The sequence below is a fragment of the Notolabrus celidotus genome, chromosome 5 (genome assembly GCF_009762535.1).
Source record: "Notolabrus celidotus isolate fNotCel1 chromosome 5, fNotCel1.pri, whole genome shotgun sequence".
Taxonomy (NCBI): Eukaryota; Metazoa; Chordata; class Actinopteri; order Labriformes; family Labridae; genus Notolabrus; species Notolabrus celidotus.
Window position 1 is genome coordinate 11,673,532 of NC_048276.1, and position 141,828 is coordinate 11,815,359.

The 141,828-nt window shown below is 38.9% G+C and overlaps 11 protein-coding genes and 2 long non-coding RNA genes across 19 annotated transcripts in view; 3 read left to right on the forward strand and 10 right to left on the reverse strand.

The window, feature by feature from the left end:
* The first annotated feature begins 248 nt into the window (after nt 1-248).
* Nucleotides 249-11,449, forward strand: sms (spermine synthase). Its single transcript, XM_034683340.1, has 11 exons — nt 249-435; nt 2,852-2,972; nt 6,491-6,578; nt 7,594-7,658; nt 7,747-7,922; nt 8,136-8,290; nt 8,394-8,483; nt 8,638-8,752; nt 8,839-8,918; nt 9,255-9,370; nt 10,309-11,449. Exons 1-11 carry the CDS (start codon nt 390-392, stop codon nt 10,337-10,339), a joined length of 1,083 nt encoding a protein of 360 aa, XP_034539231.1. The 5' UTR covers nt 249-389; the 3' UTR covers nt 10,340-11,449.
* A 1,282-nt stretch (nt 11,450-12,731) lies between these two features.
* Nucleotides 12,732-26,627, reverse strand: LOC117812687 (adhesion G-protein coupled receptor G2). Its single transcript, XM_034683596.1, is given in 26 exon segments — nt 12,732-12,986; nt 14,097-14,243; nt 14,405-14,506; nt 16,479-16,541; nt 16,544-16,632; nt 16,634-16,656; nt 16,658-16,760; nt 16,893-16,914; nt 16,917-16,967; nt 16,970-17,035; nt 17,038-17,154; nt 17,157-17,260; nt 18,122-18,246; nt 18,325-18,428; nt 18,518-18,563; nt 18,659-18,781; nt 20,269-20,433; nt 21,651-21,807; nt 22,531-22,732; nt 22,821-22,999; nt 23,925-24,000; nt 24,087-24,217; nt 24,298-24,332; nt 24,424-24,460; nt 25,524-25,890; nt 25,934-26,627. Coding segments are annotated over 26 exon segments (3,432 nt in total). The 3' UTR covers nt 12,732-12,882.
* Nucleotides 26,628-33,276: 6,649 nt separating this feature from the next.
* On the reverse strand, nt 33,277-47,265 carry gabrr3a (gamma-aminobutyric acid type A receptor subunit rho3a). Of its 2 annotated transcripts, XM_034683338.1 has the most exons (9): nt 46,929-47,265; nt 46,237-46,349; nt 43,080-43,147; nt 42,764-42,987; nt 40,304-40,386; nt 39,525-39,662; nt 35,986-36,138; nt 34,001-34,194; nt 33,277-33,885 (listed from the first exon to the last, which is right to left on the reverse strand). In XM_034683338.1, exons 1-9 carry the CDS (start codon nt 47,069-47,071, stop codon nt 33,583-33,585), a joined length of 1,419 nt encoding a protein of 472 aa, XP_034539229.1. In that variant the 5' UTR covers nt 47,072-47,265; the 3' UTR covers nt 33,277-33,582. The 2 variants fall into 2 exon arrangements, with proteins under 2 accessions (XP_034539229.1, XP_034539230.1); XM_034683339.1 differs by lacking the exon at nt 39,525-39,662.
* A 1,484-nt stretch (nt 47,266-48,749) lies between these two features.
* LOC117812518 lies at nt 48,750-58,156 on the reverse strand. Its single transcript, XR_004631232.1, has 3 exons — nt 57,919-58,156; nt 57,676-57,802; nt 48,750-49,139 (listed from the first exon to the last, which is right to left on the reverse strand). It is a non-coding gene; the product is annotated as an uncharacterized LOC117812518 (long non-coding RNA).
* Nucleotides 58,157-59,934: 1,778 nt separating this feature from the next.
* LOC117812517 lies at nt 59,935-61,383 on the reverse strand. Its single transcript, XR_004631231.1, has 2 exons — nt 61,276-61,383; nt 59,935-61,174 (listed from the first exon to the last, which is right to left on the reverse strand). It is a non-coding gene; the product is annotated as an uncharacterized LOC117812517 (long non-coding RNA).
* Nucleotides 61,384-63,527: 2,144 nt separating this feature from the next.
* On the forward strand, nt 63,528-83,335 carry phldb2a (pleckstrin homology-like domain, family B, member 2a). 2 transcript variants are annotated; one of them, XM_034683334.1, is made up of 18 exons: nt 63,528-63,736; nt 63,819-63,874; nt 67,025-67,149; nt 69,042-69,994; nt 70,090-70,425; nt 73,707-73,841; nt 74,157-74,294; nt 76,003-76,149; nt 76,920-77,030; nt 77,108-77,197; nt 77,344-77,487; nt 77,944-78,043; nt 79,435-79,630; nt 81,776-81,866; nt 81,955-82,101; nt 82,209-82,428; nt 82,573-82,658; nt 82,821-83,335. In XM_034683334.1, exons 1-18 carry the CDS (start codon nt 63,719-63,721, stop codon nt 82,959-82,961), a joined length of 3,234 nt encoding a protein of 1,077 aa, XP_034539225.1. In that variant the 5' UTR covers nt 63,528-63,718; the 3' UTR covers nt 82,962-83,335. The 2 variants fall into 2 exon arrangements, with proteins under 2 accessions (XP_034539225.1, XP_034539226.1); XM_034683335.1 differs by lacking the exon at nt 63,819-63,874 and having other exon boundaries at nt 63,529-63,736; nt 79,432-79,630.
* Nucleotides 83,336-86,814: 3,479 nt separating this feature from the next.
* On the reverse strand, nt 86,815-91,127 carry si:ch211-244c8.4 (APC membrane recruitment protein 2). Its single transcript, XM_034683337.1, has one exon. It carries the CDS (start codon nt 90,973-90,975, stop codon nt 87,790-87,792), a length of 3,186 nt encoding a protein of 1,061 aa, XP_034539228.1. The 5' UTR covers nt 90,976-91,127; the 3' UTR covers nt 86,815-87,789.
* Nucleotides 91,128-93,727: 2,600 nt separating this feature from the next.
* Nucleotides 93,728-101,568, reverse strand: LOC117813154 (organic solute transporter subunit alpha-like). The gene is made up of 8 exons (XM_034684273.1): nt 101,493-101,568; nt 100,096-100,247; nt 99,526-99,599; nt 98,611-98,769; nt 96,466-96,577; nt 96,228-96,374; nt 94,863-94,968; nt 93,728-94,761 (listed from the first exon to the last, which is right to left on the reverse strand). The coding sequence occupies exons 1-8, from the start codon at nt 101,566-101,568 to the stop codon at nt 94,601-94,603; spliced, it is 987 nt and encodes a 328-aa protein (XP_034540164.1). The 3' UTR covers nt 93,728-94,600.
* Nucleotides 101,569-103,406: 1,838 nt separating this feature from the next.
* LOC117813107 (palmitoyltransferase ZDHHC15B-like) lies at nt 103,407-110,471 on the reverse strand. The gene is made up of 13 exons (XM_034684197.1): nt 110,284-110,471; nt 108,763-108,789; nt 108,563-108,657; nt 108,074-108,194; nt 106,939-107,008; nt 106,607-106,639; nt 106,361-106,481; nt 105,662-105,794; nt 105,443-105,569; nt 105,161-105,247; nt 104,994-105,073; nt 104,835-104,881; nt 103,407-104,586 (listed from the first exon to the last, which is right to left on the reverse strand). Exons 1-12 carry the CDS (start codon nt 110,444-110,446, stop codon nt 104,838-104,840), a joined length of 1,101 nt encoding a protein of 366 aa, XP_034540088.1. The 5' UTR covers nt 110,447-110,471; the 3' UTR covers nt 103,407-104,586; nt 104,835-104,837.
* A 2,238-nt stretch (nt 110,472-112,709) lies between these two features.
* Nucleotides 112,710-120,928, reverse strand: pcyt1bb (phosphate cytidylyltransferase 1, choline, beta b). 2 transcript variants are annotated; one of them, XM_034684194.1, is made up of 10 exons: nt 120,728-120,928; nt 119,733-119,801; nt 118,442-118,627; nt 117,335-117,434; nt 116,830-116,946; nt 115,866-116,017; nt 115,699-115,777; nt 115,468-115,610; nt 115,160-115,348; nt 112,710-113,216 (listed from the first exon to the last, which is right to left on the reverse strand). In XM_034684194.1, the coding sequence occupies exons 2-10, from the start codon at nt 119,766-119,768 to the stop codon at nt 112,965-112,967; spliced, it is 1,254 nt and encodes a 417-aa protein (XP_034540085.1). In that variant the 5' UTR covers nt 119,769-119,801; nt 120,728-120,928; the 3' UTR covers nt 112,710-112,964. The 2 variants fall into 2 exon arrangements, with proteins under 2 accessions (XP_034540085.1, XP_034540087.1); XM_034684196.1 differs by lacking the exons at nt 119,733-119,801; nt 120,728-120,928 and adding an exon at nt 120,287-120,291.
* On the forward strand, nt 120,764-131,513 carry LOC117813105 (lipase member H-like). 4 transcript variants are annotated; one of them, XM_034684190.1, is made up of 11 exons: nt 120,764-120,923; nt 121,369-121,468; nt 125,117-125,487; nt 125,575-125,683; nt 127,513-127,614; nt 127,703-127,792; nt 127,885-128,046; nt 128,329-128,418; nt 130,732-130,840; nt 130,956-131,129; nt 131,252-131,513. In XM_034684190.1, exons 2-11 carry the CDS (start codon nt 121,411-121,413, stop codon nt 131,337-131,339), a joined length of 1,353 nt encoding a protein of 450 aa, XP_034540081.1. In that variant the 5' UTR covers nt 120,764-120,923; nt 121,369-121,410; the 3' UTR covers nt 131,340-131,513. The 4 variants fall into 4 exon arrangements, with proteins under 4 accessions (XP_034540081.1, XP_034540082.1, XP_034540083.1 ...); XM_034684191.1 differs by having other exon boundaries at nt 121,385-121,468; XM_034684192.1 differs by lacking the exon at nt 120,764-120,923 and adding an exon at nt 121,119-121,216.
* Nucleotides 131,514-133,448: 1,935 nt separating this feature from the next.
* On the reverse strand, nt 133,449-134,528 carry si:dkey-71d15.2 (SH3 domain-containing kinase-binding protein 1). The gene is made up of 4 exons (XM_034684548.1): nt 134,193-134,528; nt 133,880-134,103; nt 133,742-133,805; nt 133,449-133,588 (listed from the first exon to the last, which is right to left on the reverse strand). The coding sequence occupies exons 1-4, from the start codon at nt 134,295-134,297 to the stop codon at nt 133,550-133,552; spliced, it is 432 nt and encodes a 143-aa protein (XP_034540439.1). The 5' UTR covers nt 134,298-134,528; the 3' UTR covers nt 133,449-133,549.
* A 2,711-nt stretch (nt 134,529-137,239) lies between these two features.
* si:ch211-114c12.2 (uncharacterized protein LOC336578 homolog) overlaps nt 137,240-141,828 on the reverse strand; it is a 9,646-nt gene continuing 5,057 nt past the window's right edge. Inside the window, exons 5-10 of the mRNA XM_034683435.1 lie at nt 139,848-139,960; nt 139,620-139,710; nt 139,409-139,505; nt 138,114-138,185; nt 137,874-138,023; nt 137,240-137,775 (exon numbers count right to left, since the gene is read on the reverse strand). Of these exons, the coding sequence (XP_034539326.1) occupies nt 137,883-138,023; nt 138,114-138,185; nt 139,409-139,505; nt 139,620-139,710; nt 139,848-139,960 (514 nt within the window). The 3' untranslated portion in view covers nt 137,240-137,775; nt 137,874-137,882. The remainder of the gene's footprint in view (nt 137,776-137,873; nt 138,024-138,113; nt 138,186-139,408; nt 139,506-139,619; nt 139,711-139,847; nt 139,961-141,828) is intronic.

The window sequence follows — 141,828 nt, forward strand, 5'->3', positions numbered from 1 at the left end:
ACAGATCAACTTCAACTTGTATTGGTGTAATATATGACATGGAGTATCTATGCTTTGACTTAAGTAATGAAGCTGTGTACTTTGTCCACCACTGGTTACAATAAATACATTTAATATTGTGGTAGAAACCCTTCTTCCTCTCCACATGTCAATACATTATCACCTTTGCAAAGCCCACAGAGGGAGATTACTCTCTTGCCTCATGGTGAGCTGCTCTCTGCTCTGTCACTCCTCTGGCTCCGCCGTAGCCACGCCTGGTTTGCTGTAGTATAGTGGGGAAGTGGTAGTAGCGCTTGTAGCAGCAGTGGTAGCAGGGCCCTCCCTCTGTCTCTGCAGATAAATACTCGCAGCCTGTCTATCCCAGGCATGGATGACGGTTGCAATCAGACATGGCACTGCGACATTATACTCTCGACTTCAGCCTCTCTACGGCAGGTAAAAACAGAGCGGCGCGAGCAGAGGAATACAGCCAGTGCATTCAGGTTACATTCACTGCATCAGGACTGCATGCTAGCTAGCAGACTAGCCCGCTAACATCAACCTGCTAGTCTGTCACTGCCCTTCAAAATAGTAACGCTGTATCGATTTGGACGGAACATGGCTGATTACAGAATGTACATGTATATTTTTTGACAAGTAGGAGTGCAAAAAAAAAAAATATGGTGCCTAAAATATCTATTTTAATGTAATTTGTATAGTAGACTGCTATTAGACTTTTTAACTTCTCTGTTCAGTCAGTACATTAGAGAGCGGATCTAAACCTCTTTGGCTAACAATGCGCATACAGTTTTATTCGGTTACAGCGGTGTCGCACCGGAAGTGACGCGTTTCCGCCACTTTTGTAGTTTTATACCTCGAATGGTAAATACAAAATCACTTCTCTTCCTAAAGCGCCTCAGGCAGGGGTGTCAAACTCAGTTCAGTTCAGGCTGGGCCACTTACAGACCAATTTGATCTCAAGTGGGCCAGACCAGTGAAATCATAGAATAATAACCTATAGAGAAGCACAACTCAAAATGTTTCCATTTGTTTTAGTGTAAAAAAGTAAAAGTAAATTCTGAAAATGTCAAAATTACATGAACTATCTTTTTAGAAAAACAGGCGTGTTATTTTTCGCCATGATGAGTCTCATAGTGGGACCTATGATGTATGCACATAATGTGGATCCACCGCTCCTTCTGTGACAAGTTTACATATATGAAAACTTTAGTGTTGATTGAATCCACAGACTATAAAATATGGACGTAGGATCCGTGACGTCACCCATCTGTTTCTGAACAGGGGTGCATCTCGCTCGGCTGGAAGTGAAGTTTTCAGTAGAGAGTCTGCCCCCTGGTGGCTGGCTGCAGTATAGGCCAAAAAATGCGTCTCCCCTATACTATACTACTATAATACTATACTACTAGTCTATGTTTGAGGCCAATTGACGTCAGCAGCCATATTTCTGCTGTCGAGCGAGTGTGACATAAAGAGGCGGGCTTTGAGCCTTCTAGCGAACAGCTGCAGTGTTCCCGCAGTCAGCTGTGCGTCTCATTGGAAGACTTGTAATCTCAATATCTTCAAAATTGCAGTGTTAGAAAAAATTCACCCCCCTCACAGTGTGTGCCGATCGAGAAATGAGCTATCCAGACTACACTCGTCTTTTGTACCAGGCTGTAAACATGTTTATTTCTGCTGTAAAGATTGGCTTTTTCCCATTCATGTGTATGTGGTTTCCGGTACTTCTGGAGCCAGCCTCAAGCGGATCCTTGATCAACTGCAGTTTTTAGCACTTCCGCATTGGACTCATATTTTTAGACCAGAGGTTGCCGCTTGGTATGCACAGGAAAAATGTGGATCCACCACTCCTTCAGTGACAAGTTTACATGTCCGAAAACTTTAGTGTTGATTGGATCTTGAAGTGCTCTAAAAAGTCAGTCAATTTCCACCGGATTATGCATACTGCAAATACTCTCCTGGAACACTGTTCAAGTTACCCCCAGAGGACAAATGTGAAATTGCATTTACTTTTATTGAGAAATTGTAGCTGGTGTCTTGTAATTGTTTCACTTTGGGAAGTCATCCTCGGGCCGGATTTGAACCTCTTGTGGGACGGTTTTGGCCCGCAGATCATGTTTGACACCCCTGGTCTAAGGAAAAGGTAATGTCACTTAAAACGTGACATTTGATCTATGATGAAAAAAAAATCGGTGTGGTTTTCAGGCTCAAATATAGTATCTGTCTTGTGTTCGATATTAAACAATCAACTACAGAGTCTTCATAATTTTAGAGAAAGAATACTTGTTTTGATATTTTTAACACTGGTTGCACAATATTACCACCAAAACCTCTGCTTATTTAGTTGTCTATGAACACTACATCACATGATATTCCATGCGACAACCTCCGGTCTAAAAATATGAGTCCAATGCGGAAGTGCTAAAAACTGCAGTTCATCAAGGATCCACTTGAGGCTGGCTCCAGAAGTACCGGAAACCACATACCGCTTTGATTAGCACATATAACACATTTATTTCAATCATAGCCTTCAGCTAGCTCACATTAATTAGATCATTGAACACCCAGCTGTCAATATAGTATTCAAATAAGTCTGGTCATAATTAGCTACACAATTGAAAGGCTGCTTACAATTTTAATCCACATGTAGTACAGTCATCAGAATCCAGGAGTGTGAGTTATAATGTAATTACATTGTCAGTGTTGGTTTTATGTGCAACATATAAGTGATGCATATTAATACGTTCAATAAAACAGGAGTAGATTTAACATGAAAAACATATCTAAAGGCTTGTTGTACCATGTAAAGTAAAGTATGTTTTATTTTGTGTTTTTATTCTTTGTATTTTCCCAGCTGACGCTACTTCCACAGTTCCTGGTCTACTTTCCATATTTCATGAGCAAGAAATGACAGAGACTGTCCATGACACAGACGGGCATGGATACCTCGCTACATTCGTAGGAAAGAATGGCCGGTAAGACAAACATTTTACTGCTGTAATTTTTCTTCCTACATCCAGAAACATTGTGTTTTTGTTTTTTGTGTGTGTGGTATGTGTGCAAAAATGTACCGAAACAGGTGACGTTAATTTATTTACATGACTTGACTGAGGCGGAGGCATCCTGCTGGAGTCCCATGATGATCATGATATAAAGAAAATGAGGACAGCTGGGATGCTTCTGATCACATAATGGCAAACATTTGACTTGTCATACAAGCTGAAGACAGACTCAGATTTATGCAGTGATGAGTGTGTTTAAATGTGCACTAGTACTGAAACTGAAATGGTAAACACAGCCAGTAATTTGTCTATAATCGAGTTACTCATGGCTAGGGTTGCAAAGGGGTGGAAAATTTCCAGCAAATTTCCATGGGAAGTTAAGCTGGGGGGTTTTGGAAATATTCCAAATTGTAAACTTTCCATGGGAATGTGGGAATTTATGGGAATTAACTGGAAATTGAAATTAATTTAATGGAAAGGTATCATATCCAAGCATAAATATTTGTTTTGTTATACGCAGACATCCAACCAAAATAATACAATTAAAACAGATTTATTTGTAAGTAGAACTGTATCAAGTGTTAAATATTTTATTGAACAATCAATTATTTCATTGAAGAACAAAAAAATTAATGTTGAGTTAGATATTTCTCATCCCCCCAACCCAACCCATTCAAAAATTAACAAAAATGCGATCCCAACAAAGTCCCATTCAAAATGTTAAATGAAAAGAGTCCCTCTCCCTCCAAAAAAGTCCCATTCAACATGCAAATAAAAAAGCATCTCCTTATATGAAATCTGGTTGTTTTAGTCCGGATTATGCTAAAATATATTTTCCCCAACTTTATTTAAGTTCCCTATTAAGAGCCAACCTTCAATTTAGTAAATTCCTAGTTTATTCCCATGGAAAGTTTCCAGCTTTGAAAATTCCCAGAATTTTGCAACCCTACTCATGGCCCAGATCTACTCTGAAAATTGTATTCGCCTCATGTCTACGTAGCACCCAGTTGAGCAATTCTCACCTCAGCTGTGTTACCACCATGTTTTCTATTTTGATCCAGTTGCATTCTTTACAAGTGCCCGTTTTCCCAATATGGACTTATGTGTACATTTATAACAACAATGTGACACAATGAGGCCAATCACCCGCAGCAGAGTTACTGACTGTGAGCAGAGAATTACTTTTGAACTTTTGTCAGATTTAGTCGCCTAACTTCAAGGGCGTAAATGATCTTGTGCATTTCTCTTTGATTGAAAAAATACTACAAACAGGACTTAGCCCAGATTTTTCCAGGTTTGCCCTTGTCTGTTCAGATTAAATCACTTTTAGCTGGGTGTTGTGAGAACATGCAGCTGAATGTATCTCAACTTTCTATTGATATTGTCCTTAGGCTAATTTAGATTCCAGTAGTGACATGTTTGAGCGTTCCCTACAGAATGACACTCTACCTGTTGACTATTTTCACCAGCAGCATTTTTTATAAAGATGCCCCAATGATAACGTGTGTATTAAAATCTTTCACTTGATATTACACTATCACAACAGGCGATCTGCGTATGGGTGAGAGTTGTTAACAAGCTGCAACCTCCGGTCTAAAAATCAGAATCAGAATCAGAATCAGCTTTATTTGCCAAGTATGCTTGAACACACAAGGAATTTGACTTCAGTAAACTGTGCTCTCTTTGTACAAGGCATAAGAATAAGAATAAGAATAAGAACTACAATAAAAAATAAAATAAAAATATAATAACAATAACCTTAGCTATAAATACAAAGAAACAACAAATAGGCTTGACTAATATGTACAGGCTAAAATAATATGATAAAGTGCAGTGGTGAGTTGCAGAGGTAGTTTTTACATTATAAAAATAGAAGTTAAATAATACAAAAAATAGAAATATGGAATTCTGCTTGGAGAATTGTTGCATTGTATATTTACATGTATATTTACAGAGAGTATTTATCTGACAGGTATGACACTGTTATGGTTTAGTGTTCATCAGAGTGACATCCTGGGGGAAGAAACTGTTCTTATGGCGGCTTGTTTTGGCGCACAGTGATCTGTAGCGCCTGCCGGAGGGGAGGAGTTTGAAGAATTTGTGTCCAGGGTGTGAGGGGTCAGTGGTGATGCTACCTGCCCGCTTCCTGGCCCGGGACCGGTACAAGTCCTGGATGGGGGGCAGGTCGACACCGATGATTTTTTCTGCAGTCCTTATAGTCCGTTGCAGTCTGTGTTTGTCTAGTTTGGTTGCAGAGCCAAACCAGACAGTGATGGAGGTGCACAGAACAGACTGGATGATGGAGGTGTAGAACATGATCAGCAGCTCCTGGGGCAGGTTGAACTTCCTGAGCTGACGCAGGAAGTACATCCTCTGCTGGGCCTTTTTTCTGATAGTGTCTATGTGGGAGGTCCACCTCAGGTCCCGGGAAATAGTGGATCCCAGGAACCTGAAAGAGTCCACAGTAGACATATATATATATATATATATATATATATATATATATAAATATGAGTCCAATGCGGAAGTGCTAAAAACTGCAGTTCATCAAGGATCCACTTGAGGCAGGCTCCGGAAGTACTGGAAACCACATACACACCAATTCAAAATAGACGATCTTTACAGCAGAAATAAACTTGTTCACAGCCTGGTACAAAAGACGAGTGTAGTCTGGAGAGCTCATTTCTCGATCGGCACACTCTGTACGAGGGCGGTGAATATTTTTCTAACTCGGCAATTTCGAAGATATTGAGATTACGAGTCTTCCAATGAGAGGCACAGCTGACTTGATTGACAGGCAGGAACAGTGTACAGCCGCCTCTTTAAGTCACAATCGCTTCAGAAACAGATGTGTGACGCCACGGATACTAGGTCTATATTTTATACAGTCTATGGTTGTTAATTATGTATCGTTTAGCAATGATTCAAAATTGAGATCTCACTTCTAAAACAGTGGTATGAGAAGGTTCATATTTTACACGGGACATTACACCTCAATTATGAAGCACCTCTATCTCTCTGATCACCAGCAACAGGAGAGTATGTCTGGTGCTGCAAATTGAGTGAGGACAGATCATCTAAACATTAATCGCACATGGCTATCTTGCATGGTTTTAAAGAAATGTTAAGAATGGTAGGCATCAGCTATGTGTGGGGGACACTTAGGTAGGGGAAAAAAAAAAGCTAATCTCTCCACAAACTTGTTATTCCACTCTTGCAGCCTGCTGTTTGTCTGAATGCTTAGCTGTGATCCCACACACAGTGGCTCATGTAGTGGATCATGCTGTAGGAGAGGTGTGGTGAATGTAGTGAAGCTTTACACTGTGAAAACTCGGCGGAAAGAATCAAAGCTTTTGTTGCCTCTTACAGAGAACAAAGGGTGCCACCTGACGTAGAAATACTGGGTGCTGCATCCTTTCAGTACAATACATTATTCACTTTGCTTTCTTGCTTTGGATGCCTCTCTTTATGTTTGCTGTTTGATCTCACAGGTTTGCCATTCTGCGCGTGCACTCCCATGGGTTGATCACCATCGATCTGCAGTGTTATGAAGAGGATAACATTGCACAGCTAGACAATGTAGGTGTTTTATAACAAAACATATCAGTCATCAATATCTGCCTCACAGCCAAAACACACAGGAAGTCCCACAATGCATCTCTTCATGTGCTGTTTCTAACTTTCAAGCCTCTTAACCCTCTCAGGGACAGCAATAATGTTCCTGGGTCAACTTGACCCGGGGCATATTTAATGATACAAAAGTGTCAGAACCAAAAAAAATCCCAATAATTGTTCTTTTTAAATCCCCTTTTTAACTCTATTACTTAACATTTAAATCAATATATAGTGCAATGATGTTCTTTAATTTGCCCTGATCATGGTTCAGTGAGGATAACTCACTCGTTTTTTATGAACACAGTTGCAAAGGAACATTTAGTATTTCACACTTCTGACCCCTTTTAGCCTCCACTTTGACTGCAGGGTCAAATTGACCCATAACCAGTATCTATGTAATATAAACATGCAGGGGGGGTTGCAAATGTGTGAAATGAGCCATTTTCATTTTATATGTTTACGCTAAATAAGCCAAGCAGAAGAAGTTTCATAGGGAAAAAATACTTTTAACATTTCTTTTTGGATGTTTGAATTTGAAAAAGGGTCAACTTGACCCGCAACATAACAGGAGGGTCACGGGATATTTTAAAAAAAGATGTAATGTTAGTTTTCTAATAGTTTTTTGTATATATCCTGTAAACCACCTGCACATTGTTTCCTAGAGACAAAGAAATCTATGCCAAAATATTTCAAGGACATGATGATAGCAGTGCTTTAAATAGAGTTTGGATATGTGACGGACAAGTGGCCATTCATTATTGACTGAACATACCTCTGGTGTCCACACATGCACTTCCTCACTGACAGCACCCTCAGTTTAGACATACACATGGGGAACAAGTAGATGCATGCATAGAAATGCAGAGACACACAGTGAAAATAACATGACTGCGACATTATTGACTGCCTTTTGAGCTTTGGTGTAAGAGGAAATATTTAAAAGAACTGCTGTTCACTTTGACTCTTTGTTTCTCCACAGCTTTTAAATGCACTGGAAAAGAAACTGACGGTTCTCTTAAATGGCAATATTACGAGGATTAAAAGGTTAGTTCAGGTTTTGATCATTTGATGGAAGTTTGCATGTTGCAGTTATGATTACAAATGTCATTATTATCCCAATATTCATTTCCAGACTACCATCCATCGTACGAGGAGGGAAGATTGATCGATACTGGCCCACAGCTGACGGCAGGCTGGTGGAATACGACATTGATCGGGTGGTTTATGAAGAAGATTCTGCTTACCAAAATATCAAAATAATGCACTCAAAGCAGTTTGGGAATATCCTTGTACTCAATGGAGACGTTAGTAAGTTACCAAGACACTCCAGGACGCACAGCATGGTTGACATTTCCAGAGATTAGATACCATCAGTTTGATGTACACATGAGAAATCTGTTAATGTGACATAAAATATGAATAAATATATCAGTTTTGAATTAGTTTAAGTACATAAATGCACATAAATAGATGAAGTACCAGATTAAACAGGGTCGTAATCTTCTATGTTTTGCCTTGCAGACTTGGCAGAGAGTGACTTGGCCTACACGCAAGCCATCATGGGTGGAGGTAAAGAGAATTACGCTGGAAAGGAGGTGCTAATATTAGGAGGAGGTGACGGGGGCATCCTCGCCGAGGTGGTCAAACAAAAACCAAAGATGATCACCATGTTGGAAATATCCTTTTATGGCTTTGGTTCTACAAAACCTGTCTTTATTCCTGCATTGTGAGTTTGAACTCATCTGATTTTCATCGATGCTTCCTTAACTACGTATCTACATCGACCAGAAGGTGATAGACGGGTGCAAAGCACACATGAGAGTAACATGTGGAAGTGTCCTTGACAGCTTAGAGGGAGACTGTTACCAAGTGAGTTCTGCATGCTAGAATGAATCAGCCATGGGTTGAAGTTTTTGTTTGTATTGGTTTTGAGGGAATAACTAAACTCATGTGCATCTTGACTTCACATATGTGCAACTAAAGAGGAGAGTTCAGTAGATTCTGCTTCTCTCATGCGTCACAGATACTAGTTGAGGACTGTGTGCCCGTGCTGAAGAAGTATGTCCAGGAGGGAAGGACGTTTGATTATGTAATTAATGACCTCACAGCAGTCCCAATATCCACAGAGCCAGAAGAAGGTATGTCTTTTATATTCTATAATCACATATATGCAGGGATTTTCCTGTTTAATTTGTATATGAATCTGTCTAACTGCTTGTTGTAGACTCTACGTGGGAGTTCCTGCGTCTCATCTTGGACTTGTCAATCAAAGTCCTGCATCCTAATGGAAAATATTTCACACAGGTGAGTCTTTTTGTCCTCTTTATATCTAGAAATATCTTGACAGGCGTTGATGATTAAAATACGCTTCTTCAATATTTGTTCAGAAATGCTTCTGAGCAAGAATAACAAGCTTTATCTTTTTTTAATGAAAACTTCTGCTCTTGTGAGAAAGTAAATGAGCCCAGCACTGCTGTCAGTCAGATAGAGAATGGTAGTTCTGTTTGATGGAGGAGACGTTGTTGATTACACTTTATTTTGGCTCAGCGTAGAGGTTCCACCTTGTATCTACAACCCACACCTTATCGCTTACAGTTTCTATGTCCTGTTACGTTTTTAACTTTGACTTCTGGCCTCCAGGGAAACAGTGTGAATCTGACAGAGGCACTGAGTCAGTATGAGGAGCAGCTGGGGAAGCTCTCGTGTCCTGTGGGCTTCTCCAAAGAGGTGGTGTGTGTGCCCTCCTACCTGGAGCTGTATCCTTGATTCATGTTGGGAGTTTTTTCAGTGTGCTAATCCTGCAAAGTAATACAACTATCAACTACACTACCAGTCAAAAGTTTAGACACACCTTCTCATTCAATGGTTTTTATTTATTTTAACTATTTTCGACATTGTAGTTTAATACTGAAGACATCAAAACTATGAAATAATCTGGTTTTGACATAATCTGGATTACAACAGTCGTCAAATAGGGCTATCCATTGTGTACTAACCCTACCTCTGAACAACAGAACTGATGGTCTCAAACACATTAAGAAGGCAAGTCATTCTACAAATGAACTCTTGACAAGGCTCATGTTAATTAGAAACCATTCCAGGAGACCACTTCTTGAAGCAGACTGAGAAAATACCAAGAGTGTGCAAAGCTGTCATGAAGGAAAAAGGGGGCTACTTTACAGAATCTAAAATATAAAACATATTCTGGTTTGTTTAACACTTTTTTGTTAATTAAATAATTCCATATATGTTCTTTCATAGTTTTGATGTCTTAAGTATTAATCTACAGTGTTTCAAATAATTAAAATAAATACAAACCCTGGAATTAGAAGGTGTTTACAAACTTTTGACTGGTACTATATATCACTTTACAAAAATGTTATCCTCATATTACGTTTACTGTTTTGTTGCACTTTATTTATAGGAAACCTCAAAAGATAATTTTATATGATAATATATGACCTTCGAATGAACTAAGATCTGACCCTTATTTACTCAACAAGTTATTTGCAGCCATTGTTTGGTTAAACAAACTGTCTCACCTTCTGAGAGCTCATTTTATTTTTGTTTTAGTCCACTTTTGTAAGCAAAATGAAAGATAACCTATAGAAATATTTTCATCCATGAATGCTCAACATATATTTCTGACTTTGTTACTCATTCTTGTGTACATTCCTTAATTACAGCATGTAAGATGGGTTTTCTACACTGTGTGGAAGAAGTAAAAGGCTCCAGTGATCTCTTCTTGAATCCCCAGCGGCTGGAATGTGAAAGCGCCTCCCATTTCTGCTGTTGCCTCAAAGGCGTGTTCAGACTGAACCAGATGTGGAATTAAAGGCAATTAAGAAAGTTTGGGGAGGAGTTGGATGCAGAGAAATAAAACAGAAATAAAAGAGCTACAGCCAACATCTGAGCTGGCTGTGATCGGCTGTTTGTGGTGAACAAGCTTGGACTCCAGCTGTTGTGTTTAAGACTGCAACAACACCCTGGATTCAGTCTGAACACATCTTTAGCGGCACTAAGACAGTTTTATTCTCCCCTCTCTTTTAACCCCATTCGACCTTGACCTCCACTCTCTGTCTCGCTCCCTGTTTTAGTTGTGTTTTACAGTTATTTGCTACAACTTCTCAGTTGTATTTCGATTGTGTTACTTGATTTGGAATGTCCATCTGCATGTATGTTGAGGGAAATGTTAGATGTTTGAACTCCTCTTGCAGGAGGTGTGCGTTCTCTTGTTTTCTCTAGGTTTACTCTGAGTTATGAGCTCAGATGGTGTGATAGGGCAATTTGTAGGCTCAGCACAGCTGAACTGAGTTGCTTTTTAAGCTCTGTTTTTGTTACTGCCTCTCAAATGTGATTTGATTCTTTCAGGTTGTTTCAAGGCGATGTGACCATGTCCAGTGAGACTCAGAGTGTGAGTCCACGTGTTTTAAAAGGGAAACGATTCCACCACTTTAATGCCACCTCTGTGCTTGTGCTGTTGATATGTCATGTTTTATTAGCACCTTTGGTTTCTCCTGGTATATTTTAAGTTTTTTAAGACTGTATTAGATGCATGTAAAAGGCGGTGAATGTAGCTTGCATATACAGTACACAGCACGTTTACAGGTGATAAACTCTGTGGGACCGAGTTACATTTATTTATTCTATATGATTTCACTAAATGCTGTTTTGTCCCACTGAGGTAATTTTTGTGACCATCACAATTAAAGTGTTTTTGGGGGACTGGTTCTCAACGCCTTCCTTTTAAATACAGCTACAATAACAGTCTAACCTCTGGGAATAAAACAACGTCAGGGAGACAGAAAGCAGTGTTAGCATGAAGGAGCTGCACACCCATGACACACTGCTGTTTCCACATATTTTTCCTGATCAGATCAGCCAGTGGGCGAGCACAGACTGTCTGGTCTCTCTCTAATTACTCCACTAGATTTGTTGCATCTGTCAGCACAAACAGGCCTGCTTTGTGGCAGACATGTTGACATGTTAGAGTCAGAGAAGTCTAAAGGAAGAACTATCATTAGAACTGTGGAGCCAAGATTCATCTGCAGTTGAAGAGAACGGGGTTGGTTGTAACACTTTTTACTATTTTGATGATTGCGCATCATCAAAACATTTTTTCAATGGTCATTCCTACATTAAATTGAAGCTTAAGGTGTTGGCTTGAAATGTGTATCCCTCTCATTTTCCAACTTATTGTAACAAAGAGGCAATTAACTATCAAAGACACTCTGACACATTGTGACAACCAACCCCATCATGGGCTTGGTTGTCACAATGGTATTTCAATGGGAAAAATCTTCTAAAAAAGGCAAAAAGGTAGAACTAAATTTGAAAGTTTAATTGCACGGACAAGTGATAGGCCTACATAACTTAATGCATTTTAACATAAAATGAGCAAGGAACATGAACAGGAAACACATCTTTAGGCCAGCCTATATAACAACATAAGAACAAAACAAATAGGCCGAACAATAATGGCCGACTCAACTAGGCTACATGCAGTCACTGTCTGAATTACAGTGATGGCAAGTGTAGGGTCTGCGCACTCCAACTAATTTCACCATATATGATTTTGCCAACATAGGGGTTGGTTGTTATATGTGACAACCAACCCCAAAGAGAATGTGACGACCAACCCCGACTGGAATTTTTTGCTAGCATCAAGGCTAACAACCATCTAACAAGTAGTTAGCTAGCTAATAAAAATATAAACTATAGCTTTCCCCTCACACTTTGTAAGGGTCCCACTTGTTTTGTTATAAACCCATCGTTTAAAAGCGTAGAAGAGAAAAACTGTGGAGCTGAATATTTACAATTTGACATGAAAAACACAAAAAGTCCTCTCACCTCAAGTTCAGCTGTCTTACTCCAGAGAATACTATGTAGGTGAGCTCTGATCCTAATTCTGGAAATTTCCATACCACAATTTGAGAGAAAGCGCCCTCTGGTGGCGAGATATAACGAGTGTGCCAACCAACCCCACTCTCCCCTATGTATGGGTGTCAAAATGTTGAGTTTCGAGCTCAGAATATGTTTGAAAGGACTGGTTTTAGAATATTGATGTATTAATTTAATATTGAAAATATCACTGACAAAGAAATACATTTTCAGGACATTTGTGCAAACACATTAGAGAAACATGAGAGTAAAATAGACTTTTTTGTTGCTCATAACAAATCATTTAGAAGATTTAAATTCATGGTGCATAAATATCTGTTCATTTACATTATATACAAATACTTCAAAAGTCTGTTTTGTCTGTGTATCAGGATGCTTGTTGGTCTCTGCACTGCCTGTTGATCTCATTGAGGATCACGTCTGTGCTTGGCTCTTCGTTGGCTGTGATCGCTCGGTCGTCAAATGGGCTGCCTGAAACACAGAAGTCTTTTATTATTACTCATAGATACAGTGTGTGGAAAACTACGCCGAAGAAACTTTCTTTTTAAAATTATCTGATGAAAATGCATCATTGGTAGGATTCACACAACATTCACTAATTGATGGAAGAGGCTGCACTATAGTAGGCAGTAATCTCAGTCATTCGCACACCGCTGAACTACAGCTGGAGCGATTTAGGGTTCAGTGTGTTGCCCAATGACACTAAGGCATGTGACTGCAGGAGCAGGGGTCAAACAGCCTTTGGAGCTAAATCAGGGCCAAAAGTTTTGATCATTTGAAAAAAAAAATGTAAACTGAAATTTCAAGTTTCGAACTTAAACTTTGAAAAATACATGAATGTATTCAAAATAAAAATAAGTATATGAAAAGTTTTTTCAAGTCAAATATAATTTTGATTCAATTCTGAAATTCTTTTGAATAAATTATTTATTTTCAATTTTCACTTTCATATATATTTTGATATTTGAGGTCTTATTTTTTTCAGTTGCAGATTTTATGTTTCAGCTTTAGATCCAGAATTTTACAATTTCAAATCGTTTTATTTTTCACTTTCAGATTGTGTTTTTTCAGTTTCAGACTTTTGGCCCTGAGCTGGCGTGGGGGGCATGGCATCATGAGTGACAGCATGACAAAGAAGGCTTAGAACCTTCCTCAATCACGTTGCCTTCAGGAAACATAGGCACTGCGAGAACTATGACTCTTTACTTTCTTTACACCATATATTTAGAATTGAATCAAAGTTATATCTAACTTGAAAAAACTTTAAATATACTTGTTTTTATTTTGAATACATTTATGCATTTTTCAAAGTTCAAGCCCAAAACTTGAACTTTCAGTTTAAACTTTTTTTTTCAAATGACCAAAACGACCGACGATAGACAACCGACTCTACCCACTGAACCATAGCCGCCAATTGTCCAATTTAATGTTAATATGGCTGGGTCGTGAGCTCACATCAGACCATATTCATCTTGTATTCAAATCACAAAAGTTAAAGCTTGTATGAATTTTAGGAATCATCCAAATGCGTTAGACTGTGACTCTTAAAATCCCCCAGGTACAATGACCGTGTTCACTTACCGATGCCATTAAGATGCTCTGTGGAGTCTGTGACGAGGAAAGAGGAGCTGGAGTGGTTGGACTTGGACAACTTTGATGAACGTTCAGATGTTAGTCTGGTCACTGATGACTTCTTCATAGTCTTCTGTGTAGCAGTGCGACTCCACTCTGCAAAAATAGACATGTAAGTTCAATTCATCACCACCATAATATATCTGTGAACCCTTAAGTCTTGAACTTGAAAGGAGATGTAAAAATTTAAGTTAATTCGAAACCACAGAGGTATTAATGAGTGTGAATCGTGTAAAGGTTCCCAGAACATCACTAACCAGAGTTCTCTGCCAGTCTCATCCTGCCACAGCACAGGTACGTCCTCCACTGTCTTCTTACATTTTCCTTCACCGCACAGTGGAACACAAATATAAAGAAACCTGAAAACAGAAAATAGTTATTTCATTCAGAATATTTGTCTTTTTAACATTAACATTTAAAGGAGAACGATCCTGATCACAGGCTGTGAATATGTGTCTGTTACTGATGTAGTAAAGGTTGACAGTAAGTTTAGGGAGCAAAATGATGCTGGTAAAAATACATTGTCTAATTTGAGAGCCACAATGAAGGGTACCACTGTTGTCTTAAACATCCATCACAATTTAAAGGGAACTTTGTCAACTTTGACCTACTGTACTTACACAAACATTTAGTTATGCAATGGAGGATTAAGGCTGCCGCTTTGCCCCATGTGCCCTTTCTTTGAGCTTTATCCCCAAATCAAGTGGTTAAAATAATCTGGCTAAAGTGCTGGCATGTCTACAACCCGTCTGATGGCATATCCTGTCCCATTTGACTATACTGTGGTCATGTCGCCAGATTTTAGCAACTCGTTTGGTGAAATGCAGCGTCGACATGGGATGATTTTGATACATTAAAAAAAAAAAATCTGGATCAGAAGTTGTCCCAGTTTGTGCGTGGATGCATTTACCGGATTAACTTAACCATGTATCGATGGGCTTTTTAGTGTTATATATTGTTTTTTTCCCCTTATATAACTGTTAGGTAATTTACCCATTAATAAAAAATATTTTAGGACAGACACAAGAAGCTCATGTTTTATAGGGCGCCATTTAGTAGGAGCGTAGGAGCACACTCTATGTCTGATTTAGTTGTCACTGCCAAATGTCTGAAGTGTACTACTGTGCTTTTGAATTACTTTAGGTCATTGTTGGACATGTGCAGTATTGTTACTGCTCTTCTTTCTCCTATTTTTCTTTTTCTTCTTATGTTGTTGCTCCTATTTTGTTTTGTTTTGTAGTGTCTTGTAAGTCCATATGGGCTGGGCACCTTAAGGTGCACGACACGATGAATAATAAATAAACTAAACTAAACTAAAAACTATATTCATATTTAGCATTTAGATTTATATACTTAACAATTTTATTTACATTTAACATTTAGATTAAATAGTGATTCTATCTGAAATTTATTTGTAAATGTGAAAATGATCTCAAATATTGCTCTAAATGTGAGGAAAAAGTGACTTTAAAAAAAAATTCACACTATGTTTTTCAGGCATTTTTGAACTAAATGTGGAGAAATATTATTATTTTCAGTGTGCAAAACTTTAAAAACAGAGCCCCATAATGCTTTGACTTTTACTATTATAAATGTTTGTTTTGTTGTCCTTAACTCTGCCTCTGGACATTAAAGCGGCGAGCTCTCTGGGTGTTTTTAAAAGTAAACTAAAGACTTACCTTTTTAATCTAGCTTTTAATTTAGAGTAGTTTATTTTTAACCCTGGACTGTATATTATTATTTTATTATTATTTTAATCATTATTATTTTAACCATTGTTTTAACATTTATTTATCTTATTTATAAAACATAATTATTTATTTATCTATTCATTTCTTGTGTTCATCTGGTCTTGTTAACTCTACCTTATTTTTAACTTTTCTTTCCACTTTTACTTATTTTATTATTTTTACTGTGTTGATTTTATCTTATTTTTAAGCATTTTATTTATAATCATGCCTTTTATAATTTTACCATTGCTGTTGTTTTCTGTCTCTGTTATTTCTGTGAAGCACTTTGGGCTGCTTGTTTTTATGTATGAAAGGTGCTCTATAAATAAAGTTGAGTTAAGTTGAGAGTGAATGTGCATATAACATTGCACATTAAAAATGGGTAACCCTGCCATGAATGTATGGTTAATAACAAAAAAAAAAAAAAAGGCTGATGCTGGATTAAATGGTGTCTTTCTGATTTTTTTTAAAAACATTTTAACTGCCTCTTAAGTGTATCCAGTACTGTGTTGCTGATCCACTCAGTGCTGTTGATCCTTCATGATTAAATAATGACCATAGGTTTTATTTGATGTGAATCCCAAGTCCCAAATGAGCTCACCATGCAGGGAGTTAAAGATGGCAAAGAGGTACATAAACGCCAGGTTAACAGGCCCCCAGGCGAGAAGGCAAAGCCCCACGTGAGGCCCAGGAGGATGGTGATCCCCGCCACGCTGCGTACATCCCGCATTGTTGTGCGGTGAATTGTATTGGAGGTTCTGTCTCTTGATCCGACACAGCGCTCACCAACACCACGACGAAACTGACCAGGTTGAGAGAAAAATGACACCGAAGTATGCCACCACATGCCACATAGAAGGCGATTTCATCCTTGATCCAGCAGCTGAGAATGACAAAGATAGAGAAGATTCAGAAGGTACGCTTTTACATGTTTTTTTGTATTTGCGTAATACTTAAGTTTTTGTAGAGTATTGTGTTGCCTATAATGCAGATAATGGTCGATCAGCAGACTCACAATTCATCAGTACTGCCATCAGAAAACTCCCATAGGAGATCAGCCCGTAGTTATTCTTGTCAATAGCAATGACATAATAACCACAATCATCGGGACGCCCCAGCCAACCAGCGAGAACTTCAGCATGTAGCGTGATATGTAGCGTTGAAGACTTTCACCAGGGCGAGGTACCTGTGGACAGCCTCCAGCCCCATCCAGGTGAAAGAAACAGCAAGAAGTAGTGCAGGAACCCAGGCGGTGGAGATGCAGAGGCCCGCAGCGTCGGGTAGAGAGCCAGCCAAGCATCAACGAGGAAGACCAGGTTGAGCAGCAGGAGTGCAAGGCACAGCTGGATCAGGATTTTGGATGGGATGTCTTTACGCAACTTTCTGCAGGGTGACAAGATGTAACATCTCTTAGGATTTCTTATTGAATGATAAGTAAGTCTGCCATAAAGATGGTGTTGATCAAATATGTCATGTCAGTCTTTAGTGTATTTTGCGCATTGTTAGTCTGCAATCCAAAACAGATACATTTAGGAGCTGTTGAAGTAACTCTTGCCTATGTGGGCCAAGTCCTACATCCGCCTTTTCCATCTATTTTAATGAACATATTAGTGTCTAACACATAGAGGAGGCGACAGCTTCCCTGAAGTGAACCCAAACTTTTATAGCCCCCCCGGTGGCTGGCTACAGTATCAGTCCCAAAGCCTGCCTCCATTCTAACAAATGGACCATGGATCAAGCAAAAAAATTAGCCAAATACATTTTTCTCAAGCATGCTTTCTCTCCTAGCAGTCAGTTAACATTCTGTTAAATGTGACAGTTTTAAATTTCTAGAGGTGTACTTTAAACTAGGTATTTGATTTTAAAAGGTTGGATGTATCAATATGATTGACAGCTTCTACGGCATTTTCTTTACTTGATTAGCAGGAGAAGAGGAGGAATGAGGAAAGAAAATATACCAAATACCAATGCAATATTCATTTAACTTTCTATAGCCATGAGTGTTCGCTTCAAATCAACATAAGAATCTGTTCCGCTGTGAACAGCACCGACCTGAGGGGTCCTAAACTTTATATTGGTATGTTAAATGTGTAGTACTGCCCATGTCTAGGCCCCAAGTTACATCCCCAGCGCCATATGTCAGCACCCATTGGTGGTATTTTGGTTTCATGTCTTACAATGGGAGGAGATGGTACACTGTCCATATTAATATCCAGTCAATGCCTATGAACACCTCATACACACCCAAAAGCCAAATAGGTGAGCAGGGTGATGGCCAGGAAGATGGCAGAGACTCCACAGCCGATATATGTGATGAATGTGAGGATGGTAGCCTGGACACGACTGGTCAGAGGAGTCCTAGCGAGATCCTGTTAAAAAAAATAAAAGTTAGCACATAGCATTATATATGGCATAAATCTGATTTTTCACAATGACTATCTTCTTACCAGCAAGATGGCAAAACTGGTTAAATGGTTGCAGCCACAAATTGTCTCATCGTCTGTGCTGTTTTGGACAGAGCAGCCATCTGGATTCCAACCACCCGACCTATCTATTGGCAGACAAAACAAAGGAACCATGTTTTCATCTTTACTTTCTGTCTATTTTATTAAAATCAGACAGATACTGCTGGAAACTCACCATTCATCGAAAAGTCCCAGAAAACACACGTAGCCACATAATTAGCCTAAAGTTTGGAAAAGAGAGACAGCACTTTAGAACTGTACATCACAATGTTTTGCTTTCTGGTAAAATCTCACAGTGTCTTTAAAAAGGACTCACAGGAATGGGCTCTGTGTTTCTCAGGTTAATCACAACATTATCCTGCAGGTTGGAGATTGACAAGTTGGCAACACTCGCTCCGAGGATCCCACTGATGAGTCTGCGCTCTCCCAAAGATTTGTCCTACACAGCCAATTTAGACACAACACAAGATGTTATATGTAAGACAGGGCTGGGATACACACTTATTTTTGCAGAGCATGTGTTTGGTAGTACACTCCTCTCTTAATATCTGAACAAACAGGTTAAGTTAGGAGAGACTGCACCTTTCGACTGCCTTTTGAATAAAACACTTAAATCAAACAGAGTCTTGCTGTTGCTAGGATGGATATGAAGTAGCAGGGACTTTGACCTTTGAACTCTAATGATGTCAAAGAAAAGTTGACATGCCTTTTTGGCCATAACCTTTGACCTTTAACAACTGAGTTCTAATTAGATCATCCTGGAGCCCAAATTAATTCCCATTCCCACTGGTTTCCATGTAAGTTCCCATTCCCAAGATATAATTTTTTTTCAATTAGATGGACAGACAGATGGACTGAAGGATGTGTACACTATGGATGAAGCACAGAAAAAACAAATCCCATTCCAAATTTCAGTCTCACTTTAAATAACTCGACTCTATCTCCTGCACCTCACATCCGTAACCTTGGAATCATTTTTGACAGCAACCTTTCTTTTCAACACCACGTTACCCAGCTCACTAAAACGGCCTTCTTCCACCTCAGAAACATAGCCCGCTTCCGTCCATTCCTCTCTTTCTCTACCGCAGAAACCCTTATCCATGCATTCATCACATCCCGTTTAGATAACTGTAATAGCATCCTGTACGGCACATCTTCCAAAGTCCTCCATAAAAGACAATACATTCAGACAAACATAGCCCGCTTCCGTCCATTCCTCTCTTTCCCTGCCGCAGAAACCCTTATCCATGCATTCATCACATCCCGTTTAGATAACTGTAATAGCATCCTGTACGGCACATCTTCCAAAGTCCTCCATAAAATGCAATACATTCAGAACTCTGCTGCAGGCCTCCTCACCTGCACCCGCTCCCGTGACCACATCACCCCTGTCCTCCAACATCTTCATTGGCTCCCCGTCCCCTACCTACCGCATAAAGTTTAAAATCCTGCTCCTCACCCACAAAGCCCTCCACCACCAGGCCCCCTCCCACCTCACTGACCTCCTCCACCATCACACTCCTTCCTGTAACCTGTGTTCCTCACATACCAACCTCCTGTCTCCACCTCACAGAACCAAGCACCGAACCTGGGGGAACAGAGCCTTCTCCGTAGCAGCCCCCACCCTCTGGAACTCACTCCCCTCCCATATCCAAAACTGCTCTGACCCTCCAGCTTTCAAATCTCTTTTAAAAATTCAACTTTTTAAGTTAGCTTTTAATTTGTGATTGTACTGTTGTTTTGTTTGATCTGTGTTCCTTGTTCCTTGCTTGTATTGATTTTAACAGTTGTACAGTGTCGTTGAGTTTCTGAAAAGCGCTATATAAATAAAATGTATTATTATTATTATTATTATTATTATTATTATTATTATTATTATTATTATTATTATATTAACATAATGGGATATCTGTTGTGTGTACGGACCTGAAACACGGTGCTCTTCTGGTAGAAGTTGAACAGGACTCTTGAGGCCAGCTGCTGCGCCTCAGCGCTGAGGTTCTGTGTGAGAGACGGCGGCAGCCTGATGGAGCCCTGGGGGATGGAGGAGTCTACTCTCACGCGCCTGCTTTGCCGGGAACTCCCTGTTAGCTGCATCACATATTGGACAAGAACAAAGAGACACAAAAAAATCACACTGTATCAACATATAATTGAAATGTCCTTGTTTTATTCAGGGCAACTGACATCCATCTTTCAGGGATGACTATTGTTTATCTATCAGAAATACCTCAACTCATTTCTTCTACAGCAGGTTGCTACACGCACAAATACAAGCATAATCCCAGGATGAACACTTAGAAATCATGTTCCAAAAAATAATCTCGTTGTGATGAAGGGAAGTAGGTTGCCAGACTCTCTGATCTGGTTCACCTCAATGGCTTGTCATTTCTCACCATGTGCAGGCTGAGATGGACACCGTTTGTGATCTTTTAGAGCTACAGTCAAGTAGTCTGAAACTTTTTGGCAAAAGACAACTTTACACATGAGACCATTTTACTTGTTAAAACGGTTATCACGCATGTCAAACAAACAAATAAATTCCCACTGAAATATCTCAGTAAGCCACAGCAGTAAAACACCCAGACCTTGGAAGTGGTCCACTTCAATGGAAAGCTCACAATCCCTTACTCCTGGCATTAATTATTCCTGGGTTTTTTCGCGCTCTGGCATGAAACGCTTCTTCTCTGTAAACAGTTTGCTCTCAAAAGCCTCAAGGCATATTCTTGTGCTTTAAATCATTATGTTTTAAGATGGCTCAGAGAGTTTCTTTACTGAAGGATTGCATGAAATGTACTTGCAGATGCATAACCAGGGGAGGAGAGGGTAAGTATATAGCAAGTAGTATATCTGCATTTAAAGTCTTACTCTAATGAAACAACGTATGTGTTGAAATGACGCTGTAACTGAAGCTGTATTTACTTAACTTAGCATCAACAGCACTCTTTCTGCAGTAAACAGGCTCATGTGTCTAATATATTAGAATATGTGACATTAGTAGGTCATTTTATGCAGAAGGAAGGGCATAATAAAAACACTTCTCAAACTTAAATCTGTCTTCTTAGTTTGGTCTTTTCACTAATTGTGTGTCAGTTTTTCAAGAAGCCATCTGAAGGTTTTCTTTTTGGTGAAATTGAGACAGATAAATCCATCTCTGAAATCTTGCGGGTTAGATTTATACAAAATGGATTTTTCGGATGCAAATAACTTCAGAATTTTACAGAAAATGACAAAACACACTCATACATCTCCATTGCTCTTTGGTTATTTCATACTTCAGGATATAAAGGATTGGTTTCATGTCATACCTGTACATCATTGGGGTTTAACACGGAGAAAACAGTTTCCTGAAAGTTAGTGCCATCTGCTGGTTTCACAGACAGAGCCACATCAGGGGACAGGAGAGTCTCCTCTGCTTCCTCCAGGACCAGTTTATTCCCCACGGTATCAACAATACCAATAATCCTGACAAATAAAGAAGCAAATTGTTAATGTCCAAAGCAGGACCACCTGTTACCTGTTTTAATCTGTTTCACAACCTCTGCATTATTGAGGGTGTTTTCTCATCATCACTCAATGATTTTGTGTCAAAGAAGGTTATTATGCAGCAAAAAGACTGCTGTTACAACATTTCAGCACTGAGTAATTCAGAAGTCTGTTTGAGACTATTTTATGAACCCAAAAGCAGATTAACAGGAGACCATGTCTCATTTAGAGTTAAAGTTTTTGTTTAATGGGGGTGTGGAAAAACGTTTATCTTTATCTTTATCTTTAACTTATTTTCTCTTTGAATGGACATGCAGCAACAAATGAAGAGTTCATTTGCAAAAACAGATAACTCTGTTTTTATACATTTTCAAAAAACATTTCTTTTTTATATAGATTCCTTATAAAGTTACATTTTCAAGATATCTCTGATTAGTAAAGTCATTTTGACTTAGTCAAAGCCACCCAACCTCAGTTGATTGATCATACCAAAAGATAATATTAGAAAAAATATGTTGTTTGAAACATTTTTTTAATTTTTCAAAAGTGAGTTCACTGTTTTTACAAATGAACTCTTCAAATATGTCAAGGGATTAGAGATTTGAGATAAAAAATAAACATCTGCTGCTGCTAGCTGATGCCATCAATTTTTTTTTTAAGTAAACTAGATCTTGGAAAATGTGTAATAAATTCATGTCAAACCTGTTGGAGGATTCAGACAACACTTCAGGAGTAGCACCCAGCAGATTGCTGACAATCTGGACGGAGGTGTTCCCCAGCGCCAGGCTGACGTTGGGCCCTGACAGAAGCCTCTCCAGTAGAGACACCAGCTGATTGATCTGGCTGGAGTTCAGCTTGGATACGTCTTTGGTCAGATCCAGCAGTGCGTTGGCTTGGCCTTCAGCTGTACACAACAAACAGGGAACATTTTAATGAAAGTTTCATGATGTTAATGTAACAGAGCTATTTACAGTGCTTGAGTGATTACAAACCATCTGTGGGGGTTGTAGTTGTGTTAAGTGGAACTGTGGCATTGGTTGTCGTGTTCAGTGGCGTTGTTGTTACATTGACAGACATGGTGGTGTTTGGTTGTATGGTTGTACCATTTGGTCCCAGTGTGGTGGTCTGCGAATCACACATCTTATCTATAAGCAAAGTTTCTCCATTTTTGCTGAAAAAACAAAAAGGAGCAAAAATGAAAATCTCAGAGTCATTCAGGAATTTGACACAAAATTTAAAATTTTGATAGCAGTATAAATAACCCTGAAGTTAACTGCTATTGTGTTGGATAAAAGTTGAGTGAGTGGAGAAGATAGACAGGCAAAGAGATAGTACCATTCAAAAACTCTTGCCCCGCCTGCTGGACAGAAGTCAGCAGGCGGGGCAAACACACAAGACCTACCATTTTAGTCTTGCTTTTAACTGAGTTTTATTCTTAACAGTTGTATTTATTATTTAGTTATGGATTTATTATCTAGTTCAAATTTAAGTCACTTTTATTGTACTTTATTTCTTTATGTATTTATTTCTTTATGTATTATTTATTTTATGTATAGCATCTTATTTTCTTGGAATGGTTTAATAATGTAGCGTGTTATTATCTTAGAAATGTATTTTATTTTGGTGATTTTAATTTCCTGTGTTGAGTTTTAACATCTTATTTTACCTCCAGTTTCCTCATTAAGATATCATGAGAGCGTTTCTCCAGTTCGTTCAGAAACTTCTTATTTATTCTTTATTTATTTATTTTATTTGATTGTTTTTATTACTATTGTTGCATATATTGTGTTCTTCACGTTAGGATTTTGGGGTTGGGGCTGGGGGTGGGATTTTTTTCTTAATTTATTCTATTTTAGGTTGTTTTTATGTACAGCACTTTGTGTTAAAAAGTAATTGTATGAAAAGAGCTTTATAAATTAAGTCTGAATGATTTATTGATTGATTGATATGCAAAGCTGATACTAAGTTCATCATTCATTCATTTCTAGCTCTAAAGATAAACTCACCATTTTCTTTCTAATAACAAAATTGCATTTGAAATACATACATAATTTTAATACATGTGGAGAAGACAGTGCAAGTACAGAACACCTTACCATGATTGACTGGCTCCACCTTTATAAGTGCAGCTGTTTTCCTCTTGTGGATCAGTATCACATTCATGTAGTGGCTCTGAAATAGAACAAAAGAAAGGATTAAATGCGATGCAGATTTTTTTTAGGATGGTAATTTTGTTTTTCAGAGTATGCAACACTTACTGATTATGTCTACTTTTCTTCCAACCACATCAAACTCAAGGGATGATTCACTGGCTTTACAGAGCGTACTTAGAATACAACATGGAAGCACTCTTTGATTCACCCTCAGTATCACATTACAGTTGGCGTTTCTGAAGGAAAAAGGTCAGTGTTACAAGCCAATTGATCATTTACACCTGCTGCAGTTATTTCCAAATAGTTTGTCACGTACTTGTTTGTAATCTGAGAGCATGTAGTGTTAAGACCCTGTATAAAAAGAAATCATGGATTGAATCTCTCAATTATCCTTTTTAAGTAGCCTTTTGTTACCAACAGAAACATTGAGATGTTAACTTACTTGAAATATCCCAGTTGTTTGGCGTTTGCTGATCCGACTAAAATAAAAGGGAAAAAAAATCATTAATAAGGAACAGGATCAATCTAAAGCAAGTTTCCTTTCATTTCTCATTATCTTGTGCTTTTTTACACCAAGAAACAAGATTGTTTACCTTAAAAAAAATTATCCCTCTACAACCTCGAAAAACTAAATTATGTTAATTTACTCTCATTTATCAATATAATATCAGCGTACAGTGCACTGTTGATTAGGATACTATTAACCTTATATTCGCACACCTCTTTCTGCCAATCTCTATTAGAATTTTAAATAGTAAATAGCCTGTTAGGGTTGGGACAGTGTTATGGTGTTCTCTCTTTAAGACTATGCTGTGTGTTGTATGAATGTGTACTATTTATTGTATTATGTGTTCTTGTGTCATTGTGGTGATTTTTGAAGGAGCAGGTAACATGTGCAGCACTGATGTCAAAGACAAATTTCCCTACAGGGACAATAAAGTACATTGTATCGTATCGTATCGTATCGTGTATTCAAACAAGTGTAGCCGACTTCTGCTCGGCTCTAATTGACAGGTCTCAAAGAGTAGTAGGCCTATGAGATGCAGTGCCATCAAATATATTACAGCCCTTTCTCGTGTGGAATTAACAACCAGCTTGGAGAGACTTCCTCTGTCCTTTTAAAAGTGTTCTTAAAACTCTCTTTTCTTATAAAGCTCACAGTTAAAGCTTCCTGAGGCTTGCTTTGGAACATCCCAGTTTTGCTGCTGTAGGCTTAGAGTATGGTTCTGCCTGTCTTAAGTTTTTCTTTCACCACTGTTGCCAAGTGCTTGACCATGGTAGATAATTGTTGTGTCTCTTTAAATTATATTACCAGAAGCACAGTGTAGATGTGCTTCATAAGTAAGGTTTAATGAGTAACTATTGTTTGTTCAATAAGTCAATTGATCAATTGACAAACACAAGCTGCACCTCAGTTCCTGTTCACTTGTGAGTCTTTTTTCATAACAGTGGGTCTTCATATTCAATTAAGAAAGAAACAGTAATTTCTCATTTGAAAGAACTTACTTAATTTGCTTTTATAAGAAATCACAAAAATAATACCTGGTTTGTACCGATCTGTCCTTTAACTCACGTACTACACGTGGCTTGTTTGCCTGATTGCCATTTGGAACGTTTGTCGGTTTGATATTTGCTTCATTTTCAGCAGGCGAACCGGTGGACACAGTGGTTGGAGAAGCTGTTACAATGATAGTCTGCACTACAACTTCAATAGTTGATGGAATTGTTGTAGTTGTAGTTTTTCTGGGCTGGGTTGACGTTGCCTCTGTTGTTGCAGCTATAGTTGTGCTAGTATCCTGTGGCGATGTAGATGTCGCGGCTGTTGATGTTGCAAGTGTAGATGTTGCAGTTGTAGCTGTTGATGTAGCTGTTGATTTTGCAGTTGTTGATGTAGCTGTTGATTTTGCAGCTGTAGATGTTGCAGGTGTAGATGTTGCAGCTGTAGATGTTGCAGCTGTAGATGTTGCAGGTGTAGATGTTGCAGCTGTAGATGTTGCAGTTGTTGATGTAGCTGTTGATTTTGCAGCTGTAGGTGTTCCAGGTGTAGATGGTGCAGCTGTAGATGTTGCAGTTGTTGATGTAGCTGTTGATTTTGCAGCTGTAGATGTTGCAGGTGTAGATGTTGTAGTTGTTGCTTTTGCAGGTGTAGATGTTGTAACTGTTGATGTAGCTGTAGATGGTGCAGCTGTAGATGTTGTAGCTGTTGATGTAGCTGTAGATGTTGTAGCTGTTGATGTAGCTGTAGATGGTGCAGCTGTAGATGTTGAAGCTGTTGATGTAGCTGTAGATGTTGTAGCTGTTGATGTAGATGTTGTAGCATTCGATGTTGCAGCTGTAGATGTTGCAGCTGTTGATGTTGTAGCTGTTGATGTAGATGTTGTAGCATTCGATGTTGCAGCTGTTGATGTTGTAGCTGTTGATGTTGCAGTTGTAGATGTTGTAGCTGTTGTTGTTGTAGCATTTGATGTTGTAGCTGTTGATGTAGCTGTAGATGCAGTTGTAGTTGTAGATGTGGTTGAGCTGTTTAATTCTGTTGATGTTGCAGTTGTAGTTTGTGGAGTGGTAGGTACAGGTGTGGCTGGCACACAGTTCTGCAGGCCGTTTTGGAACACCTCTTTGAGCTGAAGGAAGGAACGTGATGCTCATTTTAATGTAATTATAGGATATCATCACATATCTGGTACTTTCAGAAGCTAACCTGTAATACGTTTCTCTACATACCCAGGCGTCGATTTCTGACTCATCCTTTTCCCCTCTGAAATTCACAGTGACATCAAAAAAGTAGTTTTCTGTTGTAATAAGAAGAGAGAAAATGCAAATTTAAGTCCACCATTTCTTACTTCAGTACATTCATTCATCAGCCATTGTTACAATGTGAATCAGCTGTTACTTTAAATACATGGTATATGCAGCGTGTAAGGTAGTGATTCTCGACCTCGGGGTCTTGACCTCAAGGAGGGTTAGGAGATAATTCCTGGCAGTCGCCAGATGGTTGTGGATTAAAAAAAGACGTTTTAAATGTGAAATAACATTTCACAGGCTGTGCAATGGGACATTTACCTATTGACGGCACATTTGCTGAGGTTGGGGAAGCAGGTGTAGGAACGGTAGTGCTCTGACAGGAAGCCTGACCTGAAGGGAGAAAAAAAGTAGCAGTTGTTGTCAGTCTGAAAATAATTAAGGGGTGTAACAGTGCCTTGACAGACAGTTAAAAATCGGTGTACATACGGGACAATTCAAATTAGTGAGACGAAAAATGAAGGGCTATACTCTTTTGTAAACAGCTGAAGATGCTTTCTGCCTTTGCACTCCTTTATCCCTCATCAGTATGCCACTTATGTCCGTAGCTGAATAGAGGCATACTGACATGGTGGCACCAGATCAATATTTGGCAGCTGAGTATGTACCAACTTCTCTCTTCTTTTCTTTTTGCTTGTCTTGGCTACGTCCTTCTTCTTTGTTCTCTATTTACAGTCAAGAAGCTCAGGTGTATATGATAGCCGTTGAATTACACTCGTATTTTCTTGCGTTGGTACTCTGCGTCATGTTTTCCATCTTAGCACCACTGTGACATAATGTGTAATTATGTGTAATAGTCAGCAAATTAACTAGAATAACAGGTTTGGTATGAATTAGTGTCTTTCTGTGTCACTTAACAAATGACTTGCATGACAGACATTTTGGTTTATAGATAGAGGTGCAGAGATTTCAGGTCTGATAGAGTGACCAGACTCACTAACAGACACTGCAGCTCTTTTGTCTGTAAACCAGTTTTTACTCCATACCTGCGAGTAGGACGACCAGCAGCAGAATGTGAAACCAGCGTATTTTGACGTGTGAAGCAGACTTCCTCACTCTGTAACACAAGAAGTACAAACATTTCAACAATTTTTCCACTGAAGTGAGATACAAACATTGTTAGGGCTATTATTGGATGCTGTATTGTTGTTGAACAAGAGATAAAAAGGAAGAAAAGGTGAGTCATAGGGAAAACCTTTCAGGCTATAAAGAACACCTCTCCCCTTCACACCCATGGTAATAAACACTGAGGACATTTCCTTTAATCATACGTCTGAAAAGTTCGTCTTTAATGAGTAGTCAGTCAAACGTGTGTTGCATTGTTCTAAAGAAATGAATTATGTCCGGCACTTGAACGCATTCCTCTTTGAATACAGTCAGAGAACATTACGACAGAACAAACATATTAACTTGAAAACAGCACACATGTTTCATACAGAGAGGAGTGTACACACACGTGATGGTCTTCATGAACAAACACTTCACATTAGCTTGGACTGCAGCTTTTATACTTTTTAAGATCTGATACAGAGCTGTGCTGTAATGGTGCTCTGGATACAGAAGACTTACATTTACTTTAAACTTTAAAAATGTAAGTTTTTAGGGATGCATATATATTTTGGAAGAAGTTGTACATGTACAGCAGAGCAAGAGGTCCATGTATATACAGTACCAGTCAGAAGTTGGACACACCTTCTCATTCAGTGGTTTTTATTTATTCATTTTTAATCTTTTGGGGAATTTTTGCCTTTATTTGATAGGAAGAGAGACAGGAAATGTGGGGAGTAGAGTGGGGGAGATGCAGTAAATGGTCGAGGCTGGAATCAAACCTGCAACCTCTGCAAAGTGGGCTATAGCCTCAGTATATGGGGCGCGCACTTAGACCGCTAGGCCAATGGCGCCCTGTTTTAATTTATTTTAATGGCTTTCAACACTGTAGATTAATACTAAAGGCATCAAAACTGTGGAAGAACACATGTGGAATTATTTAATGAACAAAAAAGTGTTAAACAAACCAGAATATGTTTTTATTTTAGATTCTTTAAAGTAGCCCTCTTTTTCCTTCATGACAGCTTTGCACACTCTTGGTATTCTCTCAGTCTTCTTCATGAGTTAGTCTCTTTGAATGGTTTCTAATTAACATGAGCCTTGTCAAGAGTTCATTTGTAGAATGGCTTGCCTTCTTAATGTGTTTGAGACCATCAGTTGTTTTGTGCAGAGGTAGGGTTAGCACACAATGGATAGCCCTATTTGAATAATAATAATAATAATAATAATTGATAGGATTTGTATAGGGCTTTCATTGGTACTCAAAGTTGCTTTACAGAAAGAAAAGAAAGCTGTTGTAATGCATATTATTTCATAGTTTTGATGCATTCAGTATTCATCTGCAATGTTGAAAATAATCAAAATAAATAGAAACCATTGAATGAGAAGGAGTGTCCAGACTTTTGACTGGTACTGTCAATCTGATTAAATGCTGAAAAAAGTGACTATCCATTTTATAGTATGAAATCAAGTCATATAGATACCTACTATTGTCGGACTGCCCACGTGACTGACATGAAACATATTGTGGTTGTTTTAGTGTCAAAGATAAAACTCCCTTCAACAGTTTCACACACTACTTTCTGAAAGTTTGTTTGTAGCAGTATAAAAAAAAATCCATTGATTGTAAGTTGATGGACTGATAAATGCAGAAAAGTAGAATACTAAATTGGCAGCTCAGGAACAAAAACACATCTGTTGTCAACTTGTTAAAAAATAATAAGTTAAAGTTTGTTGATGTAGATAGATACAGTAAGAAAAATCCAGCCAACTCCATGACACATCCTTACAGGAGAAGATTTCTGTAGCGTAGTTTGATCAATGCATGGCTGTACTTTCTCATAAATGGATCCTTTTTTAAAATATGTTACAAGCATTACTCCTCTACTTGAATAAGTACTAAAAAATCTATTTAAAAACATAGCCACATGTTTACAAAAGTTATACAATAGATGAAAGTTAAAGTGGAGGAAAAGGAAATTATAAAAAAGTGAGCTCATTAACTATGTGAAGAACTGGTGTGAGTGTACCTGGTTAGTTATATAGTAGATAACCAATGTTGAATTAAATCAGATTAACAATAATGTTTGATCTGAGTTGTCATCCCAATCCAGGAAAAGCAAAACACAACACAACCTCAAAGTTACCTGGTGGAGGGGGGAAACGTTCGCCAACGTGAAGATCTCTCAGAAATAATACCGGGAGCTTTCATGATGCCGTCTTCATTTCCACTGAACATACCTTCAAAAATGGGCAAAAATCAAAACTCCAAAACAATCCAAACACACGAATAGTAGATCACATTGTTTTTTAAATTCCAAACTCAGACCTACTGTCAGCAGTCTGCTGGGAAAGTTCACTGTGAGTGTGTTCCTCATGCAGGATCAATAGCTGAAACATGTGCACGCCTCCTGAGACGTCAAGTTGAACAGGTGAGTGTCAATTCTGTCCTCCGAGAAGGTGTCACTCAACAAGTGTCTTATGAAACAGGAAGTGATTTGATTTTTTCATCACAACAGGGAGGCTATCTGAACTTTACTGTCCTTCAAAACAACAAGTGTACACCACTTTTTCATTATAAGGGGGAAAGAAGCATTTTCTATTCAAGTTCAGGAGCCGAGGTGTGCCTCAGTGTGTGTCCTCGCCTGTGTGACAGACATGACTGTAGGCAGGTGTTTCCCAGGCAACCACTACAAAGCTTAAGGAGTGCTGCCATTAGGACATCAAGTGTTACGTCAAAAGAAGTCATGCTGCAGCCGCATTGTTGTCTGTCATCTAATGCACCTGCTTTTCAGGATCTCCACACACACACACACACACACACACACACAAACACACACCCACACACTCTCTCTCACACACACACACACACACACACAAACACAGACACATGCACACATATGTACAAACACTTTTATTTACTCCATTTTTGTTTCTCTTTTACATGTTTTTCACCTGGTAAACATTATAATTCAGACATTTTCACCCTTTAATACTTAACAGTATAAGTATTAATGAGTGACTGATACTGAAGAGTGATTTGTGACCCTTTTGTTGTATTGAGATGTAATACTGTATTAGCTTGAATATCCTATACACAAAAGAAAAGTTAGACTGAAGAATTAAGTTGTAGTTCCCTGGTTGTACACCAGGTGGAGTGAAAAAGAGTGTGAAGCTGACGAGAGGTCCAGAAAATTCTGATGGCATAGCATAAATGACGAGTTTCTTTACAGATCAAAAACCTTTGAGTGACTTTTCAGCTCAGTTTCTGTTGTTAGGGCTAAAAGGTTTAAGTCTGCTGCTCATCATTGCTCATGATGTACCTGCAATGTACTGCAGCTTCAAACAACTTGTGAAAAGACTTCCACATAGAAGACTGTGTTACCAAATGTAAGTTAGTAAAAGAAAAGCTTTACATTGTTGCAGCTCTGGTACCACATGGTGGAGATTTTTGTACACTATAACTTTTTTTTTTTTCTTATGCACTGTTTTGAAGACCTGGCAAGGTTCAATATTTTGTTTGAGCAGCACAGTACTCGTCTTATCTTTCCTCAGAGAAATGGTTTGATAACCCTGGTAATATGCTTATATACTGTCCTGCTGTGTGTAAGGTGAAAATATGAATCCCATTTTCATGTCTCATTATCTACCTATACTGCAACTGCACTGAGTTAATTTAGAATACACCCACAAACACCTCTCAAACTCACAGGTTTATATATTTCTGGTATTAAGTGAATGGCTTCAGGAAAGATCAAACCAAGGAGAGACGGTACTGATTATCAAGCTTTCAATGGGAATGGAGGGAGTATGCTCATTGATTAATTTGGCTCTTACTATAAGTTCAAATTAGCATGCAGATGTGTGGTTCCAATCTTTTCTTTGTACGAACAACAGCAAGAAAATGAGTGTGTTTTTCTCTCATAATGTTGAAGCCATGGTAGTCAATTCATCAAATCTGTATTTTTGGTTGTAATTGTTGAACATCTCTTCACACCCAGCAGAATCCTTTAATTACCAAATGGTGACTTCCTGCCATATTTTGAAATCCTCCACTGAGCTATCTGAACTGGGTCAATTTTCATCACTTTTTAATTGTAGTTACTCATTCCATTATCCATCATTCACCTCTAATGAACCTGACGTCCTGCTGGCTTCATGCACCAAAGCTCAATATTACACAACCGAGTACAACCGACCCTATGGCATTTCTAATCCCTCCCCTCCGTATTTTCTCTATGCTCCAACCCTCATCTACTTATTGCTGTTACATAAAAAAGATCAAAGTGTGGTCTCTGTATTGTTGGCATTATTGTATAGCTTGTAGTTCTAACATGATTTAAATAATGTATAAACCTTAATGCCTCTTTATTTCTTATTAAACCAGTGAAAAAATAAGATTGAAGCTACTGTAAGGAGAGTTTAGCAGGTAATGAAACAGACTCAAATTAGTGTCTCTTCCTCTTTATGGCCCACAAAGTAAAATACATCATCAGAGGGAGGATTGATTATTATTGCATAGTGAGATTTCACGTGCTTGTCATCCTTACTGTGGGAAGTAGGTTGAATTCACTGCACACTGCCAAAACAGCCTAAAAAAAATCCACAGAAAAAATGTATTGTGAGCTGCGTTTTAGGCATTAAAATTAGAGATAGACCGATATTGTTTTTTCAGGGCCGATACCGATTATTAGTAGTCAAGGAGGCCGATAACCGATATTTGGAGCCGATTTTCATTTGCAGTAAAAGGGGAAATATTGGCGTCAACATTTTGAATAATACAAACCCCAACATTTAAAGGTGCAGGGAGCTCCTAGGCTCAGCAGCATGTCTTAGAAATTTAAATGAAAACTTAAACAAATAGATAGCTCCCTAAAGTTTTCTACAGTAAATAAAGTTTTCCAAAATGTCAATATAACTGAAATGTTAATCTTTCACTTATCTTTGTTTTATGGGGTTATTTTTTTAAGTGGGGTTGTATGAGTTTTAAATCACTAGTAATTGTAGGGGCCACAACGGATGCTACTCAGCTTGTCTCCTGTAATGAGAAACTGCAGGGAGAAATGGAACACAAGCTAGGCTACGGTTTCTGCACACGGTGTCGTTTCTGCCACGTGATTTAGCAAATTTTGAGTCAAAATAACCCAGTTTTAAATTGATCTCTTATCGGCCATCTGATTTTTTAAAAAGGCAGATAACCTTTCTTCAAAATTAAAATTGAAGAAAGGTGATTTTTTTTTCTTTTTTGTCTGAAAACATGTGCAGGAGAAATTCAGCAGGGAGATAAATTGTCCCACTTTGTCCACAGGGGGCGCCAAAATTGACACAACCTGAAAGTTCCTCTCATGGGCTTTAAAGAAATTAAAACATTAAGACACATTTTTAAGAGTATACTTTTATTTTGCATTCAAGATATTATACAGTAATTGTACAATTTTATATTGTGTCTATTTGAGCAATAAAAATGTAAATATAGATGTTTACACATTTTCTTTTATAAAACTGACATGTGAAAAAAAACACATAAATATCCATGAAATGACAGACATTTATTGTAAAAGCTGATCGCTCCAGGTTGTAACCAAACACTTCTTGAACAGAAGACACCCTGTACAATTTCTATGATCATCAGCAAACACTGTGCCAACTTTAGGTCATATCCCATAACACAGTATTGTACTGTAAATAAGCTTACCCCTGCTTGTTGGAGTTCAACCAGAACAAACTGTAGTTTATCTGCTGCATAGTTGATGCGTTATGCATACATACTCCAGTAAATGATGTTGAAGAGCAGGTAAGCCATGGGAAATATGACTCTGGAATAAGAGTCGATCATGTAGCTGTTGCTCATTATGAAGCTGAGGTTTTGTTTCACAGGATGCTTGCGGCGGAGCCTGGTGCCCTCCGTGGGTGCAGAGACAGTAGAGTTTCGAGCCTGGGTGTTCCTCTCTGTGTTTGGAGTACTGGCGACCTCTGGAAAAGAGGTCAGGTCAATTTCATTGTCATGGAAACAGCCATCAAATGCCATAGCCTGGGTGGCATCGTAGGACTCAGGGATCTGCAGTGAGAAATGTAAAAGAGAGGTAAGTGAGATCTAGATGTGGGAAATAATTTCACATGAGAGTCAAGAAGACAGGCAAGATAAACAAAAATTAAAACTGAATATTAATGACCTTTGCCCGCCTGAGCTTCTTCATCTCCTCCACTGTGGTGAAATAGTTGACTGCAGCATACTCGATGACAGACAGGAAGACAAACAGGAAGCTTGCCCACAAGTAGATGTCTACGGCTTTGACGTAAGACACCTGTGGCATAGAGGCTGAGACACCAGTGATGATGGTGGACATTGTCAGAACAGTCGTGATACCTGGATACAGAAAAAAAGAGAGCAGTACAACACAGCATGGGTAATCCAAAAGTTGCATCACAGGAAAGGGTCAATGTTTAACTAAATATAACTTAAGACTTAGTCAATAGATGGGAAATTCCACTGTAACAGTTGCATGGTAAAAATTCTTCAGATGAATGTGGTGTAAGACTTGTTTTCTTAATCCCTTTGTCTCTTTGTGTATTAGATCTGGAATGTTTTAATATTACAAGGACAATTAGTAATTGTTAGTAGAAAGTATATTTTAGTTTTGACTTGTACCATAGCTTCTGTTTGTTGTTTGTTTATTTATTAACTGCAAATTACGCAATAAAAATAAAGCTTAGTCACTAAAACACATTAACACTAAGTTACATGTATTGTTATTTAGCAACCTACAAACCTTTAACCCAGATGCTTTGTTTTTAAAAACATGCTTGCTGTGAGTCACAGCAAGGCAGCACATTAGAAGCAGAAAACCCCTCAGGGTTGTGTGCTAAACTTAGAATCTACTCTGACAAAACATAAAGGGTCAGTGCACACCCTTCACGAAATATTTTGTGTGACCTAAATCATTTGTTGGCGTTAGGATGACTTTTATTTTAAAAGAGGGTCGCCAATTGGAGACAGCTGTACGCCCGTTGTCAAAGAAAACAAAAACACTTCCAAAAAAAAAAAAGGTAAGGAAATGTCTGTAAGCATTTAATTTTCTTTGTTAAATTAGTAATAAGTTATCAGTGAATGTAAAGCTTCTTCAGTTAAGCTGAGTAGAGGGCGAGTGTGTAAACTAGAAAGGATGCTGTATTGACATGAGCTCTGTCACCTTCCTTCAGGTCAAGTCTATGAACAACAAGCATTCCTTGGCTAACCACCACGTGCACTGAACAGAAGAAACGTCACCAGGAAGTGCATATGGGTAAGGTTAAATTGTCTGCTGTCTTGAATCTTTTTTTTTTTTTAACAAACTGGGACCTAATTATTTTATCTTTGGTGTTTTGTACTGACACTTTCTCAGAAATTTTAATTTCAGTAAAATCATCACTGGTATTTCATTCTCTTGACCTTAATGATGGTTATTTAACACATAAGTTTAATGGCATAAGGCTCTGAATTCTTTTTAAGGCTATTTATGTTTAGCAATAAGTTCTTCTTCTTGTGTTTTTTTGGTGCAGTTTTTGTGTTTGCTATGTTCAAGCTATATCTAAGGAGCTTTAGTCCACAAAGTTTTTTAAATATTTTTTTTTACACATTTTGTTTTTCAATGTAAAACAGTTGTTTTCAACTTATTTAGCTTATTTAGTTCCTGGATAGAGTGGATTCAGTATTATTAGTTCAACTAACCTGTCACTACTGAATCATTTTTTTTAATACTGCCTGTAATTACTGCTATTTAATCTAAATTCCATTGTAACACTGTAAATATCTAGATTGTATTCTATCTTTATTTATCTATTTTTATTTTATTTTATTTTATTTTACTTATTGAAACTTCTTCTTGATTGTACTTATGTCTGGTTTGCTGTAACAGCTGAATTCCCCCCCCCCCGCCCCCGGGGGGATCGATAAAGTAATATCTTATCTTATCTTATCTTAACCAGATGCATGGAAACTTGTGATTAGTATTTTCATATGAGCCTTCGTAAAAAAAGCAAACAAGCATTTTTCCTCAACAAGTGTAGTAATTTTTTTTAACTAAATTGGATCAAATGTTATTTCATAGTTTTCATATTTTAAACTCTGTATGATGCTTTTTTCCCCTAGGCTCCTGTATGCAAGACATGGTCTCAGTACCCAGAGAGACACGGGCAGGTACGGCTCTCCTGTCTATCCAGAAAGACACCCAGGACAGCATCACCATCAGCATGGTGGGAAAGTAAGTCTGTAGCATGAAGAAGAAGATATGCCTCCTGAGAATGAAGTTTATGTAGAGCCGATTGTACCAACCTGAAACACAGATAAATGGACAGAAAGTGGAGGTGGGGTTGGCAGTGTGGGGGATTGTGGTGGCAGAAAACAAGAAAACAACTCTAGAAAATGTTTTGTTAATGGTTGCACAGGATTATAGATCTGAGAAAGTACAAGATGGACCTACAGAGAGAACCTAGAACTCAGATGAACAAGTGATTATTTTCTCAGGCAGATCTGCTGAGAGCTGATGTTATATAACGGCCTCCTAAAGTGGATAGGTTCCAGTAAGATTATTTCACACTGAGAAGAAAATCTCCATGGTGCCCTTTCTGTACTTTTCTCACTAAAAACTGTGACAACATACACAGACAGACCTTTTAAGTAGACTTAGCAATCCACACTCAATCATAACGTGGCTGAAGTGATTTTAAAATGTATTTAAGGATTTATTATTTTTACTTTGATCATACATGTGATTAAACCCTTTTAGAAAGAATTACATAAGCACAATGATACCACTGGGACTGGAAACTAGACGAGTGCATGCGATGGCCCCTTTCTGTTTAAACTGGTAACTGACTGACTGACTGACCTGATTTAGGTCAGGCCAATCACATGCCCTTGAGGCATATTAGTAAACAACCAAGATGGCTGCCACTAATGTTCAGCATTTTAAATCCATTACCGTGAAGTAAAGCCATTTCAGAGTCGGTGGTTTTGAGTCATCAGTTAGCTGACCTGCATTGGTTGGGTGGAATATCTGTCCTATCTTTCAGCTGTGTTTTTGAACAGAGTAGTGGTGCAACGGATCACAGTTGGTACGTGATCTGTAACGACGAACCCCCCCCCCCCACACACACACACACTGTTTAGACCAAATGTGAATCTAGATTTTCTCTTTCACTTCCTTCACCGCTCCTCTAAGCCCCAAAAGTTCACACCCTCCCCTCTTCTATACTTCCCACAGAGACACATAACAACAACAACAGCTTGGCTGCCGGAGTGTGTTCCAAAAAACACACAGTCATGTTAGTCATTTTGAACTGGTAAGATTTTGCAGCATCAACCTCAAATACACCACGGTCTGATGCAAAGTTTGTTGAAAGGCTGTTACAGCTATGATAAAAAGAGCAGCCAACATTAGATGAGTCATTTCCCCCACTGCGTCATGTATAACAAGCCAGGGACAAGCTGGAAAGCTATTACTGATTTGTGCTGCATAAATATTATTGCTCCTTTTTCTTAATTGGTAACCTAAATTTTTTTCTGGCTGTGGGTAAAGTTGGCTACAATATCTCCTGCAGCAATTGTCTATTTAACCCTCCTGTTATGCTGTGGGTCAAATTGACCCATTTTAAATTTAAAAAAAGAAAAAAAAATGTTAAAAGTATTATTTTGCATTTCTAATTCCACAGTGGATTAAAGACTAGTGGTATTCAGATGTTCCTTCATTTTAGGTAATATATGCCTTCCAAACCAGCTAAATACAGGATAAAAATTTGGGCAGCATGTAACAGAAGAGGTGTCTTGTATTAATTTATCAACATCACTTCATAAAAAAAAAATTTGAAATGTAAAATAAAATCAACAAAAATCTGTCATGTGAAACTATTGTATTTATACTTAGGGCTTTTCAATGTACATTTCAAAAGTTTTAACATGAATTTCATTAAAAAAATAGTGAGTTTTCCTCATTGAACCATGATCTGTGAGGATTAAAGAACAACATTGCACTAAATATTGATTTAAATGGTTAGTAATGGAGTTAATAATGAGATTTTAAAAATGTTTATTGGGATTTTTTTTGGTTCGGACACTTTTGCATCATTAAACATGCCCCGGGTCAAGTTGACCAAGGGAACATTATTGCTGTCCCTATGAAACGAACATAACAGGATGGTTAAGTGGCTTAAATCAACATAAACACTGGAAGACAGTACAGCATTCACTCCAAGATCACAACAACTACAGTGTGCTAAAGCTGCACAAGTCACTCTATGCTATCACACCCATAACCGTCTCTCCTGAAATAATGACAAGCTGGAACTAATAATCATAATAAGAAAAAGGCATATAATATAGAAGCTTCAATTATACACATCCAAACATGAATAATACATAAAGTGCTGTGAAGGAAAGTGAGCTAATAATTGTAAATAATGATAAAAGTGAAGTTATTTCTGTAACCACAAAATAATAGTGCAATTATTCCTGCTGAAATATAGACCAAATCCAACACTGTGTCCTCAACTTCTTAATGAGAAACATAAATTAATGTAATAAAAACAATACAAAATGGACAAAACTTGTTTTAAGTCATTTTTGGTGGTGTTTTTTTGTTTCTTTGTTGTACAAGGAATAGAAACATTTATTGATGTTGATATAATTCAGTTTGGTGTGAAAAACTAATATTTAAATTTTAGGCTATATCGCCTTAGTTGTATGTTATTGCCATACAAGACTATAGTATGATTGATTGAGCATTGCAGTCATAGCTACCTTAGGGATAGAACATTTCTATTATACATATCTTCTGTTTATTTTAATTTTGGCCGATCCAGAAAACAATATCATTTGCGACGTGACCCACGATCCAATCCAAACTGTGACATTTGTGATCTGTTGCACCCCTACAGCAGAGTCTTGGAAGCAGTCTTATTTTTTGCACGCAGCCCAAATATTCACAGAGGAAAGATCCAGGAAAATTAAAGGTTAGCACACTAGACCAAACATAACTGGCCGCATATAAAATTTAAATGTTCAAAGTGTTTGCTGGGTGTTTTTGTTGATTGTTACTGTTCTGTTTTTTGTTTTAACTGTGTAAAGCACTTTGAATTGCTCTTTGTATGAATGGTGCTTTATAAATGAACTTGCCTTGCCTTGCCTAGATACAGAAGTCGATTAGTGGTTCTTGGACATTTTTCAGTTGGCCTGTGTGGGCTGTCAATCAATCACTAAAATCCTCCCTCTAGCTCCTATAGCTACACATTGATGAAAATCTAACATCCCTAATAATCTATCATTCAGAACAGTAGCCTGTGTCTTACACGTAAAACGCGAGACTGATGTAATATGAATGGACAAAGAAATATTGGTCTAGAAAGTTTGATTTGTAATTGCTGGCTGTAGTTACTTATTCAGTTATGAGTGTAAGGTATTAATCTTCTGATCTTTTAAAAGGATTCTATTTTTAACTGCATATTATTCATATAACATCAATCTAAGACTACCATGACATAATCATAGTCACTGTTTTTACTGTTTGTTTCAGGCGGTGAAGGCGCAGTTAAAATAAAACCTTTAATAGTTTCAGTAACTTTGATTTATGTTGCATAAACTGGATATTGAGAAAGTGAGGAGCCCTCTTTTTGTTCCCAAATCAGGTAGAGCTCTCAGGGCCCCCAGTCTCCAACCTCACATACCAGTGCTGCTGTAGAAGGCAAGCCCAAAGGAAGGCTGGAAGTCTTCAACAAAAAACTGAGAGAGCACGATCTCGTCAGTCCTTAATGAATCGTTCCCATTCTTCCAGTAGAGCATTAGGTCATTCTCATTGTAAGCATCTTCAAGAGAGGAGAGAAGGGGGAAAAGTCATGGCTGTGTTTCTCAGAGGAGAGGAGGGAGCACACGTAAAGGGGACTCCCAACTCTCCTCTAAGACCAGGATCCATGCTTTGTTCATTAAAAAGATGAGTTAGACAAAAAGTGAAATGAAGAAAGAGTAGCCAGCCACAGAGACAAAAAAAATCCACAGAGTATGTGTAAAAATCAGGGCTGAATCTGAGATTATTTATAACCTACTTCAAGTTCAGAGAAGGATAGAATAAAAGCAATCTCTTGTAAATCTCGCATTAGACTGACAGAAATGTATGATGGACCGAGATTGACCTGATGGAGGATTATGAATCACTTACACTATGTCAAGAGAAGATTGTGATGGTTATTGTTTGTTTGCACCGTATGATAATGGACTGTGAGTTTTACAGCCCCATCAGTCAACAAAATATCCATCAGTGTTTTTGTTCTAGCCACATGGAAACTGATCAATTAATTGCTCAGAAGTAAGACAAGCAAGCACATGTAAAGTACAAATCAATGTTAGAAAAAAAGGGCTACATGTTCTCCAATCAAACACGTCGAGTAAGCACATGATGTTCCGTCACGCTCTCACAAAAAAGCAGTCACAACATTAGTTTGATACTCACAGCTCTCGAGCTCCAGAGAGCAGTTCTGTGTGTCCAGAGGAAAGCTGCTGAAGTCCATGGAGCAAAGGGCTGTCACTGTTATTCTGAATCACCAAAAGCAGACCCACATGATGTTAGCAGGAAATATGAATCACACTGACTTTAAGAGCATGTCTGCATAGATTTACGTCAATCTACCAGCTGGACACACATAAACTTGACTTATATTTAACATGAGAGATGTTTATGATTATATAAGCGGATATGTTTATTCATAACTGTTTCTGCGCATGACAGTGGAAGCAACAAGCTGTCAGGGATGATGCCATATTGTCGACATCTGCGGTTGAAATTGATACAATGAGTCTGAAAGCTTACTGGATATCGTCTCATGCATTTCAGGCTGAGCTTACTATACCATGCATTAAAAGCAGATGGATGTTTCATATCCTCATGTTCATCCTTTTCAAACATGTTAATAATATCCGAATGATGATTAATTAAATAAAATAAATAAAGAATAAATTAAACAAGTTTTCTTATAATTTAAAACACCGCTCCTCTTACAAATAAATGGTTAACTCTTATGAAATAAAATGCACCCTTGTGCTTTTGAACATGCTCTACAGATCTGCTGCTATATCCACAAGTTTCGCGGATTCCATCCCTCAAAAATACTGCTGACAAGTTCTTCTTGCAAGCATCTTATATAAGAATATTTTCACTTTTATTGTTTGTAAGGGGAACTTCAGAGGCTGCAGTTATAAGCTGTCGGTTTTATGGGGCAAAGGGGGAATTTAGGTCTCACAATTTAAAGAGTAATAAAGGAAGAAGGATAGGATTCATAAAGGGTCCAAGAAATACAGAACTTAAACCCGAAAACAGTTTTCGTGTACCACAGGAGACCGAAGGACACGTGTAAAATACTTGTTCTAAACTCAAACCCTGATATTTTCAGAAGTCCCAAAGTGGTTTTATGCAGAATACTGACTAAACTTCAATCTCTCTCGTGTGGGGAGCTTTTTTATATGGGCGATGAATGAAAACCCTCTGGCAGGTCACAGTGTTGGAATAGTATGGACGGTTTGTTGCTCAGCAGTAGTTGATTTTTAGACGGTGTCAGCAAACCTTATCAACTGACATGAATAACTAAATTTGCAAACTTAAACACTGAACAGACTTCCCTGCTCTATCCTTCTTTTAAATATGTTACACTACAACACATTTATCACAAATTGATAGGGATTTTTCCAGAGAAACTGTCAGAAGTTTACAAAATCCAAAATGTAGGTTACTTTAATGAGTCCCTCCAGGAGGTCTCATTGTAGTGATTACTATATGAGTAATATCACATAAGAAATAGTGATGATGTACTGCCTATCCTATCCTACCCCATCCTATCCTACCCTACCCTATCCTATCCTATCCTATCCTATCCTATCCTATCCTATCCTATCCTATCCTACTTGATATTAGCACTGCTGTCGTTCAGTTGTGGGCATGAAGCTTAGCTTCTATATCAGCACCCATGGAATGCCTCTTATCCAATCAGATTGCTCAGTGATAACTCACTGTTGTGTATTCCTGTGTATTCATTGTAACCTTGCTTTTTTGTCCTATCACTGCAATTTTTATGCAAATTACAATCACCAGAGTTCTCCTGCTATGAACATCAGCAAACTCTTGACTTGTCGTCTGTAACTCTGCGTACCTGAGACCATTTTTTTGGCTGTGAAACAGACGGCTGTGCCACTTTACCAGTATCTCGGATTTAGTCGTCTCTTTATAGTTATAATCTAGCCTTGAACTACAGTGTTTTCAGAGACTGTAAAATAAGTTATTATTGATAAATCTGTTACTCCATGTCTTCTTCAGAGTATTCATTCATTCTCTGTCAGCTGAAAACTGTAAACAGCACATGTCCACTTAAACATCTATGATGGCTCAGATTAAGTTTATCCGCCAATCAGAGGCTGTTCTCTTGATCTCCAACCAACCAGAGGCTCTGTTACTGATCTCACAGAGGCACTGTGCTGGGAGAAAGTAATCCTCCATTCTCTTACCAATGGACTGCAGCAGCACAGCACATTAAATAATGAGTAGAACAATGTATATGTAAGGGGGAGAGTATATTGAGCAGGTGGAAGTGCATATACGACAGAGTGAGAGCAATTTAGATTGCTCACGGAGATTAAGGTGTTTGCCACAGTGTTAACAGGCAGGGGTGAAATGTGCAACACTAATTTGGTACTCTGGTGAGGAAATTAACTAACAGTGATGTCACAAAACAAACAGCTTACTCAGCCAATCACTTTGGGATCTTTTAGAAAAGCTGTGATAAAATCAGGCAAATCAGCAAATCCCCAAAAGCCTTTCAAAACCCTGGAGGGATTGATTCACTGTACTACTTTCCCTACTCCTTTCATTCCTTCCATGATGTAATGTCTTTATGAGTAGTAAAAAAAAAGAAAAAAAACATACCTGACACTGTAGAGGATATTGCCGTCTGGAAAAACCCTCAGCATGATGTTCTCCATGGTGGTATCATGAATAAAAGAACGCTTAGAGTGAACAAAGAACACATCAGGAACCCAAATCTTTTTCACAAGACGTGCATCAAAGGTTCGACTCTTGTTACTGCTGGAGGGGAAGGCCAGGCGGTCGTCCTGCCAGTAATGCCTCAGGTACAAAGTCATGGTGAAGTCCTGACAACAAAAAAAATACATGAACATTTGTCCTCAAGGCAAACAGCAAAAAGAAAAGAGACAGTGGTTAGTGCACTACAGGATGCACGTACCATGTTTACTTCAGATATGCTGTCTATGCTCTCTACCTGGACATCAATGCCCACAGGAATAGCTGAACCTGCAAAAGGTCAGACAAGCAACAGATCAGCAACAGTTGTGCCATATTTTCCATGAATCATCTGTCTGCACATCTGCCAGAGATTATCCAGTATAAGTGTAAATCCCACTGATAAGATATAAGCCACGTCTGAAACAATGACCCAGACTGGTTCTAAAGCATGACTCAGCGTGAAGTTGTATTCATTCAGCACTTCAGAAATAACTCACATTTATTGGTTACAATAATCTGACAGACTAAACACAACTAATTAGATGAAAATGTTAATCCTCTACATTAGTCTGCTGCTTATTCACAATGCTTAGATATGGTGGGACAGAATACTTGGGGTGATTTTGGACATTTTCAGTTTGTAATCTGCTTTTCATCTTCAGTATGAGCTATGAGTAAAGTAGTGGTAGAGTATTGTAGGATACTTGATTAAACTATAAAAAAAAATAGTGTTAAGAGAGCCGCCATGGCTTAGTGGTAGAGTTGGTTGTCTCTCAATCAGAGGGTTGGAGGTTCATTTTGAGTTCCAGCAATTCATATGCAGAAGCATCTTCGGGCAAGACACTGAACATTAAATTGCTCCCGAGAGCATAGCCATAGTTAATACATGTCAATGGGATTAGTTAACTGGTTGCTATATCTGCTCTATGCCTACTCCCTCCAGGTCAATTTTCCAAAAACACTATTTCATACCATTGCAAGACACAGTTATCCCTCCCATTAAACCGCTGTGGTAACATCAAACCCTCAGTTCAGTCCCTCCTTGACTGCCTCCACGATGTTAAACAGTGGATCTGTTCAACTTCATGACAGTTGAACTAAAGCAATTCTGCTTGGTTCCCCCAGTGCCACACAAGGAATAGTTCATGACTTAGCACCCCTGGTACCCTACAAAAACACCCAGGCGAGAAATATATCTGCATCATATACATCCAGTTTTAAATCTATTCCTCCTATAAGGGCTTAAAAACTTGTTCCAGTGCCTTCATTGCCTCCTGAGTCCTGACTGGACTTCTGTAATGCACTCTGTCTGGGCATCAATTCAGAGGTCCCCTCTGTAGCTAATACTGACGGGCACTCTACATTACATTCTCTTAATTGTTGGTAGGTAATTTTAACATGTAGCGTTTAAACCCTTTGAGTGTTCATAAGAGTAGAAAAAGCATGTTATAAGTAAAGTCCTTGTATCATTTACAAGAAAACTTGAAATGAAGATCAGACAACAGGCCTCTGCGTTGGCTGATTGGTTTTATGTGTTTTCACTCTGCAATAGACAGTGATGTTTGAGTTTAGTAAATATTGACTGTGATCTGGACCCTTCCCAAATTTTAATGGGTTTGATAGGTCGACCCAAATTCGTACTTCTTACGTAATCTTGCTGACAACTATCATGTGTGAGAACCAACTTGAACAACAACAAAGCCTCTGAGGTGGAGATTATTCTACTTCTATCTCAGTTCTTAAAGTACAACAACTCCTTTTTTATGATTTGGATTGATATCATTTATATTCCTACAAATACTGTACCCACAGGGGTAGATATGTGCCCTGCATTACTTTCTCAAAAAGCAACAAAATGCATGCATTAATCGGTTTATGTTCTTGAACCTCTTGTTTCAATAATAGTCTGAAGGCTTTAACAGCCTATCAATAAAAACGCCCACTGACGCTTACAAACCAATTAAATAGAATTAAAATTTGCATGACTTACGGCATACCTAAACAAATACTGAAACATAATATTTCTTATCAGTCGTTTTCTGCTAGCACAGCAGCCTAATCAATGTATAGAAAATCTAAATGTGACAACATGTAGGTTCTCCTTTGAACATTTGGTTTGTCAATGTTACTGACTTTTATGTTTTCTACACTTAGAGCTTTTATATGTCCACTTCTTCATGGCTTCTTTGGTTTAATGAAGCATGTGTTGTAAGAACCCTTATAATCAAGAGCCTTTTGGGGGTAAGATTATTATAATCACTCACCACATTTGCTACTATGTATACATATTTTACCTCACAGACAAAAATCCATAAACACTGCACTTTGAAAAACCTGCCAAGAAAACATGTATTTTAAGTAGAAAACACGAGAGGGACTGGTGAAAAACTACTGTATTTCAGGATTACATAAGCATCAAATGATGTGTAAAGTAAGAGGAATGGTCTTCAGGTCATTGTCCAGTTGCACAATACTGCAAACGTATGATGTGTACTGTAAATATCCTGTTGTCTCCGTGCTATTATCTAATGAATAAGCTCTCTAAATCGGTCGTCTACAATAATAGAGATGTCAAGTAGGAGGGATTATATCAGGCAGCCAGAGTCCTGGAAACAAAGTCCTGTTCAATTTTTATACAATGTAAGGTCAGAGAGGCTATTTGAACTCTCAAAAGGCACAAAACCCTCCAAAACCAACAACGGACAACTGTTCAGACAATCCGATTAATTGATCTGATACATAAGAAATAAAGAATCTTACAAAACACCTAATCCAATCAAATGTTCCCTGCTGATTTTGTAAGACGTCAGAGTTTGAGAGGAAAACATAATGACGTAAGAGTTGACACAGTAACACAGGCATTCAGGAAGTTTGTTCCAGTCAGCTTGTTGCAGGAGAATGCTTCAACAATGAGTGCCTATGGATGCTTTGTGTGATGTTTTTTTTTTAAAAGAAAGCACACTTTTGTTTAAATATGGTAGAACTGCTGTCATTGTAACTAATGCAGCGTCCGAAGCAAAAGATTATTGGAGTATGAAGTTATTTTTTTGTACAGCTCATAGTTGAATTGATAGCAGAAAACAATCATCCAAAAATCCAGATGTATGCTTAGAGGAACAGGAGGAATAAAATTGTTTGAATATTCTCTAACAGAACTACTAGGCACGCATATCAGATTATTTTATCTGTACTGTCACTGTCTGCAATCATCGTCTCACACTGCAGACAATCTAGGTCACGCAGGTTTTTTCGGAGGCGTAATACCAAAGACAGCACAGTAACCTACATTAACCTCGCTGAGTTGCCAGGAAAACATATGTTACAAGAAATGACACAAACTGTCAAATGAAAGGAGGTAGATCTGATGTGAGTCTTACCTCCAAAGCCCGGCCGCATTGCAAAGTCATGGTCCTCGATCCGGAGCAGCTGCTCTGATTTAATTAGCATAGACTTGGTGCTGTCCAGCTTTTTCATCTTAAGATCCACCCGTCTGAGAAACAGAAGCATCAAACAACAGCTTGTGTAGAAACTCTTTCTCTGTCACCATCTTTCTCTTTCTGAAACTCAAGACACAGAGCTGACATCTGGTCGATGGAGTTCATGATGGTCAGTTCTACTGAAGCACACTGAGTACAACACAGGCCTTGGTCTAAAGGTTAGAAGGTTTTCTTACTTTCAGAGTATTGATACTGATCTGACACAGTTCTAACTAGGTCAAAGATATTTGGGGATTTCTGATAAATCTGTATTATGAGTTGAGTTTGATGGTTAAGGGATTTTTTATGCTCCCAGAGTCCCATCTGTCCTCGTCGACTTTTTAAAATCCTCATAATCTGAACCAAAAGAGGATCCTGGATTTTAGTTTATTATAAGGTTCTCTTCACTAAATGCGTAAATCACCTTTTACCTCACATGACTCTCACCTTTCTAACTATATTTTTTGTAAGTCAGCCTACAGAAAAGCCTCTCATAATGACACAAAATACAGACTGCATTTGACAAAAAGTACATTTGTCCTGCAGGAACAAGTCTAAAATCAAGTCATGCCAGAAATCCCACTTTGGCTCACCCTCCATGCTTTGTTTTGGTGTTCTCTCCAACGTACTGCTCCTTGTGTCTCCTCTTGTTGGGGAAGTGTCCGCCGTTGAGTTGGATGACAGGCCACAACCCGACCACGCACATCAGTCTGAAGGCCAAGAGCGCGCCTCTCATGGTTAAGCTGGTGCTGGAAAAACGCGAGGAACCCAGACGTTCCTCACGCAGCGTCAGTGTCTTGTCCAGGGAATGCCACAGCTGCCCCTGTCCTCTACTGGCACGTCCATGTCCCAGCAGCGCTCATTCTGCCCCGCCACGCACACACCCAGCTACTTCTTCATTATCCTGCTCTTTCATCTTCTGTAACATGGTGAACATTAGTCAAGATATATCCGGTGCTTAGCTCCAGTGCACAGGCATCCCCGTGGTTCGCTTGTCTCTGTGTCATCCCTTTGCTTACGTCTCCTGACACAACATGTTGCCCTGACGCTCCCACTGTCCCCTCCCTCTGATTTAAAACCAAATATCAATTTATTCCTATAATGACAAAGGAATACCATTAATTCCTCTCTAATCTTCTTATCTGTGGTTGGTGAAATCTTTCAGTAACCTACAAACTGGAGGCAGCAGAGGGAGGGGAGGGGGGATAATACAACCAGCGGTTTCATCATCATTCTGACCAGATAAAAATAAAAAGCCTGTAGCCTACTTTTTATGCGGTGCAGGATTTTCCCTCGAGTTATGCTCTGTAGCAGGGGGAGGACGCAAATGATCCCATCATTGAGAGAAGACAGATGCAAGCATATGTCTGAGCTACATCAGCAAACGCTGCACTGCTGACTCCTGAGCACGCCGAGGATGTCATGCTAAACTGAGGATTTAAACTATTTTACTCCAACCATGTATTACAAAAGAGGAACACAGAACACAGAACGTCACTCACAACATGGCGTCAGCTTTCAGTGAAATACACAAAAAAAAAACACTTCACTTCCTTTGTGATCCAGGGTTGTAAGCTCTTTTTTCAAAGCTGAAGGATCCCCTGCATTACAAGCAGTGCTTTATAACAAATTAAAATCTAGTTCAAGCACATAATGCACTATAATCTAGAATGACATCATACAGTTGACTCAGGTTCTTGCTGAATCAAAAGAAGAGCATGACTTCACAAAGAGGCAGAAATATTTAAATGGATGGTGGTTTTCCTTTAAAGGTATCCATCCAATGAAAGTGATGTGCCAGCCTGTGTGTTTGTAAATATCTCTGATTATGAAGTGTTTAACCTATCGCTGTGTAATATTATCACTTCATGAACATATCCAGTACAACTAGCAAACCTCTGCTAATGGACACTTGGCAGCTCCATGAGCAAACAGGATACAGTCGCCGACCTGTGGCAGACTCTTAGTTGGTGACAAGAGAAAGAAGAATGCAGTACATCCAGTTTACCCAACAAAACTTTCCCGGGTTGCGGAATCAAAAACAAGACCAAACGTCAGACTGCCATGCCCCACAAGCTGGTCTCTAAAACCTCAAACACAATTCTCATAGGATTTAATTAACACTAACTTAAATCAAAGGCATTAACATTTTGAAGTACCTTTAAGTATTATTTTATTTTAATTGTATAAACATAATAGGGTTTCATCTACATTTTTAGTTCTGATAATCAATCATCATGAGATTTTATATTGTTCTTGGTTTGTTCATTAAATGCTTTAAAATGAATGCATCAAACTGCAGAATCATAACATCACCAGCAAGCAATCCACATTTACAGATCTGCAGCACACTTTATGCACTGTGGGTCCATGTGAGTTATTGTGAAGTGGCACTACAATACATGATCCTCTATTCCTCATAGTAATTGAAAGAAAAGGACACTGAGAGAAACACAATCTTTAATCACTCCAATATCAAGCAGAAAAACAATAAGCTAAGAAAAATAAGCATGTGTAATAATGACACCTTGGGGGAGAAGAAGCTGGATCAAAAAAAAAAAGAGGGACATGTTGAGAATCAATGATGAAAATCAAAACATGGACAGCATGGCTTCTCTTTAGTGGCATGGTCCCTTTAATCTGGGATTAAAGTTGATTGAGGGCAGACATGAGCAGTGCCATCTTAAAGAATCGCGCACGTGGAGCTTGCTTCTCTCGTACATGTGACCCCACAGCTGCTGGACAGCAGGCAGCTATTCACATGTGGACCGGACATCTCATCTATGCCCTCTAGAGGTCATCATCTATATAGAAAAAAAGAAGAGTGTATGTTAAAAGAGAGGAGAATTTTAAAATATGATCTGACCAGATGATGATGCATATCTCTCAGTGCTTTCCAAAATTCTTTTTAACTTTTGAGACTTTTCTTTCATGAATTAATTGTTTATCACTAAATAGAATTGACTAAATCCACCACATAAATCTATTCATTTTACAGTGTGATTCGTACGTATGGTCATGTGTTGCGGTCTTCTAGCTGGTGTTGGACTAAAAAGAAACATTCTACAATTCTACAATTTCATTTAGCAGATGCTTTTGTCCAAAGTGACATACAACACAAGCAAGAATTTAGACTGGAGGGAAAAAACCTTAGTAAGTGCAACAAAGTGCTTCAAGTTGATTGGCCACAGGTTCTGCCATCTAGTGCCAGAAGAAGTGCCAGGTTTTTTATTGTCTTTTTTATTTTGTTTTAAAGATAATGTAGCCACAGCTATTCACATCAAATGATTCAAGTCAACAATATCGTTCAACATTCAACAGCATTCAATATTCAGTGCTAAATATTCAATAAGAGCTGGGTTTTAGACCTTCTGATTGATTCTGCCCCTGAGGACAAAGATGAGAAGGGTCAGGTTAAGTGCCCAAGTGTTCCCTGAACAGTTGAGTCTTCAGACATCTCTTAAAAGTAGAAACATAATGTATACAACAACCTGTTGAATCATTCCTGTTTTGTTCTGTTTTCTGATTACTTGTATTTCCTACATCAGTGTCCACTTTTTTCCACTCCCACTGTCAGTGCAACAGAAGTCTATGTGGACTTGAATTTGGATAAATTTTTTTACTATTTTGACCCATTGTCACCACTTATAGAGAAATGAATGAACTGTTTTCTCACTCAGCCTCATCCACCAAATATTGTATGTGTAAGAAAACTTTATGCTGCACAAATATATATACTATTGTTTAAACCTTATTTTAAAAACCTTGATACCTGCTGAATGTGTTAGATGTAGGTGGATAGATTATGATCACTGTTTGACCCAATGAAAGCTGAGTGTCTTTGATAAGGCATTAATTATGTTACTATTTAATTGCTGAAATTAATAATAACTAATTCTATACTCTAGAAATCACTCCCAGCAACAATGGCAAAAAGCAAAGTAGCTCAATCCATGTGTAACATGTACAATCAGGAATTACATTGCTACCTGTTATTAATGCATTGTTAGGTCTTTTGTAATGAGCTGCTAAGTGTTACTTAGGTAGGCCTGCACAGTGTGATAGAACTAGGGACTTTACTCCTGAATTACGTGCGTTTCAACCAGAGGAACCAGGGTCTTATTTAGTTCAGGGTTAGATCATCTCCCCCCTGAAAAGCCCCTGCTTGGGGGGTAGTACTTTTCAAAAGCCCCAGGTCTTTTGGGGGGCAGGGTCTGCAGTGCTGAACGTGTCTGATTGGTAGCTTAACCCCAGTGTTTTTATTCCGCCTGTCGTCCACAATAGCATCACACACACACATCTGTGATTCACTTGATTTCTCTTTCTTTAATTTTTTCTATCTTTTTTTGTATGTGTGTGTACTTTTCAAAGAAGAAGCTGTGATTCACTTGATTTAGCAGCTTGTAACAGTAGTCTTCTCTCAGCCCACCGCAAATGCGTCTCTCCCGGTGTTACGGTTTTAAAAGTGACCCTGTAAACTGGAGACCTTCAGCTGAATGTAATGGTGTTGAGTTTACACAGTTGTTGAAACACAGAGGGAATTTTAAGATTCAATATCCTCATCAGATATTTAATGATTGTCTAAAGACGTTCATGAGGGGTGCATCCATTGTTTAATTGTGATAGATCAACAAAAATTAAAGAGTGCACATTGGTTATAATTCACAGTTTTTATGACTACCTTCTTCTTTTCATGTTTTACACAACTCCTGTTTGCAACAAGCTCCTCCTAAATTCAAAATAAAAACATTATTCTTCAATCACTACATTGACAACATTCAATGTGAGGGTAGCTTCATCTGACTGAATCAAATTGGCGTGTTATACCCAGACCTCCCTTAAATAGCTCAAATCTATCCATAAGTTGTATCTAGTGCAACTTGTGAGACACATGGCGTTTTTTTGGGTACAGCGGTGGATCATGAGATGTGTTCCTGTGGCATCAATTTGCATGTCGTGCTGAGCTACATGTTAACAAAGAAATGTCTTAACAGATCATGAAGAGAGAACTCAGTATGGAGTAATAGGAGATACTGATTCAAAACATTCTGGCAACTGTGCTTCAACGGCATGAAGTAAAGCTCTATCTGTTTTTTACAGTTGATCCAGTGAAAGAGAGTTGATATCATACTAACTTTCATGGCCATATTTATTTTTACTAACTCCATCCTTTCATCTGCAGGCTTCAGGCTTTCTGTATTTTCTGTCATTACAATAATACAACTGTTAATATGAGCTCCTCCTTTCAAGATGCACTCACCAAACATCTTTAAACCACCGATATCTCATGTTCTCATTTATACATCCAACAAGTTTACTAAGAGCTTTTGGTGTTACACATGTTTTTTGAGAACCATTCCAAGTCCAGATGAAGTGAAGTGAAGCATTGGCAGGGCTGCTGGTTAAACTTTTACCTGCCTGGTTAATTAGTCAGTGTTTCATTAGTGTTAGGAAGGATGTAAAGTGGAGTCGCACAGAAACACTTCAGTGCTCTCACACACACTTAAACATTCACACACTCACAGGATCAACACCTCAGCACAGGCCGACTGACATGGCAGAGACACATGGGCTCTTAGTTATGCTGCTTATTTTCTTGGAGGAATCTTCACTGACGAACTCCAAAGGTATTGTAATTCTTGAATTCAGTCCTATAGCTCACAGAGGTGTCATTTGTCGTAAGGAAAGGAATAGATAAGAGAAACAAATCACCTCTAATGCTTTTTTTTGTCCTTGTTAATCATCATCTATGTATTACTATTATTGTTGATAAGCTTCTAAGAACTTTGCAGAATTCTGAGTGTTTGATAGCAGAAGAGAAAATGAGTCAATGATGACAATATTTTTCTAGTGCTGGGAAACTTTTCTTCAGATTAGAGATGGGGTTTATGGCTCTTTGAAGGGAACCGGATCTTGAGGAGCCGTTCCTTTCAAAGAGTCGCTCAAAAGACTGGCTTTTTGGCTTATTGTTATATTTATTTATTTATTAGAAGTCAACCAGGGGTAACTAGTTTTTATCAAGGAAACAATCACTGGTAGAAGTTATAAGATAAGATTTGGATCAGAATAATTAAAACTTACACATCCCACCTATATATATACTCTGCTGGTGGGAATTATTCTGAAATATTGATCATAATTTAATTTGGCATTGTAAACATTCAATAAGGTGGTGCCATATCCCCATGCTTCGACAGTGAGATCACTATTTAGAATTTTCCCTCACCTAAAAAACTTTGTGGCCCTAAGATAACTACGCAGGCTTCAGATAACCTCCATGCAAAAATACTTTACTGTAGAATTTCCACACAAGAACATTTTAACAATACAGAAAAAAATATAAAAATAATAAATAAGAATAAATATATATGTTACAATGTTACAATGTCATTTAGCAGACGCTTTTATCCAAAGCGACGTACATACGAGAACAAGAACAACACAAGCAAATATCTAGACAAGAGGAAACAAGATCAGTAAGAGTAACAAAGTGCTTCAAGTCAATTTGGGTGCAGGTACTGCCAAGCAGTTTAAAGGCAATGCACAAAAATAAGTAAGGAATTTTATTTTATTTTATTTTTTTCCGAAATAAGGAACATCCACAATGAAGCAACCAACCAATTTAAGACCTTCCATTATCATTATCATCATCAACAATTAACATTACCACAATAATGACCAAAGTACCAAGTGCTGGGTCACTCAAGAGCTGAACACAGATTCCCAGAGTACAGCAGGACAGTGTGAGTCAACTGTAGCTGGAAGACATGATCTGCCACTGGGGACAACAGTGGAGAACAGTATATAAAATTTATATAAAAAATAAACTAGAATAAAATTAGGACATTATAAAAATGTGAATGCAAAATTGTACTACCCCACCTGATGTTTCTACACCTGAACTAGTTTACAAAGTCCACATCAAAACAATGTAAACAATAACAAAGTGTAGACAATAAGTGTGAACAAAAGACTCATGGGGCACGCAGGTGTTACATGAAGGCAGCGTGGGCAATCTGCATATAAAAACGTCTCACAACTGCAAATCGGTTCTCATCGTTCACTTAAAAGAGCCGCTCAAAAGAACGACTCGTTCGCGAGCGTCACATCTCTACTTCAGATGTACTTCACAATTTTGCACCAGCTGAAAGCGAATCAGTCTTTGTCTCTTAGATAACTTGAACAATGTTATATATCTTTGCAGACATTGGACTCAGCCTGATCCCAGATTCTGACATGTTTTTATAGAGCATAGAATTATGATACCTGCATGCCTACAAACCAGACAAAGAAGAGGGCTTAATGGATAGTTTAACTGTAAAAGTCAGTCCTCTTTCTCTCCTCTGCTTCAACTGCAAAAATAATTGTACAACTCTGAAGTCCATGTAATGTGTTGTCATTCAGTGTCAGAGCATTGACATAATTACAGCTGTCACAGAGGAATGTTCATTTTGCAATAATATTTCAGCAGCAGCAGTTATCACAGCTGCATTGTGACCTTGGTGCTTCCCAGCTGTGACAGCTGCAAACACCTGGGGAAATTAGGGGGACACACATTAGGGGTGAAATGTGGCTGATAAAAAGAAAGTAGGGCAACAAACAGCCCAGATGTTCATAAGACAGTTTTACAGTGACAGTCTTGGCTTTTTGGTACCAGGCTAGTGTGACAAATCACTTCTAGAATCCATGAAATTACATTAATTGCAAACCCCAAATTAAGACTTTTGACAGGAGAAGTATGAAAATAATAAGTGAATATGTATTTGAAGCAAAATTTGAGGAATTTATGCTTTTATCATACAACATTTGGCTCGTTAAAACTCTGATTTTATGTTTTAAAACTGCAAATATAAAAATAATTGAATGATTGAATAACTCCTGGGTGACAGTGAGCTGTTAAGCGCTGACACTTCAATAACTACAATCACTAAAACCATCGTCCTGGGTCTTAATAATACCTTTCACATCTCAAAGTCTTATTACCAGAAGCCAACGTTACGTGCATCATTCCCGACGACTGCATCCTGCCCTGCAGCTTCAGACCCACCGGCACTGTGGTCATCCATTGGTACAAGCAGCAAATCCCAGTTCACAGCTACTACTACAACAAGGACCAGTTTGGACTCCAGAACAAACACTTCAGTGGAAGGACTTGCCTATTCAATTCCCACATCCCGCATGGCAATGCCTCCCTGCTCCTCAGGAGGGTCAAAGTTCAAGACAAGGGCAGATACAAATGTTACACGAGCACACGGAAGGGCAACCAGGAGCTCTTTGTCAACCTAGAGGTGAAAGGTCAGTAAAATATATCATTATTAAGTTAGATACCTTACCACTTTACACACTATCTGTGTTATGACTTTCTTTGGAGCTCATAAAGTGTTTAACCTTGCACTGATGAAGCTTTTCGCTTGAAGGTTTCTCCATTCATAAATTACTCCTGCAGGACGTGACAACAAAGTGGAACATTTGGACCTTTTTTTTCCACTACTGCCCGCTGGACCGGCTCTTGAACCTGTCTGAAAGGCAAAGCTGTTGAAAGCAGCTCTTTAATATGTCTTGTTAAAAAGAAAGATGTTGTACTCATTGGTTTCCATTTTGGTATTTACATCAAACTAGCAAAACTGATAAATTCTGCTTTTTGAAAAATATTTTCCCCTTTTAATTATTTTAAGTGTCTTTATTTAGAAAGAGCAGCTTTGGACAGCAAATTGTCTCATACTTAATCAATGACATTGATTAAACTCACACAATCACTAAAACTACAAACACTGGACCACCCTCACCAACCTATGAAATGTGTTCTCTGAATATTCTAATTAATTTAAACTGAACAGGAAACTAGTATTAGGTAGATTTTATTTAAAGTCCAAAGCTTTTAAAAATCACAACTTTGTGTTTGGTTAAGTTTTAATAACAGTTCAAGTACTTTAGATATTTAAAATCATGATGTTCCTGCATAGTTGAATAATTATAATAATGTTACTAAAAGGTTAAGTAACATTTAATTGGTTAGAGGCGTCACATTGTAGCTGTGTTTTTTTTTTATTCATCATAACTTGATTTAGCTGCTTTCTTTAATTATGGATTCATGAACTGATTGAATAAAGTTTGTTGACATGTTCTACCTGTATATAAAATGAAGGGGAAAGTCAATATCTAAACTCAACCTTAGCTTCATGACTCACTAAGGCTGGCTGTGGCTATCCCACAAGATAACTGTTTTTTTAAGTTGTATTTTTGGGCGTTCTCACCTTTATTGATAGGACAGCTGAAGAGTGACAGGGAATATGGGGAGTAGAGGGTGAGGGAAGACATGCAGCAAATGGTTGCAGCTGGGAGTCGAGGCAGCGACCTCTGCGACGAGGACTACAGCCTCTGCATATGGGGTGCTTAGACCGCCTTGAAGCCGGCGTCCCTGATAACTCTTGTTTCTTATAGCCCAGTTTGATTTTGGTTTTTAGGTCTGTTCGATTGTTGTTGCAATTTTTTTTAACGTGGCTTTTCATAAAGGAAAAAAAATCATACTCAAACAGATGAAGAAAAACAAAAATCTGACACATGCAGCCTTTTTCTGAAATACTTTATAGTGCTGCAGAAAGGCACCATTAACAGGAAATTTGTTGCAAGTGCAGCTGTGCTAAAGGCTGATGCTGCAGAGGTTCCCCACACTGAAGATTAGAAAAACAGACCTGGTATGTAGCTTTGGGTTAGTCAGAGAACGTGCACACATCAGCTCTGCTGTGTTTTTAGTTCTTCAAATCAAGAGAATATGACGGTATGATATTATGTTATATTACATTACTATTGTTTACTGCAACTTACAGTCATATTATATACCCATATTTATTTATTAAATTGCTCAATCTGTCATTACCAACCATAATCTCACCATGTCAACCTGTCACTACTGAAATATTTTTAATACTGCCTGTAATTACTGCAGTTTAATCTAACTTCCATTTGTAACATTGTATATATCTAAATGGTGGAATGAATTGGCCAACTCCATTCGATCTGCAGAGTCCCTCTCTACTTTCAAAAGACAGCTAAAGACCCAGCTCTTTAGGAAGCACTATGCACTTAGCTAGACTGTTCTCCACTGTTGTCCCCAGTGGCAGATCATGTCTTCCAGCTACGATTGACTTGCAGTCCTGCTCTACTCTGGGAATCTGTGTTCAGCTCTTGAGGGACCCAGCACTTGGTACTTTGGTCATTATTGTGGTGATGTTAATTGTTGATGATGATAATGGAAGGTCTTAAATTGGTTGGTTGCTTCATTGTAGATGTTCCTTATTTCGGGAAAAAAAAAAAAATAATAATTCCTTACTTATTTTTGTGCATTGCCTTTAAACTGCTTGGCAGTACCTGCACCCAAATTGACTTGAAGCACTTTGTTACTCTTACTGATCTTGTTTCCTCTTGTCTAGATCTTTGCTTGCGTTGTTCTTGTTCTCGTATGTACGTCGCTTTGGATAAAAGCGTCTGCTAAATGACATTGTAACATTGTAACATTGTAAATTGTATTCTATCTTTATCTATTTTTATTTTTACTTAATTGATTTTACGAATTGTAATTTATTCTTGATTGTACTTATGTCTGGGTTGCTGCAACAACTGAATTTCCCCCCTGTAGGATCAATAAAGTAATATCTTATCTTATCTTATTATATCTTATCTTATCTTATCTTATATCTTATCTTATCTTATCTCATCTTATCTTATCTTATCATACTCTGCTGTGTCTTCCTGGTTGAGAGAGCAGTAGATTTAATAACAAAACTGTTTAACGCTCACACCATCGTCTTTTCTGCTTTCTGTCCAGCTCTCATCCATTCTGTTGTCATGGAGATGACTGATGACACGGTCACCTGCTACTCTCACAACATCTACCCCGTCCCTCAGGTGACATGGGCCACAGACCCGCCCTCTGCCCGGGAGGCTCTTGAAAATTCAACTATCAAAACCACTGACCACAAAGGTCTGTTTACTGTGGTGAGCACGCTGAGGATCGTGGGTAATCTCTCCAACATCACCTACTTTTGCTCTTTCACATCAGCTGACAGGACTCAGGTGTGGACTGCCTCGAGGAAAAACCAAGGTGCGGTTTAATTACATGATGTGATAGCTTTCAAAGAGAGAATGATTCATAACAATCACACTCATAGAGCTGAATTTAACTTGATGTTTTTCAGAGGATATAATGCACGAAGTGGGTCATGGACTGTCCATTCCCTGCACCGCTCCACAAAGTCTCCAGAATTTCTCCTTCACTTGGACCTTCACCTCTTCCATGGAGTCCACAGTCATCCTGAAATACGACACAAAAACCAGACACACCTTTAACCTGTGGGAGGGAGAAGCTACTCTGGACCAGGATCTGCTTCCTCTGGGGGACGGATCTCTTCTTCTTCTCAAGCCGGATATAGAGGAACACACTGGGATGTACACTTGCACCTTCACGGGGCTGCAGAGCAAACATGTTATTCAAACCAGAGTAAACATCACTGTGTCATCCATTAGTGAGTATCAGACTGTTTCTGGTTAGAGCTTCATACATCCAGGATGTGAAATAAGACTAACATTTGATAAAACCATGTCCCGTTTTCTCTGCAGGTTTTGATGAGCAGAGGGTGAGGAGGTCGTGGTGGAGCACTGCAGCATCCGTAGCTTTTGTCTTATTCACCATCAGTGTAGCTCTCCCCCGGTGTGTGAGACGAAAAGGTACGTGTGTCTCAATTCAACACAAACTTTAACTCCTTTAGGGGCGACGACTGGGACGCATGACAAAAATAAATCATACATAAGAGATGAGAAAGGATTTATATTTTACTGAGTTTAAACAAACGGATACTTAAGAACACAGACTGAATAAAAACAATAAAAGGATCAAAGGTCATGTCAAAAAGAAGCTAAAATACTTCTGCTGGTTACAAAAAGGAAATTGGATCCTTCTGTTCAGACTGTTTCTGCCCTAAAGTGTGAAGCTCTGACACCAGCAGATAAAAAGAAACACACAGAAGACTCGCGTTAAAAGACTGATGAAAATTACAGGACTGACTAAAAAAGGAATTTAGCTCACGTAAAAGATGAATTTTCTGTTGCTCCTCTTCTTAGTAGTTTCAGTGTTTGCATGAAATTAAAGCTGATCTAGTTAAGTGCACACGTATTGATATGATCTTACAAGCTCCACATTTTCATGTCTTGTTAACGTGCTGAATCATTCTTACGCCAAAAATAAAAAAATCAGTCCCTTGTGTTTGGATGTTATTACACCTTAAAATAATATCTGAGGTATGCAAGCTTTTTAGATGAAAAAGAGTCAAACTTGCATGTATCAGATTTATCTGAGAGAGATAATTCCATGGTCCAAAGCTATGAAATGTTTAAACAACATTCAGACAGTGCAGACAAGCTTTAAAAGTTTTAAAGACAAAATGTTTTGTATTAGAAAGATAAGTGCATCCAGGCGTGCTGAGTGTCAGTCAAGTGATTGATAAAAGGGGCAGAGGGTAAGAGAGAGTTTTTAAAAAATAATAATTTTTTAAGATTTTTAATCGATTTTTCCCATTTTAAAGATACAAAACAGTGAACAGTGCTCTTTACAGTAGAAATGTTATCAGAAACAATTGGTCAAACATTCAAATTAGGACAGAAATAAATAGAAAAATAAAAATTTGAATAAATAAATATTCCACCATCTAAGCTATAGGGTATCTTCAAAAACAGATAAGAGAATAATAATATTGATAATAGTTATTATATCAGTAACAGAATAATAATAGGAACTAAGAATGTATATATGACAGCAATGTCAGCAATAGCCACACCATTACCAAATAAACAAACAAAAGAAATCCCATAACAAAAAAACAAAAAACCCTGAATCTAAGCCCTATGCGTCGGAGGGTGACTCCTGTCGAAGACATAATTCCCTTTTTACAATTTTCTGGAGGGATGGAGACAGATATTTGATATAATAATAATACCTTATTTATATAGCACTTTTCAATACAAGAAACAAAGTGCTTTACAGTAGGCAATAAAAACAAGTGCAAAGCAAAATGAAGTGATTAAAAATAAAATGAAAGCTTAAAAACCCTCCAAACTTATAAAACAGACCCCCTAAAATCAGATCTAAAATTAAATAAAATCACACAATAAAAGCTTTCCTGTAAAAGTGTGTCTTGAGTAATGACATAAAACAAGGGACTGACTGTGCAAGTCTGATAAGCTGACCATATTTTTTCAAAAAGTAAACGTCTCCCCTCATTTGTGCAGTTAAACTTTCAAATGGGAAAACTTTGTATATTTCATGGTGCCACTGTGTAACTGTGGGAGACAAAAGGTTTTGTATTAGAAAGATAAGTGCACCCAGGTGTGCTTAGTGTCAGTCAAGTGATTTATAAAAGGGGCAGAGGGTGAGAGAGAGTTCAACTCAGGACATTTCAAATAATCATTTAGCAGCATCTGTGAAATGCTGATAGTTTACACAACATCTGTGCAGTTCAGTTCAATGAAACTGAGAGTTTGATACAAGAATAAACAGAGGTGATGAACAGGTTTGAAATGCTGGTGGTCAGATGATTTTGGCAGACATTACAGGATCAGATTTTCAGATAAAAGTTACAGTGCAGAGTAAAAGTTTTAAGTAGAGCATAAATTTCCACATGGTGGCGCTGTGTGCATCACAAACTCTGACCTGAAAGTGCAGATTTTATTGAATTAGTTTTATCATGCTCTACAAAACAGGCAAACACAGGAATGTGGCCATAAACTACCCGACTGGAATGAAGTCGTAAAATCATCAGTACAACTACAAACACTACAGACAATATTAGAGTTTTTCTCTCTGTATAATAACGTGTTTAATTTTGCCTCACTTGTACAGGGATGGAGACAAGAAGTGCCTCACATGGACACAATGGAGCAGGTTTTGTTGAGGGTGGGTCTCACAAAGACATTAACACAACAGCTTCATATATAATCAGACAACATGGAGCTGAATGTGACAGACTACAACTACAAATTGAAGCACAAAGTGAACAGGCAGGCGGCATGCCAAACACAGCAGAGGTCTGCTCTGTGGATTTGCCAGGTACTAAAATAGAACATGAAGAAAACCCAGCAGGACCACCTGAGGAGGAGAATGATGGGCTGCTGTCCAGTATCGAAGAAGGGGAGGGATTTGAAAACCCTGAGTCTGGGAACCATATACCATGAACTTCATCTATTCAATGCTGCTTGACATAAATGAGCATCACACAGTTGAGGATCAGAAACATATGAACTCCTTTGAACAAAGACATTCACCCAGATCAATTGGATTTTTTTTTAACCTTCATGAAGAGGATGGTCTTTATCATAAACTGTGAAAACTATTATTAACTCTTAATGTGTACTTGTTTGCCTGCCTTTAAAATTAAAAGTAACATATTGCAACATTTGCTGTTCTTTCTGCTATCTGACTCATTGCAACAAAATGCTAAATTATGTCAGAATGCATGATGAAGTCTCTAAGGGAGTTTCCTCCCTCTACCCTCAGTGGTGTCATCTCGTCCTCAAGGAGCATTTATTTTGTCCCCCATTTGCATCTTCACGCTCAAACACAGCAGTGTTTTCTATATCCATCACTGACATGCACCCTCACTAACCTGTCTTTTACTAGCCTGTCAGAGGACGCAATTCAGTTAATTTATTGCATGAAACAAAGGGAGCAGGGAAGGGATCCAGGGTTCAAGGCGTGAGGACTGGAGGTGGAGGCTGGTGAATAAATCCAGGTAGAGAGTGAGGCAGTGTGGCAGCGATAGGGAAAAAGCACTGGGGGCTCGTGGAGGCACTGGAGAAACAGAGACAGCAGGGTTAGTCACAGGTAAAAAGCACAAACCTGGAACACTCAATAGCAAACTAACAAATTCACGAGAGAACAGGCCAAGATACCACTTCAGATGTGGGAATAATCTGGCACTGGAGAAGCCTCCCAGCAGGGCTTAAATGCAGGTGGTGATTGCAGAGACCAGGTGCAGGTGTGAAGGTGTGAAGGTGCAGGTGTGGGAGGAGCCGCTCAATCTCTGAGAGAAGGACAGAGACTAACCAACTAAAAAGCCACAAACACGTTGCAATCATCACGGGTTCAGGATGAAAATTGTTGGAGAACTAAATTCTAAATTCATACATCTTGGAAACTCTGTTCTGTACCAGTTTGACAGAGCAGGCTGTGACGCCCTTGTTATATCATCTGCTTGCTTACCAAGTTTTAATAACCTGCCACTCAAAGATCTCCTTGTTATAAATGCACGTATGTTTAATGAAGTTTTTGGACAAACTAAGAAACATCATTATTTTGTCTCAACAAAAATGGCACAACCCAAAGATGCACTGTTACAGACTTAGTGACATCAAAGACTCAGAACTCTCATTCTGTGGTTTTGAACGGACGTTTCGCCAATTTTCTAATTAAGCTTAATTTGTTGATCTAGATAAACCCTGCAAACCTCTGTGTTGTTGTACTATCAGCATCAAGGCTTAATTAAGGAAATGAGCTGTGGGGTGGCTCTGCAAAAGTGCTCTGGGACCTGAATCTTTTTGTCATTAGTAGTCTGAAAAATACTCATCTGTCTGTTTGAGGAATTTAGAAGCGAGAAGGTTGAAATTTAGGTTCAACTTTGTACAACCAGGCTGAAGTATCTGAGCACAGAGGCAGATGAGAGTCACTGTGAAGTAATCACTTTGTGGAGGCCAAAGTTCAACTGGAAGAAAACAAACCTATGTGCTCCACATCAAACGCTGAACACTGTCTAATGCCTTTGGCCTCTTGTGATTGGGTGAGACTTCTCTCACTGTGAGTCAGACCTCCCGACAATTACCAGAGATGAACCTACATCCACTCCCACAATCTGACACCAATTTTTCCTCCGTCGTCTCCCCTCTTCCCTACTCTTTCCATGGCCTCCACTCTGACTCTCTAAAAATCACTCCACACATGGTTTCAGTGAGTGGTTTTGAAACACACACAGAGAGAGAGAGAAAGAAAGAAAGAAAGAAAGAAAGAAAGAAAGAAAGAAAGAAAGAAAGAAAGAAAGGAAGAGAGAGAGAGAGAGCACTTAGCAGCATGTTGGTTGAAATCTTACCATTTTTTCCATCTTACTTTGAGCAGGAAGTGCCGTTCCATTCCAGCGCTCAATGACAATTAAACTTTTGTGTTGGCAATAAATTTAAAGTGTCCCACTTTTCAAATGAGAACCCCCTGAGATTTATGTGTCATTTTACGTTCCTGAGAGAGGTAGACAGACCTGCGTGAGTGAGTGTGTGTGTGTGTCTTTTAATGACAAAGACCCCAGCTCCATGTCTGGAAGTAATCATCTGGTCCAGGCAGCACTCCACAGCCCCCTCCCAATGATGTAATTGGAGTTTTTTGGCATGATAGTTGCAGATTTTTAGGGGATTTTTCCAACGCAACTTTTCATTCATTCTTCCCCTTAACCTATTCTCTCTCTGTATCCATTTGTTCGATACCAATGTTATTCACAATAGAACTTAAACATCTTTCAAATCAAAGAAGAATCAAAGAATTGGATATGTTTCATGTTGCAGTTTGTGTAACGTCTCTGACTGTACAGGTTTTTTTTTTACTCCTTGCCTGCTGTTCAGAGGGGGAGTGAGGTTGGCCGGGTTTCAAACACTGCGATGGGGCCTCCTTCTCCCGCCTCCACATACTGCTGAAACAACAATCCAAGGCTAAAATCTCTCTTTTTTTCACAACTTTGAGCACTAATGTCTACTCTTACTTTTTCTCCCACAGAAAACACACACTGTGGTAGCTGACTGCTGTGGGAGTTTTGTTGTTTTTTGTGAAGAAATTGGGCCAGACCACAGGAATAATACCCATGGTAGTTAGAATATGAGAAAAGCAGTTGATTGTGAGACTGTAAAGATGAGGGATCATCACATGACATGCAGTAGCTCCATTGTTTGCAATATGATGTAATGTTAACATGATACTCCAGCATATTGATTATTGTGAGGTCAGAGGTCAGATCAGCAATAGAAAAAAAAAAAACCTCAGGAGTTGTTAAGGATTGAACAAACTGATTCCTTCAAACACTGCTGATCCGAGCTGTGATAACATTGCAGTCATTGTTTCTGCTCCTCTGTATAAAAGCATTTCTCTGTCGAACCAGAGAGGGGCACCAACAGCGCCAGATGCTGGAAAGTAAACACTCCCCTCTATCCCTCCGTTTGCAGAAAGTTGAGGTGGGAGGGGAGACATGGGGAGAGGGTCTCTCTCTGTCTGCTCCTTTGTCATTGGAAGACTCTGCAGAAAAGAGAGGACTACAGCTCCACAGCCAGAGACGTGCCAGGAGACGCAGGAGCAGCTATGTGAATGAGACGGGGGCAACGCGTGAGTAGTTTTCATTTAACACAAAAGTAGTTTCAGGCATGTTTTAAGTTGAATCCTGATTCATACGTGCAGTGATGCGCAGGGAAACACACGGCTGCACTCTGGCAGATGTACGACGCGCGTCATTCAACTTTACGCGTAAGTTGAGATAAAGTTAAAACTTATTGGCGTTTGTAGAACATTTTTGGGGGTACTGAAGCACCTCTAAATTGAATCCCATAACCCCCCGAAATTTCAGAGATTTTACTTTTTTTTGTCCTTTTTAACAAGCTAGAAAAGTTTAAAAACCATACAGTACTTGGTTGAAACGTAATATTTAAACAACAAAAATACAGCAGCTTCACCTCGTTTTACATGTTGTGCATTGCATTTCAAATGACAGTCCAAAAAATAACTCCAATGTCAATTTTTGGTATTTTTGGTACTCACTATAGGGGGCTGGATTACTCCAGAAACATACATAGCCTACTGTTTATGTATATGTTGAGGAGCTGCTGTATCAATAGAGTTGTCTTTCCCCAGAAATTAGGGCTACCATATGTTTCTTTTATGATTCCAATCCATTTCTCTTTTGCTGTGGATCAACATTTAAATAACCTTTATCAGATTTGATGGTTTAGTCACAGACTTTCCCAAAAAGTGTTATACTTTTCTTTCACAAATGTGGGAATGAAATTCCATTAAAATGTACAAAACAGTGAAATTTATCTTGCCCGGCTCAGCACCCCTAAACATCCCATCCTAGAATCGCCCCTGGTTAACACGTTGATTATCATACATTAGATATGCTATACGCTTTTGCCATATGTTGACATTTTCATTATAAATGTATGAACCAAATTTGAAATTAGTTTTTTATGTTACTCAGGTAAATGTAAGTTATTGTAAGCTGTGTTCATCTATTTTGAGTTGTCTTCCTTTGTAAAGAAGCTAAAAAGTGACTGTCCACACTTTTTTTATCTCTTCATTGCTGGGAAACATCAAAACCATTAAGTCAAAAACAAGGTGAAAACAGCCAGCAGTGGCTATCATTAAATCCTCAAACTGCTGACTTCATCTTTATGAGAGTTTAAATGGACAGTCTGAATGCCAGATGCTGATTCAGAGCAGTAAAGATTAAATGATCAATTATTCATTAAGTTCATCTTAGGTATTTGTTGTGTATGCGTTAGCTGCTTTTTCCAAAGTCTAATCCATTATAGATGAAGTGTTTGGTTTTAGATATTGGGTGTGACTAATACTGAAAGCACATATCTAAATGTTTCTGAATTTTATTAGATCTCATGGTTAGTTTAAAAAAAGATAAGGAAGATTAATAAAAGTGGGAATCCTAAAAAAGTTTCTGGTATGATTGATTTGGGTGTTTTCTTTTCAAACATGTAGATTCATTTTCGTGTTTAGTTTGAGACTTGTGCAATGGGAAACTATTTATCTCAACATTTTATCCGTGTCTCTTCCTCCAGCTGTTTACATCTCTCTGTGTGTTTATGCTCTGCTCTCTTCTGCTGGCCTCAGTCTGGCTGATGCAGTAAAAACTCTCCCTCCTAACATGAAGCTGTTGGTCCTTCCCCCCCTTTTTTTCGGGCGGTTTGGAGAATGAACTCATGCTGATTGATTGTGTGACTGTGTAAAAGGATACCCCACTTCCTGTAGGCCCTCTCTCTCTCCAGACAGCAGGACGAGAGAATCTTGGATCAGGCATCTCTGCCTTTCTCTGCTCTGAATATGTGTGTGCGTGTGCTGTCTGTGGATTCAGGAAACAGCATCGTCTGAGGTTTAAGATCCCTCAGTGGAAGCAATAATACTCTCTCTCAATGTGGTCTGTCTGAGTTAGGATCTGGAGAGTGGGGGCCCAAAGGTGTCATTTTTAGTTACATATCTGTGTCTTTTAGCTTGATTTTTTATGGTAGGAGGGCGTACATTTTTTTTAAGTCAATGTATCAATCAAGCAATCCATTTTATATTCATATAGAACCAGATCAATCAACCAGGTCTAAAACATACTGTTAGTTTACTTACAGAGACTAGACATTTCACCCATCAGCAAACACATGGAAACAGTTGCAATCCTTTTAACAGGCAGAAACCTCGAGCAGAACCAGACTCATTGATGAGCAGCTATCTGCCACAACAAGATAGGCCTAGGATTAGAGATTTAGGGAAAGGTGGGAAGAGACAAACAAATGAAGACAAGTATACAAACAAACTGACAAGAGGACACACACAACATAAAATACCATATAAGGAATAAAGCTTTCATGCTAACGGATTCATATCAGCCTCCTTGCTGCGGTTGCCTGGATTGCAGGTCCTGATCTTCCTCCACTTTTCCCTTTCAGAGATAGGTTCCTCAGGCTGCTCTCACATCTGTGACCGGTGTCTGTCATTATTTCCCCGACTCAAGATCAGCCGGAGATCGGAACTAACATTTCCAGTATCAGCAGGCATGTGCTAGATTTCTTTATGTGAAATTAATTTGATAAGTTGAGCGTGATCAGGTTTTTCCTGGCTTTGCCTTTGCTACTGAGAATTAACCCCCATTGTTAAGGGGTTCAAACCAATCAGAATCAAGGATTTAACACAGCTGGGTAATTAGTAAGACAGCCAGGTAATAAAATGAGCCGTTTTCTCTTAAATCAGAAAAGTACTCTTGTGTTTGAGATTGTAATTAAGTTTTCTATGATGGACTTGTGATTTCAGCATGGCTTGCAGGAAACTTTTGATCCACAAGTGATCCCCATCCAGATTCACCCAGTCTGACCCTCTAACTCTGGCTAGTGTCACACTCAAGTCTTGGGCTCTCAGGGAATACTGTCAAGGCCTGGTCATGAGCTCGGGGCTAAAAGATCAAGTGCTGCTTTTTAAGACTGAGTTTTTAATGGTAAAAAAGAGAGCGAGCCAGACATAAATACTTTCCCCCAGATCTGTTTTCCTACTTAGTCCTTCGAAATGTTCTTTTTTCTCTCTGTAAAATGCACATCTGAAATATTTGCCTGAATCAAGGTATTGTTGTAGAGCTTTAAGAGCGACCGCAAGGCAGGGATTCAACTTCCCGTGAGGTTCTTAAAATCTTTTGTTTCCAGACTAAAAATGTGACTGCATAATTTTGCTGGAATACTAATGCAGGATGTAAGAAAGGAAAGTCGAACTGATTTGTACTTATCCTTATATGTATTACACTCTGTGAGATTAGGGTGAATCGATTTATATAACACATAACAATATTTCAGAGAACAAGAGGATACTGTTTTCTTGTAATGTCTGCTGATGTTTCTTTCTTCTTCTCAGGGATCAAAGTTGGAAGGACCCAGCTGAGTTGTGCATCCTCAGGCTGAATCAGAGAAAGGAGGTCAGTGTGATGAACAGCATGCTGCCTCAAAGGAGTGCTGTCGCCACGCTGGGCTACAGCTCAGGTAAGATATCTGTACAAATACTTGATTTTTTTTCTTGTGATATCTACATAAATCCCATGAGGATCACTTTAAATGGGTCATACAGCAAGTAACTGTACAGTAACTCATACTTCATGTAACTGTGTCCAAAAAACAGTCACATGAATGACAGTTGATAAGATAATCTTTTCTGGCATGCAAAATGAAAGTCTGGATAAGTTTGGAGCTTCGTTAAGTAAGTTTATTGAGTAATACAAAGAAATCCTTCAAACTTGCTTCTTAGCTTATGTTTTCCATAAGAATCACCAAAAGAAAGCACACATAACTCTGAGAAATCTGGCTCAAACTGAGGATTAAGTAACATGAGCACACTTTGAAAAATAAGAGCAAGAAGCTTTCACATAAATCATTTAAATCTCAATTAGGTCTTTAAGTTAAATGATAATGTGCTTTCCCTCATGATCATTTTGATCTCTGATCAAACATGGCACAAAATTCAAAGAGGTACTGTAGTGCAGGGGTTCCCAAACTTTTCAGCCCGCGACCCCCAAAATAAAGGTGCCAAAGACTTGTAACCCTTACTGTCCCTCAAAGTGATTAAATGTTTCTTCATACTTCATTTACTTCAACTTCAAAATTAGTTTACCTACATAAATAACTGTTAGCTAACCCTAACCCTAACTTTAGGAGTCATCTGGCAACAAAGAAAGGCAGAAAACTAAAGAAATGTACTTATTTGAAAGGTTTTGTTTAAAATGTTCCTACAATTTGTGTCAATATTTTTACAATAATGGGTAAAATAAGCAAATTTAGATTACTTCAAAAATATATAAAAAACTGAAAGACATCTCGCGACCCTCCATTGGTGTCCCACGACCCCTCAGGGGCTCCCGATGCACACTTTGGGAACCCCTGCTGTAGTGTACGGGAAAATTAAACTATGTGAGCAAATAACCAAGACTTCAGGCTGCACAGAATACTACGTCTTTGAAGTATTTTCTACTTTCGCTGACATCAGCTCATAAAAACTGTTTAATGAGTACTTTTAGACACTGATTATAAAAAAGTACAGTAAAAAGATAACCAATGGTTCATGGAGATATGGAGTTGTTTGGAAGCAAAACTTACAGTGGCTGACTTTAATCTAGTGCCCTCTGTTTTTAAAAGCTAGTTACCTTTTTTCTTATAGCTAGGTTTTTATAACCAGTTTGCATTTTAGCACTTTTCCTTATGGATTTGAAAATGTATTTGTCATGTAATCTGCATTTTTATGTAGAAGAGTGACTCAAGATATAATAGCATTTTTACTCATTTTGAATTATGGAGAGCTTCTCCAGTGGAGTTATAGAATACAATTCTTGAGCTGTAAATGAGCAGAAATGGTCCCCTTTAATAGTAAACGATATAATTTTATTTGTCTGTTTGTAAGGCCCAGAGTTTATTTAAACACACGTTTCTGTTAAATTGTTCTCATGGAAAAAAGGGAACAGGTGGTGGATATTCTTCAACATCAAATAAACTCTGTAATGAAATGTCTAATCAGCGTCCAGCCAGCCATGACTCAGGCCACCTTCTCCCCCTGTTTGCTAAGACGTTTGTGCTGAAGTGGAAGTGTCCTCGGGGATTTTCTCACAGACGAGACTATGATGCATTTTGGCTTGTCTTGGTCCACCAGCATTCTTCCATTTTTAGAAGAAGCTTAACCACTGATTGAGCCCATGTTTGTGTTGGGCTCAGACTTGTATGGGTGTACATTCTTCACTGGTTTCCCCCCTAACTCAGCACAAGTGTGATAGCACTTCTCTTAGCTGATCTGGTGCTTATTAGAGCAGTTACAGTAAATCTGACACTATTATAAAGTCCAAAAGACACAGGATTTCACGCTCTGCCAACTTTCTCCTTTTTTTCATCAGACTGTGGGAAGATCGAGCACAGCAGCAGTGGCTCTGTGGGTGGGACGGTTCTGAGGGGCTCCCGCTCTAAGGCAGAGCTACAAGAGCTGATGGAGACCCTGCAGCGGAGAAAAAGTGCTCTGGAGGCCAGCTTGAGGGCAGCTGAGTGCAGCCGCAAGTACCTCAGCGTGCCTCCGCCTGGGGGATCTCAATCCAACAGACCTCTGTCAATCCTCAGCAACACAGACAGACCACCATCAAGAACTTTCTCCTACATGTCCAGCAGCAGCGTTCCTCCATCGCCTCGCCAAGGTGAACGACAGCTAAGCCCAAATGGTTTCCATCGCCATTCCCATTCTCGCCACATGTCACAAGACAGTCTGCTTGCAGCCGATGGAAGCTCTCTACTCTCCTCCTATGGGCCGTCTGTACCTCGTTCTCCGAGAGTGAAAAGTGGTGCAGCCAGTGTGCCGTCCAGCCCCCGAATGGGCCGCAGGCTCTACTCTCAGGGCAAAGCTGGAGGAGACTCCCGGCAGAGGAAATACTCCACTGGCTCCCTCAACAGCCTGGGGATGCACAGCCGCTCTCTGCCACGGCTTCACAACGCAGCAGACCCCCCTGCTCTGTCACTGCCATCGCGCCACTCAGTGGGTTCCCACAGAGGAGTGAGTTCAGCAGGACAGAGACGCAGTCTTTCTTCCCTAGAGCAGCCGCCTGATGTGACAGTACCAGCCAGCATGCCCAGCACTCCTAGGAGGGCCAGCCTGGCCTCTCTGAGCTCTCTGGGTGTGGATATGGATGGGACTGGTTTGGATCTGAGCTTTGGAGAAAGGAGGTTGTCTTTCGGGAAGGGTGGGCTAAGTGCAGGTCAGAGAGTTGGCAGCATCAGCTCACTGAATGGCAAAGAGGAGCTGAGAGATTATCACCAGCACCAGAGAGATGAGCGACTCAGGGAGCAGAAAGTCCAGAGATTGGTGAGTTGTATTTTGAATCTGATTCACCCACTTCAGACAACTTTAACAAACACATTTTCTGACCTTGTTTGAAAATATATATTAACTGTGCACAGGAGTGCCAGCGTCTGGAGACCATCTTAAACCTGTGCACTGAATTGGGTCAGGTGGAAAGAGAGCCAGCAGTCTCATCTGTGTCAGACCTGCAGAAGATCAATAAGGAGTTGGAGAAGCTGCAGGTGTCAGACGATGAGTCAGTGTTTTCTGACTCTCCCAGCAGCGCGGCTCCAGAGAGCAGCTTTGGGGCCAAAGCCAACAGAGACTTCCAGCTGGCTGAGGAGCAGCAGGCCAACCAGCGTCAGCAGAGCGTCTACAGAGAAGCCAGGTCCCAATCACCTGCTGTCAGCCTGAATAGCAGCGCCCCCTCACCCTCCACCCACCACAGAGCCAAAGTAAGCTTTAAATTCAGAATTATCAAAAAGTCCTAATAAACATTGGGTCGGGCTGGAATTGGATTTAATCCCAGCACTGTATCTTAACTTAAAAAAAACAGCGCTCAATTACAAGAAGGATTTGGTAAAAAAATGTCCATTGTATCATCGGAGAACAAATCAATTTTATATTTCCATACAGCTAAAAAAAATCCAAGTGCATTACAACTGGAAAAAGTGGACAAAACAGCTAACCCACAACCCATTCTGTATTTCTAATTCAATTTATTATCAAGTTAGTTAGCTCCTGGAAAAATCATGGTCTCGGTTTTTTATTCCAAATAGACTATTATTATGTCACTGTTTGGAAGTTCCACCTTACATCTATTCAGATGTGCTAATTTGTTAAGCTAGCTTAAACTTGTAAACTAAAACTAGACACCTATGACCAAAAACACCTCAAATACAGATATATTGTTCAGTAATCAATCAACACAACCAAAACTCAATAGTGTGTAGTAGTTTATAGTATATATAAATATATATATGAAGAGTTCATTTTATGAAAACAGATAACTCACTTTTACAAAATTAAAGAAAACGTTTCAAAAAACATATTTTTTCTAATACTAGCTTTAAGTATTATCAATCAACTGAAGCTTGTTGGCTTTGACTAAGTCAAAATGACATTACTAAATAGAGGTATCTTAAAAATGTAACTTTATTAAAAATCTATATTAAAAATGAATATGTTTTTTTTTTTTTTATAAAAACAGAGTTATCTGTTTTTTCAAATGAACTTCATATGTAATATAGCTGCTAATAGTGAGTAAGCACAGCTAGTCTGAATTCCGTTAAGTGGCTTTAAGCCAGCTTCTTTTAAGAGCTGATTTAAGAGTCCTTTTAATGTACGTGTTTTTCATTGTTAAAGCTTTGTGGGATTCTTGAATTGAACAAAGTCATTGTTACTGTCAATAATTACATCTGTCTTCTACTAATATAGGTCACTGTGTTTGATTTGAAGAAAGGCCTGTTCAGCCTTGTATATAAAGATAGTTGACACAGCCACCTTGACATTAACCATCGGTTGAGAATTGCTTTAAGGCTGACTCATTGTGTTGGAGTTTTTGGAGCTAGTAGTGTCCTTGTTGGGGTCAGAGAGTCTATAATGCTGCTACATCTCGATCCTGACTTAGGGGCGGTCATGAGTGCTTCCTCTTTGAGCATATTCAGGTTAATTGTCTGTTTTACTGTAAATGGGATCATGATATAGTGAACGAAAAATGATGATGTATTAATGACGACATATTTAGTTGATGAACTTTGAAGAAGAGTCATTTTGTCTTGTCTTGACTCTGTCTTGTCTTAGACTGGTGAGTCACCCTCTTCGGGCATCTTGATACAGCAAAGGTTTAAAACACTCAAGCATCAGCTTTACTGTCACCCTTTTTTTTCATACTCTTTAGTCTGACTCCGAACATAAGATTTCTGATCACTTGAACTGAGTATGACAAATCTCTTCTTTTTCACTGTCTCTCAGCTAAATCCTGCTACAGCTTGAGTGTTAATGTAAGTAGAAGGAGGACTGAGCTGTAGAGAGCTCTAATGGGAGACACCCCTCCTGTGGAATGTAGTTTATCTAACTGCTGAAACATTGTTGATCTTTGTTTGTTTACCTGATGTGGTATCAGGTTAAATGCTTTACCCTTCTGCGTCATTTTGCATCTCTTCTTTCTACATTCCCAAAGAGCCTCATTTAAAAAATCTAGAACTGATAATACATTACAGACTGAATGAGTCAATTTGTGTGAATGATCAGGAAATGTTTTTGAAATTATCTTCAAGTCCTCACTGATTTGTGACTTAAATCTCTCCAAGACTCTGAGTCATACTCTGACAACACACCAATGGCATGACAGTTGAATACAGTGTGTTTTCCATTCTTTCATATAAACACCTGACATAGATTTACAATCATCATCAGGCTTTTAGTCAGAAGTACAGTAAGTCCCTGCAGTTTGCAGTTTTCCGTTTCCTGTTTATGTGGGTGTTCAGACACACAAACAGGAGATTTAGAGCTCCACTAGACCTCCTCCCAGCTTTGATGTTCCTTTTGAGTCAATTCATCTTTTCTCCCATCAACTTTTTCAGTGTGTCAAACTTGAAAGTTAACAATGGCATGTTAAAATTACAAGTATAAATACACCACATGCATCAAATGCTGTGAGTTAAGCTCAAAGGCATGCCACCTCCTCCACTGTCTCATTTCTCAGCCCCACTGTCTCTGTAAAAGCTTTTTTCCACTCTAGAGCGACCTCATGGTGCGTCTGGTTTTAATGAAGAAGTCCTAGTTTTGTTTCAGCACTCTGCCGTTCAAACCCTTAAAGGTTGGGGGGGGGGGGCAGGAAATGACTTTATCCCAAGGAGAATTAGGGTGCACATGTGTGTGTGTGTGTGCGCGTGCATGCACAACCATGGTGCTGTGTGAGAGGAAGAATGCGAGTCTATATGCATGGCAGAGTCACACGTTTTTCCAGATGTTTTGAACTTTGTACCGAGGCTAAATGGATGCATTACCTTGTGAAAAGGAAAATGTAGTTAACACATCATCACAGGTAATCAAACAATGTTTACGGTGTGGCGGTTATAATTGACGAGAACACCTACAGTTAGTAAAAATTAGCTTTTAATTTGGACCATCATTTCTGTGATGCGTCAGTAGTGACAGCAGTGTGCAGACTTCAAATAATACTGCGTCCTCCATCTCTTGCATTCCTCACAGCAGTGTGTGCAGCAGGGGAAACTATAAATCCAGAAAGCTGTTGGCCACAAAAACAAAACTGACTCCAGTAAGGAACAATACTGTATAATACAGGATCCCTAAACTGCACCCACGTATGAATGAGCATGAATGGACGTTTGTAGGACTTGAGGAAGATGATAGATGTGGGAGGACTTTGGCATGAATTACAGCGGCGGTCACTGATAGAGCTTTCCATTGCATAAAGTGGAAAAGAATCCTGTTGTCAGTGATCCAGCTTCGGAGGAGTAAAAACAGCAGCTGCTGTCGTATAATGTAGAAAAAAATGATTCTCTTTGCAGGAAAATGACTTTAACAACCTGCTGAATGCAATGGAAAAAAACTGAGTTCATGTTATATAACCCTCTGATCGAAAATACAACCATCAAGAGAAGCTAATGCCAGTAAATCTCTTCATGAAGGGAACTTCTTGTGTTGATTACCATAATGTGAAGTGTCCTGCAGAGCCAAGCATTTATATGCATTCCTCATGTCACTCCAGGCTTTGGACACAGTGCAGCTGAAGCAGGAAGTATCGCATATAGAAGAGGAGAGGATCCAAGTTCTGAACAACATAGAGGAGCTGGAGCAGAAGATCAAAGACCTGGACAACCAGATGGAGGAGTCTGTCAGAGAGGTACACAGTAAAAAAAAACACAGCTCACACCAGAGAAGCATGATGGTGTTTTTTCCTAACACACACTTCCTGATAAAATATGATTTCTTGATGATTTAGTTATCAAAAGTGAGTTTTTTAATGCTCTGTGGTGTTGCAGAAGCCATTGGGTATTGTGCATTCACTTTGATACAGGAAAACATTACCACAATTCTTATTAGGCACACACTGTTTTATGTTTCAGCCATAGATCATCCATCTAAGTACATTACGTTATTTTAGATATGCACACCCTACATTTCTCAGGCACTGTTTCTCACTCTGTGCTGTTTGCAGATGGAGGTGGAGTTAGCTCTGCTGGAGGGGGAGCAGGAGTCAGAGATGACACAGCTGCAAAGAGAAAAGCAGCTTCTGGACCAACTTAAGGAAAAGATTCATGGCAGTGAGAAGACCAGTCATACTGAGAAGTCACAGGTAATGTTACGGCCACACGTATTTATAAGATGCTGTCTGTTTTTGGGAGGGGTCTAAAACTGTCATCCTTTGTCATGATTCCCATTGTGTGCAGCAACATCCTTCTGCTATCTTTTTTTTTGCCATGTGGAGTTTGCAATCCTGCTAGTTGAGCTCAGCTAATAAAGATGTGTTAAAGATGTGTGCCTGAAAGTTAAACTCTCTGGAACTCTCTCCCTCCACACATCCGCAACTCTGACTCTCTCCTCTCATTTAAAAACCACCTCAAGACCTACCTGTTCCAAAAAGCATACAACACATAACCTCTCCCCCCGCCCCACCTCTGTCCCTGTTTTGTTTTATTTATATGTTTTATTTTTTAGTTGTCACCTTATGTAAAGCGACTTTGAGTATTAAGAAAAGCGCTATATAAATTCTATAAATTCTATGAATTGTTTTATTATTAAAATAGTGATATAATGTTTAGAGATAAACCTTGTGTGGAGCTGTTTTGTTTGTGTGCTTCTAAATGTAAGATAAAAAGTGACTAAGGGAGGTGGGTGTCTTGAGTTTAAACAAATGGGTAGCTTTGAGTAGGCACGCTCAGTAGCTTTAGCTGTGGAGGTGTGTCCACTGAAAGCTACCAATGTGCCCAGCATGCTTTGAGTACCAGATACCGCATCACCTATAAGTTCCTCCTCCTTACCTACAAAATGCTATAGACATGCACTTATGGAGAGATGTCAGAGTGAAGAGACTGCCATCAACCCGAGCAGTTGGGGGTTCAATGCCTCGCTCAAGGGCACCTCGACAGTACCCAGGCAAAACTGGTCCAATTGCCAAACTTGGTCCATACCGGGACTTAAACCAGTGACCCTCCAGTTCCCAAGCCCAGTCCCTATGGACTGAGCTACTGCTGCCCCAACATAACGACAAAACAACTGTATTGAAAGTTTGTGTTTGGACATGGGTTTTTGGATGCCAAAGCCACAGTTCAAACAAAATATCAGGGTTCAGTTCAGTTTATCCAAAGCTTCCTCTGAAGTGTGTTCAATTGCATTTGCTCTAATCCCATAAAACAAACTGTGTTGACAAGAGGAAATGCTCACTGAATTAGACCAAGGGGAGCACCACAACTGCATCTGTAAAGTAAATGAATAGGCATCCTTTGAGATCCTTCTGTTCAGGTCAGAATCACAGTCTTTACATGATCCAGATATGCAGACATTTCTACAAAAGAATGATCTCATGAGTTCTCCTTCTCATTTCACACCTGTGCTGCCTGTTGTCTTTTCCTTGATTTATTTCTACACTGTTAGTTTACTACCTTCTCCTGTTCTCTGTTATCCTGGATTTCTTCCTTTACTTTCTTTGCTTCCTGTCTCACATCCACAACTTATGTTTCTGCCGTGTTCCCCTGTAGACCCACATGTGGGAAGGACCCCAAATAGTTAACATGTGTGCAAAAAAGATCAGCTGACTTGAATTTAGTGGAAAAGTGAAATCACCTGAAACTTGTATTCACCCTGAAGGACATGAAATTCAACACTTATTACATTACAGCAGCACTTGTTTCATATCTCTCTGCAGCAGATGGCCTGTTGAATGCTTAGATACGTTACATTAAAAATCAGTTAGTTCACCTAAACAGTCTCCCTTCATTGGAAGTGTATTCTCACTCATTCATGTACTATCTAGTTGATAATAGTGTGTTTATGTTGTTTCTCAGGAGGTGGAGGAGCAGACAAAAAGTCTGGAGGATCTGGAGTTTCAGAAGCTGGAAAGAGAAATTAATCAGAATGAGGAAAAGGAGACTCACAGCCAAGACGTGCTGCGAGAGATCGCAGAGTATCAGCGACTTAGTGTCAGTCGAAAGGTACAGAGAGTGAGGTTTAGTGTGTGCATGCAGCATGTAGAGCATGTTAACACTGCTGCTCATTACTGGCACAACATCACTTTAAAATGTCTCATTTTAAGCCAAAAAATATCTGCAGCATTTTTGCGAATGTGGGAACAGAAATAAGCTGAACACAGTAAATAAAACCAACTTTCAACAAGTTTTAAAGATCTGCTGTTTCAGGGTTAAGCAAAATAGATTTCCAGTGTCACCACATGCTTTTACACGTGGATGCATTTACTGTTTAAAATTAATCTGTTTAATTAAAGGAAATTAAACCCAAATAAACAGATCTTTGAAAACTTTTAAATGCAACTTGATTATTTTTTTCAGTTACTACATTTTGGTTTGTTGTCATTAATCGTACTGCAGGTTGTGCATGAAAATAAAGCTGCAAATTGTGTGATTTGCAGCACAAAGCATGAACTAATCACAAGAAACAACATTACCAGCAATGGTAAGCATGGAAACTATTTGCATACAAAAGAAGAAACAGTTAATTATAACATTTATTTTTATTTTATTTTGTTGGATTAAGTTTTGTAGAGTGGACAAACAGGCTAAAGATGTCGGATTTATTTGAAGATGTGGTTTCAGTCAAACAAAAATCACAAAAATGAGAATCTGCTTTGCTTCTGCTTCATAATGTAACACCTCTGTGATATCTACTACTACAACACCATTACTTTTCATAAAGCTACTGGCTTTCATTGTTGTGATACAGTGTTGTGTGTTTTTGGTCCTCTCAGGAACGACTCATGACGCTGAAGAAACAGTCATCACAGATCACCTTACAGGCTCAGCAAGAACGAGAGAATTTCCAGAGAGAGAAAAACAATTTGCTCGTCATGCTTCAGAAGGTAAGAAAGCTTTCTGCACGCTGATGTTGTAAATGTTAAATTTTATTTATTTCAAGATCCTGCCCTGATGCCTGCAGGAAAGAGAGAAGCTGGCGTCATTGGAAGGAAAGTATGCAGAACTGTCTGAGGGGCAGAGCTTTACTAACAACCCTGTGGCCATCTCAGAGGTAGGATTCAGTTACTGTTATAATAATGTTTGACATATTTCCATAGAGCAGAGCGCTCCCGTGTCTTTTAACAGAGGATATCACACTGTTACTTAGTCGTGTCATTTTTATCCTTCGTGATGTCTCTGTTTCGGTGATTGCTGCAGCACTTGCACTCTCTGAAGGAAAGGAGAAGAAGCAGCGGTAGCAAAGAAAACTCTTCTCACCCGAGTGACGGCCAGTCTCATAAGAGGAGCCAGCAGATCCTCAACTCTTATGGCAGATCCCTTGGACGCACACTTCCTCCGAAGGTCATTACAGATTTAATGTTATCAGGAGTTAAATGTTTGTGATAACTGGGTGAAGAAAGGTGCTTATAATCAGCTCATAGTACATTTTATCTTTGTAAAACTAGCATTTCTGTAACAATACAGTACAGGCCTTACAGCAAGGATCACCCATATTTTAAAGCTTGAGAAATCAGGAAACTTGAAGAACATTACCCAACTGGTCGAGTTTTGAAAAGCAGTTTCCAAACACTGTGGTCTGTCTGAATCTGGAGAGCAAAGGAGGGGATTTCTCTGCCCTGATTACTTCTATCTAGAACTTTTCATCCCCAGAGAGTGATCCACCCAGACAGGAATGCTCTGTTTCACTCTGGCCTGCCCAGCTGACTAAGTCTCTTGCCTGTGAGAGAAGTTATGTCGTTTTGTGACGGTTGCAGATTCTGGCCTTGACCATAATGTGTGCTTGCGTTTCCTCCACAGGCTCACCTGCCTCTGTCACAGAGCTCCAGTTGTGGCAGTGTGATCCCACCAGGCTTCAGCTTCTCCCCGCGGGACCTGAACGTCCGCCATCGGCCCAAGAGTGAGTCAGAGTGGCGGACTGTCACATCGTGTCTGCATCAAATCTCTAGAAAACTGTGTGTGAGCATCTGAAGCCTTGGGTGTTATGCAAGTATAAGGTCAGGAAACGCTGCTGGTGATGCAGCACTCTGTGTAGTAAGTGTAAGTGTGACATGAAACAGAGGGGGCCTGATTCACAGAAAGGATTGCAGTGATTTGGCGCCCGCTAAACGTGTGCACGCGACAAAAAACAGAGCGCAGAGGGTTAAATGCTCCCCTGACTGTGCTCAACCATCTCCTGAGAGTTTGCAGTGACCATAGACTGCATAATAAATTGATGTAGTATCCGTGACGTTGCCCATCTGTTTCTGAAGTGCTGTTTTGAAGCCAATCATCGGTGGGTGCCATATTGGAAATGCTGAACTCAATCTAACTTCTGTCGAGCGAGTGTGAGGTAAAGAGGCGGACTTTGAGCCTCCTCGCCAACAGCTACAGGGTTCCAACCTGTCAATCAAGTCAGCTGTGCCGCTCATTATGCAAAACTCCTAATCTTTGTATCTTCTAAAGAGATTCAGGCTGGTTAAGGCTGTTGCATGCTTTTTTTTTATGTCTCTCTTTTTTTTATTTCATGTTATGGTATGTTCGTTTACCCTTCCTTGCTCGCAGGCTTCCCCTGGGAATCCCGTGTTTCTGCTATGAACTATGGGAAATTCCCTTACGCTAAGTCTGCAAAAATGCCCACTTATAAAATAGGGGCAGAAAGGGCTCAAAAAGTCTGTGAGAGATCTCTCACGCATTTGCAGATTTGATAGTGGGACAGACCTAAGCCTTCACGGACTTAGCAGGAACATGCCTCAAAGTCAGTGAGTGTGTGGGTGTGGACATTGAGTTTTTGGTCAGGGTCTTGCACAAGGACACTTTGGCATGTGAATGCGAGAGCTGGGATTGGACCGCCAACCTTCACTCAGATGACTGACTACACTACTGGGCCACAGCTGCCCCCAGAAGAACCAGACCTTATACGAGATAGGAATTTCTGATTTTCAGGCAAATAACTTTCAAACCAGTAACATGCGTGTATTTCAGACTGTGATGGCAGCACTGTGGTATGTGAGCTATTTATAATTCATTGGATATGTTAAATGAGGTTCAAAAAACTTGTGTGAAGATTAGATCTTGTTGTGATATGTCAAGAAAGCATGATGTTAAATGTTGCTACGTTTGAATGAAAGAATTGTAATGGCAGCCATGCAGTGGTTTGAGTATTTGTGTATTTCAGAAGCACTGGTTGCAAGACTCTCTTCAACTGAGCCAAAAAGATATCAAGCTGCACCCCTGTTGTGATTTGGCATGATCCTGCATGCTCTGTGTGTTTCCCCTTTGTCACACTGTCATGTTTTCTTCTGTCAGCAGGTAACAGCCACGCACACATGAACGAAGACAGGCAAAGAAGAAGTGACTTCTGCAGAGGGATGGTCTCTGAGCCCAACGTGTTCCTGGACTCCTTCTCATACCCGGACAACAGCCAGACCTCTGACACTGTCAGTGTGGACAGCTCTGACAGCCTGGAGACCAGCTTCTCCGCCTGCTCCCCAGACAACATCTCCAGGTCAGAGAGGAAACACAATGCATGCAGATGAAACAGTACTTTGAAAAGTCTTGATAGTAGGAAGTAAATGTGAATCAGGGGAGGAGGAGCTGTACTTATAGAGCTTGGAGCATAAAGGCAGCTGAAGAGAGACATAGGGAGACTGAAAATCAAGCAGAGAGAGGAAATGCTTTAGATCAGGGGTTCCCAAAGTGTGGGTCGAGACCCCCTGGTGGGTCGTGAGACACAAATGGGGGGTCTTGAGATGTCTTCCAGATTCAAGTTATCTAAAGATAAGTATTATTATTTATTTTTGTTAATTTACCTTGTTTATCTTCCTTTTTTTTTGTACTGTTAATTATTATTATTTCTTAATTATTATTCTTATTGTTTATATATTTTTTTTATTCTCTTTGTTGGTTTTGTGTTACTTAAATATAATTTGTTAACTTGTGGTGAACAAAGAAATACTGAAAAAATGCAATAAAAAAAATCGGAATGACAAAAGTTATCTAAAAATAGTAAATTTTACCCATTATAGTAAAAGATATCAACAAGAATAGTAGCTAAACTTGAATTAAAACCTTGAAAATAGAAAATGTAATGAGTTTTCTGCCTTTCTTTGTTGCCAGATGACTCCTAAGTTTAGGAACAGTTAATTATCAAAAGCGTCAGTAGCAGTAGGTGAATTCATAACGGCACAGGAAACACAGACACATGCTCATATAGGTAGGCTGATATTCTGCAGACCAGCTAAATGAAGCCACATTAAATCACTTTGAGGGACAGTGGGGGTTGCGAGTCTTTGGCACCTATATATTTGGGGACGTGGGCTAAAAAGTTTGGGAACCCCTGCTTTAGATGTTTAAAGACATTGACACGTTCTTGCATTTAGTAAAAGCCTTTGCAATAATTTCCAGGTCATTAAACTACACTACACATTCTTTATCCAGGAAGTCTCATCACGGTCTGTTTATTCCTACAAAATCAAACAGTAGCATGAAAACTAAAACCCTTCATATTTGTTTTGAGTTAATTCCAGCTTTTATCAGCAAGATGTGTTATTCTTTATGTGATTGTTTGACTTGTAATACAACCCCAGTGACCGGGTTCAGTCTGTGAAGGGGGCACTATGGGAAGAGGGGGCAAAACAGGGAGAGAGTTCAGCACCCTGACTGCATGGTGGATAAAACTGTCCCTCGGTCTGCTGGTTCTGGCCCGGTGTTGAGGGTTTGTAAATCATTTAAACTCTATACTTGAAACTTTATACATGCTTATTTTCAATTTGATGCCAGCAACACGCTTCAATCATCGGCATGTCATCTTTATTGTGCTTCATCATCTCCTGATTTTTTCCCCTTTTTTAAAGTTATTATTTTGGGCATTTTTTGCCTTTACTGTATAGGGAAGCCAGAGAGAGAGAGGAAATGTAGAGAGTGGGTGAAGACTCTCTTGACTGCTGCTGGCATTATAATGCATAATATATTATATTATATAATTATCTTGCTATATTATAATATGTTATATTACATTATTATTGTTTACTACAACTCACTGTCATATTACATACCCATATTTATTTTTATTTATTGCTTAATCTGTCATTACCAACCATAATCACACCATGTCAACCTGTCACTACTGAATCATTTTTTAATACTGCCTGTAATTACTGATATTTAATCTAAATTCCATTGTAACATCGTATATCTAAATTGTATTCTATCTTTATTTTATTTTATTTTACTTATTGAAAGTTCTTCTTGATTGTACTTATGTCTGGGTTGCTGTAACAACTAAATTTCCCCCCCGGGGGATCAATAAAGTAATATCTTATCTTATCTTATCTTAAGACATGCAGCAAATGGTAGAGGCCGGAGTTGAGCCTGGGACCACTGTGAAGAGGACTATAACCTCTGTACATGGGGTGCATACTTACACTGCTACGCCAATGGCGCCCTAACCTCTTCATTCAACAACACTGTAAATGTTTGGGAACCAAGGCAATCAGTTTCTGGAGTTTTGAAATTTAAATTCTTTCCCGTTATGGCCTGATATAGGATTTCAGCTACTCAACAGTTTGGGGTCTTCTTTGTCATATTTTTGTTTCATGATGTGCCAAATATTTCTTCATGTTTCACAACTTAAGTTTCCCTTTCCCCTCAGTGCCAGCATGAGCAACATGATAAAGATCGAGGAGATGGAGCGTTTACTGCGTGAGGCCCAGGTAGAGAAGCAGAGACTGCTCGAACATCGGGTAATGTAACAACCCAAACAAAACCCACTGTGTACCTGGATGTTTCTGTGTTTAACCGTGGATTACATGGAGACTCTGTCGTCTGCAGGAGCGGGAGATGGAGATGCGCAGGCAGGCTCTAGAGGACGAGAGAAGAAGAAGAGAGGAGCTGGAGAAGCGTCTGCAGGAGGAGACGAGCAGGAGACAGAGGCTTGTGGAAAGAGAGGTGAAGCTCAGGGAGAAACAAAGATCTCAGGTATTCAGAGGAGCTGAAATCTGTTTTTTATTCAGGTTTCTTCATGTTGATACTTCTTCAAACAAAGACTTGTACAATGTTTACATCTGTTTTATACTTTTCCACAGTCCCGACTGCTGACTCGCTACCTCCCTGTAAGGAAAGACGACTTTGATCTTCATGGCCACATTGAGGCGGCGGGACACAGCCCAGATGCCTGCTTCCATCTGGCCATCACTGATAAAACCTGCAGGGGATTCCTGGTCAAAATGGGTGGCAAGATCAAAACCTGGAAGAAACGCTGGTTTGTGTTCGACCAGAATCGCAGAACGCTCACCTACTATGCAGGTGAGTGTGTTTCCCATTAAGCTCCCAGTGAGATAAAGTTTCTGTCTCTTTAAATCCACGCCAGGATACTTAAGATGCTGGGAACAAGCTCCAACCACAGATTTGTCAGTGCATAATCAGTTGTGTTTACATTCTGTGCTGCAGACAAACATGAGACCAAGATGAAAGGAGTCATTTACTTCCAAGCCATAGAGGAGGTGTACTATGACCACTTGAAGAATGCACACAAGGTAAGTCTCTTCATGTGCATTTTGATGTGTGTGTCTGATTTTTTGCATGTGGCATTTCCTTTGAATGTTGTTGACATTTTTCTCTCTTCTCCTTCTCTCACATGCACCCCTTTATCTTTCTTCCTTCTCTTCTACTGAATTACATTCACTTCCCCACCCAAGAGCCCCAACCCCTCGCTGACCTTCAGTGTGAAGACCCACGACCGGGTGTACTACATGGTGGCTCCAACGCCTGAGGCCATGCGTATCTGGATGGATGTCATAGTAACAGGTGCTGAAGGACACATGCATTTTATGGTGTGACTGATCCTTACTGATCATCACAAGATCTTTGGTTAATGTTGTCACATGAGAAGACTGAGCAGAGCTCTGCTTGTGAAAGGTAACAGAAAGAATCATCATGCAGAGCTGAGACGAATGACCATCGGGTCAACAAAGAAACTTCTGTTTACACTTCAGGTTTTTGTTGCCTTCGAGGGCAACTCGTGTCCAAAATCACACTATATATGACATTCATGTACAACTATAACACAGCAAAGTAAGTGATATACTTTTTCATAATAAGCTATTAAGTTAATTTTGTATTTGTTAATGTGCCATACGTGGTTGAAGCATTCCTAAATCTTGCTCTTACATTTTCCATATTTTTGGCTCCTCATTAAACATCTTGCGCGGCATTATGTTTGGACTTTTTTCCATAAAAATATTTGATCAGGGAAGCTTCTTAATGATCAGACACTTGATGTCTGCTGCACTTCTAATCTGCAGCATTTTCTAATGCTGATTTTCTGTGGCAAATGCAAGCTAAGGTTTAAGTTTTCAGCTTCTTTTCTCTCCTAATTTTTTCCTGTTCTTTCCATTTCTTGTTAGACTTTATGTTTTCATATCTGAGACAGATTAACATTTATTTTCTTTGTGTCAGACTGTGTCACACTGGTGTACAGGAAGTTGTGAGTGACAATGTCTTGTATCCCTTCTGTATTTCTGGTTACATTTTATCTTAATTATGTCTATATCATCACAAATATTCAAATATATACAATACATTTTTTCTAGAACAGTATATGTTCATTGCTGCTGCTAAGACTGTCAGCACAAGCTGGTCTTGTCCGCCTGATTTAAGCAGGCCTGAATGTCCACCAGCAGTGCTCCAAACCAAATAATGTGTCTTTTCTCCATATATGCACACCCACTTAATGATTGTAGGCACTTTTTTATACATCATTTTTATGAACCATTTGTAATTGTTAGCAAATAATCTCTTAGGAGTAGAAAATGTCCGAATCACAATGGTACTGTGTTTCATGAATAACACAATGCAGCTGGCTCCCTCTGTCCAAGGCGAAGGCTTCAGGCCTGATACGATGAGGCCATGTTGGCAGAAATGATGCTGAATGTACTGCGTCACCCACATGTTCCTGAAGTCCTCTATGTGTTTTCACCAGCAGAGGTCCTCAGTGCAGTTACTGTGCTGAAATGACGTAATGCTCCGGCTGGTCTGTCCTTCCTCACTGAAGTAGAGCAACATCAGTGACCCTGATATCTTAATGTGTGCAGTCATAGGCACATGTGTGTCACGCTGAAGACTGGTTTCATGAAGCTCAACAGAGATCACGTTTAACATCCCACATTTTTAAATTTTTATATTTCTTAAACACATTTTATAAAGCCATGTATTTTCCTTTATATCCATTGACTCTGAGCAACAAAGTGATTGTACTGAATAAAAAATGATTGCTTAAACATCAGCTGTTGGTCTACAGTCTGCAGAGTGCAAATGAGGCTGCAGAGCTGATGATGGCACAGATGAGCTGCTGCCTGTGCTGGATGCTTCTCAGTGAACAGAGGTTTCCGTCATGTTGACATCACATCCACAGACTTTACGAGACCAAACAAAAAATCACATTTATATATATTTTTAATAAGTTTCGTATTTTATATTTTGTGAATGAAGATTTTTAATATGAGTGGATATTATACTACAGTTTTTTTTATATAACTGTCATTTGTACTGTTTCAATATAAGAAAATAAGAATAAATCATTTTGATTATGACTCATATTTGTGAAATGCTATGATCACTTTGCTAACAGTCATGTTTCCCGGCCTATAAAAGTCAGATCAAGTTAAACAATGGGAGATTAATGGGGTTTTACTTACTCAGGTATTATTTTGTAAGATTAAAAAAATACTTCATGAATCTCCTCATGAAAAGGTGATGTGTTTTCATGAATATTGAGCTTTATTTTGCAGCTGTTATGCAATGTCAAACCCTGGGAATCAATGGCCTTATTATTAAAAGGCTGCACATAATCCCTGCAGTGCAACCAGATGCTTTCACCAAATGTCTTAAAATCATTTTATTTTTTCTGTCTCATAGAGCTTTATAAGACTCAATAACATCCGTACTTTGAGCCTTTTTTTAATAGTCATCCGCTACAGGGTTTATTTGAAAAGTATGTCCCAGAAATAAACTCTTTGTTGTTTAGGTTCTCCTTAACTGGTCTACATATTTCAGTATCTCAAGTCCTGAAGCAAATAATTATATAGGTTGTAAATAAAGAGTATGCTTAACCCGACATATATTATGTCACTATATCATTAAAATATCAGAGAAGCATTATTACAAAGTGTTTAGTTATTATAACTTAATATTTCCATTTATATGTAGTAATTAGCCTGTCTTATTAGCATGTGCACTATGATTGTTCTCATTAAGGCACTCATGTTTCAAACCCCGCCTCCTTTGCACTCACACCCTCTCATTGGTTGACCTAGTAGGGTTGGCATGGAAACACAGAATGAAGCATGCTAAATTAGGTTCTTCTAAAGAGGCACGTCGTCGTCTCTCCAGAAGAAGAGGCAGACACAAACACGTACCGACCATAGAAAGCAAGGCTGGCCTCAGAGCATTATGGGTGCTGTAATTTGTTTAACATATTCAGGGCAAGGGGGCTGGCTCTTAAAGACACACAAACAACCAATAAACAGAGGCTGTTGTCAAAGTCACTTATCAGCATGAAAGCCACATTTCTAGAGAAAATCATGTGAGAGGAAGTTGACAGAAGGCAGCATTCCCTTCAAATGTCTGTTTCCTCTTGAAACTTCCAGGAACCATTCTCACACAGGCAGTCTCCTGCAGTGGAGAGCTTAAGTTGATCACACAGTGAAGTACCTCATAACAAGCCTGATCTAAAATAAATTTGAATCAGTTTTTTAAACATTTTCATCTCAACTGCAGGTGTTACAGAGCAGTTGTTTCAGAGCCTCAGGCGGTAACAGTGCTGTTCACAGGGAGATGTGTTTATTCTCCAATGTTGGTATCAGCACCTGATGTGCTGAAATCCTCGTGTTTTTCCAGGGCAGAAGAAGGTCCTCTTTTCTCAGCTTGCAGCCTCTGGCTTCTCAAACTTAACAAAAGTCTTTTTGTGTCACATCTGCAAAGCTTTTTATTTAGATAACCCTATGTCCTTAAGTCTTTATTTCTAACACCAGACTTCTTTTAACTTCACCCCATGACTCTGATCAGCGTGCCATCTCTAACCTGTGGTTTTAAACTCACCACTGCACATACTCTGGTTGCTTTTCATCATTTTTTCTCTGCCTTTGTGCAACATTGTGCACAGCTGTTATAGCCAGCTTTGATTCTCTTTAACTATGTCAAACTGCTACTATACTTCAAATCAAATGATGCATGATTACTCAGCACGTCCATTGGATGCATTTCACACTAAGAATAGCAATGACACACATTCCCAACTCTTTTCCTGATAATATGGCATGCATGTTAAGCGTTCTCCCTGGTAGCTGATTGGCTGGGCCCTGCTGACATTCATGTGCTCACTATTCAGGTCACTGAGCTTGGAGTGGGTGATGTTAGAATCAGGCTCCTATGAGGGCACTAGTCTGAGCACAGATTTTAGTCAGATGCTGAGGATCTGTTAGTAAAAATATAAAGGGTTTGTTTTCTCTCTCAACTTTTCTTCTTATTATAGAGTTACATAATTTTCTTCCACACAAGATTTACAGGAAAGATGATGTAGTCCTACTTAATGCAGAGCCAGTTAAATGCTTTTTCTATCTGCTCACTTTTCTTATCCGTCTGCCTCCATATAGAAAAGAGTGTAATTCATGACTTAAACAGGTCTTGTCTTGCTAAGCACTGATAATGTTTTATTGATTAAATAGGAAACAGAACAACATAGATGAGACTATTCACACAGATATTGTTCTCATCTGAGCATAAGTAGGATAAGGATGTGTCAGTGTTCGAGCTGGAGATCTCACACGTCCACAGTGCCATTCATAATGGCTGCTGTCCATTTCAGGGGAAGGCGTTACTTCCATTCCTCCGTCAGTCTGTCCAAAAGTTCACAGTGAGATCTCATCATGTTACATATGAGCAGGCAGACAAAACAGGCGCTGTACAGTTCAACAACTTGTGCAAAATATAATGGCACGTTTTCTGCTACATACATCCAGAGATAGATGTGGAATGTAAATTTGGTTGTTTTGCATTTAATTTATAGAGCTCCCGTGGTTCTTCTTCTTCTTCTTCTTCTTCTTCTTCTTCTTCTTCTTCTGACATAAATAAAATGTAAAGGGATTTGATATTATCAAAGAGACTTCCAGGAAAGAATAACAAAAAAGATTTGACATTTCCTACAAAAAGTAGAAGTAACAAAAGTTAAAAGTACTGTAGAAAAGACTGGACAAATTTTGAGAGTCTGTAGGAAAAGCACCCTTCAAAAGGCACTCTCCCATGTTGTGTGTATGTGACTGTGTTCCCAGTAGACCTTTTCACTTGCTTTTCCTTTTTACCAATGCTGCTGCTGTGTGTTCAGGTGTGACCCCGAAACCTTTCCTGAGTTCATGTCCAGTTTGCTCAGCACCACAGAGCCGGGCTTTCTGCTTTGGCTCCCTGTGGAGATGTTTTGTGCTTGAGTGCTGTCAGGGTCCTTGACTCTGTTTCTGTTGCTTGTTGTGTCATGAAGCCAAGAGATGACAGAGAGACGAGCCAAGAAGTACAGAATAGAAATATGAGTTTAAAAAGAGTGGCTGCGTAGATGCATTGGAAAAAAAGTTGCAGTCAAAGCCATAATCAGTATCCTTGATGGTTCAGTCCGTTGTTTTATTTTCTCATCTGGGCGCTGCCACCCGAAGCTGCAGGTTTAGTTCCAGCCCTGCGAACAGGGACCTTTGACACAGGTATCTTCGTGCGTTGTGGTTCTTTAGCTTGAGGGATCTGCGAGGCACCATGCTTCACAGGGATCCTTGAGTCACGCGGTAAACTGGTGAGGACTTTCTGCTGCTGACTCTCCTCCTGGCTGTGTTTTGAGGTGGGCACGTTGACCTCAACATCTCTGATTTTATCTCTGCTTCCTGCATCATGTGAGTAGAAATTCGGCCTCTCCTCCTCCAGCACAGGAGTAGGTGGGTCCCTGCTTGCCTCATCATCCGTATGTTGACTATCCCGGACAGGTATCCTTCCTGCTCTGCCCCCCCCAACCACAGGTATTTTGCTAAGTCCGGACGGCTTCGCTTGTGGGATCTTCCTCTCCCTTGGTAGGTCCGCTCGAGACTCATTATGCTGCTCTGCTGGTTTGTCTGGCGCCGTCTGAGCACTCAGGGTTTCTGTGCTACTTGGACTAGACAGCTTTCCATCCACTGATGCCTGCGCACTTCCTCTTGTCTTAGCAGACGCTAAGGCCTCACTCTGCCAGGATGAAGGTGGAGAAGAGAGAGAAGAAGAAGAGACAGGGCATGGGGAAGGGGAGGGTGCAGAGGGGACTTTAGATTGAGAAAGTTGAATCTGAGCTGGCGCGTCTTTGGATACAAAGCCTTGGATTGGAGCTGGAGCATCTTTAGATACAGAGATTGGAACAGAAGCAGGAGCAGGAAGGTCTCTCACCACAGAAACTGGGATCTGAGCATGAGCTTTAACAGGAGCATCTTTAGAGACAGAGATTGGAACACAAGCAGGGGCAGGAATGTCTCTCATCACAGAAACTGGGATCTGAGTATGAGCTTGAACGGGAGCATCTTTAGATACAGAGATTGGAGCAGAAGCAGGGGCAGGAAGGTCTCTCATCACAGAAACTGGGATCTGAGCAGGAGCTTTAACAGGAGCATCTTTAGATACAGATACTGGGATTTGAGCTTGGGCAGAAGGGACTTTGGATTGAGTAATTTGAGCAGTGACAGGAACAGGAAGCTCTTTAGATACAGAAACTGGGATCGGAGCAATTGGGGGAGGGTCTCTAGCTTGAGAAACGTGCATTGGAGCAGGAGCAGGCAGATCTTTAGAACCAATTACTTGCACAGGAACATAAGGACCTTTAGATTGAGCGAGTGGGGTCTGGCCCAAAGCAGGGGGAGAAACACCAGGATGAGCGACAGGGGCTGGAGTTGTTGTGGGAGCAGGTGGCACCTTTTCTAAGTAGACTGGTGTAGGAGGAGGTTTGTATGCAGGAGGGACTTTGTCAGAAGAAGTTGAAGAAAGCGACATGGAGGCAGGGCTTGGTTGGGTCTTAGTCGTGCAGGTAAAGGTAGAGGGAAGATCTGGAACAGCTGCAAGGGAAGGAGTCATCCTGTTTATTTCCATTGGGCTTGACATGAGTTGGGGCTTGGAAAGTGCAGAAAACACCGTGCTTGAGGTTGCAGTTGATGTGGGAACCGATGTTGTCTTGGTGGGAAAAACAGGTGCAGGAGAGGATGGTTTGGCTGTAACAGTACCGGCCAGTGACTCTGCTGCCGGTGCTTTAGATTCTACTGCGAATGTACTGAGGAAAGGTTTGTAGGAAGTGGATGCGTGCAGGGCTGAACTTCCAGATGAATCTGTTCTGATAGGTGGATGTTGGATAATAGTAACAGGAGTTGGAGGGCTGTGGGTTACTGGAGGTTTGACTGGGGCCGGGGTAGCTACAGGGCTAGGTTTACTTACTGATGAGGTTACTTGAGGTGGCGGAGCAGTCTCAGGAGCCAGTTTGCTAATGGTAGAGGTAAGAGTTGGGCTAAATGAGGAAGCCTTGACTACAGTAGCTGGGGTGTTTGGAGGAGCTGTGGTTGTAGTAGAGGTGGTGCTCAATGTGGATTTAGCTGTCACTGAAGGGGAAGACATTTTTGGAACTGAGAAGCTTGTTAGCGTTACAGGGGTAGTGCTGGTGGAGACTGGAGCAGAGTCCGAGCTCAGTTTGACTGAGTGAGTGGTCAAAGTGGAGGATTTGGTCAGCGTTGTGATGATGGAGCTCGGCTTGGCAATGGGAGAAGAAGTTGACGATGTCTTCGTCAGAGGGGTTGAGGATTGGGTCGAGGCTACAGGAGAGGGTTTTGCTTTGTCGGTAGTGCTAACAGAGGTAGAAGTCAGCGGGGAGGAGATGAAGGGTTTGGAGAAGAGATATGTGGATGATGATGTGACTTCAGTCACCTCAGCACTTATGGCACTGCTGGCTTTCCCCCACTCTGCCTCCACATCAGCCAAGATATCACCCCCCGAGATTGAGTCAAAGGTCAGGAGAGAGGAGATATCTGCCAATAAGGAACTCAGGCTGCTATCACCCGGCTCCATAGGGGGTTCAGAGTCGGGTAAAGGCGGCACATGCTCATGAGTACTACTCACATTGCTTGGTGTCGCCTGGGGAGATACGTCTGACGGGCTCGTGGCTGCACTGTCCTGTGTTGTTACACCCCTGATGGGCTCAGTAACTGGGCTGCCCAGAGAGCGTGGCTGGGATTTGGGGGTCAGGGTGAGGTCTTCTTTGATGATTTCCACACTGTTGGCACGGGAGGACATGAGAAGTGGGCTCGGAGGAGATTCCTCCTTGTCCTCTTTATCCTTTGACAGAAACTTAACATTGCCAAAGAGACCCTTCAGCCCTCTACGTTGCCGACCCATCGGCTGGGACACGGTGTGGGCTCTGTGGTCCCCCACACCTCTCCGCCCGCCCCTCAGTAAGGACAGGAAGCTGAGGGACCTGGCAGAGCTGGCTGAAGAAATGGAGGTGCGAGCAGGAGCGGCAGCCAGAACGCCATCTTCGTTGAGCGGCTCCTCCTCTGCCTGCTCCCTCTCTCCTTGACTCACCTCATGTCTCTTCTCCTTGTCGGATTCCTGCTCTGAATCTGGTGTAGCCGTCTCTGATAATCCATCCAGGGATTTGCCCGTTTTAACAGGTGACTTGTTGTTCCCATCCCCTTTGTTCCGGATAGAAAAGATGTTACCTGGCTTACGTTTGCCAAACAGCTTGAATCCTTTTCTGATTTTTCCACTCGACTGGGTCTCACAAGGCGGGGGGTCCGTGCCCTCCGTTTGTACATCCATCTTCTCCCCCTTCCTATGTAACCTCCTATCACTTGCAGTAATTAATCCAAATTCAGCAGTGGCGTGAGCATTGAAATCCAGACCTTATCTATATCTCCGTCTGAATCCTCGCTCTACCTCTGATTCTCTCCGTGTGTTTCTTTATCGGCTGCCTGTATCCCTCCCTCTTTCTATCTCTCCCATCCAGCCCTTTCTCCTCTCTTTCTGCCTCCAAAGCCCCTCCCCTTTGCCTCGTTTTTGTCTGGCTGCTCTCCACGGTTGCCATAGCAACAGAGGAGCTAAGCAGCTTTCGTCAGCAATGCAGAGCCAGGGGCCATCATCAACCCACCCTGAACGCAGCGCTCTCTTCTTTCTCTGTCTGATGACTTTGTTTACATAAACAGCGGCAAGAAATACCCCTCAATGATCTGTCTTTGTGTGAACATATCATTCACATTTACGTAATGTACCTTTAAATGCAGCTTATAATGACCTTATTAAAGAACAGATTTGATTTTGTTATAAATAAACTGCAAATCAGTTCAACGGTTTGTTACATTGATCTCAGCAGCTCATTAAAAAAAGTCTATGCAAAATGTTTTTTTGTTTTTTCGTTGTTGTAAAATGCAGTAACTTGATAAAACACGACAAAGTTTAGGAGAGAAGTAGGATATACTTTATACGGCTGTGTGCATTATTTTATCTCTTGACTTTACAGCATACTACTCTAAAGCATATTTCTACTCCTTTGAGAGAACTTCAATAAAAGCAAAATGAACAAATCCCACAAAGTCTAAATTTGGATAATGCCACCATGAAATCAATTTAAAGTGATCAAGGGATTGAACTTTTGAACAATCCAACAAGAGATAACAGTCCTGAAGACAACTGAGACATTCAGAATGGTTATATGAATATAAAGAAATGAATGGATGACATTACAGAGGAAAGAGGAGGAGCACAGAGGAGGAACATTGTTAAATAAGGAGTATGGTAATGGGAATATCATCACTTATACTGGCTTTAACTCTGTGTTGGAGTCGTTACTTATTATCACACTTTTTAAGATCATTAATGTGTTAAAACATGATCACCTGAAAATTTACTATGAATTTTGTCAGATCTTTTTCAGGAAAAGCATTATATCAAAATGTTTTCACAAACGTCATTGAATACAATCACTTCACTGATACTTTGCTCACTCTCCCGCAGTTAAGAACAACCATAACTAATCTTTGTTAAAATAGAGAGATTCAATTTGTAGTTAAATTCCAAACCTTCTTTTTGTTGTTTATGAAGTTTTAAAATGCAAACTTTAATCAGGTTAAATTAGAAATAAAAAAAAGGCATCAAAACATTTCTAGTCAAAACATGTTACAGTGCAAAACCTGTGGGTGTCTTAAATTATACGGACAGTGTCTACATTTTTATTAACAAGTGTTGGGAGTTTAAGAGAAGCAACTAAATGCTCTTTATGACGACACAATGAGCTTTAAAGGTGGGACAAGTATGACCTCTTCTGTTAGCTGAAGAAACAACATGCAGCACAGTTTGTAGACGGCAGTAAAAAGGAAAAAACAAGTCTTAAAATAAAGCTGCTGTCTCATCTGCATGTATTCCCTGTCCTAAATAAGTCTAAGTAAGTGGGTCAGCCTTCTTTGAAAAATGTTAGCTGTTCTCCTGGGCTGTGTCAAGGCACAGGAGGAGGTTTTGGGGTGCAGTTACATTGGAAAGGAGCTGTAGCTGCAGTGTTTGTTTTCACAGAGCATCCATGATTGTAGAGGCTGATTGACATGAGGGTTACACTCAAATAGAATTTAAATGTGCAGTGTGACAATAACCAAGCCAAACATGTGACAGGATTAAATCCTCTTTATTAAAAGTATAAATGTTTAAGTGCCTAAAACATGGACCCTGTAATGAATACATTAAAACAAACCCAAGTGAATACTGTATCAGTACATAATGCCCACTTTAATACAAAACAAATGCATCAGATGTCATTAGACTCACTTAGAATCTGCCTCTCACACATATTACCACACACAGACACACACAGTAGAAATAAATAGATGTAATTATTTACTGTTCTCACTCTAATGTAAAATGCTGTATTTAAACAAATATCCATCAATCTGTACATTTAGGTCTAAAGGACCAGATTGTTATTTTTAACTAGCAAGGCATGCTGGTACTGGCATCCCATCATGACAGATGTAATATGCTGTTTCAAAAATGTGTATTCTTCCTTTTTACCAAAGGGTTTATTCCTCTCCTTGGGATCCTAGTTTGAGGCTTTGAACACAAAAACACATCACTGCAAAGTCTCTGTTAATTTCTCGATGTTATGAGACAAGTGAAGCTTAAGGGCCTGTGTCCACTAACAGTGGAGGGGGGGAACCAATGTAGCAAAAATGGCCACAGAGTCACTACAGTAAAATGCCTGTCAGTTAAAGCTGGGGTTGGTAGACAGATTTAATTAAACTTTTTGTTACACTGGTTAAAATGATATTATGTCCCGATGGCAATCAATACATACTGTGTTCTTAAAAAAGAGCGAAAAAAAGCTGCTATCTACAGCCGGAGTAAACCTGGGAAAACACCAACCAATCTCCACCTTTAGGGTCCAATTTATGAAACCAATCAAATCCTGTCCTGTCGTTTTGCCCGCCTCCTGCGCTTACATTTCCCCGGCGTGCACTCCCTGTCCTCTGCCTCTGCTTCCCCTGACTCTATTTACTGCCCCTCTCGCTTGACCTCGGGCCGGTTCCCTCTGACCCGATGAGGGGCTTTGCTCAGGACTGTAGTCCGGATCAGAGTCTAAAAAGCTCTCACCACAGGGACTCTGACAGGCAAAAGAATTCATGACATTTAGTGAGTCCTACAGAAAATGTAGGACTATATGAAGTTCACTTATGATGTTCCCTTGGAAGATCATGTGTTTGTTAGTGAGTTTTAAGGTGAAAAAGGTTAGTCATATTTATATCTCCAGACAGGGAGACTGTACAAGCATGAGTGGTATCAATGTTCTTACTTTCTCTCTGTAAGAAACACAACAAGCAGACTGTACGTCGTACAATGTCACACTGTTTCTTCAAAGACTCTCCAACATCACAAGAGAGAGAATAAATTCCTCTCTGGACTTTATCTCCAATCCATTTTGAAAGTTGTATTTATTTATTCATTTGCTCAAGTTTTAAACTATTAAACCCTGAGTGTCATGCATTCACTTCAAGACAATGTAAGCATATCATATTTAATTTGCTCTATGCAAAAATAAAGATCAAATATGTCAGAAATTAAACATCTCTGTTCCACAATAAATGCTGCTCGAGATGACCCTGACACCCAGTAAAATTTAATGGGGATATTTTGGGGGCAAATTTGGTGTACCAACCCTCTAACTTCTGTGACCTGATATAAATACATTGTAGTGAGAGCTTAGTGGGAGGTAAAAATTCAAAAAGGAGGGTTGAAAGTAAACCAAGTGGAGATGTTTTCCCTTCCAACTCTAGTGTGAATGAGGTAAGATGTTTAAAAAATTTAAAATTATGACTTCAGCTATTTGGTGATCTTTCAGCTACAATGAGCTGATACATCTTTAAAGAGCAGTGAGGACTTCAGCTCTTTCACAGCCTGTGTTTTTTTAGACATCATGCTCCACCAGATCAGCCCGCAGGGCAACTTGAGCGTTTACATCGTTGTCCTTCATCTCAGGAGGAAGTTGGTCATACGTACGACGGTAGAAAAATCGACAGACTAAGGTGATGATGAACATCTCCATGATCATCATCTGCTGACTCAGCACTGCAGGATAGAGAGAGAAAAATAAAGTCATGGTTTCAGATGGATTGTTTTATCTCATATTTTCAAAATATGATGCAGAAGTATTAAGAAAAGTTTCTTACATGAGCCACGAGCCTGCGAGGAGAAAGGAGGAGCACAGGCTATGGTTCCATCCAAAGCGAGGATGTTAATGATTGATGTCTGCAGCTGACTCAATACAAGTACTAACTGGGGAGAAAAACAATGAAGTTATGTGCTGTATTTACAGTAATGTAATACACTTTCGTGTGTTTAAGGTTAACTGAGCACTGCATCTTTAAATATCTGTATTTCAAACAGGAGTCTGATGTTCTGTCATCAGCTGTATTTCTCTGAACACAGACAGTATTGTTTATCCTGAAATCTGCAGTCTAGTCTCTTGCACCTATAAATAGAATAAAAGTTGAACTTAGTGAAAGGGGTTTTCTCTCCCGGGCTTTCACTTCCTTTTCAGTTTAATTCAGCTCTCTCAGAAAAATGCACTTTGAATTTTACTTGTAATTAAAAAGAGAATCACTTCTATCATTTTGAGCAAACTTTGATACAGATGAGTTGGAGAGACTCATATGATCCTCCCAGGATTATTTATTATCATTGTCTAAAAACATTTAACTTTATTTATTAGATAAAAATTGCGATTGAAAAACACACAGCAAAGCTCATGTTTTTTTTTACATTTTTTAAATTGATATCAGTATAAATCGATACAGAGTATAAAACAATCTAAACATAAATTAACTACTTAAAGGTTTTTTTTTGCATGGGGTACCTTTGGCAGAGCGGTTTAAGCATGCACCCTATATACAAAGGCTAAAGTCCTTGTCCCAGCGGTCGCTTGTTTGACTCCCAGCCTCCACCATTTGTTGCACGTCTTCCCCCACTCTCTACCCCCCACAATTGATGTTTTGCCTCTCATTAGAGAAGTTTTTTAGTTCTTTAGTTCAGAGCTGAAGAGACCTGTGTAAGAACTTCAACCTATTCCGGTTGACTTTTGGATTAAACTCCAAAGTATTAACAAGTTTAGATAAATCTGTTTCTATTGATTTTAGCGCCCCCTGTGGCCAAAGTGGTGCCTTTTATATCTTTGCTGATTTTCTCCTGCTTGTGTGTAAGTAGTTTTTGTTTTTTTTAATGACATACTGCCTCCTTTGACAGATGAATGTAACTGTTCCTGTGAAAAAGTACAGACTTTTTCATCTGCATGTTGTCTTACACCTACCCCCTTGCAGTGATTACAAGCATCAACATTTACAACATAAGAAATTGCCAATCTTTTAGTTGTTATTATGGTTTGTTTTTGGAGGTCATAAAGAGTCATCACTGTTAATTTCACTCTGTTTCATAACCAGATAAAAAAAAGTCCTCAAAGGAGCTTTATATCTAAATATCTTGATTTAGAGCTGGCTGAGCTTTGTAGAATTCATTCAGTATCAGCTTTGTTGACTTACTTGGTACATGGCATACTTGGGTACAATATTGAGGCTGCGTAAAAAGATGTTGGAGTTCATGAAGGTGATAGCAACAGGCCAGAGGGAGATGATGGTGAGAACGCCGATGAATGGATTAATCCAAATGGCTGTACTGTTGATCTCTAGCTGAGAAGCAAGCAAAGATTTTCAATTTGGTGTTAAGGCGATTTCATATTTAGTATACGTAGGTATGAAAAGAAGTATTTCAGACACTTACATCAGAGAGATCAAAGTTGCCATTAGTCCACAAGACTACAGAGAGGACTGAGAGCACTGTCTTTAAGATGGCATACTGAAGAGCGCCCAACTTCAGCCAGAACAGCAGTCGCCTAGAAGAGCAAGATAGGAGCACATTAGGAAGGTACACATTAAAAACAAGATGATCATTTAACCCTCCTGTTATGTTCAGGGTCAGATTGAGCCTTTTAAAAATTCAAAAATCATAATAAAATTGTTAAAAGTGTTTTTTTGGTATGAAACTTCTTCTACTTGCCTTAATTAGCGTAATCAACATATAAAATAAAAATGGTTCCTTTCACATAATGGCAACCCCCCCTGCATGTTTATATTGCATAGATACTGTTCGTGGGTCAAATTGACCCGGCAGTCAAAGTGGAGGCTAAAACGAACCAGAATACTAATTGTTTCTTTGCAACTGTGTGACATATTTCACCCCAATCATGTGCACACACACACACACACACACGCACACACACACACACACACACACACACACACACACACACACACACACACACACACACACACACACACACACACAAACACACACGCACACACTCAAACCCTCTCCCTATCTCTTGACCTGAGTTTGGTTCTGGTTCTGTTTGCTTGAGTTTGGTTCTACTTCTGTTTGCTTTAGTTTGGTTCTGGTCCTGGTTCTGGTTCTGTTTGCTTGATTTTGGTTCTGGTTCTGGTTCTAGTTCTGTTTGCTTGAGTTTGGTTCTGGTTCTGGTTCTAGTTGTGGTTCTGGTTCTGTTTGCTTGACTATGGTTCTGGTTCTGGTTCTGTTTGCTTGAGTTTGTTTCTGGTTCTGGTCCTGGTTCTGTTTGCTTGAGTTTGGTTCTGGTTCTGGTTCTGGTTCTGTTTGCTTGAGTTTGGTTCTGGTTCTGGTTCTGGTTCTGGTCCTGGTCCTGGTTCTGTTCGCTTGAGTTTGGTTCTGGTTCTGGTTCTGGTACTGGTTCTGTTTGCTTGAGTTTGGTTCTGGTTCTGTTTGCTTGAGTTTGGTTCTGGTTCTGATCCTGGTTCTGTTCGCTTGAGTTTGGTTCTGGTTCTGGTTCTGTTTGCTTGAGTTTGGTTCTGGTTCTGGTTCTAGTTCTGTTTGCTTGATTTTGGTTCTGTTTGCTTGAGTTTTTCGTTCTGGTTCTGTTCTGTGGATATGTTACCCTAACCCTAACCCTAACCCCAACCCTAACCCTAATCATAACCCTAACCCAAACCCTAACACTAACCCTAATCATGACCCTAACCCTAACCCCAACCCTAATCCTAATCATAACCCTAACCCTAATCATAACCCTAACCCTAACCCTAACCCTAACCCCAACCCTAACCCTAATCATAACCCTAACCCTAATCCCAACCCTAATCCTAATCATAACCCTAACCCTAACCCTAACCCTAATCATAACCCTAACCCTAACCCTAATCATAACCCCTAACCCCAACCCTAACCCTAATCATAACCCTAACCCTAATCCTAATCAAACCCTAACCCTAACCCTAATCATAACCCTAACCCTAACCCTAATCATAACCCTAACCCTAACCCTAATCATAACCCTAACCCTAATCCCAACCCTAATCCTAATCATAACCCTAACCCTAATCATAACCCTAACCCTAACCCTAATCATAACCCTAACCCTAACCCTAATCCCAACCCTAATCCTAATCATAACCCTAACCTAAACCCTAACCCTAATCATAACCCTAATCATAACCCTAACCCTAACCCTAACCCTAATCATAACCCTAACCCTAACCCTAACCCTAATCATAACCCTAACCCTAACCCTAACCCTAATCATAACCCTAATCATAACCCTAACCCTAACCCTAATCATAACCCTAACCCTAACCCCAAACCTAACCCTAACCCTAATCATAACCCTAACCCTAACCCTAATCATAACCCTAACCCTCACCCTAACCCTAATCATAACCCTAACCCTAACCCTAACCCTAATCATAACCCTAACCCTAACCCTAACCCTAACCCTAACCCTAACCCTAATCCTTACCCTCACCCTAACAAACATAACAGGAGGGTTAATCACTTAGGAGCAGGATTCAATTATTTAAAAAATCTGCATGTATCACATCTATTATTTGGTATAAATACCGTGTCATAGGCACTCGGGGTAAACAAACACAACAGCAGCAGCAGGGTCCCGTGCTGATCTTCACTGTTTTACCAGAAAACCGCTCCAGAAACTTATGAGTTCCCCCCAACTCCTCGATCAGCAGAACCAACACCTTGTACACCACCACTGCAAAATAACTACACACAGAAAGAGAATTCATTATGTTTATGTTATATTACACTATATGTTATTTAATATCTGGGTTTTTTCAGCAGAAGTGACAAAAAATGATTTTATTAAGTATTTTTTATTTAGCTCCAAACGTCCTGCTCGCCACACATGAGCTAATCAGAGCTAAATATTCAAATGGATTTTGACCCTGTTAAATGTGCTGCTCTGTCTGTGCCTGGCAGCAAAAACTGGCGCGTAAACCAGAAAGCACATAAAACTTATCACTGCTCACAGCCAAATCCTATAAAAGCCTAACAGAGCACTCTATGTTCCTACTTTATGGAGATGTTCAAGGCCACAAAACTACATTACATAGTCTTCTTTTAAGAAAGTTACATTCATGAAGGCCTCTTTACAGTAGCTGCTTTGTGGTTTAGTAGCCAACTGTGTTGATTTTAAAAACATTGTATGGAGAGATAAATGATAAAGAAGATAGAGACAGATAGAGACAGATTCTTATGATAACCTTGACATTGAGATCACAGAGGTTGGTAGTTAAATGCGAAGTAAGACAGCTACTGGTCAAAGATTTTAGACAATAAACAGGAAACAAATGCAAAGTGGTGTTTTGTGTTAGTCAAGTAAGGAAGGAAGAAGGTACGCAAGATTAACAAGATTGTGTTGTTTGTATTTATGAATAGATCCAATGTGGCTTTGTCTGCTTTGATAAAGTTAGTTCATTTTGATAAATGACGGGGTGATTCAAGTGAGAGAAATCATACCAGTTAGACGTCATGTCTGTGATCATGACTGCCTTCGGGATCCACATCCCAAAACAAGCCATGGTAGCAATGCACTGTTTGATAGAAATACAAGAATACATGATATTATAATAACACCAGTAATTTCAAATAAATTTCAATCAATCAATCAAGCTTTATCTATATAGAACCTTTCATACAAATCAAATGCAACCCAAAGGGCTTTACAGCGATTGAAAAACAAGAAAGAAGCGGAAATAAAACAATGGCAAGACACAGTATTAGGGGAAAATAATAATAATAATAATAATAATAATAATAATAATAATAATAATAATAATAATAATAATAAAATAAAATAGAGACTAATGCACACCAACAATAAAATATGTATAATCAAAATAAGTCAAATAATAATAATTTAAATAAAGCATGATTGTTCTCATTTATTCTTTTACACCATTGGCTTGGGCTCATTTAAGTTTTTTTCACTCACACCCACATACACACATACAACATTTTGCACATGCATTTGAATCTGTCGAAGAATTAGCACGATATTATCATTTTTAAACAGGCGTGAATACTCACTGGTGCTGCACCATTCACCCACATAATGGTGGCCTTCTTGGGGTAGGGCAGGTGTTTATAAATGAAGACACACTGCTCCAGATACAGCACCAGAGACACACAGGACATCAGGCTGAGCATGGAGTAAAGGCAAAATCCAAACGCATCCATCTCTGTGATGAAACAGTCAAAGCAGAGAGGGATGGACAGGCGTGGGTTATTTTATGGTCAGGTTTACATGTATGAAGTTTGACATGCTTAATGTGAAAACAGCACATAAGGATTTTATTTTGGTGAGAAATACGTTACAAGGGGCAGCTGTCTAAAGGTTGATTCTAATATTGATTTATCGTCTTAGTGGGGTGCCATGGGGCTTTATGCTCGATCCATTACAGTTTAAGTATTTACATTAAGAACATACATTTTCCTAATCAAGACAAAACTACCATAAACACATGGATTTGACCCAAGCCTGAGCCCATAAACATAACAAATCAATATATTACTGCCATTATCACTTTAAATGACACCCACACTACTGTTGATGAGCCCAAAAGTAGTACTCATGAACCTTGTTTTGCAATATATTAAACGTTTGATGTACAAATAAGAAATTAGACAAAGGTTCAGCAGAAAAAATAGCATCCCTAATCTCTTTTAATGTTGAGTCAACTTGAGTCATATCTATATTGTAATCAACATCAACAACTTCCCTGTTTCTGTGTCACACCTATGGACTTATTTATTGTAAAGACAAATAGCTACTTCATGTTGCTGGTTAAAACAACCTTTCTGTTAGAGCTCTTAAACTACATCACATCTTTTTCTCATTTAACCCTCCTGTTATGTTCGTTTCTCTGGAATTTGACTTTTTTTTTTTTTTTTTATCAAATTTTTACCTCTATTACTGACCACTTAAATCAAGATTTAGTCCATTGGTGTTCTCTAATTCTCACAGATTATGGTTCAATGAGGATAACTCACTCGTTTTTCATTAAAATTAATGTTAAAACGTTTTTTTAATGTACATTGGAAAGCCCTAATTATACATACAATAGTTTACATGACATTGATTTTTGTTTATTTTATATATTTATATTTCTTTTATGAAGTGATGTTGATAAATTAACACAACGCCTCTTCTGTCATGCTGCCCAGATTTTTATGCTGTGTGTGTTTTTATCACTTCATTAATTATTGTGTAGTTGTGTTGTTGTCTCTGAATCTTACATTATTCCATGTTTCCCAAAAAGAGTATCAAAATCTTGGTGGGGCTGACTGAGTACATATAAAGTACATTAAACATTAATGGTACATTCAAGACACTCAACAAACTGCTTGAGTTGATTTGTTATTGTCATTAGTTCAGTGCGGTTAAGAAGTAAACATTATCAGCAGGCAGGATGTGGGTCACTTACGCTTTATCACATCAATAGCCAGCGGGGGCTCTTGTAAACAAGCAGGATCGATGGTGCTGTTTAGCTCTTCCTCCATGGTGTCCAGATGGTCCTCTTCAGAAATACTAGAATAAAAGTCAAACTTTTTCTTTCAGCATGTACCAAGATCTCCTTTAAGAATCTGTCTTTCCTTCACATTGCAGTGTCAGCCGTAGACTCCAGGTTGTAAGTTGAAGAGCAGGTGTACTTTACTCTCACGGTGACTTTTACGGAGTGAGAGTTGGATGAGGGGCTCACAGCTTACAAAGTTACAAAGAACCACTGCGTAAGTAACTGTCACTCATTCATTCACAGAATCACAGTCATTAAAGAAACACAAAGGTCAGGGTTGAAGTTAAAATGTGAGACCTGCGGAGTAAGTCATGACAGGTGAACTTTGACAGGGTGTGTAGTTTCCTTCTCAGTGAATATAAAAGGTATGAGAGATAAAGAAAACTGCTTCAAGGTCAGGCTGTGAGTAATATGAATATTTTATAACCTAGCTTATTCATCTTAATGCAGCTATTCAGTGGCTTTTCATGTTGTGCCCCCAATTATCTTTGCTAAATATGTTAAATTCAAGTAAAACATTTTAGTAAGTGTTGTCGATATATTTACCTTGAGCAGTAAAGACCTTAAAAGTCAATGTATTTCTTATTTATTCATTTACTTATTTATTTATATTTTATCTTATTTATTTATATTTTATCTTATGTATTTATTTATATTTTATCTTATTTATTTATTTATTTGTATTTCATTTGATTTATTTCTGTTCAGTGAAAGTCATTCATGTTAAACTGAAGATTTTAGAATTAAGTTTTCCTTCAAAGGATGAGAAAATTCTCCCACTTCTGAAGATTAAACAGTCATCCTCATCGTTGCATAAAAACTGAACACAGTGCTGTTTATCTGACCTCATGAAAAGAGAACTTTATAGAGATACCCATTTATCACAGGACGTTGATTCGAAACACGTTTCATGATGATATCATTTATTGATTTCCACCATGTTTTATTCAGCCACTTTGACTGCCTTCAATAGATGCAAGGATTTATACTAAATGCAATTTGGTAAGCTGGGTGTGTCAGATGGTCTTGCTAGCACCAAAACTAGAAGCAGTAAAGTAACATATATAATAAATGTAAAAATGTTTAAAATGTACAATATATACATTATGCATTCTGTAAATGAAAATCCTTTATAATCATCCATAAAAAAGCTCTTAAAAGGGTTACAGAGTTCCTGCTGCTAAAGCTGAAGTGTTGAGACTTTATCTGATGCATTGTTATGGACATGTGAACGACATCCAGTTCATTCACCTCTCCCCTGTTAGCCGGTCAGTCCTGTTCCCCGCCCACCCTGTTCAGTTAAACGCTTGTCTGAACGTGTCGGTTTTAATGATCTCATAAACATGAGGTGAGCAGTCTTGTGTCACAACTATCCCATTGACATCTTTGAAATTAACGTAATTTCCGGATTGCTAGACTTCCTTTTCTCACTGGATTTGAAATGTGTGAGTTTCTCAAAACCATAATTTCTCTTTTGGCTGAGGTATTAACCAAACTGAATATTGCTCCTCTTTTACTCATTAAAGACGTCTTCTTCAATTATTTGAGAATGTCCAGGGACAAATTAGCCACAGCTAGAAAATGTTGCACTTTCATTAGATGAAACAATGCCCACATGTATTGTTCCTGTTGAATAAACTGATTAATAAAATGAAATATCCGCTCTTGATGTTTCTTCTTTACAACCGAAATAAAAGTGTCAAGTGAAACATTGCCTGAGCATCAAAAGGACCATTTGAGATGGCACCAGGCTTCTCTTTTATACCTGGTACATCATGTCCTTCTTATCAGCCAGGGATTAGTCCGAAGAACAAAGTGGACCTCTTTAATGATTTCTTGTGATGGTTTTATTGAGTTTTCATTTTCACCCTTCCAGTCCAACTTGTAAATCTTATAATCAAACTGGAAAAAAGATGAAAAGAACACAGATATTAATCGTTGGCATTCACACTCCAGATTGATTAATTTTCAAACGAGTACATACAGCGGCAAAGGATTGATCATGAAAGTGAAAACATATGAAGAGAGATATTGACAAACATGATCATCTATACGTTTAAAAAAACAATAATAATAATTTAAAATAAAATAAAACAAGCTATTACAGTAAAATCAACAATTTAAAAAAACACTTGAAAATAATAAATTTACAAACATAAATAAAGCATCGACAAATGGCAATCCACTGATAGTTACGCTGCATTATACAAAGCATATTGGTTTAATAATTCAATAAATTAAATCAGTATTTGATATTAGAATTAAACAGTCATTAAACTGGATTTGGTCGTTACATTTAAAGCATTTCTAAGATGTATGTGCAACCACAGTATAAAATTTGAAATGTAAAAAATAAATATCTTACAAGTGTAAACAAAAAGACCTTCAATATTTCTAAACATGTAAACTGTGAACTAAATAAGACAGAGTGATAATTGACTGATGGGCTCTTTAACTTCACTGTGCTTGACTTTTAAAGTGATAATATTTGATAGTGTTGACATTTAGTGGGTGTTATCACAGATTCTGGCTTTATCTACTAAACATTACCAGATTGTTTGGCTTAGTTATTAAAGCTGGATTAATACTGATAAATCATGATATTCTGGTTTAAATATTTAAGATAACAATTTTGGCAGACACTGATGATGAATCTGTATGTTGGTTCCAGGCAGATAACGCAGTCTTTGAGTTTTCAGATGCAACAATAGTGCAACATCATTTGAATGTCTTTGGCTTTAATCAAAGACAATACCTGCGACTGTGAACCTGCAAGTCACCTCAGCTTCAGACTTGTGTAGTCCAAGAGGTTGCTGCACAGTCTTTGATGTGTTTTGTGATGCTGATCCAAAGCGCACTTGATGAAGATTGGTCCATCTAATGTATGTACAGAACTATGTTGCTTGACGCTGCAGTGTCAAACTCAAAGTGAGGGTAGAGGGCCACTCCGTTGCGGTGCTGATGCTCCTGGTTTAAGGCTACATAGTTCTGATACGCAGGAGACCTGCAACAAGGCAAGGCAAGGCAAGTTTATTTATAAAGCACCATTCATACAAAGAGCAATTCAAAGTGCTTTACAGAGTTAAAAACAAAAACCAGAACATTAACAATCAACAAAAACATACAGCAAACACTTCAAACATTAAAATGTTGTATGCGGCCCCCAACAAGGGCCAACAAAGAACAGATAAACACAGGAGGAGGTCAAGCCAGCAAAGCTCCACAGTTTTCAAATGATTTGTGTTCACACACCTGCTATGGGTCACTCTCCATCGTCACAGAGACTGTCTGGCCTCCGTCTGAAAGGAAAAAGAGAGAACGTAAAACAGGGTTCAGGATTAGATAGAGGCGTTTTTGAGCTGAAACATTTTCAATAAAAGTTTTGAGAAAAAAAAAAGAAAATCAACATACTAATGTTGTCTTTGCTTTCTTCCATGGTGTGTTGTATGTTGTTTCCAAGTGCAGTGGGTTTGGCCTCCCCGTCAACAGGACTGTGATTAAAGTCACATTAAAGATTATCAGCAAACAGAAACTGAAAGATGACAGGTTAAGTGTTTTAAAAGGAAAACAATACTTGCCTTTTGCCATTCTGCTGCAGGACACTGTTAGCATGTTCAGGATCTATGTGTACCAATCTGGTAACAAAGGAATGTCCATCGCCCAGACTAATAAACAGAGATAGAAAGAGCATGAAGAAACATGTTAATAGATGAGAGTCATGGTTAACTGTGCTTTCAAGACTTCCCTTTTTAATGATTTCACTACTTTTGAATTTTTTTTTTAAGTCTGCAAGTACAGATTTAATCCGTTTAAAGCACAGTGTAGACCTATTACAACTTGTGCTGCCAAAATTCACTCACCTTGAGAAAACTGGAATAATCCAGTACTTAGCTTGGTCTCCAAACACCTCAGCTCCATTTCTCCGAAAGCCAAGAGAAAATCCGTTTTTGTCTGGCCCGTTTGTGAAGACAGGAGCCCTGAAAGCCTCTGAAAGTAAATACATAAAACAACAGTGAATTAGTGGTGACTTAATCAGATTTCATCAGGAGTTTCATAAAACTAAATGTTTTTATAGCTACCTATTGTGGTCCTGTTCTTTCCCACAAGCCACAGATGGTAACTGAAAAGGGACAGTATGCTGATGAAGAACATGGCCGCAACAAAGAAAAGAAACAAGATGTGGAATTTGGCGTGCGTGTCAGGCAGCTGTTTCTGCAGACAGGAAAAAAAAAAGAAGAGTGTTAGCCTAATGTGTGAAGTTAAGTCAAGTGATCTTTATCTGAGGACTGACAGAAGCAGCAGCAGTACAGAGGAAGAATTCAACATTTGATTTGCCTTTTGTTCCTTCAGAACAGCATTTCACATCTGTCTTGGCATTGCTGGAACACAATCTACTCCTTCAGTGTTGGACTAAGTGAGAGGAGTTATTGTCTCATGCAAATAAGAGTGGTGAAGAGGATCTCCTGATAACAGGTCACATGACACTTGTACACTACAGCGTCACATCTGCAAACCAATCAGTTAGTCTTGCGATGCAATCACCAGTGACTGATCACATGCCTCACCACAGCCTGCTGACACTCAAGACTCAACCGTCTCATGTAGTTCAATAATAAATAATGATCCCATTCAGGTGCAAGTTGTTTTATGCTGTCTGTCTGAAGCAGAATTTCTTTAAAACCAAGCTCTCAATGCTGATCTTCTCAATAAAATGGATTAAGCACTCACATGATAACAGCAGGTACTGGTTATAAAAAAGGGGAAGTTTGTGTACTTACAGTCCAGAACTTGAGGAAATACTGGATGACTGTAGCACAAATAACCGCACAGTAGAGTGAAGCGTAGGCCAGGAACAAGACAAAGAACTTGTAGTTTGAGAATCCAACACAGTTATTCACCCTAAGATGAAACATTCAGGAACATGAGACAGGAAAATATAAAGAAGGATGACCTTTTTACTTTTAAGACAAACTCATAAAAATATTTTCAAATGTTAAATGCAAGGTGAGATGATGAAAGCTTACCAGGGGCAGTGATGGTCCATTTTCAGCACACACCTTCAAGAATATGGGTAAAAGAAAAGTATAGCGCCTATTAGAGCCAACTAGAAAATGTTAAAATCTCACACACTTTGTCCCTACAGGTATCCAGAAGCACTAAGAATGCACTGGCAGATAAAGTGTCTGCAGTATATTGCTCCATATTCATAAAGAAATGTGTGTTTGAAATCTGTTTATGTCACATATGAAAAACTTAAACAATATTTACAGCAACACATTTGCATTTTTTTTCTATTTTTTATTCAACAGCTACTTTTGCTCCTTTAGGTAAAACAAATCAGTCAGTAAACACTCACATCTCACAGGTGGAGCAGTGATGGCAGCGGTCAGGTTTGACTATCTGGCAGTGGTCACAGTATCTGATGGCTGTTTAGAGAAACATTAAAAAATAGTTAGTTACACTGTTTAACTACTGATGCTTTTCTCACAACAACAGCATTGTTATATTAAAGTCCCAGTGAGTGCAAGGCAGCAAATATTCCAGAATTTGAGGCATTTTGTATTTCTAACACTTTCAGACTTTACCCTTGATTGCAAAATAATCCTGTTTAAACCAAAAATGCCCCATAAACTGTTTGTGCGTTAGTAGTTCTACATGTTCCAGTGTAATCAGAGCTGTATTATCTTGTGTCCCTGTGAAACCAAGCAGTTGAGATCATTATTGTTAATGAGGTAAAAAGCCAGATGAGGCCTATAGAACAAACAAACTGCACCTGAGTCTAAATAATCCTCCTAATGAAAGCAGATATGTAACCACAAGACAGCTAAATCTAGTATTCCCTGATGGCAGAGAAACAACAGCTTTTACTCTAATTATATCTGGCTCATTTCCAGGTTTTACTACATGAGATGAGTCCCTTCAGACATCATTGACATTACATGTGTAGTGTTTGAGTGTGTGAGGACATGAAAGGACAAAGGGGTTCTAAAATGGGCCTATAGGATAGGAGACATTGTTGTGCCAGGACATAAAATGTCACCTAGTGGATTTTGTGCAGAGCTAAAAAATAACATTTTAAGATGTCATCAATTTCACTGCAAATCAGTTTTCCCGTAAGAAAACCTGTATATCAGCAGATCAACAGAAAGATTGCTCTTTTGTACAGGATGACATGAAAGTCATGAAACTGTCAGTGTCTGGATGGAACTAGGGGGTTTCTATTATGAAGTAAACAAAAATGAGTTGCTTTTTTATCCAAAAGGGAGAAACGTAGTGAAGCAACACATTTACACAATGTCATTTGCCTTGCCTTGGTTGTGTTTCCATGTGACTGATAAACAAGAACTTCCAGCGTGACCTTACTATTTTGTAAGACACCATGGTGAAAACTGTTAACAGTGTTTCTTGGCGATAGGGTTTAATATCGACTGCTGAGTATCAAAATGGTGTGCCCACCACAGTTGATTTTGTCACCATGTTGTTGGCCTCACCTCCTCCTGCCGTGCGTGTGTATACGGGTAAAGTCCTCGCCACCTTCTTCAGAATCTCCTGCTGTGTCTCAGCTCGCTCTTCTCGTTCATACAGTTCCTTCTCTGCTCGGGGAAGTCCAAACTGACAAATAAAAAGAAGGATACAGTCAGTGAAGGTCCCAACAGATATTGTACTGAGGACTCTATTTGAGATGTTTTTTTTGAATATATATGTACAGATATACTTTAAAGTTAGATTGTTGGGCCTTTACATCTTTATTTAGGGAGGAGAAGACAGTGGATAGATCAGGAAACTGGGAGATAGTGGAGGAGTAACATGCGGGTAAGGGGCCACAGGCTGGAATTGAACCCGGGTCACTCACTATATGGGCGTGCAATTTAACTGAAGCTAAAGTCGTGCCCTGTACAGATATACTTTAAACTTTTTGAAAGCACATACTCAATGGAAACCTCTTTTAAAAGTCGGACATATACAAAGTCTAGACCTACAGCTTTCGAAGGGCCAGCTGGTGTGGACCAGATGGTTTTCCAGTAGGACCATATAAACATGGTGAAGAAAATGTGAAAGATGACCAAGTAGCTGACTGTTGAGAAAAGAGAAAATAGAGCTTGTTAAACTGGCATCTGGAGATCATTTTCTCTAAGAACAACAAATGTGGAATAAAACACTTAAAAAAAGAAACACTTACTTCGTTCTGCATTATTTGGTATTGTATCTACGAAAGACAAAGAGAAATAGATGCATAATAAGTAAAGAGAGATGTCCTCAGAATGCTTGACTACACATCCCCCCTAACAAATACACACACACACACACACACACACACACACACACACCACCCGTTTCTTGCACCATGTGGCAGCAGCCTGGCACGGCCAGCAGTGACCCTCCCATAACAGAGAGCTTTGTTTGAGCAGCAGGGATGTCCCTGTCCTGACCACAGCCGAGGAGTTACACACATAACTACAGTACAACCCCACGCCAATCATTTTATTATTATTGGTTCAAGGCTGAAAAATAAAACGTACTTTCTCATAAAGCCAGAACTACTGTAGACCTGCTAGTTTAAGCATTGCTGATAACAATAATATCTTTCCCTGATTATGACATGCTAAAAAAAGCAGTCTTATTGTCTGGATCAATATTTTGTTAGATTCAATTCATGGATTAAGAATTGTTGCTATTTAATCACATGAATTTAAGAGCAACCTTTGGTCTTAATTACAGACATTCACATCAAGTATTTGAGAAGAGTATTTCCATTGTTCAGGAGAACACAGTTTGATTTGTTAGTGGCTTTTTAAACAAACACTGATCAGTTTAATAGCTTTCAAGTTTTAAGGCCTCAATTTTTTTCACATTGTCAAGATTTAAGATTCAAGAAAGCTTTATTGCCAAGTGAGCTTGCACACACAATGAATTTGACATGGTGAATAAAACAACAAGACAGTAAGGACAATAAATATATACACCTAATTAAAAAATTCTAAATAAAAATAAAAATACTATCTGTACAAAGAAAGGTAAAGAAGTACTTTTAAGGACATTAAATAAGTTAAATTCGCCAAAGCCAGAGTGTGCATGTAGTAGATGAATATAATAATAAAATATATTATGGAATAAATTACAATATTGCACATTGTCAATGAATAATAAGCAATAAGATAAGAACAAGCAAGCCTTTACGTGAAGGGTGCAAACAATGGTAAAAAGGAATATACTGAATACATTTATAGATTAACTGTATACACAAAACACGTTAAGAAAACGTGCATGTAATTATTAAGGGCATCTTTAAACCGTCTTGTCCATTCATTTAAAATGCAAAATCTATAATTTAAACAGAACACAACATCTTTATTATTTGTTGAATCAATATAGCACTTTGTTACCTGATACATTCACACGATCATTATAAAGTTATTAATTATTAATTAATGACAACAGACACAGACACTCTCTACTCTTCACATTCAGGTAGAAAAAGTTGTCAGTTCCAATCAACAATATAAACATGGCAACTTCACAGGTTTCCGTGTCTGTTTGTTGTTTATTTGACGTAAATATAATAATCAGTATTACAGCAGGTTGACGGTCCGCAGTAGAAATCTCACTTAGCTTGGCAAAGTTGGAAACCCTGCAACTGTCAACCCGAGCACATTATCCGCCCTGCGAGAGCTGAAAAACGTGCAAAAGTGAGCGTACTTACAGACACAGAGCTCCACGACATACGCGTAATAAGACCAGCCGACGACCAGGTTTATAAACAGCACAGGTATCCAGTTCAGAACCCGTTTACAGCACTTCAGTGCATGAGAGGGCGCCATCTTTAATCCGAGTGTGACATTAGCTGCCGGTGACGTCATGTCCATGGTTTTAAACGGCCGGGGCGAGAGGACCGACACCTAACGGAAACTGAGGCACTACTGAGCATGCGCTGAGTGGTTTGTAGTTCCTGAGTGTCCTGCAGGTAATCCTCAAAAAATATTTTACTCCTCAGGATGCTTTACATTGACCACAGAGTCGTCGATTAGTGAAACACAGTGAAAAACGGATTTAATTCTTTTTTTTATTATTATTTTTTTTTTTATTTGAATTTTTCCAAAAAGAAGTTTAAATCAGTGTAGTTTCATTCAATGTTTTTTGTTTTTTCTAAACATACATGAACAAGATCATCCCTCCCTCCCTCCCCCTCTCACTCCCGCAAACCTGTTGAACAGTGAGATGGACAAGTAGAAACATATATATAGCCTATACATAAAAATTACAGTGACAACCACTACAGAAAAAACAACAACAACAGTAAAGAACAACAGGTTTGAAATAATAATCAAAATAATACGTATTGAATTCCTTTACAGCTAGAAACAACATTCATCATCAAGAAAGGCATCTTGCCTTCCTCAATCTTTGTTTGACTTCATACAATAACAAATTAAAACAACTAAAGTTATAGGCCACCAAATAAGACATGCATTCATTAAGTTTTGTTAATGAAATTGTACATTTAAAAGAGTGCTGTGTGAAGCTTCACAATTACCTGACCACTTGAGGGCAGAATAAGACCACATCAACCTTACAAGTCAACAACTGACATGCATAAGGCCACCTCATTTTTAAACCCACAAACCAAGACTTTGAGGTGTACCACACTTTGTCTTTTGTCGTTATTGTATTTTCTAAATATATATATATATATATGTATTGAGCCAATAGAAGGAATAAATATGGAAGCCTAAAATAGGCATGCACCCAGCCGTTTAGTTTAAATCCTTGGTAACAAGTACATTTCAGTAGTTTTGTTCTGAAGATTTTGAATTAACATCAAACCTCAGAGTGACCAGTTTTGTGCTGTTTTCTACAGAGCCAGAAAATCCTCCTGTCATTAATTATCCACCAGAAAACCAGCTTTGTTATCTTTAGATAATGAGATAAAATAATCTGTCAAAGGGAAAAGCTTTGTTATTTCAAAACTGCATGTAAAATAAATTGAGATATCAAGAAAACAACTGAAGTGAAATCATTAACATGCCAAAAACAGTGCTGGTATCTTCAGATAACCAGATAAATAAGTGGAGACGTCAAGAAAACGACCAGAATTTAATTCCACAAATGGCAATGAATTGGCTCTTGCACTGCAGTGGTGTTTAGCAGCAGTAGCTTTTTCTGCAGCTGCAACTGTGTACCTTCAAATAGTAATCAGTACATGTGGAATTTTGTGCATACCGAATACGAGCACAGTAGGTGGTGCTATATGTATGACAAAAAGTGAATAGGTACATCTGCTCCAACTGAAACTTTCAAGAAACTAATGAAATTTAGAACAGTCTAGACATTGTAAGTAAGAATACTTTCTCTTTCCACAAAGGGTTCAGGAATGAAATAATAAGTGACTTTTGAGGGATTTGACAAAATGTGTACTTTTCATATTTGTAGGTAAAAACAACTTCAGGGGCTGACGTTTTAAAAAATCACAAACAGGTATCACAAAATATACATTTTTTTTTCACCAGTCCTAATGCACACGCCAAATTTGGTGAGTTTTGAGGCATGCTATAGCTTCCAAATATGTGTTTCATTTGAAAAAGAAGGAACAAACAAGACTTCCTTACTCTTCACCAGGGTCCTTGCACCTCTTCTGTTGCTCAGGCCCTCATTACTTGTTATTACGGGAAACAAGGTAAATAGAAAGCCTGGTTGCATGTCTGCTTAAAGCTTCCATAAGGACTAATTTAAGAGCATTTTAAGCCAGATTAGATAAAATGTGGCTGATTTATGGAAGCAACTTTTGGTACATTAATTGTGTTATACATTATACAGTCTATGTTTTAAACTAAAATGATTGTATTCAGCTGTGTTAGCTGTATTGCCTTTCTCCTCCAGACCACCTGCAATTATTCTAAGATTGTTTGATTTTTATTAGCAACTTTGCAGCTTTACAGAAACAGTGACTTCATGCACACCATTTAATGACATGGACATTTATTTTGAATTCAAAATAAGTATTTTGTATCCATATATAGATGTATATAAACCATTAAAACTCAATTATTCACCTTTAATGAGCATTCATAGGAAACTATAATGTGTTTTTCAATATGTTTCTTCAAAGAGAATCAAATGACATGAGACAGATTTCATCCAAGCAACATTTTAATCCCATTTCTCTATATCATTGTTTTGTTAAATAAATGTTCTATACTGAATTGCTGACATCGCTTTTCAGTGTAGATACATTATGTACATTATAATATATATTACACTTGCACTTGTCTCAACCTGTCATAAAATACTCATATTTTATTTGTATCATTGGCTGTAAGCCTCCTTACACATAATATCTACAGGATTCTAGCCTGTCATAAAACTGAATGCAGATGATCCGTGTGATCAGTTTTTCGTGGGGACTGCTTTGCGAGATGCCCGCTTCTTCTTTTTACGGGAGGAGGGGGAAGCTGGAGAGGATGGAGGGGAGAGAGACGAGAGGGATGAGGAGTTTGTAGCAGAAACTGAGGCTGACATATGAGAGGAGTCAGGAGAAACTGAGCGTCTTCTGGTGGGACTGCTGCTCGGGGAACCCCGGGGTGAAGAGTAGGGGGACAGGGCCTGGAGCACACGGCCACTCCGCTCCTGGATTGCATGCTAAACATGAAAAGATTATAAGACAGTGTTAATGTGTTGTAATGTTTTGTTGGTCCAAGGAATTGTTATATGATCATATGTCTATAATATGTTTGTAAATAGCAATTTACGTTAGTCAGAATGCCTTTGCCCACTGAATAGCTTCTGACTGCCTTTCAACACTTGATGAATACAGAAACTACATGTTTGATACTGGAGCAGACATCTTAACGATGTGATTATGTGGCAAGGTATAAAGTGATACAAAAAAAAACCTCTGTTAGTCTATCATTCATATCATCATCAAGAATACCACTATTCCCTTTAATCATAAACTTTGATGTGTGGAGATTTGACTGATTTATGGCTGTAAGAAAAGAAGTATGGAGAGAGCTTCAAGCTGTCTCTCTCCTTTTCTAAAGTCGCTGCATACAATAGTGCCTGAACCATGACCTGCTTTAGTAGCCTAAATTTTAAAGCCTAAAGCCACTTTGTGACCTTTCTCTGCTGCATTTGTTGAGTCAAAGTAAATAAGATTTAAAAGTGCAATACTACAGCAGGATTATTTCAAGTGAAGAAAAGCAGGAGTTGAGTCTTTCAGGTAAAAAGGCCAAATGTCTAAAGATGATATTGCTCCAATGAGACTGCTGCTGCTCTTTCACAATTTTCCTTTTTGAAGACACTAAGAAGAAACACTAGCTGTTTTATTCTGTTGCAGAGATCACAAAAAGCCCCACAGATCATTTCATGTCATTTCTTTTGAAAACTTGCTCAGCCGTTTGTATGAAGTCCGTATAACGCAAGTTAGGGAACAGGACCACGCCCTCAAATAACAATCTAATCACCTGCAGCTCGTTATCTCTTTCACCTGTGTAATTATCCCCACCTGTGTATTTAAGCCTGCCTAACACAGGCTGTTTTCAAAACCACTTTCTACATACTACCTAGAAATGTAGTGTGCAGTTTGAAGGTAGTGTATAGTTTGACTGTTCTGTTGGATCTGTTATGCAGTATGCGGGGCCAGGCGTTGCTGGATTTCTGGTTTCAGAAAGCGGAAGTAAACAACGGCCATGCTGATAAAGAAACTTCTTCTTTAGCATCCACTTCTAATTTAAAAAGTTAAGAAGTGGTTTATATGGAATTCAATAAGTTTCACAGCACCTAGAAACTGAGTGGCCCCCTTCTAAAAAAAAAGGAGAAAAAAAGAAGAAGCAGAATATCAGCACTGTGCATTGTGGGGAACAGTACAAGAGGGAGATTGGTCCACTGCATACTGAGAAATTTTCCTGAATCAGTAGACATCCGGGGAGTTTTTGCATTCTACAGATTTTGCTCTTGTTCACATACTGCATACTACATACTGAATTTTGGCCAAATCAGTACGTACTACTAGTATAGTTGGCAGTTTCGAAAACATTCAAACCTCATTCTCTACCTCGACCCCTACTCATCCCTCGTGTCCTCAACTCCTACCCATCCCTACTTTCCTCGACCCCTACTCATCCTTCCTTTTCTTGACCCCTACTCATCCTTCTTTTCCTCGACCCTTTAACTTACTTTAATAAAACTCTTAAAACTGTACTATCGTGTGGTTTTGTTTTTGATGTTCAATGATGTGGTTTTGTTCACATACTATGGTGGGTGCTGTTACAAATATATTTATAACGTGAAAAGGTGTGGACTTGTTAGTGAATCCTTGGTTGACTTAGCCAAGCATAAAGACTGGAAACTAGAGAAAACTAGCCTGACTTTGCATTTCCAACAAAATACACGTAGCATTGCCTTTTGAGCTAGTTAATTTACTCTTCATGTTATTTGGATTTAATACATACAAATTAGTATAAAGGGTAGAATTCAGGGCGTTTTCATTGACCATTAAAACACCATTAAATGATTCATATCACATCATATTAAATTTGTTTATAGCTGGTGTGGTTGGTGTATGAAGGTAAGTTTAAACTTGCCCAGGCTCCATCAGGTCCAAAGAGCTCGAGGAAGTTTCCAATGAATTCTCGAGACTTTTCTTCCCATTTGTGGATAAGGTCATGGCTCTTCTCTTCCACTCTGTAGACAAAGTGTTTGGACTTTTCCTCCACCGTACGAACAGTCTCTTTCACCTTTTCCACCTGGTTCTGGAGACGATACTTTTTGTCCTGTAGATAAGAGAAAAGGAAAAGTAACCTCAGGAACATTTGTGACTTTGTGTGTGTTGTCAGATTCAGACAAATCTGTGTATGTGTTTGTTGATTAATCAGTGGATAATGTTACTGACATTAATGAAGCCAACATTGAGTTCTCGGGCTGTGTAGCCTCGTTGCAGGTTGCGTCGAACATAGATGTCGTAGTCTCGGACGATACGAGTGATAAGATCAGATGTGGAGATGCCTTCTGTCCTCTGAGTGGCCACAAACATCCCTGATATTTAAAAAAAGAACAATGATTAACAAAATGATTGACCTCCACTTCCTCATGATGCATGCTAGCATAGTATTAACATATTCACCTGCTTCCTTAATGTGTTTGTAAACGTCCTGTGATCCAGCAGAAGTGTACGGGATGTCATCGTGGGCCACAAAATCAATCTATGAGTGTAACATTTAAGAGTTCAGACTGATGTATCACCACGTTTCAGAAAGAAGCTTTGTCTCTGGAGAGCATGTGACCTTTGACCTTATGTTTCTTGAGGAACTCTGTAGTAAGTGTCCAGGGAGCGTCCCGCACCACCTCGTCGACGTAACGGCAGTGCGTCAGGGCGTCATAACGTTCATCCTCCGCCATCACTGTGTAGCCTTTGAACTTGTGGGTGAGTTCATCACTGCAGACTAAGGGAATATAGATACAGAGGAGCAGGTCAAGTTAACAAGGAATCATCAAACATATTCAGCCAAATGAGCCTTGAATCCTAGCAAGGGTTGCTGCTGTGAATGTCTATCAGTATCTGCAACAAGTCATAATGGCAGGGGCGTCACCAGGAATTCTTGGCCCCCTGAAAAGATAGCTCAGGGGACCCTATCACCACAGCCAACCCTACAAAATATAACATTGCTGTTATAATACTGGTTTATTTGCATTATACAAAAATACATGCTTAAAACTATCCTGGTTAACTGACTCAAATCTAAGCTACATATTAATATTATAATTTTTTACAATTCCTCCAAATGTAACTGCACAATATTGACCTTCAAACTGTCCACCTCTTTAATCAAGACTATTTGAATCCAAATGACTTGTTGAATAACAACAAGGGGGCGTTATTTGGTATAATTTAACCTCATGAAGTCAAATAAAACTCTAAAAACCTACAGTTTACTTTCACTCAGATTCAGCCACACCTGATGCTGTGAAAATATGACCCCACTTTAGGCATGAGACGTGCATCTCACAGAGTTGGAAATAAATCCTGAAAGGAATTCTGAATGTTTGTTTATTTATTCAGACAATTTTAGTTATCTTATTGCAGTTATAACAAAACAAGAGAAAAGCATAGTAGAAAACACATTTTATTTTAGGCCATTAAGCCCCCCCCTCCCCACTTGGGTATTTATGTTAAGTTACTTCAGGCCAATTGTTTTCAAACATTTCTCTTTTTGTTCCCAGGGTGCAAACAGAGGGAGTGACATCAACTTTTTACCTCCCACTATCAGGTGTGTGTTGGGGAACACATTCTTGGCCTGCATCAGAGCTCGAGCATGGCCCGAATGAAAAAGATCAAAGATGCCATCTGCGTAGACTCGCACTGGGCGATTTGCTGCAAGATAAGAAACAAGAAGGCATGTTTTTAAATACCAACATGACATTACAAAGCCTCACTTCCTTTATTCTGTAGAGATGAACTGATATGAGACTCTGGAAAGTTAACTGAAAGTTGCTTTTAATGTTGCTGTGTTCAAATGGCATGACACATTCCTGTGAAAGAAATAACAGTGATACCAACCCTGTAATCAGCCAAGTAACAGCAAGTGCAGCAATTTTATATCACTGCTTAATCTCTACTTACAGATGATATCAGGTCAACACAAACAGGCTGGAGTAATTCTCCCATAGTCTCCCCTTATTCATTTCCGCTACCACTTCAAGTATCTGTTGACATTGTTGATTTCATGATAATTATGAATGGCAACAAAAATGATTTTCACCTGGTGTTCCCTTCCTTGCTTGGGCAATGGTCAACTTTTCATGTGGGACATCTGATTCATAGCCTGTAGTCTTTGCGTAAGCAGCTGGCTCCCTCAGAGCCTGAGCAGAGGAGAGATACGTGTTAATATTGATCAAATGTTATATTTTTGCCTGTCTGTTATCAACCTTGTGTACAACTTCTCCTGTTTAGGGTCGCAGCATGCATTTGGTGACAGGACACAGACAAACTAAGAAGCTGTGGCTTTAAACAGACATACAGTACATACTTTTATTTACAGACAGGCTATCCCTCGGGGCAATTTCAAAGTTTCCAGTTTCCAGTTTCCAGTTTACTTAACCTGCATGTATTTAGAAAACTGAAAGTAAAGGGGTTACTGAGAGCCACTCTCCCTTTAAAAACATTCACAACCAAAGCAGTGCAGGATGGGTTAGCAATTTTAGACTCCTCCCATGATACGATACGATGTGGTAAAAAACTATTATCAGAAGCTGATAAGCTTTGATAATATCTTCTGCTCAGATGTAAATAATGTCTGCACTCTAAAGTCTGAATATGCAATGGACTTTGTGTTGTGTGTAGATGCATATACACGGCTTTATCTGCTGTGATGTAAGACATACTTTGAACTCTGGATCTGCACAGACGTCTGGTGTTTTAAACTAAAAGTCTCTGTAGTCTCGTCACCTGAATTCATTTGAAAAGACCAGGACTTCATACATTATCACTATTTATAGTCTGCTCCCAAGCTCGCTCTTAAACTTCCTATGAGTTTGTACAGCCATTTCCCACAAAACAGTGGCTAATATATTCTGAGAATAATCATGTAAGTCTGTATAAAGAGATGACTTTTGGCTGCATTGTGTAACTCCCCACCCCCTGAGATGAGTAAAAAAAAAAACTAGAGCAGAAGTTATAAAGCAACTTGTGAGTCTCACTGATAAACTGTAACTGCAGTGTTTCTTTACTAGATTCATTTCCAAAACAAACATCCAGGACAACCAGAGTCTCTTTCACTGGACTCTAAGTTCATAAAACATTTTCATTCACAGTTTTAAAAGTGAACTTAATGGCTATGTTAGTTGAACACTGACACAGTAGGACTTACCCTGCGTTGGCCTCCTCTCTGTCCCTGCGGGGCCTGTTGCTGCTGAGCGTTGGTGCCCCGGCCTCGTCTCTTCCTTGTCATCCTGGACGTTCTGCTCTCCTCTCTGCTGACAATACTGCCGCACCTGTCTGGGATCTCTTTCACTCTGTGGGTTTGTAAGTATACATCCCATCCTCCTGCCTGACCCTGGTGACGGAAGAATGTAGTGAGCAAAGTTCAAACTGCTCTGCTGGGGTTAATTCACAAGTGCAGATTGGGAGTTCTCATCAATACTGAGCTTGTGTGGACTTTTTCTTTCAGGTCAGCTTTTAGAAAAAGGGTTTGAAGGCAGTTTTAAGCTGAAATAAACTTCATGTAGTTCATGTACCATCTCAGGCAGAGGTGAATGTGAGAAATGCTGATGTTCTGAAACTTTTATGCAACACTACTGACTTCTGACATACATTCTCAGAAAGAGAGTGGCTGATCAACTCATACAGTGAGTATGTACCTGGGGTCTTTACATTTTGAAAGCAAACACAGGAGCACAGCGTGTTCCAACATTTCTCAAACATGTCACCCACAGAGGTAACCTGGATATTATGTAATATCTGTTAGTACTACAGTTCAGGTACACAATGAAATCAATGATATCCCACGTACTGGTTATAGTACACTGATCTACTGGCGCCAACTGCTACTACACCACAGAGAATGTGTAGAGTGTGTCAACATTATAGCAGCTTGGCAGGAGAAAACGTATTACTACAGACACAAACTGTGTAAATCAAGCAAACATATTAACATTATCTCACATATCGCAGTGTCGGGCAGAAACCTTGAATCTCTTTATTTAATCATTTTAATATTCTTAAATTTAATCATTGTTATTGGTCCAACTTAATGTCTGTTAAGAGGCTTTCTGAAATATAACAGATGAAATCATCAAATGAAAAGCTTGTGTTTGAATCTTATGCAGTGTTAAGTTAAGTGAAAACATTTTTTTTTTACTTTCTTGAAAGTAGTGGTTTTGGAGATAAAAGGTTTCTTGACGTTGACGATAGGTGCAAAAATGCGTATATTTTATGTAATCTTGTAGAAATTCAAATGATGTAATTTTCAGCCCTACTGATGGCTGGATATACTTTGTTAAGTCTGCTACCTGTGTTACCTCAGACTACAAAACACAACAAAACTTCATGTTACTTAATGACTTTAGGGATCTTCTGACTTTTCCTCCAGCACCAACTAACATGTTGTTTTGTACAAAATGTCAACTAATGGATGGACAGTTAAGGAATTTGCCACTTACATTTCTCCCCCCTCTTGATAAAGTAAAAAGTATCATCTAGCACCACCATGACATCATTTGAGCAAATACCTGCAAATGACATAACAAGCTTAAGTTGTGCTTTGCTTTAGTACCTCACAAATGTTAGCATGCTAGCAAAATAAAAACACATTTTAGCATTGCAAATATAAACATATCTGAGACTTTAGGAAAAGGGTATTAAGATGAAAAGGTGGTTTCAATCAATCAGTCATTCAATCAATCTTTATTTATATAGCGCCAAATCACAGCAAATGTTATCTCAAGATGCTTTAGGAAAAGAGCAGGTCTGCTATATTATTAACAAAGACCCAACATCAAGAAAGGAAAAGATGCAGTCCCATCTTACAAGCAAGACTCAGTCTTATCTCATCTTAATCCACCATGAGCAGAGCACTTTGCAGCATTTAGCAAGTTACAGTTGCAAGGACAAACTTCCTTTAACAGGCACCTCCTGCAGAACTAGACTCATGTTAGACAGACATCTGCCTCAACTGTGTTGGGATTGGAAAGGAGATAGAGGGAGATGAAGAGACAGTGACAGCTGGATAGGACCTGGGGTGGCTAATCAGAATTCAATGAGGGCCTATTCCCTCCTGACGGCCCCTGCAGACATGCTCCTGTTCAGGACCATCAGTCTGGCTATAAACTCTCACTTGTTTTTGATCATTTTTTCCTCATCAAAAAAAAAATATTGTAAAACATTTGATTTAAACAAACATAATTCCACACATTCTAATATTCTTTCACTTTAAAGATTTGTCTTGGATTTATCTGAGGTTTAGTTTATGATCTCATCATATGATCTCTTTTCATTGTTTCACTTTCACTCTATTTTTTCTGGCACATGTTAGAGAAAAGTCTCAGTCCAGGTTGTTTCTACAGATTTGTGTGAAGTTAGGTGGAAAGGGAAAACAACTGTCGCATAACCGGTCTGTGAAGACAAGAAGAGGAGCAGCTTCCCAGGAATGCTTCACCTGTCGACACAATGACTTGGGGCAAGGGGTGTGGCCATCCTGCTGAGAGCATGCAGGGCGGGAGTAGCTTTGCCATTCCTCCAGTGACTTCCTGAAGTGAACACTGACCAAATATGTGGAGACACAAACACAAGACAACCTGCAATAAAGTGGACCTTTGACACACTGGACCAGGAAGTAACATCCTCCAGAAACGGTAAGACTCTGGTTACACTGAGGACGTGTTATTCTTTTTTGTTGACAGCTTTCCTAAACTAAACCTAAGAAACACACTGAACATGTTTCACTCAGTGAACATGTAGCAGGAGAGTTTAGTCCACCAGATTTCTGCAGATTTCAGTTTCATTTATAATCCCCATGTCATTGGTTGGGATTACTTAATGTGGGTGGAGCAAGAGACAGATTTTCAGCCTGCTCATTTCCTAAATGGCACTAAAATGTAAATTGGGTTTTCCCACACATTCACAAGAGGTTTCATGACACTGGGAGGTAAGTGAGAGGCTGCTTCTTTTGTTTTTCTCTGAGCCAGAAACACAAGACAGGTTTCAGGTAGTCAAGTGTTCTCTCTGTGTTGCTCTGTACAAATGATTTGAAGAAAACTGATCCAGATTGATGTTGTGGTGTGTAATATTCTGACACAGATAACTCTGACTACAGCTGATTTGATTTCACTGGTGTGAAGCATGTTCCCGTGGCATTACCTGGCTCTCCTCCTGCTGATAACTGTTCACATATGCAAAGGTGAGTTCAAAACATAACACTCACACACACACACACACACACACACACACACACACACACACACACACACACACACACACACACACACACACATACACATGTTCATTTATATGCACTTTCTCAGTAAGTGTAGCAGACGTAATCCAGGAAAAAAAGATGAGTCAAGCTAAAATTGAGGAACTGCGATTTCGTGGGAAAACTGACACGTCAAGTGAGTTGTGTTCAGGGCGGTTTGCTGAAGCCCATGACACCTCACAGACAGATACATGGCTCTCAGCTGATATTTACATTCTGTCATGCTACTGTTATGTAATTTAAAATTGCATCTATTGTGTAACAGCTTTTGGGAGTATTTTATCACACTACTGAAAGGTAAAGTTTCACATCTCCCAGAGCAGTAATTCAAACAAGTGCTGCGTTTATCTTTTAATATGAGATAGAATTAGTGAGTGATACAGTTTGTTCTTAATGACGGTTACTTTATAGACTGACAAAAAAAATTCAGGTTAAATCTTTAGAAGAAACAGTAATTCAATTTCACTGCAAAAACTCAAAATCTTACCAAGTGAAATTGTCTAATTTTTAGTCAAAATGTCTTATCCCACTAGATTAAAGATACATTTACTTAAAAAGTAACATTTGAGCAAGATAGAGGGACTTGTTTTAAGACATCTTAAATATCTTGTTAAGTCAAGCAATCTTGAAATGATCTTGTTTTGAGTTGTAATTTAGAAGAAGCAAGGTTTGTTTTACATTTCATACATTTTTCAAGCTGAGATCTTATTTGTAGAAGACAGAAAATCTTGATTTAAGACAAACCCTTTACTTGATTTAAGTAAATGCATTTTATTGGAATCTATCAGAAAACAGCTCCATTGATAAAAGAAAGAAAGAAAGAAAGAAAGAAAGAAAGAAAGAAAGAAAGAAAGAAAGAAAGAAAGATAAGTTGTTTTTTAAGGGTGGGGTTACAGTTTTCAGGCACTGTTTTCTTATATCTAAAAGTGCTCAAATTAAACTTTGTAATCTTATTTCAAGTACAAGAGAAGTGCCACTATAATACAACTCAAATCAAGGTGAATATACCTCAAATGAAGAAGTTGACATGAAATGTATTAGTGCAAAAATCTTTCTTTGAGTGAATACAACACTAATTGTTAGTATTCCTGTCTTATTCTGAGACACTAAGCTTTAAAATACTGGTAAAATATTACTTAAAATAAGTTTTCCCTGCTAATTTTAAAATCCCATTTTTCTAAATATTACGTCTTATTTTAAGAAATCTTACCAAGAAAATTTTCACTTGTTCTATTGGCAGATTTCTTTGCTTATTTCAATGTAAAATACCTTGAAATAAGTGTTTTTTCTTGTTTTTTGGAGGGGCATTTTAACCAGTGTTAAATGTATTTTATTATTGTTTTGCTTAAATATTCTGTGTTTTTGTCAGTGAATCACAGAAATCTAATTTCTTTTTCCCGCTGAATACTCAGATTTATTTATGCTACCAGGAGCAACACCACTCAAATCTCTCTCACACCTAACACTCTGAGTCAGTACTAGTTTGCATTTTCACAACATCTCCAGCTGCTTTTCTAAGGCCCTGTGATGACATCTGTGAGTGATTCATTGATATGAATTGCCTCTATCTTATGTTTTGTTTGGATAGACTTCTATAGAACTTGCATGTGAGTTTCACTCATAAATCATCCCAGTGGAACTCGTTCATGGAGTGTTTCTGATGGAGTGAAGCTGTGTAGTGTTGAAATACTCCCACGCTTACTCACGCAGTGTATTATAACGATGACATCAATGATGGCAGAAAGTCACCCGATCAGAATGAACTCAAGTTTCACTTTATGAAGATACACTGAGATTCAGATAGCTTATCTCCTTGTAGTTTCTCCTCTTGTAGTCAAAATAAATACACCTTTATGTAAACAGTGCAATAAATATGATAAAAACGAAGCTATAAAAACATTCAAAGTGACAACTGCAGTTAAGTTATATAAAAAGCAAGCTGCTCTAGAGCAGCAAGCTCATCTCTCACAGCAACAGATGTGCATGTACAAGCTCAGCAGAGTCTAAAATATGCACTGTTAAGTTGACACCATGTACATTTGTAATCCGTGGTAACTGTGGGGGTGTGAAGTGTGACACAGTCTCTATTAGTGTGTGCGTTCACAGTTTCTACAGTTGGTTCTTGGGTGTGGGTTCACAGCTCTAAGGAAAGGCTGATCCTGAGTCTGTTAGCATCTGATTGTATGGTCCTGTACCATTCTGAAGACCCCAGAGGTTTAAACAGATGTAGGGGTGTCATTTCTTTTATTTATTTAACCTTTATTTAACCAGGTAGGTCAATTGAGAGCCAATTCTCATTTACAATAACGACCTGGGCGAGAAGGCAGGTGACATGACAATAAATAAAAACAAAACAAAAAACAGAGAGAACATACAGAGAGACCTAGGGACAGAACAATACAATACAAAAATATGACAGGAGTGAACAACTTAAAAGCAACTTAAAAGCAAGTGCCGTGATGTTGGGTTATGGGGTGTAATATGTTTTTGAAAGTGGCGAGTGGAATGAGAGAGGTCAGCTTTAGGGATTGTTGCAGGTGATTCCACTGGAGAGGAGGTGCAGCCAAAGGAGGTCCGGGCTTTGGGTGTGATGAGGTTGATAAAGTTACTTGAGCGCAGGCTACAGTTTGTGCTGTGAAGTTTGATTAGTGACTGTAGATATAACAGGATTTCACCAGCGAGGGATTTGTAAATGAATAGAAACCAGTGTGTTTGTCTGCGAGAGTGGAGTGAAGGCCAGTTCAGCTGAGAGTACAGGTGACAGTGGTGAGTGGTGAATGGGGCTCCAGTGACAAAACGGATAGCAGCGTGGTAAATGATCTCCAGTTTGTGAAGGAGAGTGATGGAAGCAGACCTGTAGGCTAAGTCACCGTTGTCAAGAATTGGGAGAACTGTCAGCTGTTTAGCATAGTGTGTGAAGAGTCGTGCAGCTGGGGCACCACTAAGTGACACAATTGGTCTAGATGCTCTTGATGGTGGTCCTGCAGAAGATGAGAAGCCATCTCTGTTTTAGCTTTTTTTAAGGAAGAAGAGTCTCTGTTGGGCTTCTTTGACCAGTAGAGAGGTCTTGGAGGTCTACGTCATGGGATTGGTCACGCAGATTACCATGATTATTACTTCTTCTCCTTCTTTGTAGAAGAGGTGATTATCTCTGGTGTTTTGGATGTGCTGAAGTGTCAGTTAAATGTTTGATCTCACTACTTTTTTTCATTTGTGATAACTCTAGTAATTGTGGTGTCATTATGGCTCTGGAGGTGTGAATGAGGATGAAGTTGCTGCTGGTGTGAAGTTTGACGAGGAGCTCAGCACACAGCCCTGTGGGGGTGGGGGTGGGGGTGTGTTTACTCTGCTGTTGTCTGAGAGAAAGTCCAGCAACCATGACAGGAGTGATGAACTAAGACAAGGTGTCTCAGTTTGCTGATCAGCTTGTGGGGGGTGACAGTGTTCATTCCTGACCCAATGTCCACAAAGATCATCCTAAAGAAATGAGTGTAAAGATTAAAGTTTTCACATGTTTTTTCATCCTCTCCTGACAAATATCTGACTTCTCCTCCTTTTTTTCTTCATTCCCAGCTCAAGATTGTGATACATTCACAGATCTAGATGTCAGTCACGCCTTCCTTGGAACCAACCTCGATATCAGGTTGTTGCTGTACACCAGGGAAAATGGCAGCTGTGGTAAACTCCTGTCCCACACCAACCTTACCGCCCATCCCCACTTTAACCTGTCCAGACCCACCACCTTCATCATTCACGGGTATCGACCGACGGGGTCTCCTCCAATGTGGGTTGAGAACATAAGAGAGATGGTGCTGGAAAGGGAAGACTTGAACCTGATAGTGGTGGACTGGAACTATGGAGCAGCTAATCTGAATTATTTCAAGGCCGTGGCTAACACACACTTGGCAGCAGACAACCTCACTGTTTTTATAAAACTGATGGAGGTAGGACATGTTTCTGAACCCCTCTGTGTGCTTCTCTCATGAATTACACTGTCTTGTGTCTGACAGGACTTTGTCTAACTTTTTCAGACACAAGGTGCCTCGCTGAGCTCCATCCACATGATTGGGGTGAGCCTCGGGGCTCACATATCAGGATTTGTCGGTGCCAACCTGGTGGGGTCAATTGGAAGAATTACAGGTAAGATTCAGAACATTGTAATCATCTTAAATCTGTGCTAGAATTTATCCAGATTTTAAAAGATTTGGAAAAAAATACTGTCTAGATTTCAGAACTCTGAAAACCATCTCATAGTCTAGACCTTCAAAAAGCCTCTTACAGTAAGGAGACATATTTGTTCTGTGTATTCTGGATGTGAAAAATGATCAGGGTTCATTGCCAAACATAATGATACCAAAAAAGGATGAAATGTAAAGCAAAACACACTTATCTCAAAATAACTGTTTCCTTAGGCCACAATGATAAATCGGCACCACATTTTAGTCCTACTTTGCCTTTAAGAAAGAAGCAAACCTACATAATGGGCATCTGTGGAGAAATACATGTTCATTCACTGAGTTTCATATCAATAAAAAATCAATCACTGAGTTGCACAACTTGAGGCAGCGGCACTTATCTTCTGTGTCAGGTAATAAACTTAACAGTTTCAGCCAAGATGCTTATCAAGGAGATTTTATGAACTATATGACTCTTGTATAAACTTTTTAATTTCTAACATACTAGGTAAGCTATTGCAGAGAGTTGGAAGGTGATTTGAGACTAGGTTTCGTCAGATTTAGAGTTTACACATGATTTTCCTTGAGTGTTGCAGGTTTGGACCTATGAGCAGGAGTCCCCATGAAAAACTCATACAGTTATAGCAATCCCACTTGAAACTAAGCACACCTCTGTTGGAAAAAGAGTACATAGTTTATTAACTCAAAGTAAAGAAAGACAGCCTAGATCAGCCTCATACCACAGAAGACCTGATCTGTTAGCATCTACAGTATCTCACAAAAGTGAGTCCACCCCTCACTTTTCTTCTAAAGATGAAGCACAAGAAAGTCTGCAAACAATTTGCTAAAGACAAGCAGACTGAGGACATGGATTACTGGAACCATGTCTTGTGATCTGATGAGACCAAGATAAACTTGTTTGGTTCAGATGGTGTTCAGCGTGTGTTGGGGCAACCAGGTGAGGAGTACAAAGACAAGTGTGTCTTGCCTACAGTCAAGCATGGGGGTGGGAGTGTCATGGTCTGGGTCTGCATGATTGCTGCCGGCACTGGGGAGCTACAGTTCATTGAGGGAACCATGAATGCCAACATGTACTGTGACATACTGAAGCAGAGCATGATCCCCTCCCTTCAGAAACTGGGCCACAGGGCAGTATTCAAACATGATATCGACCCCAAACACACCTCTAAGATGCCCACTGCCTTGCCAAAGAAGCTAAGGGTGAAGGTGATGGAGTGGCCAAGCATGTCTCCAGACCTAAACCCTATTGAGTATCTGTGGGGCATCCTCAAACGGAAGGTGGAGGAGCGCAAGGTCTCTAACATCCACCAGCTCCGTGATGTCGTCATGGAGAAGTGGAACAGGATTCCAGTGGCAACCTGTGAAGCTCTGGTGAACTCCATGCCCAAGAGGGTGAAGGCAGTGCTGGAAAATAATGGTGGTCACATTTTCACTTAGGGGTGTACTCACTTTTGTTGCCGGTGGTTTAGACATTAATGGCTGTGTGTTGAGTTATTTTGAGGGGACAGTAAATTTACACTGTTATACAAGCTGTACACTGACTTCTTTACATTGTATCAAAATGTCATTTCTGCAGTGTTGTCCCATGAAAAGATATGATTAAATATTTGCAGAAATACGAGGGAGAGAAGGTGTACTCACTTTTGTGAGATACTGTATATACCACTTAAGAACAGTGTCAGAGCATCATTTTAAAAAAAGAGCAAGCATGTTTGACAGCCTGCATGATACAGGGCAGAGCAGCAGTGATAGTTTCTGATATGTTGTCTGCAGCTCTGGATCCTGCTGGACCTCAGTTCACCGGCACTACCCCGAAAGATCGCCTGGACTCATCAGATGCCCAGTTTGTTGACGTCCTCCACACAGACATAGACGGTCAGTTAACATGAAACTCTGCAGTATTATTCATGTAGTCATTGACAATGTTTATATTTGTATTTATGTTGATGTCTTGTGCTAACAGCTCTGGGCTTCAGGGAGCCTCTGGGTCACATTGATTTTTATGCAAATGGAGGAACAGATCAACCCGGCTGCCCAAAGACCATCTTCTCTGGTAAAGATTGTAAATGATGGAAATATCTTAAGAATAGACGTTTGCTGTTGAACATTCGTGGTTTTATGACTACGTTATTTCCCTCTAAATAGGTGGGTCCTATTTTAAATGTGACCACCAGAGGTCAGTGTTGCTCTATCTGGACTCTGTGACATGTGCCAGCAAGGCTTTCCCCTGCTCCTCATATAAGGACTTTATGGATGGAAACTGTCTGAGCTGTGAGAAATTTGGTGAAGCTGGATGTCCTGTCTTTGGTTCGTTATTAAATTATGTCTTAGTAATTACAAACATTCTTTAAAATTCTGTCTCAAGTTTTATAGATAGTATATGAAATCCATATAGAAGGGTATTAATGAAGAGCATTAACTAAATGTTGAACAATAATGTTGGTGGTGGTTATGATGTGGTATCAGTGACATAATTAGTCCATGACCTCAGAATTCCTTAAGCAGGATTTTGTTGTTGTTGTTGTTGTTGTTGTTGTTGTTGTTGTTGTTGTTGTTTTAGACTTGACTTTCTGTTTCATTCTTACCCAGGTCATGATGTGATAAGGTGGAAAGACATCCTGCTAAGGCTGCGCCATACAAAGACCTTCTTCAACACAAATGCAGTGCATCCATTCTGTAGTGAGTAATAACAGACATGACCTTAACGACATACTGATCTCAATTAAAAACAGGTCATTTAATTTCATTTACACAGTTATAAAAACAAGTCATCTCAGGACATTTTGTATAGAAAAGCTATCCAATAATATTTTTAATATATATATAATTCACATTTTTATTGTTTTCAAAACAGATAACACACACTTCAATCAAAATTAACTTAGAAAATATAAATAATAATACAGAAACAGAATATATTGTCACAAAAAAGTAATAATGCCATCGACAGAAATAGTAAAAAATAAAAAGTAATAAATGAATAATAATAATCCACAGGGAAAGCACGGGATCAGTGTATTGCGATTAACCCTCCTGTTATGTTCATTTCTCTGGAACAGCAATAATGTTCCTGGGTCAATTTGGCCCGTGGCATATTAGATTATTTAAAAGTGTCAAAACCCCAAAAAATCCCAATCAGATTTTTTTTAATCTAATTTTTAACTCCATTACTAACCATTTAAATAAAGATTTAGTGCAATGGTGTTCTTTAATTCTCACAGATCATGGTTCAATGAGGATAACTCACTCGTTTTTCATTAAAATTAATGTTAAAAACTTTTTTTAATGTACATTGGAAATCCCTAAATATAAATACAATAGTTTTACATGACATGGATTTTTGTTTATTTTATTTTACATTTCAATTTTCAAAGTGATGTTGATAAATTAACATGACTCCTCTTTTGTCACATGCTGCCCAGAATTTTATGCTGCATTTAGCTGAATTGAAAGGCATATTTTGCCTAAAATAGACTTTTAAAAGGGTCAATTTGACCCGCAACATAACAGGAGGGTTTATAACATAACCCTATCACAATCGTTTACATGGCAAATATAATTCTCATTCCCTTTTCCCACCACAAGGAACATGATAGAAATATACAGTGCAAGTGGTTGCACAACATAAAGCTGCTACCTATATACCCAACATTAATAACATTTACTGTAGGGTAACAATCACATATACAATACTCTTTATTACGGAGTAGAAGTAATGTTTAGGGTACACATTTAAAAGTGTCTCTGTTTTGTAAAATATTTGGTACATTTATAAAACTGATCTTTAAAAGAAGTTAACATTGTAGGTTTATGAGACAATGTCAGGGTGTATTTAAAAATACACTAAAGTTCTATAAATCTATGAATTAGGTGTATTATAGTCAAATAAAAACAACACGACACTTTCATAAAAGGAATGTGGAGTTGCTACACATGGTAGGACATTAGATCAGATCATCCATGAATGTCGGTGTGGAGAAGTTACACAGAAAGAAATGTAGAGATTTTGTTTGGTAGATAACTTCTTGATTTGTCTGATCAGATTTTTATTTGATCAGACTGCTGATTCTTTTATTACCATCATGAGATCTTTTGAGCACATGTATGCACATGATAAGGACTTGGTCTCCTGTGGCTCACATTGAAATGGAATCTTAAGAATGAATATCTTTATGAAGGGAGCAAAACTACGTCATTCAGCTGCTCATTTGTTCATATAAGAAGCTGGCAAAGTTTCAGAAGAGGACGCCTCTCCTTTATGGAGTTAATTGTCATCGAGGTGACGTGTTTAGAGTTTTATTGGTGTTACAAGGTGTTGTCTGTTCTCTGAGTATCAGTCTGTTGCTGTTTGAAATATTCCGCTGCATCAAAGCACAAAACAAGCTGCAGAAAATCTCTCATATATGCACCCGTATCTTTAGCTGTATTAACACATGAACTTCACTCCTGAAATTTTCAAGGTGAGCTGCATGTGTGAACACAAACAGCAGATCTTCCACCCATATTTTGCCTGCCAGAAAATGTCTTCAAGATGTTGGAGTGTGTGTGACTGCAGCAGTGGCAATTCACTGCGAGTGAATGTGAGTGGGTGGGTGATGTTTGTATCATGCAACCGGCAAAAATGTGTGGGTAATGAGGCTTCTTATGCGTTTCTGTTCAACAGCATGTTTTTCTCAAGGTTTATACTGTCAATACATCCAATTACAAACAGCACTTATATGAAGCTTCAAACTTAGATTTTGCCCGCTATCGTCCTTGTGAAATTAACACTGGGATTTCCACAGCGTCCATCTCACATCCCACTTGGCCACTTTGCTTCTCACGGTTGAACTGTACTAAGAAAAGGATCGCCACCTTAAAATAAATGTGTATGAAAAGTATTAAACAGATCAACTGTAAAATCAAATCCAACTTTATTCAACAGAGTTTTATTTCTGAGGTTGAATGGTAGATTTGTTATTCTTAAATGAACATTGTACTTTGTTCTTACAGTGACTAACTACAGGGTGGATGTGTTGATATGGAACGAAGAAGAGCGCTATGGATACATCACGATCAAACTTCATGGCATCAATGAAGAAGCAGAGGCCACCATTGACCAGTATGAGTCCACTTTATGTATCAGTGCTTCTGAAGACAATATTTCATCACAACTTATTTGTATTCCTCAATTTCGTTGTCTCAAAGTAATTATGTGTTGTTACTTTTGGTTACAGTTCTGCAGCAAAGTTTCAGAAGTTCACAGAGACCAAGCTGTTTGCTCATTTTGAGAAAGACATTGGGTCGGTGAAAAAAGTGACCGTCACGTTCTCCACTGGAAATGTGTTCAAGCCCAAATATAAGCTCAGAGTGCTCCGACTCCGCCTCACACATCTGGAACGGGTTGAGAGGTACGACACACAAACTGATCTGTTTGAAATTGAATAGATTATTATTAATACATTCATTTAGCTGTTTTTACTTTCTGTATTTCACCACCCATTTACAGTAATACTGTCTCTGTCCCTCACAGGCCACTCTGTCGATACGACATCCTTCTAAAGGAGAATAAAGAGGTCACGTTCAGACCCATTGTCTGTGAAGAACTGTCCAACTTCTGATACTGAATCAGACACCAAGTAGGAAAAAAATTACTCCTCTCACGGACAGAAGCTCAGAAGACTCTCACAGGAAAACAAAACATACTGTAACATATCAGATGTACAGATGGTTAGATGTACATGTGTTTTTGAGAGAATATATGTTTATATTAAAATATTCGTTTTTTAAAACAAGTGTTGCCCTCAAAAAGGACTTTTGTTGCATTTCAGTTCTAGGCGAAACAAGACGTTTTTTGTTCATGTTTATGAAAAGGAAATATTCTCAAATTAGACATATTCTACAAGGTATATGAGTGATGGACTTTGACTGCTACAACGAATCAAAGCTGGTTTTACGGGAAAAGCATAAACACTTTTCATCATTTTACCAAGACATAGATAAACAAGACAACAGTGGATTATCAGTTAAACATATTTCAGATTAAACATTAAACATATATTTTTATAATCACAAATGTATCATTAAGACTGAACAAGCTACAAGTATTAGCAATTTTTTGTTTGATCAGATTTTCTATTAAAACAACATGATGTTTGAAAGTTCAAGAGGATTCTTTCTCAATCATACAAGGCTTTTTAAAAATATATTTATTTGTAAATATGTATTCATTTTTCACTGTAAATAAAAACATCTTTAAAAATTCACAATGCATCTACATGTTTTTGTACAATCAATCGTCAAACTAATACAAATTAAATGCATTTCAAATATAATAGAAGTCTTTTGTTTGTGCCTCTAAATATTTTAATTATTATAACCACATTACAGCTCAGCTCACACGATTGCAGATTAACTACTGACCCTTGTTTTATATCCTCTGCCTGTTTCACTGTCAAATAACTTCTACCTTTTTGAATCAAGAAAAAGTTTCAGTAACATTGGAAACTGAAACATCATTTATGCAACAACATCCAGGCCAACATTCAGCATAAATATTACAAGCACAAATATTACTTCTCTTCATTGGGACCAAGACAGTAGAAAACATTTCCCCACCACCAGAAGATGCTACAGATGAAATCATATGAAATAAATAAAACTAACTGAAGGATATCAGAGCCATGCCTTACTATAGACAGTAGTTCACTGATACTCATTTGTGTTACATCAGTTCAAAGAAACAAGACAAAACAACCAAAAAGGCATAAATATAGGTTTTTAGACATAGAAAAATATAATTTAAGAAGCAGAAAATTTTAAATAGGGATGTTCCAAAGCAACATAAACTTGTTGTTTAAAAGGAAAAATAAACTCTGATTAATCGCCTAGTCTAAAAGTAAGAAAATACTCATTTAACCTGATTTTAACAGGATCACAGAGTCTGCAGGTAAACCATGTAAAATTGGTTTGCTGAGTATGGCTAAGTTTAGCATAGCTGGCATCTTCAGCCCTCAGTCCTCTTTGCAGGTTACCTACATACAACTTTAGCTCAAATTTCTTAACCTTCCTGTTATGTTTGTTTATCAGGAACAGCAATAATGTTCCTGGGTCAACTTGACCCGGGGCATATTTAATCTAAAAGTATCAGAACCCAAAAAATCCCAATAAACATTCTTTTAATCTCTTTATTAACCCCCATTACTAACCATTTAAATCAATATTTAGTGCAATGGTGTTCTTTAATTCTCACAGATCATGGTTCAATGAGGATAATTTACTTGTTTTTATAAAAAATCATGTTAAAAAATGTTTTTATGTACATTGGAAAGACCTAAATGTAAATACAGTAGTTTTACATTACTTAGATTTTTTTTCACTTTATTTTACATTTTGATTTTTTTTCACTTTATAACAATTTCTTTTAGATTTTTTAACTTAAAATTGGGTCAATTTGACCCGCAACATAACAGGAGGGTTAATCTAAATACTGCAAGACCACATTGTGCAATCAGCTGGTATGTGCCATCTGTGCTTGTTTACATCCAGACATCAGAGTGTTACAGAATTACGACAGTAGCCTTTAACCAGAGCAATAGCCCTGGATAGTGACGTATGTCAGCGCTGCAACTTAGACACAACAGCTGACTGTCATTTCATGCCTGTTATGATAAAAAAAAATATTAGTAATTCATTGAGTTGATTAGTAACTCTGGTGCCGATTTGCAAGGGAGGAAATGCTTGATGGTGAAGTCAACTAAACGCACACATCCCAGTTTCAAACTTTTCACATCAGGATCTTTAATCTGAGATGATCAATTTCTGCACTCCTTCATTTTGACATGTGCTTCTTCATGCGCTGAATCTCCATCTGAAAAGAAAACAAAAAATTAAAACATGGGTTTGCACGAGTTATATAACAAAGTGTCATAGTTCTGTAATAAATGTGTTGTAATAACAGCTCTGTAATGCATTATTTAGCTCCATCAAACAGCTAAACTAAAATGTTGTGTTTCTTTATGACCTGCAAAGTCAAGCGGATCCTTTTCTCCTCGTCGAGCTCATTCATCAGAAGTTTAAGTTCCTTGCTGGAAAACAAAATAATTGTTAAATGAGTTCAGGATGGGTATGTGGCCCACCAGGCTGAGAAACAAAGACATACTTGTGCTGACTCTTCATCTGATCAAACTGGTCCCTCAGGTCTCTCAGCTCTGTCTGAAGCTGCTCCAGGTTTGGAGGGGGGTGTTTCACAGGACTTCTGCTGCTGGGCTGGGGGTCAGAGTTCAAACCTGGGAGCACCTTTGGGTGTAACACAGCAGAGAGGGCCTTCGGGAGCAGGGAGGAGAGGGACTGTGTGGGAGAACTTTGGGGCGCTGCTGCTGCTGCCTGTAGAAAATAATCAATCATTTAATTGCTAAAGAAAACTCTGATTCATGAAAATGATTCAGATTTATACCCGCAAAGATTTCTCTTACGCTCACAGGCTGGGCCGACCCATTTTCACTTGTTTCCTGAGAGTTTTCTTGACATGGTAAAGAATCTGGTTCTTTGCTCTGGTTTTCTTTTCTGTCCTCCATCATGAGTGTTACCTGTTGAATGAAATCTAGTTTGAGACCTCTGATATGTCAAAAGAAATGAGGCTGCCTGTCAGTGTGTCATTCAGAAAATGTTTCCCCGAATTACAACAGGTTATTACTTTGTTAGAAGATACATGAGATATCTTTTGCTGCAGCATGTGACTGTGTGTATGTGGCAGCTTAAAAAGTTAAATTTATCCCAAGGACAGATAGGACACAAGCAGCCGACACACACTCTCTGAGACACACTTATTTCTAACAGAACAATAGAACTGTTATCTTTGGTGTATACTTCCCAGGGTCTGAAGCTCTGATTGTAACCTCTCATCGGCACCATGAGCTACCTGCTCATTCAGCTTCTCTGCGATCGACACGATTGAATCAAACTCCTCAGTGTCTTCAGAAAAACAGAGAAAGAATCTTAAAAGATGCCTCACGAAAATCACTTCAACCAATCACTTCAAAGAAGTTAGGTAATTTTAACGCTCGTCTTTCCCCTCCAAAGCTTACATTAGAATTCAACCTCTTCGAAATGCAGCATTCAAGCATGCAAGCATTTTGAATAATGTCACAACAGATGTAAGGACAACATAGTTGCAAGGCTTACCAGGAATGAGAGCAGAGCTATAGTTGCCCATCGTGCGATAGAGAGGAAAACAAGTGTAGAGAGAAAGACAGAAAACCTGCAGTCTTTAAGTCTACATCTACAAATAACAAGTTATAGCAGGTCAGAGTCCACATAAAACTTAGTGCAGTCTCACATCATGCTGCACCCCTCAGAAATTTAAAAACTGTCATAAAATGTGTTTGATTATTCCCGTCAGTGTTCATTATATTACAGCAGGTTCTGCTTTAAAGTGAGATAAGTCTATCAAAGTGAGGGGACACTAAGTTTGAATGTTACAGTTGGGACAGCTGTGTCTCATGCCACACCAGTGAACAAATACACCACACATGCCAATGCACTGACAGAGGGAGAGAGAGGAGGGGGGGGGGGGGGGGGCACAGTGACAGATCGTTCAGCCGTTAGTAAACATTGTAAAGTAATTACCAGATTATTGTCTGTTAAAGGATCTTATGCAAACACACACTCACCTTGTTTGGCCGGAGTCACCAGTGAGGTACAGCAGCATCTGGGGTAACATGACACCGTCCATTGTAGCCCGGTGTTGTGTTCAGGATATGTTGTGATGAGGAGAGAGAGCACTGTCAGGGCTATGTTTAGTTCAGCTCCCAAATACCACCAGGCCGGAGCGGAGGGTGTCACAAACTGAAGGGCGAGGGCTTTGATTCAAGAGACATATTCAGCCTGCGAAATCTGCTGCAGATTGTCTGTTGAGGCTACTGGGGAAAATTGCTTGTGGGGCTTTTTTCTCTGTCTCCAACAGACTACATCAGGGAATCCTTAGCCTGAGCTCAAGTTGACACAAAGTAGGCTACATACATCAGATGTGAGGTTTGAAGCTGGTATGGAGAGGTGAGGGGGTGTGATGAATTGTGGGAAATGTACATTACACTTTACATATAGTACATGTAGTGCTGGGCAATATGGCCTTAAATCATTATAATGGAAGTTTATCTCGATCATGATTAATATACAATTATTCTGTTTTTTTTGGCCTTATAGTTTATTGACAAGGTTTTTATTTTAAATAAAAGAAGTGTATATCTGGGGTGCCGTTGTCCTGGTGGATTGAGCATGTGCCCCATGTACAGAGACTGTGGTCCTTGTAGCAGCTGTCTCAGGTTCGGTTCCCGGCCTCGACCATTTGTTGCATGTCACCCCCTTTTTATTTACAGTCTATGGTCATCCCCCACTCTCTGCTCCCAGTGTTTCCTGTCTCTCTTCAGCTGTCCCATCAATAAAGGTGAAAATGCCAAAAAAATATATTTATGGGGCGCCGTTTGTAAAGTTGTGCAGACTAAAAATAACAGCAACAATTCTCCACATTTAGCTCCAAAAACGTCATAACAATGTAGTAAGGAATTTTTAAGTCACTTTTTTTTTTTCACATTTAGAGGAATATTTGTGATCTTCACATTTAATTTTGGTGTGAAAAATATATTAAGTTAAAATTTTGTTAAATCCAAATGCTTAATCTAAATCTAAATGTTAAATCTAAATCTAAATGTTAAATCTAAATCTAAATGTTCAACGATAAATCCAAATGTTCAATGTTAAATCTTAATGTTAAATATAAATATAAATGTTAAATATAAATCAAAATAGTACATATAAGTATACATGTTAAATATAATTGTTAAATGTTACTCTGCGACCCTAAATATTTAGCTAATATGCAAATTCACACTGCCGCTTATCAGTTAAATATTTAGGATCAAGGAGCAACATTTAACATTCATATTTATATTCAATATTTAGATTTATCATTGAACATTTAGATTTAGATTTAACATTTATATTTATCATTTGGATTTAACAATGATTTTAACTTTAAATATTTTTCAAAAGTAAATTAAATGTGAAGATCACAAATATTCCTCTAAATGTGATAAAAAAGAAAAGTGACTTTTAAAAATTCACTCTACATTTTTAGGACGTTTTGGAGCTAAATGTGGAATATTGTTGCTGTTATTTTCAGTGTGCACAACTTTACAAATGGCGCCCCATAAATATAACTTATAATAATAATGATTTAAAAAAGCATATTCTATCTTTGTTATTGTAAAATAAATAAATGAAACAGATGACATATTTAAAGATTTGAAAAAAAAAAGAAGAAATAACTGTCATGGATAAAATCATGTAGTTTAAAGGTTCTGAATGTCAGTTTGGGTTTGTTGCCCGACCCTACATGAATTCAAAACAGCATCAAAATTGTTTGGTTTTGAAACCCTGAGCTATGGGTTCATATTTCCTCATAACATGTCATATATAATCATTCTTTCATTTGTCCAAATACATAACAAAAACAAAGACAATGTTGAAATTAAGCTTGTGGTATTTTATTTCAAATCTCAACCAACAAAACTGAAAATATGATTATGCAAGTTTTACAAGCAAATGTCATTTGACAAGCAGCAGCAGCAGCAGCAGCAGCTTCGAATCAAAAACACGCATGATTAATCCAAGAGCATGTCTCATGTGGCAAGTCTTTACAAAGAGGGAGACCTAAAATACATCTGGGACCTTACAAAACCTGAAAGTGATAGCTGCAGGTAAACAAAAATAATAAAACTGTTTTAGAAACGCAGACTGTCAAGTCCACAAGCAGCAATTCCCGGATTAATATACACTTGAAGAAAACAGGAGCATTTGTCTTAATGGCGTATGTTACGAATATTTTTAATCGTTAACTAAAACATTATCAGAGAACAAATGAAAGCAACAACACTGACAATATACAGGCAGGTTAGGGTTGTACTGAGAGGGAAAGGTTTGTGCAGTCCATACAACAGAGATGATCTTCATGAGATTCTTCAGGTTTTAATCCAGGGCTGTGTCTGTAAAAAGTGGGACCTGAACAGGAATCAGAAACACGTTTAGATTTCATACTCATAAAGAAAAGTCAAATATTTAAACACCTGTGTTGGCCCCTCACTGTCATGATAACTTACCTGTGTATATCACCAGCGTTGTTGGTCAGGCCCTCTGTTATATGGTGCACGCTGACGCATCACTCTCATGGTACGGTACTTAGACATGATGCTTTGACTTTTTCTGAACACTGGCCTCTGATTTGGGAAAGGGCGTGGGACTAGGCTCTCCTGTAATATTACGATGTAAACACAAGTTAGTGAAAACAGAACACATGTGTTATTTGACATTTCAGTGATTTCTGAAGAGTGTGTGCATACCATGAGTGGTCTTCTGAAATTCCCAGACAGATCCGGACCCGGTTTCCTGAAACCACCAGGGAACTTTGGTCTCTGTAAACAACAGTGAGAGCTCAATACATATATAATGCTGTAATCCTCTTTATCAAACCAATCAAGTTTCTTTAGAGAGGCTGGGAAAGCGGTTTGAAACAACTGAAGGTCGAGCTTTGTTCAGAGGGTTTAGCTGCAAATCTCTATTGACAGAGTTCATGAAGCACTACATTTGAAGATATGAGAGTTTACCAATGAAAGGTGTACATTCACCACTTTGACTCTGAGGCTTTGAAAGAACAGTGTGTAATATGTAGCAGTATGGAATATCCTATTCGTAAGTATGTTTAAATTAGTGCATAATCACCTGATTGTTTTTGATTTTCACAACTAAGCCAGTTACTGTAACTACTCAAATAGACTGGTATGTAAATCTCTGCTGGGCCCCTTCTAATGACTTGCATCACGTCCTTCACAAATAAATAAAGACTTGCTTCCAATCTTTGGCCAAGGCTGTGTTCTCATCCTGATGTCATTATATTCTACACACGTGATGAACTTCAAATTAGAATCCAGTGGTGCAAAGGAACGAAGTAAAAGTTAGGGAGTGTCTATACTTTACTTGAGTTTCTATATTTTTTGCAACTTTCACTTTTACTTCACTACATTGAAAAGAAAAAAAATTATACTTTTACTCAGCTACATTTATATTGTCCCCTTTGTTACACGCTACAAAATAAAATGTGAATATAATTGTCTCATGATGTATGGATTATCGGGACTGTGTGTGTTCTAGTGTGAATAAATGGCGCTCTCAAATCAAGCTGAGGCTCATCTCAGCGAGACCACACAGCCTGCGAATATTCGTCAGTCTCATCAACAGCATGATGGATGGACTTTAATTAAGGAAGGGAGGGAGCAGGGGGAGACAAGGAGGGAGCAAGAGGAGAAGGAGGGAGGGAGGGAGGGAGAATTAAACTTAATAAAGCTTGTGAGAGAAGAAACTATTTCTAGCTGTTTTGTTTCTTTGTACTTTTACTTTTGATACTTAAATACATTTAATTTGAGCTACTTTAAGACTTTTACTCAATTGCTTTTTTTAAAATGGGTGACTTTCACTTTAACCTGAGTAGATTTCAATTAAGATATCTTTACTTTTACTCAAGTATGGCTTTCAAGTACTTTATACACCACTGTTAGAATCTGACTGCTTTATGTCGCTAAATACTCCCATTTCTACACAATGTACCTTTAAGTCTGCAAAGTCTCTGCAATAAACTCACCTGCATAGGTCCAGGTCCAGGTCCGGGTCCGGATCCAGGTCCAGGTCTCCTGAAGGGCCTCCCAGGTCTGTTGCCGTCATGCATCATATTAAATGGTCTGCAAGGATTTAAACAAAAAGAAAGGCATGACTTTCTCTGCCTTAAGTTTAAACTCATGAAATGATGGATAATTAATGAATCATACACTCAGAAGACATTGTTTAAAATGTACCTAAACGTTCTCTTATCCAAATATCCTCGTTTACGGGAGTCCTGCTCATCCGACTCATTCATCTTGGACAGTCTGCTGTTAGGAGAGGCTTCTGTAGAATTTTAAAAAACAAAGAGATAGTTAACCCTGATGCTGGAGCTAGAAGACACAGACTGATTCCTCACAACAATAGTCCGAAACGCTGTTGGAAAATTGTAGTTTTAGAGCTCAAAAGATGGAATGACTCACCGTTCTTTGGTTTTGGGCTGCAAGATTTTGGGGGTGAGCCATCCTTAGATGAGCTCGGACCAGGTGGCCAGTGAGACAAAACCACAAGGTCACGTTTCTCAATGGGAGAGGATCTGGGGAGAGATTATGGAAGTCCCTGTTAGTGACATCAGCACCTCTATCCCAGCATCATGTGTGTTAGTATGAACATCTGAAATGTGTCCTGAATGCATTAACATTGCATCATTTAAATTAAGACAGGCGGCAAATCAAACATCAAAAATCAGCAGTTCATCTCTTTAAAGTAAAGCAATTCAGAACCATAATGAACAGCACTGTTTTGCAGGCAGACAATTGATCATAAAGCCACGAATCACACATGGGTACTTACAAAAACCACGGACTGTCGTGCTTCCACACTCCTATTTTTGTACCCTGAATCTCAGTTCTCTTCCTTTACTCAGTGATCGTTAGAGCAGGAAAATCTTGAGAGAACTTTTAGATATCGGTCTACATCACAGCGTCAAATCTTGTCAGGTCCCTCTCTCAGAGAAAACAGGAGCAGGACAATGCCTTGTTTCCAGTATTAGAATGAAATTCACAGGGTTTTATCATCAGGTCGATCTTTGTCGGTCCTTTGCTTCTCTTACATCACCGTCATCATCCTACGGGTGCAGGAGCTGCACACTAGATTCATCATTCAAAGGTTTCCCAGAAATGGACATCAGAGAATGCTTGTAGATTTGAGTTTTGGGGAGAGCGGAGGTTCTCAAGTGAATGGTTGATATTATCCGTGATGCTATTTATGTCAGCTTTACAGACTTCTTTCCAAAGCTGTGCAGTGGTTTCAAGAGTTGATCCGGTTTTCGGTTTCCAAGGAAACTTGCTGCAGGCCTCGTAGTGCCAACAAGTTTAACATCTACTCCCTTAGATCTCTTATTCTTCTTAAAATGTGATGTGTTGGGCTTGATTCAACAGGGCAGAGGTTTTCTGGATGATTTTCATCTTCAATTTGTTATGCAGAACAAACAAGGAGCTACTACGGTGCTCTCTTTTCTTCTGTAATAGTGGGATTAAGTACAAAGAATAAGGGGACTTCTTTTGTCTGTTATGTTTTTTCAATTTCCTCACAAGTTGGTATAGGCAGGCTTTAGTTAGACTCTGTACTTGTGGACTTTTGTTGTGTTTGCCTTGTAAAGGGATTGTTGAATTTTCTGATTTCTTCCCAACTGACGTTGTGCACCTCTGGCTGCTACATTTAGGTCACATGCTTGATGGTACAGGAACATGAACCACAGCAAAAGCTGGCATGTGGGTCCAGCCCAAATGCATTCACACCAGAAAGAATAGACGTGCAAGACAAAACCAATTTTGCTTCTGCTCCCATGCAACATTGAAGTTGGAATTCTGCCTGTTTGCAATCACTCAACACATTTTCATTTACTTTAAAGATATTCATTGTTTGCTTGGTTTCCTCACTTCGGTCATGAGCTTTAAGATTATGATGTAGTCTTCTTTTGGGATCTCAAACACGTTGTCTTCTTTTTTCATGAAATTTAGATGTGAATTTAAGGCTTGTTTCATTTCAAGCATTGTTGGTGAGATTAAAAAGGAGATGGTTGTATGGTAGCTCCTCTGCAGCAGGTTTGACTCTTGAAATATGTTTTAAGTAATCATCCCTTTTGCATTTTTGAAAATTTCTTCCCAATGATCCTCAAGCGTTGTGACAGGTTTTCATTGCTGCATGTGTTCTTGAAGTTGTAATGACTGTTCTTTATGAAGAACAAATAGTTCAGTAGTAGTTTGGATCCTCTTTGTTCTTCTGATTCTGAATGGAAGTGTTGCAGTGTCATCCTCAGGGTCTCAGTTCAGGGGAATATATAGTCTTCAATGCATGTCTTCTTTCATGATTGCATTCTGCAGACAGATAAATGATTTCCTCTTCCAAATTCCTCTTCTCAGGGACTATAAGGCAGCTGATAAATGTATGGGGTAAAGTGAC

Excerpts from the sequence above, each read along its gene's own strand:
- LOC117813154 (XM_034684273.1), bottom strand. The coding sequence starts at position 101,568 with ATGGAGGAAGAGCTAAACAGCACCATCGATCCTGCTTGTTTACAAGAG. Across the intron at positions 98,770-99,525 it reads ACAGACATGACGTCTAACTG|TTATTTTGCAGTGGTGGTGT; the intron begins GTATGATTTCTC and ends TTCTGTGTGTAG. Across the intron at positions 94,762-94,862 it reads CTCGCAGGCTCGTGGCTCAT|TGCTGAGTCAGCAGATGATG; the intron begins GTAAGAAACTTT and ends TCTATCCTGCAG.
- pcyt1bb (XM_034684194.1), bottom strand. The coding sequence starts at position 119,768 with ATGATACTTTTTACTTTATCAAGAGGGGGGAGAAAT. Across the intron at positions 116,947-117,334 it reads AGCAAGGAAGGGAACACCAG|CAAATCGCCCAGTGCGAGTC; the intron begins GTGAAAATCATT and ends CTTATCTTGCAG. Across the intron at positions 115,349-115,467 it reads TCAATGTTGGCTTCATTAAT|GACAAAAAGTATCGTCTCCA; the intron begins GTCAGTAACATT and ends TCTTATCTACAG.
- LOC117813105 (XM_034684190.1), top strand. The coding sequence starts at position 121,411 with ATGTTCCCGTGGCATTACCTGGCTCTCCTCCTGCTGATAACTGTTCAC. Across the intron at positions 121,469-125,116 it reads AACTGTTCACATATGCAAAG|CTCAAGATTGTGATACATTC; the intron begins GTGAGTTCAAAA and ends CTTCATTCCCAG. Across the intron at positions 130,841-130,955 it reads GCAGAGGCCACCATTGACCA|TTCTGCAGCAAAGTTTCAGA; the intron begins GTATGAGTCCAC and ends TTTTGGTTACAG.
- phldb2a (XM_034683334.1), top strand. Across the intron at positions 76,150-76,919 it reads GACTTAGTGTCAGTCGAAAG|GAACGACTCATGACGCTGAA; the intron begins GTACAGAGAGTG and ends TGGTCCTCTCAG. Across the intron at positions 82,102-82,208 it reads GGGAGAAACAAAGATCTCAG|TCCCGACTGCTGACTCGCTA; the intron begins GTATTCAGAGGA and ends ACTTTTCCACAG.
- LOC117813107 (XM_034684197.1), bottom strand. The coding sequence starts at position 110,446 with ATGGACATGACGTCACCGGCAGCTAATGTCACACTCGGATTAAAGATG. Across the intron at positions 107,009-108,073 it reads CACACGCACGGCAGGAGGAG|CCATCAGATACTGTGACCAC; the intron begins GTGAGGCCAACA and ends TTCTCTAAACAG. Across the intron at positions 106,482-106,606 it reads ATGGACCATCACTGCCCCTG|GGTGAATAACTGTGTTGGAT; the intron begins GTAAGCTTTCAT and ends GTTTCATCTTAG.
- gabrr3a (XM_034683338.1), bottom strand. The coding sequence starts at position 47,071 with ATGAGAGGCGCGCTCTTGGCCTTCAGACTGATGTGCGTGGTCGGGTTG. Across the intron at positions 46,350-46,928 it reads ACCAAAACAAAGCATGGAGG|ACGGGTGGATCTTAAGATGA; the intron begins GTGAGCCAAAGT and ends TCTGTTTCTCAG. Across the intron at positions 39,663-40,303 it reads CTCTCTGGAGCTCGAGAGCT|ATGCTTACAATGAGAATGAC; the intron begins GTGAGTATCAAA and ends CCTCTCTTGAAG.
- sms (XM_034683340.1), top strand. The coding sequence starts at position 390 with ATGGCACTGCGACATTATACTCTCGACTTCAGCCTCTCTACGGCAG. Across the intron at positions 8,484-8,637 it reads TAGAGGGAGACTGTTACCAA|ATACTAGTTGAGGACTGTGT; the intron begins GTGAGTTCTGCA and ends CATGCGTCACAG. Across the intron at positions 9,371-10,308 it reads GTGCCCTCCTACCTGGAGCT|ATGGGTTTTCTACACTGTGT; the intron begins GTATCCTTGATT and ends ACAGCATGTAAG.
- si:dkey-71d15.2 (XM_034684548.1), bottom strand. The coding sequence starts at position 134,297 with ATGATGGAGGACAGAAAAGAAAACCAGAGCAAAGAACCAGATTCTTTA. Across the intron at positions 133,806-133,879 it reads CAGATGAAGAGTCAGCACAA|CAAGGAACTTAAACTTCTGA; the intron begins GTATGTCTTTGT and ends TTTGTTTTCCAG. Across the intron at positions 133,589-133,741 it reads GGATCCGCTTGACTTTGCAG|ATGGAGATTCAGCGCATGAA; the intron begins GTCATAAAGAAA and ends TTTTCTTTTCAG.
- si:ch211-244c8.4 (XM_034683337.1), bottom strand. The coding sequence starts at position 90,975 with ATGGATGTACAAACGGAGGGCACGGACCCCCCGCCTTGTGAGACCCAG.